General features: G+C 31.5%; 9 protein-coding genes and 3 pseudogenes across 14 annotated transcripts; 8 read left to right on the top strand and 4 right to left on the bottom strand.

The window, feature by feature from the left end:
• The first annotated feature begins 12,571 nt into the window (after nt 1-12,571).
• Nucleotides 12,572-14,666, top strand: LOC124830745 (Homeodomain-like superfamily protein). Its single transcript, XM_047304548.2, has 5 exons — nt 12,572-12,929; nt 13,018-13,190; nt 13,284-13,593; nt 13,843-13,919; nt 14,133-14,666. The coding sequence occupies exons 1-5, from the start codon at nt 12,587-12,589 to the stop codon at nt 14,418-14,420; spliced, it is 1,191 nt and encodes a 396-aa protein (XP_047160504.2). The 5' UTR covers nt 12,572-12,586; the 3' UTR covers nt 14,421-14,666.
• A 3,482-nt stretch (nt 14,667-18,148) lies between these two features.
• Nucleotides 18,149-24,221, top strand: LOC124830754 (plasma membrane, autoregulation-binding site, misato segment II, myosin-like, tubulin/FtsZ protein). 2 transcript variants are annotated; one of them, XM_047304560.2, is made up of 10 exons: nt 18,149-18,266; nt 18,349-18,429; nt 18,795-18,896; nt 19,239-19,284; nt 20,222-20,297; nt 20,812-21,172; nt 21,555-21,804; nt 22,064-22,306; nt 22,379-22,498; nt 23,485-24,221. In XM_047304560.2, exons 2-10 carry the CDS (start codon nt 18,358-18,360, stop codon nt 23,928-23,930), a joined length of 1,716 nt encoding a protein of 571 aa, XP_047160516.1. In that variant the 5' UTR covers nt 18,149-18,266; nt 18,349-18,357; the 3' UTR covers nt 23,931-24,221. The 2 variants fall into 2 exon arrangements, with proteins under 2 accessions (XP_047160516.1, XP_047160531.1); XM_047304575.2 differs by having other exon boundaries at nt 18,191-18,266; nt 18,795-18,882.
• An 8,353-nt stretch (nt 24,222-32,574) lies between these two features.
• LOC124830776 (LOB domain-containing protein 10) lies at nt 32,575-36,294 on the bottom strand. Of its 3 annotated transcripts, none has more exons than XM_088100567.1 (4): nt 36,059-36,294; nt 35,857-35,914; nt 34,326-35,491; nt 32,575-32,977 (listed from the first exon to the last, which is right to left on the bottom strand). In XM_088100567.1, the coding sequence occupies exon 3, from the start codon at nt 35,276-35,278 to the stop codon at nt 34,382-34,384; it is 897 nt and encodes a 298-aa protein (XP_087956693.1). In that variant the 5' UTR covers nt 35,279-35,491; nt 35,857-35,914; nt 36,059-36,294; the 3' UTR covers nt 32,575-32,977; nt 34,326-34,381. The 3 variants fall into 3 exon arrangements, with proteins under 3 accessions (XP_087956693.1, XP_047160549.1, XP_047160543.1); XM_047304593.2 differs by having other exon boundaries at nt 35,895-35,914; XM_047304587.2 differs by lacking the exon at nt 35,857-35,914.
• Nucleotides 36,295-40,321: 4,027 nt separating this feature from the next.
• On the top strand, nt 40,322-41,206 carry LOC148191982 (uncharacterized; annotated as a pseudogene).
• Nucleotides 41,207-47,282: 6,076 nt separating this feature from the next.
• Nucleotides 47,283-52,022, top strand: LOC124830838 (mitogen-activated protein kinase kinase kinase 5-like). The gene is made up of 10 exons (XM_088100802.1): nt 47,283-48,151; nt 48,575-49,255; nt 49,367-49,454; nt 49,611-49,673; nt 49,773-49,936; nt 50,104-50,179; nt 50,369-50,428; nt 50,494-50,619; nt 51,131-51,340; nt 51,420-52,022. Exons 1-9 carry the CDS (start codon nt 47,712-47,714, stop codon nt 51,287-51,289), a joined length of 1,857 nt encoding a protein of 618 aa, XP_087956928.1. The 5' UTR covers nt 47,283-47,711; the 3' UTR covers nt 51,290-51,340; nt 51,420-52,022.
• A 3,840-nt stretch (nt 52,023-55,862) lies between these two features.
• Nucleotides 55,863-61,950, top strand: LOC124830795 (peroxidase 10-like). Its single transcript, XM_047304620.2, has 5 exons — nt 55,863-56,000; nt 60,562-60,718; nt 60,826-61,017; nt 61,104-61,266; nt 61,415-61,950. The coding sequence occupies exons 1-5, from the start codon at nt 55,930-55,932 to the stop codon at nt 61,822-61,824; spliced, it is 993 nt and encodes a 330-aa protein (XP_047160576.2). The 5' UTR covers nt 55,863-55,929; the 3' UTR covers nt 61,825-61,950.
• Nucleotides 61,951-72,180: 10,230 nt separating this feature from the next.
• LOC124830802 (CDPK-related kinase 5-like) lies at nt 72,181-77,340 on the top strand. Its single transcript, XM_047304634.2, has 11 exons — nt 72,181-72,989; nt 73,890-74,020; nt 74,189-74,230; nt 74,365-74,473; nt 74,977-75,055; nt 75,141-75,437; nt 75,515-75,624; nt 76,057-76,164; nt 76,238-76,300; nt 76,389-76,556; nt 76,871-77,340. The coding sequence occupies exons 1-11, from the start codon at nt 72,465-72,467 to the stop codon at nt 77,006-77,008; spliced, it is 1,770 nt and encodes a 589-aa protein (XP_047160590.1). The 5' UTR covers nt 72,181-72,464; the 3' UTR covers nt 77,009-77,340.
• Nucleotides 77,341-81,341: 4,001 nt separating this feature from the next.
• Nucleotides 81,342-84,078, top strand: LOC124830810 (SAP domain-containing protein). The gene is made up of 8 exons (XM_047304644.2): nt 81,342-81,684; nt 81,772-81,889; nt 82,217-82,278; nt 82,362-82,413; nt 82,502-82,607; nt 82,994-83,092; nt 83,173-83,296; nt 83,392-84,078. The coding sequence occupies exons 1-8, from the start codon at nt 81,459-81,461 to the stop codon at nt 83,859-83,861; spliced, it is 1,257 nt and encodes a 418-aa protein (XP_047160600.1). The 5' UTR covers nt 81,342-81,458; the 3' UTR covers nt 83,862-84,078.
• A 2,070-nt stretch (nt 84,079-86,148) lies between these two features.
• On the bottom strand, nt 86,149-87,883 carry LOC124830816 (uncharacterized). Its single transcript, XM_088100959.1, has 5 exons — nt 87,554-87,883; nt 87,198-87,456; nt 86,959-87,052; nt 86,749-86,860; nt 86,149-86,517 (listed from the first exon to the last, which is right to left on the bottom strand). Exons 1-5 carry the CDS (start codon nt 87,694-87,696, stop codon nt 86,340-86,342), a joined length of 786 nt encoding a protein of 261 aa, XP_087957085.1. The 5' UTR covers nt 87,697-87,883; the 3' UTR covers nt 86,149-86,339.
• Nucleotides 87,884-89,727: 1,844 nt separating this feature from the next.
• Nucleotides 89,728-114,709, top strand: LOC124830722 (uncharacterized; annotated as a pseudogene). The gene is made up of 24 exons (XR_015782734.1): nt 89,728-89,984; nt 90,536-90,645; nt 92,393-92,558; nt 92,664-92,764; nt 92,907-92,979; nt 93,078-93,213; nt 93,328-93,488; nt 93,716-93,840; nt 93,918-94,017; nt 95,907-96,003; nt 98,199-98,250; nt 98,445-98,546; nt 98,637-98,804; nt 100,892-101,054; nt 101,151-101,381; nt 101,903-102,063; nt 104,142-104,270; nt 104,541-104,658; nt 105,854-106,049; nt 106,196-106,307; nt 106,383-106,537; nt 111,611-113,003; nt 113,654-113,848; nt 114,102-114,709. The product of XR_015782734.1 is annotated as an uncharacterized LOC124830722 (transcript).
• Nucleotides 114,710-115,293: 584 nt separating this feature from the next.
• On the bottom strand, nt 115,294-117,483 carry LOC124830739 (uncharacterized; annotated as a pseudogene). The gene is made up of 7 exons (XR_015782502.1): nt 117,382-117,483; nt 117,166-117,282; nt 116,449-116,959; nt 116,070-116,374; nt 115,951-116,037; nt 115,841-115,900; nt 115,294-115,560 (listed from the first exon to the last, which is right to left on the bottom strand). The product of XR_015782502.1 is annotated as an uncharacterized LOC124830739 (transcript).
• A 5,905-nt stretch (nt 117,484-123,388) lies between these two features.
• Nucleotides 123,389-129,267, bottom strand: LOC124830828 (uncharacterized). The gene is made up of 3 exons (XM_047304678.2): nt 129,075-129,267; nt 126,542-128,390; nt 123,389-125,412 (listed from the first exon to the last, which is right to left on the bottom strand). The coding sequence occupies exons 1-3, from the start codon at nt 129,146-129,148 to the stop codon at nt 123,415-123,417; spliced, it is 3,921 nt and encodes a 1,306-aa protein (XP_047160634.1). The 5' UTR covers nt 129,149-129,267; the 3' UTR covers nt 123,389-123,414.
• Between the last annotated feature and the right edge of the window lie 14,912 nt (nt 129,268-144,179).

The raw sequence follows: 144,179 nt of genomic DNA, 5'->3' as shown, positions 1-144,179 counted from the left end.
AATTTCATGAGACCTTCTTTGTAATGTCATAAAAAGAATTAGGGTTAAATATGTTTTTAGTCCCTAAATTATCAAGAGAATTTGTTTTTAGTCCCTCTTTCAAAGTAAGGTACATTTTACTCCTCCTTCTTCAAAAAAACCTTAAATTTTGGTCCTCCCGGGAGGATAAAAAATTAATGTTTTTGTTAAATAGAAGGACTAAAATGTACCTTATTTTGAAAGAGGGACTAAAAACAAATTCGCTTGATAGTTTAAGGACTAAAAACATACTTAACCCAAAAAATTAAACGGATAGTGTCTTAACATTTATATTATTTGATTTGATTTTTTATAATAAATCATTTGAAGTTGTGAATATAATAAGATGGTAATCCAAGCTTGTTGTTGTGATAAAAATACTAAGTATAAGTATTTATCGGTGAAAGGAGTTATTACACTTTTAAGTAGAAAAATATTACATTTCAAGTAGAGTTGTCAAAATGGGTCAATTCTCGCGGGTTAACCCAGCTCACCACGGGTTCGGATTGAGCTTGAAAAAATTGTATTTTTTTTATGCGAGTCAGATTTTAACCCAGCTCATTTAAACCTGGTTCATGCGGGTTGAACTCGTGGTAGACCGAGTTGGCCCATCAACCCACCTACCTAATTTTACTTTATTAAAATTTAATTTTAATTTTATAAAAAAATATTTATTATTTTTTTTGCTTGAAAAAATTATTTAAGTTTTTTATTTTCAAAATTAATTAAATACGCATGTTAGGAGTGAAATTTGGGAGTTAAATTTGAAAGTGAAATTTGGGAGTGAAATTTGGGAGTGAAATTTGTTTAGATTTGAATTATAGAAAATTTGTAATTTTTTTATTTTAAAAAAATTGTCATTAAGTGAGCCAACCCGTTTATCCACCAACTCGTGGTGGGTTGGGCCGGATTCGAATTTTTCTAACGCTAATAAATGAATCGGGTTGGATTGACTCACTAAGTGATCAATCTGTGATGGGCCAGGTCGGGTCGGATCGAGTGACCCGTTTTGAGAGCTCTAACTTCAAGTATTAACTTGTTACATTCTAACACTTTTAAGGAGTTATTTTACTTTGGTAGATAATTGTTTAGAGAATATTATTTTAAGTTACATAATTATCTTGTGACATATATGTTAAATACATCGAACAATAATATATATATATATATATATATATATATATATATATATATATATAATTTGTAATGAGACTATTATTAAATGTATATTTTTAAGTAGAAAACAATTGTGCACTTAATTACAAACTATAGATTTTGGAATAATAATAAAGATTCAATCTAACAATAATAAGTTGATGTTAAAATAAGGTTTTCACGTTAGGTTTTATGAGATAGATAGACTAAGGCCCTGTTCTTTTGAGTGAATTTGAGAGGATGGATTTGAGGGGATTTGAGAGGATTTGAAGATAATTTTTTTTGTAGTTTATTTGAGTGAATTTGGAGGTAAATGAGAGTGAATTTGGAAATAAAATTTGTGAAAATTAGTATAGAATTGTATTGACATGACAAATTAAAAAAAAATATTTCCAAATTCACTCTCATTTACCTTCAAATTCACTCAAATAAACGACAAAAAAAATTATCTTCAAATCCTCTCAAATCCCCTCAAATCCATTCTCTCAAATCCAGTCAAAAGAACAGAGCCTAAACTATTTTGACTACATCAAATTATTATTATTACTTACTAACACATGAGTAAGGTATTAATTTGTAACGAGTATTACTCAATATGAATATTTTAAAAAAATGTATTAATTCTTTAGACATTTGCAAGATAAAAAAAATATGGATGCGTATTTTCAAATGTTTGTGAAGATTAAAGATATGCATGTAATTTCTTAGATTTTGGTATAAGTTATAAATATGTAAGTGAATTCTAAATTTTTATGTATATTTATAATATTTCCTTAAGAGTTAATAAGTCATATGTTAGTGTTTGATTATAAAAGGTAAACAACTTATCATTATTCTAACTTTTTAACTCGAACTAAAATAAATATTTAGAACTACGAAAAAAAAGGATACTGATTTAAAATTGAAGTAAAAAACAAAGTAATCTGAAAATTGAGTTTGAAGGGCGTGTCTAATATTATTGTATAACATAATGTTTTCACTTATTTAGAAAGGATCGTGGATTAGATGGTATGATGATGTATATCCCTAGTCTCTCTCTCTTACATGAAATCAGATTTAGCATCATATCTATCCGGATCTATTTCACAGGACAAAGAATCTGTCTTATCACCGTTCACCGATGCCAATCCCAACGAACCAAAAACAAGTATTGAGATTATCAAGATTTTTATTTCCTAATAAGACAATTCCCAGTATCAACACGCAAATATTGTGAGTAAAAGATAATAATATAATATAAATAGGAGAAAGTGAAGGCAGAAGCAATGGCTCCCCTTCATCGTCCCCTCTGTCATCTATGAATACGAATATGGTGAAATGAATATGAGAGCAAAAAGGCAAGGTGGCATTGTCTTCATTGTGTTTTGTCCTTACACAACATCAACTACACCAACCAACTCCATCATTCTCCAATCCTTATCTCTAACATTTCGCAGGGTTTTCCAAAAAAAAAATTATAGCTTTTTTTAATTTCTAAATTTGAAAATTAAAAGCTATTTCTATTTTAACTTATAATATATTTTAGTCTTAAATTTTAAAAATAAATAGATATGATCATTTTAATTTAACTATATTAAATTTTTTATATATATTATATATTAAGATAATATTTAAATTATTTATATCATTTAAGAGGTTGAAATTCACATAATATTAAAAAACGTCATTTAACAAGTTTCATAAAATTAATGTTTTTAAAATGACATTATCCATTATTGTTAAAATTAAAAAATTAAAATATATTAAAATTTGTGATAACAATAAATTTCAATATTTTAGAAACCAAAACTATATTTAATCATATTTTTATTAATATTTTTACATATAAATATTTCACACCTCTTAATATTTTTAGATATTAAGTGTAAATTTTATTTTTAATTTTTTTATAAGTAGAAAATATTATGTCTTCTTAGAAACTTTGAGTAACATTTTAAATGGAAGCGAGGAAGTATCTTTTTCAAAGTAATTTAAAGCGTTTAATAGTTTTTTTTTTCCTTGAGTCATCTTGATGGTTAAAGTACAAAACAAAATATTTTTTAGTGGTTGAATTTGATGTTACAATTGAACTTGCGACAATCTCCCCTCTTTTCTCTCCATTGCAAAACATAGTACAGCTCCTTTTGACAATTAAAAGCATAATCTATTTAATGATTTTGTCCATTCGATCTATGGATCACAATAAAAAATAACCACGGGCGACAATTATTAAATGAGTTTCACGTGCCAAGTTAATTAGTTACATTAAGATACTAACAAAGCGATATTAAATTTTAGTATATGTTACCACAGAGTGAGTCAGACCGATCGGTCAAGCTCACTACGTTAATACCAATTGGTCACTTGATTTCGATCCGTCATTGGTATAATATTCGTTGAAGAACCTCCTGTAGCTGTTTGTTCAAGACGATCTTTGAATGTCATTATAAACACACGATTAATGATGTAACGGTCATAGTGGAGCGGTTAAAGTTTGCATTGATTCTCATTAAGAGATAAATTAATTAATTAGATTCCTTTAGGCCCTATAAATAACAATTTATTAGGAAGGTAAGAGAACTCTGACTAATTATTGATAGACTTCGAGAGATAAATTTTGACTTGAGCGCCAGAGTGTTTTCTGCAGGTCACCTCCTGCTTGAGGTTTACAAGGAGAAATCTAAGCGTGGAGACTAAAGTACGGAGGACCGACCGATTGAAGATAGTGGAAGTTGGAGTACTCCCGAGCAGAAGTGGCATGCGTTATCCTCATCCCATTTCAGTAGAAACAATATATATATATATTTTTTAAATACCACGATAGGCATAAGGAACCGAAATATACAGTAAAATAGGTTTGGATTATTTTTCAGAAACCTATTTTTTTGTTTTTATATAATTTTGTATTGTTTTGGATTTCAATTTTAGAGAGATGTGAAACTTAATGTTAAAGTTTATGTTTGATTTAGAATCGAAGTCAAAAGACTTTTACTTTTTAGTTTGTTTTGATATGCTTTGGTTCGGGATTTGTAAGACTCGTGAAAAATATTTATAATAGTAAATTTTAGCATTTTATTTTATGGATAGAAAAAAAAATTAAATTTTTTAATATAAAATTATTGTAATTTTAGAGGTTCAAATTTTTACTTATTCAGAATTTTTAAGAAAAGTGAATAGTGAATAGTGAATAGTGAATAGTGAATAGTGAATAGTGAATAGTAAAAAGTGAATAGTAAAAAAAAAAAATAAAAAAAATAAAAAAAATTTGGAAGGATAAGAATTCCTACGTAGCATGGAAGGAGATGGGATAAGATTTATCAAGTTGTTCATTAAAATACTATTTTTAAAATAATATTAAAATAATAAATAATATTAAAAAATTAATGAATAGTAAAAAAATTTACCTATAAATAGAGATCAGAGGAATGGAGTTTTTGCACCAAGAAGTAGAGAGAAATTAGGAGAAGAGAAGAAATTAGGAAGTTTTTGGAGTAGGAAGAAATTTTAGAGTAGAGGTTCTGAAGAGTTTTCGGGGAAGCAAATTCAGAGCAAGAGAAGTCTGGAATAGAGGTAGGGGAGCTAACCTTTCTAAGCTTTTATGTTATGATATAGTACTGTTTTATTACTATTCATGTCTTGAAATTATGTGTGAATACTGTTAATGCTTACTATTTATCTTGAATTTCTGTGTTAATATTATATGCTGTTATTTTGAATCTGTAAATAAGAAATTTGTTAAAACTAGTTGAGGAACACTTTGGCTAAGGAAAGACTTGGTACTTAAGTTGTCCATTGTGACGCACCTCTCTTTCCTGGAAGTCTACTCGACAAACTTTTAACTTAATTCTTGTTGAACAGATTATGTACTGTTAAATTATTATGCAATATATCTCGTTGGAATGAATTTATGTTATTGTGGTAGATACGAAATTGTGAATTTTAATTGTGATGATTGTAATTTATTATATTGGATTTGAATTTATGCATCCGAACATGATATGAGTATTATAGGGAGATTTCGTAATAGTATAATGTGAGTTGAGGAATGTGAGCATTGTATGAGTCTCGTGGAGAGATTCTGTATTGATGTGGTAATTGTGTATATGTTGATGTTGAGGGTCCTGTAGTTGGAGGTTATCCTGATACTCTAATAATCATTCAGTCTCAAGTAGAGAAGGATAAATTATGTGGTGAGAGGAGCAGGAGGTCCTGGTCTATGTGCCGGTTTTGGACATAGTGAGGGGACTAACCTTGTGAATGGTATGAAGTATTTTGGAAGTGTATTTGTAAGAAGAAGTAGAAGTCATCACAAGTGCATAACCTCCCGTGACCGCTCATCAACGTATCATCCGGATGAGTGTCTTTTTGGGTATTGTGGGATGAGTGTCTTTTTGGGTATTGTGGGATGAGTGTCTTTTTGGGTATTGTGGGATGAGTGTCTTTTTGGGTATTGTGGGATGAGTGTCTTTTGGGTATTGTGGAACGAGTGTCTGATATGAATTATGGTATGATGGTTTGAGGGTGTATGACATAATTATTATATGATGTTAATATCAAAGCAATTATGCATGTTTTATAAATGAGTGTTACATGTTAGCTCACCCTACTTGTTTGTGTTGTTTGTGTTTGGGTATGTACGATGATCGTATAATTCGTTATACGGGAGTAGATGAAGGAATGTCGTATGATCCAGTACCAATGAAGAAAGAGATTAAAGAATAAGTTAGAAGAATTGAGTTATATTTAGAAGTTTATAGTTGAAATCTGAGTTTAAAATATGTATAGATATATATCAGCTGTAAATCTTTAAGTGTGAGATTACGGAATTTTACCGTAAATGTAATGTTATAATATATAAATTATGAATTATCCAGTGTGAGATATTGGGATGTTACAGGATTGAGTGCTATGTCAAAAATAACTTGTGTCAAAATTCTTTGTTGTAATGCACCAATGTCTTTTCCTTCTATTCCAAAAAATCACTTGATCTAAAAAACTTTGAGAAACTAAAAAAAACTACCAACCAAAACCTTTGAAAGTTCTCTCTCCAAACATGTTCCAAAACATAAATAGTTCCCATAAACTTAACATAAATAAATGTTTATGCCCTTAAAAGTTGAAAAATTACTCACATATTCACCTTGATTTCATTTAAAAATACCAACACATGAAGCAAAACTAGGACAACCCCTAGTTGCAACATCAATATTCACCTTTAGTCAATTGACAGATTATGTACATAAAAGAAATCATATACCTTCACTAGTTTGAATATTGAAAAATTAAAAAAAAAAAATCAAAGATAGTACTACTCATATGTTTCTTAGTTATTCTCAACCTTACGCATTAACTATTTAATTTGAAAAATGACAGAAAGAAACACAATTGAATTATGAAATCTATTATGAGTATAAAGAGATTTCATAAATTGAACAACCAAATCAAAAAAAAAACTGCAAATCCTGAAATATAGAGCATAACACTCTTTTTTTAACCTTCAAATCAATAGATAAGTGATCATACAACAATTTCCAAAGTTTTAACGGGTGATATCTCATCAATTAAATCAAATTTTCTCAATCTACACATTTCATATTAGAAGAGTAACACTTTTTTGTAACTTTTTGATAAAACACCAATAATCATTTCAAAAATTAATATAATTATTGTTACTTAGTATAAAAAAGTATTTTCAACAACAACATATTATATATATATATATATATATATATTATAATACCATGCTAGAATGTTATATAAAAAGTAGAATACTTTAAAGAAGTGTGAATAAGAGACTTTCTAACACACTCTTTGAACACATTACTTCTTAGTAATTGAAATTTATTAAAGATTACAAAATTGGGTGAATCTCGCATCTTATTTAATAAAGTTCTCTTGTAACTTTCTAACGCAGTCAAATAAGAAGTGTGTTATAAATAATGTATTTATTTTCAAGTTTTGATTAAAAATTATATGAAAATAAAAACTCAACAAAATATTAAAGATTCAATAAAAACTTATTTTAAATTTCTTAATGAATGTTATAAATGAAAATGTATTAAAAAAATTTATTTAGAAAGAACACTAGAAAGACATTGTCCCTCTAACACATTACTTTTTGAGAAATCAATTATAAACAAAATTTAACTGGTTTTTAATATAACTCACGCGAGAATCTATATGTTTTGGGTTTCTTTTCATTATAGCGGTCAAAACGGGTGACCCAATCCGGTTCACCATGGGTTGGTCACTTAGTGAGCCAACCCAACCCGGCTCATTTGTTACCGAGCCAGAAAAATTTGAACCCGCCTGACTCACCACGAGTTGGTTCATTGGCTCACTTAATTACAATTTTTTTTAAATAAAAAAAAATTACAATTTTTTTATAATTCAAAATCTAAACAAATTTCACTTCCAACATGGGTGTTTAATTAATTTTTAAAATAAGGAACTTAAATAATTTTTTCAAGCAAAATAAAATAATAAATATTTTTTTATAAAATTAAAATTAGGTAGGTGGGTTGGTGGGCCAACCCAGCCACCATAGGTCCAACCCGCATGAGTCGGGTTTAAATCTAACCCGCATAAAAAAAATACAATTTTTTCAAATCCAATTCTATTCAAATCCATGGTGGGCCGGGTTCGTTCTCGGATTTTGACCGATTTTTGACAACTCTACTTTTCATATATCCTTGCAACATCAATTACTTTTGACACCCTATTTTTTTTAGTTGAAATTGATCGAATAAAAAATGACAAAACCAAAATATAGATTCATTAAATGTATACTCAAAAGAGTGTTTTAAATATACGTACTCAATATTTATCTTTATTTATCACTTCCAACACTTGCTAGAAAAGTACACCCACAAAACAATGACTTACTGAGTGAAAAAAAAACACTAAAATGTCTTCCATGTTCTACAGTTATTTTTCATCACTTCAGAGAAAAAAGTGAGTTTAATAAACAATATGCTATAAACAGACAAGTCTTTCACGGGAGATAAACTATATGAGTTAATGGCAAAATTATTGTGCCAAATCAGTCATTGATTTTCAATTGTAGGAAAAAATAAAAAAGAATAGAATTGGTGAAGTGTGCACAGAGGTAAATCTATTTTTTTAACCAATATTTGGCATGTGAGGAATGATGAGATGCTCTTGAAAACGCTTAGACGCTGAAACCAAAGAATCGAAACTAGAAAAGGAATCCCAAGTGTTGGCATCTGACGTTTGAAAAAAATGGAAAAATGTAGAAACCACGAACGAATGGTAGTAGTGGAGGAACAGAACCGCAGAAGAAGAATATCACCGTTCGAGAAAAGTTATTCCGAGACACGTGTTGTTATCGCGTTGGAGGTGACAACCGTTTGCCAGATTCTCGTTTGGAAGATACAGTAAGCACAACAAATGAAGGACCACTTTAGGTTTGGGTCGTTCATTAGGTCTGTGTATGGACAAAGAGAGAGAAGAAAGCAAATACTCCAATACCCCATCAATCATCATCTTGATGATAAACATCAAAATTTAAAACGTTACAAGAATCTTGCACGTGACACACATATCATGCTCCTGCTTTTTCGTTTCTTTTGGCAATTATCCTACTCAATTATGTTTGTAAAATTGTTTATGGCTTTCGTGTCAATGTAGAAATACTTGGTTTCTTATTTTGTCTCTCGAGTTTCAACTGCTTCAAATCTTATTAGAAGGTAAGTTATTCCTGTTTATGGTATATAAAGTTTGCACGGGTCCCAGGGAATATTACTAACAATTTTTTTAGGGTGGGCAAAAAATTCCCTTTTGTTAGAATCCAATATGTTTAAAATTTCAATCCACTTAAAATCTATTTTATTTCAATGTCATCTACAATTTATAATTCTTTTTATTGGATATCGTTTTTCGAATTCATATTTTCAAATATGAAAAATTAAATATTCAATTCAAATTTTTAATCTAAACTTTTTAATTGGATTGTACTAAAGATCAATATGCATTGATTTAAAAAGAAGATTAACACGATTAAAAGTTGAGATAAATCGATCTAAACTCAAAATTAAATTAATAAATTTGAACCAACTTGAGTTGAAAGTTGAGAAGTATATAATTAAAGAATGATACAATTTAATCAAATTTCGACCTCGATCAAAATTTGATCAAATTCATTCTAGTAAGAACTAACAAAATTAGATTAAAATTCAATTTAATTCAACCAAATTAACATATTTCGAAATTCATTTTAAATTTTTTATATAAAAAAAATATTTTGAATTTTGAAATTGATCCAAATATTTGAATTTAAATTTAAATCTTAATTCAAATATTTAATCTAAATTTTAAAAAATACAAACTAATTTTTGCAATAAAAATGGATTTGGATCTAAATCTCAATCTAATTATTTTAATGTAAACTAAATCTGGATTGAATATTTAAAAATGCAATGCATGTCCATTCCTACTAATTTTAATTTAGAAATAAAAATAAAGTGAAATATAAATCAACATCCACTGATTAAACATGTTATATCAATACGAATAAAATATGCCAAAACATAAAGAATCGTATTTTATATAAGGTCTAAAACCTAGGATAAATAATGAAAAGGTGGGCTTGAACAGAACTAAGTGACTTTGCTTCAATTTAAACTTGGAGGTAACTAATCTATAAAAAGATGTTCCATTTTAATCCATGAACTAATTAATGACGTTTACAATTAAGATTGATAATCATTATTAAATAGCTTTATATAGAGATATTCTTACCAGTGTTTTTATATATTTATGATAGTTATGTTAATAGATTTTGACAATTTCCATTGGGTGGAGCGATGAAATCAAAATAATTTTAACAAGGATTTCATGTGTTACTGGAAAGGTATAAAAAAATAATGTTGAGTATTTACTATGTCTTTTTCATTTGAGTTAACCATCTACATTTTGAGTTAATATTCCCATTTCAAATTGGTATAGTGAAAATGCTTGTATATATTTCCATCTCATCGAGTTTTTGTTTAAAACTTTTAGACATTTTAGAATGGTATAATAAAGCATGAAATAAATAAATATAACTAATATTTTAAAATAAAAATTTTATTACGAATTATCAAATTGATTACGTTAGATTAAAATTGATTTCAATCCTTGAAAGTGTTTCTTTTCTTCACAAGTCATGATAATAGTATTAACATGTCATATGCGCATACTTTTTAAAATTATTTTTGAATAATTAATTATTGTAAAATCAGCTTATGATGTAGTAATTTTCTTATTCGGGTTATTATAATCACCCATGAATGTACTTCTTCATTTATTATACAGAAAAGTGAAATTATATGGCTGAAGAACCTCAAACTACAATTCAACCACACTTTTTAAAATCCACTTAAAAATACAATATATTAATTGGTATAAAAAACATTAAGTTAAATATACTAAAAAATAAACATATTTTAAATTTCTATAAAAGTAGTGAGCATTGATTTGAGGTATTTAAAAAAATTGTTGTTTACTTTACCTACAATTAAAAAAATTTGCTTTTAATTTTTAATATTATCTGACTATGATTAGTTGTTAATTTGATCCTATCATATAATAATTTCAAGTAAAGGACCTTTGTCAAGCAATATTGTTTGGCAACCGAACATTTAATTTGACTATTTTGATATTCATTCAAAGGATGCACGTCACGTCATATGTTAAAATAGTTTTAATTATTTATATAATGTTCCATTAATTTATTGTATCTAAAAAATAAGTCTATGTTTTTTATAATTAAAAGCAACACTAACAAATGTGACTGAAGAAAACAAATAAAGTAAGTTATTCAATTACGGTTTTGAATATAGACTAGAAAAAACTTCTCAGTGATTGCTTTTAGATATTAGTAAATTTTAATTACTTTTTTATTACTTAATAAGATCATATATAAAATGTTTTTCAGTCTTGCTGTACTACATATAATTCTCTTTTATTTTATACACATGCTGTTTTAAGGAATAATATTTTAAAAAAATATAACTAATTGAAGTAAAAACAAATAATTGCATTTTAAATAAGGATAATCCTGTAGAATTCAGATAATATGGTGATTAATTAAATTATGAATTTTACTATTTGATCTGGAATGCGAAAAAAAAAATAATTGTCAAAGATTAGGTGCGGTAAAAGTATGAGTGGCGTTATCTGAAATGGACGAACCAAATAATTTCGAAAAAAAATAGAAAATATAGTGGCGGAAGTTGAAAGACCGGAATGCCCCTACCACTTTTGATAATGTTGCAGATATGTGTCAGGTCAACCACACCATAACACAACTGTGGTAGCCATCCAAACAAAGAATCTTGGTAAAAAGCACGAGACCAGCCCACAACACAAGTTCACACTGCCAATTAATTAATGTTTTTTTCACATTTTCGCCGCGTTGAGTACGGAATCCAAAGATTCCCACATCACACACAGCACATATTTTTAAAATTATCTTAAAATTCTATAAAACTATTTTTCGTTGATAATATATAATCTTTAAATTCCAAAGAATATTTAATACAATAGTTTTTGTTTTCACATTTAAAATTCATGCATTCTAAAAGTTTTGATTTTCCAAACTATTATTAGAATTTGTTTTATAGATCATGAATACTTTTTCAATATCTATCAACTTAATAATTTTGTCACATCATTTATTACATTAAACGATTTGATAATACTGACACTCAATTTTCACTATAGTTAAAAAAATTAATTAAAGAATTTATACTATCGCCTTGTTTATATAGAAACAAATTTTGAGAAATACCACAGAGAAAACATTCCTAAAAAAACAATCCTTAAAAATGTCACTGAAATCACGTATTAAAGCATAGAAAACAAGTACACCCCCCAAATTCATATTTTCAAAAATTAAAAGTTGTCTTTATAGCAAAACATTAAATAGTATTTATTAATTACATATATAAAAATATTGTGTAAACACTATACCATTTGTATGTAGTTGTATACCAATAAAATTATGCTGCCTGTATTTTATAATTATTATAATATAAGGTTTATTTTAACATTAATTAAGAAGAAAAAGAACAAATATGATTTTTTAAATTAATTTTATTAAATAATTATATTTGTCAATGAGTACATTGTTATCTTTATTGAGAAAATGATTAACTTGATGACAAAGTAAAAATAAAAAATTAATGTTCCTTTGAAAATTATAAACACAGTCAATTCATATTTTTTAGAAAAGATTAAAACTTCATTCATTGTAGTAAAAGAGAATAAGTTAATAATTTAGATAAAGAAAATGAGAAAAGTAATTAATTTTGGAGAGGAGTAAGTGAGGCAGACACGGTGGAGTTACCGAGTGGGACAAAGACGCGACGACCCGAATGCGGGCACCGAATCTTTTTGTCCTGAATCTCAATTTCCCTTTCCTTATATATAAATGAATCTCTATCCTCTTCTTCTTTACTCCTTCCTTCGTTATCATCTCAAATCAGGGTATGGTATGGTAGTTTGTGATTTGTGGGAGCATACTCTCGCTCACAGAAAATCACCCAATTCCACTCAACAACATTCCAGCGCTTTCATGGAGCTCAGCTTGGACTTGAGTTTGGGCTTTGTTCCCAAACCCATTTCCCTCTTTTTTGCCGATGTTTCTGGCAACAGAGACAAGACCGACAAAGTTGCCACGCTCGACGGCTTCGTGCAGAGGTTGGAGGACGAATTGAGGAAAGTTGAGGCCTTCAAACGCGAGCTTCCTCTCTGTATGCTCCTCCTAAACGATGGTGTGTGCTTGTACCTTTTATTGTTGTTATTTTTATCTTATCGTCGCTGTGAATTTCTTTTTTTCACCACGGTTCTCTGGGCATGCAGCTATCGCCAGAATGAAGGAGGAAAAAGTAAAGTGTTCAGTACTGCAAGATCCGCCTACCAATGAACAGTTTGTGCCACCGAAAACCAATTCTGGGGGAAGCGAAAATGAAAAATGTGAGAAGAAGAATTGGATGAGTTCAGCTCAGCTTTGGAGCACTCAGAAAATCAAATCGGTAATTCTAAGTCAATTTCAAATTCTGGAATTTTCTCTATTTTTATATATGCAGAATTGAGGCTAGAAGTTTTTTTTTTGCTTTCAATGGCAGACGAATGAGGATGGTGACAGGTCTGTGCCACAGAATCCAATTAATGGGAATTGGTGTGCCCCGAGGAAGGAGGGTTCACAAATTCCGAGCTTTAGTTTGATGGGTCACGCATCTGAACTGAGTCATAGCAATTCCAAGAGTGTATGTGGAGATACTAGTTCTGGCTCTTCTTTGCTTCGTGTTGAGGTACAGAGCCAGCCCCAACCGCCGCAACATATGCAGCAGAATTCAAGGAAACAGCGGCGGTGCTGGTCACCGGAGCTGCACCGGCGTTTTGTGGATGCTCTTCAACAACTTGGTGGAGCACAAGGTAGGTCTAATCGATTCTTTATGTTATGAATTGGGTGGGGATGGTCCTTTCAACGTTTTTAAAAAATTGTCTGATTTTGATTGCAAAAGGGTTTTGGTGTGATTGAGATCACAATTGTGACTACATCAATTTGTTTGCAATTTAAAATGTTAAAGAGAATTCCTTGCTTGACCCATCTCAAAATTGAAACTTAGGGTCTAGTTCGGTGTGAAATTAATGTTTAGCTAATAGGTTTATTTTGTTTTGCAGTGGCCACCCCTAAACAGATTAGAGAACTGATGCAGGTGGATAGCCTGACAAATGATGAAGTGAAAAGTCATTTGCAAGTGAGTGTTCTTGATTTTCTTTTTGGTATTTGAACATGTTAATCCACCCAAGGTTAAATAATATGTATTCCCTTAGATGAATCGCAGTATGAGGAATTAGTCTGTACCCTCTGCTCTAGATTCACATAAAGAGACAATCCATGATTGTTAATTATCACAGCTAGTTATTTACTGCTTCTTGTCAAGAACTTATGTGGAACTATGGTTTTGCAGAAATACAGGCTTCATGTTAGGAGATTCCCAGTTTCATCAGTTGGGCAGGCTGATAATGGGTCATGGATGGGACAAGATGAATGTGGGGATAAATCAAAGGGAAACTTGTCACAGTCTGGTTCTCCTCAAGGTCCTCTGACACCTCTCCTGCTAGGAGGAGGAGGGTCTGCTAAGGGTATCTCAAGCCCTGGACGGAACAGTGTGGATGCAGAAGATGAGCAATCAGATTGCAGGAATTGGAAAGGAGGGCTGCACCAGCACCTTGAAGCTGATAACCAGAGCCTCTAAAATTTTGCAGATAATGAGAATAAAATACATAGACGATGGGACCCTGAATTTGACAACATAAGAATAATAGATCTAACACATAGAACAATAGGGATCAACTTTATCCTACCATTATTTTAAACTGTTTGGTAGAGAGCCAATGAGGTTTTTTTGCAGATTTTTCAAGTTTCTTTTTCTTCTTTAAAACTCGGTATAGTTTGTATGGAGCTTTAATTTTAATGGGCAATTTTCATAGATCAAACCTCATTCATGCTTTGTGCTTTGGGGGCTGGTTTTTTCATGTTAAATTTTATGCAAATGACAGAAAGGTTTACTTCAGGATATGTTGAACACGGGCACAAGATTATGTGCTAGCTTTTCGCATCATTAACAATAAAGTGTTAAATCAATGTTGATCGCATGAGAATATTGATGGACACACTTGCCCGATCTTAAGTAGACGTGTTTTTCAGCATTTTGGCTGGATCTTATTAAGGTTGACATAAAGTGTCAGGATTTTTCCAACACCGTATCAGTTGTCAATATTCAATGATAGCTTTTTCATACATTCATTTAGTTAGTGGTATTCTTTCAGCCATCTTATTCTCTCGCTTAAAATTGTCTCTCACAAACGTGCGTACGTTAAATCTTCACCGTCAATTTCTATTTTCCTTTTGCTTGCTTTTTTCATCGTATCGTACTATCGCGTATCAACAGATTTTCTTCAGATTGATAGGCTGAACAAGACTCTTTTTCGGGTAAGAATAGCTGCGGTTCTTCTTTCATCAGCATCTATCCTCATATGTAGCTTTGAAAAATGATACTTCCATCATACCAGATTTGAGAACTATGTCTAATATGCATCACTAATCTGCTTCATAAACTGAAGAAAAAAATTCCATCTAACAGAACAGAACACACCAAATGCCGAGAGCGGAGGGAATATTTTATTTCATAATACCTTCTGATAATGAAAAACTATTTTACTATCATTAATTCAAAGTTTTGGATAATAGTAAATGCGTACGTACTTAAATATATTTTTATTCCTTCAATTTGAGGTAATGTTTTTTCCTACAATTATTTTTTTTTTTATTTTGTAGTCATTATAATTTTATGGAAATTATTTTTATAATCCAGTTAGACAAGAAAACAAGAATAATCAGAGCTAATTATTATCATGGAAAATTTATATATTTGTTTGTATTAATGATTTTGGTTTATTTATTTAAAGGTTTAATTGTTTATTTAGTTTATAGATTCACTTATAAGTTTTAACTTTGTCTCCACTTTTAAAAAAGTCTCAATTTCGTTTTCATTTTGTATAATTTGCACCAATCAAGTCTATTTCGTTAATTTTGCAGAAATACAGTTAACTATGTGATGACGTGACAAAGAAGTCTGTATGACTTTTTCTCTCTCTTCTACTCCTTTGTGAGTGAGAGAGACCCAATTCTTTCTATTTCTTTGTCATGCACAATATCCACTACATCTCTTCTCTTCATGCCTCCACTTGTTCACGTGAATATATATCCAGACACATAGGAAAACCTGCATCAACACTATCATTTACCTACTACTATTCTCAATATTTTCTTGCTTTATAAAAAACTTATCAAGTCAAAATATTTATAAAAATTATTTTTAAAAAAATTAACAAACAAAAAATCGTTAGAAAGAGAAGATTAAAAACAACCCTATTATTAAAAAGTTTTGCGCTGAAACAAGAATACATGTTTTTATCAATTGAGAGAAGCTACACAATCTTATAATCAATAATATAATATGTTTCGTAGCTAGGGTCAAGTAACTCCACAAAACACACCTTCACGCATTTACTCCATAGCCACACAGGTACCTGTATTCCTTCTAAGTCCAAATCGTCCTTCGTTAGCTCTCCAAATCGATCAGGGGTACCTATTAAAGGTACTCTGATGCTCAAGTCAGTAATTAATCTGAAAGGATAAAAACAAAGTATTAAGTTCACAATAAATATAATCACCTACCTCTTACCTTTGACTTCTATTTATAGTTTTTGAGATGTATCTAAGATTAGTGAAATTCTGATCACGACCAAATCTCGGCTCATTATACTGATTGATACTTACCCTTAATCTCGATTCTTAGCTTCTCTTAAGAAGTACTTTGCTACTGGAATAGACCGTTCGACCTCCACTCATGCATGGCCAGATGACTTTCGTTTTCGTTGCGAACTAATTGGGGGTTGAAGCAAGTGAGGCTGACCGCTCCTCTTTGTTGTGGTTGGTCGTCTGGTCATAAGGTACACAATATTCTCGACATATAAGTTAAAATGATTTATATATTATTTAACATTATAATAAAAATTATCAACTAATTTATTTTTTAAAAAAAGTATGTAAAAAAAATTAATGAAATAAAAAATATCTCCACCAATAATGAATAAGGAAGAATATATTTTCATGTGAGAAGGAGGAATTTATGAATACGATAAAGAGAAATAAAAGAATAGGAAGAGAATAGTGGAAGTATCTAGTAGTAGAAGAGGAGATCAAGGTGCCTACGCTGATGAGAAATCCACTCGGTATTGATCTTTGAGTGTAATATTCAGCAAGTGTTGTGTTTGGAATCCCTTTCAACACTTTGCATCTGGTCATGTGAGCCAATACTACCCTGCGCAAACCCAACTGAGATTATCAGGTCCTAATGTTTTCTTGATGAAAAAAAATAACATATTTAACAAAACTAAGGAAGTGATGAAAAGTTTGTGCGAGCAACCTATGAAAGAGGTTGAATTCGCCATGCAGAGGAGCATAAAAGAGAGAAAGAGATGGTTGTGTGTCACGTGTAGAGGAGTAGAAGAGTAGAGGAGAGAGAAGAAAATGCAAACTTTTTTGTCTCGGCACCATAGAGTTAACTCCATTTCTATAAAATTAACGAAATGAGCTTGATTTGTGCAAATTATACAAAGTGTGAACAAAATTAAATTTTTTTTAAAAGTGGAGACGAAATTGAGACTTAGTAGTGAATCTAAAGACTAAATAAACAATTAAACCTTATTTAAATCAAGACAAATATATGTAAGAAAGGTTATGCAACATCTCGTGATTATTTATATACTAAATTTATTTAAATGGATATCATAAAATATAAATATGCATAAAAAATAAATAAAAAGAATTCGAAAAAGTATTTCTCAAAAGAGCTTAAAGTATAACATAAGCTCAACTCATTTTTTGAATTAAACTTAACTCAAAAACATAGTCTTAAACTATCAAATATTCAATCTTTAATAACTCGTAACCCTAAAGTCCAAATAAAAAACCATACTTCATACCTCTAAATAATTTCACACATTCAATTAATTTCATAAAAAATTCTCAATCTTTACCGTCCAATGTTTTAGTGGAAGAGGAAATAAACATGGTGGTGAGTGAATGGAAAATAATTAATAATTTTTTTAATAAGATTTAATAGTGCTTCAATTTATTATTTTAAAAATTAAAAGATTTAATCCATTTGTGAAATTATTTTGTTTTTTCAGTCATATATATTTAGAATAACTGTTTACCCTTTCCTTTTTTGAGCCAAAATATTTAAACGTTTTCTTTTTGTCCACATATAAAATGTGCTTTTGAACCCACCCTGGTTGATTTGGGCCTAATGCGTTTTGTTGCTCAACTGATTAGGTTGCGGGTCATAACCCGATCCATAAAATCACCCATTTACGATATTCGACCCGAGTCGAAAAGGAAAACTAAATTCTTCCGCCGCTCGCGGAGGAGAGTAGCTATTTTCATATTTCTGACGCTTAAATTAAAAATTGTAACCCAAACACACAAGAAATTACCCTTTGCCGCCAAAATCAATTGCTGAGCTTAACCCAAGGTACGTTTCTCACTTAGCTCAATTTTGTAATAAACTGTTTTGAGTATTTAGCTATTAACTAACGCGATTCTGTGAGTGGCAGTAAGCAAAAATGAAAGAAATCGTGACTGTCCAGGTTGGCGATTTCGCAAACTTTGTTGGTTCTCACTTCTGGAACTTTCAGGTTTTGATGCCTATTCTGTCTTTTTAAGAAATTTCAGATTAGATTTACTTCTACACATTTTGCTTTGTTTATTGACTTTAATTTATTTGTCGTGAGTGTAGAAAACATTGCACTCTCAGTCAATTAAAAATAGATTACCGTATATAATGGTTTGTAATGATTACGTGATAGTGTTAAAATTCTGTATGCTATCGTTGCATGTATTGTTTAGTGGTGTTTATTTATTTAATTTGCTAAACCTTCTCTCCTTAGTTCTTTCATTTTCTTTCAGTTTAAGTTGATAATCTATAACTGAAAGTACTGTTGATTGAACATGTTAATTTCTTAGTCATGCATGCAAGTTTCATTTGTGTTCAAATTATTAGGATGAGTTGCTTGGGCTGGCTGGGGATCCCTCTGCTGATTCAGTGTTCAAGAATCAGGATCTTAACATGGACGTGCTTTATCGTACTGGTGAGACACAGCAGGTGCAATTTTCTGTTGTTGAACTAGCATTTTCTAAAATAAATATCTAGTATGTAATTAGAATTGTTTGTTGTTTTAGAAGATAGAATGAGATGTTGTATTTGGATTTTTTGTCCATATAATATAACGCTTCCATTGCATTTGCCATTTCCATATTACATGTTCAACCGGTAAATTAAGTTTAGTTCAATCTGATTGGATTATTAATAAACTGATACTCTTATATTCTAGCTGGCATAATTTTAGAGGTGACAAGGGAAAATGGGGATAGATGATCGAAATCTGTAGACTGGAAACATTAGATGTTTTTCCTATGTTGACACCGTTTTCTATTAATCGTGCAGGGCATTCCTTCGTATACCCCTCGCCTGGTTTCAGTAAACTTGAGAGGTATTTAATTAATTAGTATTTAAATTGTTGAAGAAAATATCATTGTTGTTCCTTTTTACCCTTTTTATAGGATCTATTTTGCTGACATCTCTGTTTATTGAATTGATGTTGCTATGTGACAGCGAAGAATCCATGGTTGGTCTTACATTAAACAGAATTCGGAAAAAAGTACTATTAAATAAATAATAAAAAAAACTAGTATGTTGTAGGACCACTATAGTGGGTATAAACTTTAAAGGTTCATTAGTAATTGCTTAATTTTTTTGAGACTACTGGTATACCAGCGTTTTATCTTTAGGCATGTAAATCAAGACAGATCAAGTTGGTTGGAAAAACATTAAACAAAATTACCCATAACATGATTAAAGTTCACAGCTTGCTTTGTTTGTGAATCTGAGGAAGAGCAAGAGAGACATAAAAAAATTTGGGAGCACTGTACAGTGTTAAAAGCAGAAGGCAACTCATTTTCCTTTCATGAATAGTAGTTTACCGTACTTATGAAGTTATGACTGCATGATTGGTAATATAGCTTGGGAAGTTACGAATAAGGAATATAAATTACCTAGGTATATATGTTGGAAGTAATAGTACGTATTCAAGATTGTGAATTTTTCATTGAGGCCAATTCATTAATGCTCACATTTTAAACTTTTTAGGCCCCGCCTTTCTTTCTATCCTTAAAGAGCTGAAGAAAGCACCATATCTTGCCTATGCGGTGTTTCCTTCTTTTTCTTCAGTTTTTATTTCAACATCCTTGCTACTTTCGTTTATTGTGTGTTAATTTTGTCTTCTTTTAATCTCATGATGTTAGAAAGTGTCAATGTAAACTTATTTTAGGCTAAGATTAATGGTATACTTTCTTGTCCCTTTATTTTTCTCTTGGTGTAAGCTCAAATTGTCCACATTCCACTTGTTTAGGATTTTTCAATCTTTTCAGGATCTCTTGGATCTATGAATTCACAAGGTACATTGTATACGGAGGTTGCTTCCACATCACGAGATGTTGTCACTTGGTGAGAGCTCTTAGTCTATACTTTTATAATGATGGTTGAAGAAGGTTCTCTCTTAAATGGATGATATTGAGAATGCTAATTTCTTCTGTGTGAATCTTCTTAGTTACTAGCTTGTTTTAGTGAAATGCAGTGTATTCATTGCTTTTCTTTTGTAAATATTAGCAACTTGGAGATATTATGTAAGGTCAGTTTTGAATATCTTTTACATATGAAATACTTGAAAACTGTAAGAGAGAGGCAGTTCTTTTCTACCAAGAAACATACAAGAAAATTGTGATTCAAAATTGTAAATTTATTCAACAATAACCTGCTAACATTCTAATGTTCTATTTACATGTTTCCTCTATTCTTGGTGTTAAGCTTCACTTTAAGCTTTGTAGGATTGAAATGAAAATTTGAAAATGTTTTGCCTGCTACTTTTTATTGGACGTGAAACCTACTTCATCTGTTATATCTATCATTGTGGTTTGAATTTATATTCAAATGCACTGACTGCCCATACACCAACGTGCAGGACTGGTAGAGTTTCCACTCAAGCCTCTGAACCTTTTAAAAGAAATTTGTTCCTTCAAAGACTTTATGAAGAAGAGGAAAACTCGAATATAAATGAGATACCTGGTTCAAATAATGATTCCCGGACTGAGTACGAGGATAAGGATATAATTGAATGCCTAGAAAATGATGTACAGTTTTGGACAGACTACTCAAAAGTACATTATCACCCCCGTAGTCTTTATGAATTAGATAGAGTTTGGGCAAACGTTGAGGAGTTTAACAATTATGGAATTGGAAGGGACTCCTTTGCTTGGTCTGTACAAGGGGAAGAAATAAGTGACAGGCTTCGATTTTTTGTTGAAGAGTGTGACCATATACAGGTAACGACTTTTCATTTTTCCAATCTTGTAGTTGAGTCAGTGGGTTACTTCTCGTGTATAACTTTAGCAATTGTTGTGAGATGATGAACAGAGACAATATCCAGTGCCAATGGATTTTCAATAGGTTTTCAATTTTTAGTCCATTTGTATTCTTAAATTTCATTTTTTGTATGGGCCTTTATATATGAGAAAGCAATGCATATGCCTTGAAATGAGTAGTTTAGTTTAGTAATATAAACTTATACCAAAAGTACAGTAATATTAATTCTCTAAAATGCTTACTTAACATAATATTTTTGCCTTTGTCCATTATGTTCTAAAAGAAAATTAATTTTTGTTTGGTGTGCCTCTTCCAATCTTTAAATTTTGGCAATTTTGACAGGGATTTCAATTTATAGTTGATGATTCTGGAGGTTTCTCTGCTGTTGCCGCTGAATTTTTAGAGAACATTGTAGACGAGTATACAAACATTCCTGTCTTACTGTATGCTGTCCAAGGTTCTGGTTCACGCACAAATCTTCAGAGTGGGAAGCTTACAGTGTCAGAGGTTCTTCATGATTCTATATCATTTTCAAGATTGTCATCATACTGTAAACTTATTGTACCTGTTGGTCTGCCCTCCTTAAGTAAAAGTATGTCAAACACAATTTATCATATTAGACAGCGGCACAATAGTCAATAGCTTTCCTTTGATAATAGGCAGCAAGTATTGACGTTTGATTTGCTAATACTTTACTAATTTGAACAGCTGGATACCGTTGATGGCATTGAATTTTGTTGTAATATTGATAAAATCCTCCTTACCATTGTTAAATGTATTTCTGTTGGCTGACAGATGGACAAATCATAGATTCCAATTCTCTCATTCACTTTTACCTAATCTTCTTTCAGGTAAAGCTTCCAGATTCCTCCACATTGAAGATGCGAAGCATTTCCACTCAAGTGCAGTTTATGCTGCAGCATTACACTCCATTAGTCTACCTTTTCGAATGGTTCCTGTTGGGCCTAGTGCAGATTCTTGTTCTATTTCTGGTGCTGTGGATATTCATGGAGTTGTACAAATGTTATCAGGACAAGGAAGGCAGAATATGGTGTCAGTTCTTGATGTTGCCATGCCAGCACCAGCCTTAACTGGTAAATGTGAATAATTTTTTGGGCTAATCTCCATAAGAGATGTATTTGATTGGTCTTACTCTTGAAATTCAGGGGGGCAGAATAACTTGTCTCTGTTAGAGGTTTTACAGCCATTGACCCCACAAACAGATGATGATGTTGAAGACATGTTGGCTATTGAACACATGACAGTCCATGGAGCTCTTGCATCAGGTATTGGCTACAAAGATTTATCAACGAATATTTTCTTCATGTTTGTTCTGCTTTTCTGTAAACTCGGCAGTCCAAGTTACTTTTTACCATGTGTAACTAGGATGTCACAGATTTCATTCTTGAAGTTAGCTTCTTGCAAATGCAAGATAAGGCTGCATGAGTCTGATCTTTCCCTGGACCCTGCCATGCTGGGAGTCTTCTAGCACCTGGTTGCTCTTTATGTTGCACTTGTATTAGTCTTCTAATCTTAATCCGACAGTATTCTTCACTTCATGTTTTGGCTCATAAGACCTATCTAATAAGTATATTGAACTTCACTGTTCTGTTTAAGCTTATCATGAAAACGACAGATTTTAAGGTATCTATCTTTTATGGGTCAGTGAATCATTCGAGGCAGCAAAACATGTCTCTACTCAAATACATATTTACACAACCACACAGAAATACAGTTTTGGGGATACGGAAGAACTCAAATAGGGGTATACACCCACACACACACACAAATACATTTTTTGGGGATATGCAAAAGAACACAAATAGGGGTTTAATGAAGACAACTACCAGATTTCTGTGATGAAATGTTTCATAATACAATTGATTATGTCTATCTTCTAGTTCTGAATGAACTAGGTGATAAATTACCATATAGTTTTCTGCTGTAGCATGCGTAACAAGTGATATTCATTTCTTTATTATGGAACTTTCTAAAGTTAGATTGACACAGATTCATCATTATGCAATACTTCGGTTTAATTAGACAGAAAAGCTCACTTTTTGTTGTTAAAAAAGGTGTATCTTAGTTAGGTACTCAACCGTAGGTAAGTTTGTTACATTAGTTTAGGTTATTGGATGAAATAATTTAAAAACTGCATGTTGCTTATCGACATGCTTTATATTTATCCTATTTTTCTATTATGTTGCTTTGTTAAGTTCTCTCCTTTGCGTGATTGTTTTTGTCTTAACCCTTCACTGTTTTGATTCTATAGAAGGTCATCGCGCTTCAGTTAGTGAGGTAAAGGATAAAGTTGATGGTGCTTTTAGATGTGCCAGTACAAGGCCAATGTTCTGCCATCTATCTGTTGCACTTTGTCCGTTGCCTATCCCCTTGCCTTTTCCATCAATATTTGGGAACAATGTAGGCAAGCAAGGTGAATTAATAGGTGGTCAAACTATTAATTCATCACCTAAAGGATCCCTTGAGGTCCATTCCGTTCCCATGGCCGCCAGATTACGTTCCAGCAGTGCTGTCTTACCACTCTTAGAGAATAAACTGCGAAATCTTCAGCGTTTTGGAATTCAACGAGGAGCAGCTGGGGCAGAGTTACTTAGAAGTTGGAGCTTTGGCATGGAAGAATTGGTGGAGATGGAAGAAATGTTGTCTAAAATGGCGGCGGCATTGCGTCCTCCTCAGTTGACGTCAGATTCAGATTAGAATATACATGTTCTTCACAAAAGAAGAGTCAGGTAACATTTGTTAGGTTAACAAATTTGCATTGTGCTGTACTGGCTTTTCAGGCATTTTGTTGGTTAACTCTCCAAGCCACATATAGTTGATTTTTTCTTTACAGTTTTTATTCATTCCAATTCTGGTAACCTGGTGCTTGCTCATCAACCAATAGGCTTTGGGACCTCCTATGGGATTAACTACCTTGCCCTTGGCTTGGGCTTTCATCATGTAGTTACTGAAGTTAATCAATATTGCTCTCAAACTTCTTCCTTCCAATCTGCTTGCAGCTTTCACCACCCTTGTCTTCAATGTTATTTTTCTTGTCTTTAATTTGGCCTAAAAGAATGTGTCACGGGGAAATGGGCAGAATAATGTAGTAAAAATATACTTAACAGCGGAATGTTAGAGCATTAAGAAAGGGAAATTTTAGCATTTGACCGAGCTTTCTGGTAGAAACAGTGGAATAGGCTTTTTGGAAACATAATTTCGGGAAATTATAGTAGTTTTGGAAAACAATTTCAGAATGCTGGACATTATTTTCTGAAAATATTTTTGTAGGAAGATACATTAACGGGATGGCTTCATGTTCCGGAAATAAGTTCAAAATTATGGTTGAACAGTTCAATGAAATTATTTTTCAAAACTTAGTTTGGTAAGACAAAAGATAGTTTATATACAGCTTTTTTTATCTTAATCTATTGAAGTATTTTTGAGAGTAAAACTTATGACAACTCATGATAAATATTTTTGACAGTGCATGTATATGATAACCATCTCCAAAAGATTTATGTACGAGTTTGAAAAATATTATTTAAGTATCTATGATCTATTTTTTCTAAAATTATATTTATTTATTATAATTTTATTTTTCATATGATTAATGATTTCTTGAAATATATAATTTATAACTTTAGCATTTCATTTTTCTTACCGATATTAAATATACTTATATAAATCCTGAATGTAAGGATCAGATAATTGTATTTTTTTCTATTTTTATTCAAAATATTTGCTTATAATTTATTTTCATTTTAATGGTTTTTTTTCTTTTACAAATTATTAGTTTAAAGATTAAATGAATCAAATGACTTTATTGACACTCTTTTTATATTGATTTTTAAAACAAGAAAAGCTATTTATCAATTTACTACTAATAAAACAAACTTATAAACACTATACAAGAATTTGATATAATAAACTTTCAGCCATTTGAATATTTTTTTTCCATGGCTTTGTTTTATTTAAGTTAAGCCTTACATAAATTTGGATATGTTTGACTGAATCTCTATTAAAATTTCTTTATTTATTGAGTATTTAAGTGTTTATAATTTTTATATGAGTTCTTGTTAATTAACTTTTCTTTTGTTATGATGTCTTGCTTACCTATTTCCATTTATTGAAAAATGCGAGGTATTGTAATTGATAAAAAAATGACATTGTAGTTAATATAAAATTAAAAATAATTTTTATTAAGCTCGAACTATGTGACTTCGTATGTCGTATATTAAGCTACAACCTTAATCTATAACTTACCTTGTCAAAATAATTATTCTTTGCTTTGGTCATAAGAATTCTCAAAGATATATCATTGTTTCAACATTTGGACTTACGCTATTTTAAATAAAAAATTGTTAAAAGGATTGAAAATATTAAAAAAAATAAATATATTTAATTAAATTAATAAACAATAATTGAAAAATTTATATGATAAATAATTATTTTAATATAAGATGAATATGTTATTAAATTTTTATTTATCTTTTAGAATGTGGATTTAATGGTATTGAATAAATTAATAAATATAACCACAGTTCTTAATCCCATGTTTTTTTGGAAAACTATTCATTTTTCTGAAGTTTATGATATTAATAATTACAAATATTGAAAAAGGTCAAAAGAATACAAAATAATAATTATAATGAGTATTGAATGAAGAAAAAGAGATATAACCTTTAAAATTTAAGAAATATAAACAATGAATTTAAAAATACTTTTAAACAATAAATAGTAAAAATGAGAAGATAATAATATTTGAATTTTAAGAAAAATAAACAGTGCAATTAAAAAGCATGTCACCTGTTATTAAATGAGAACGTTGAATTTGCAATCCGAAAGTCAATTCAAATATTACAATTATAATTTAAATGATAAAGTCAAAACAAATTAAGTTATCCTTTGATAATACTATTTTAGATTATATATGCAGTGTTTTTAAGCACGTATCACTCACGCGCTTCAACCAGATACCCCTTCATACCATCATTTACATATTTCACATATAATTAATTTCAATAAATTTGTACGTGATAGCTTATTTTATAGTTTTAAAAGAAAGAAGATAATGTATAATATAGAGATTGATTGAGATACATACAGAATGTGGGCTTTTCCACTCACATTCTATTTTAAGTCATTATCTTTCGCTTTCATAAAAATCATAACTTTCAGGTTTCAATTTCCATGCATTTGTTTGATACGAAGTTATAAAGAAAGTAAAAGTAAATACTATTTTTTCACATTAATTAAAAAAATAAAGAGAAATACACTCATAATATAACCTATAAAAAAAAGTCAATAACAATACCACAAAATATCATTACCACCATTTTAATTATCTATATCATTATATAAAAATATTTTCTCATACACATCTTGTTTTCAATTTTACATTTTCAGTATCTTTTTTTAATTTAACTATTTATTTTTAAATTTAATTGTATTTTAAACTAAAATAATTAACTATAATAAAAAACTATCTACAATAAAATTATAAAAATTATTTATCATTTTTTTTGTTATTATAAAAAACTGAAGACGGAGTTCCACTAAAAAAAAAACTTAACTTTCTAACCTTCTTTCTTTTGAAACTGCTGTCGTCTTATCATTGTAACATAAAGTTGATAAAAAGTAAGTCGTTTTTCTCTTTTGTTAAATGATTAATATTATTATATATATATATATATAAAGAAGCTAAAACTTATGTTGGTGTCAGATCAATAGACCCCACGAAAAAGATGCACGAATACTTTTCAAATTTAACCTGGATATGTATAAATGTGTAAGTTGTTATAATATTCAGTACGTACTTGAGGTACACATTTTATATATTATAGATTTATTGATTTATTTACGTAAATATTGTATCGTGTGGGGCTACACTTTGTTAGATAGATGTTGGTGTTATGATGAAGAATTTTATCATCTTTTCTTTTTAACTTTTGGATCTAATTTATACCTTTGACTATAGAATAAGACAAATAGAAAATATATCTAATTTAAACCATAAGATTCTGCATCATTCTTTACTTTCTTATCCAATTTTGTGACATCAAAATTCCCCTGCTGCCAAATATATTTTGACTTTTTAATCAAATTATGGTAGCTGGTCACAATTAATACAAAACCACGTTTATGATGTTCACATTTTCAAACAGTACATATGATTTTAGTTAAGATAACTTCTCTTAGGATCATAACATCAAACAATATGATTATAGCATAATATATAGTTTGGTGAAATAAAAATTGAGAAGCAAACATTGTTATTCTTATGGCAATAATTAATGGAATATTATAAAACAAAATTATGTTTATGCAGAGTTCAGATTTTTTTAGTATTGTCAGATATATGATGTTGGTACTTTAAAATTTTTTAAATATTAAAGTTAGTGCTTATCATTATGTTTTTAAGGCACGCAAAAAAAAAACAAGAAAAAAACAGTAGAATGAATAAAATTAATTTAACCAAGTTTACCAAAATTATCTATAAAATACAACTTTTATTGAATTCAAAACTTATTTTAAACAGTTCCTTTGATTTTCATAATATATCAACTGCATGAAACTTAAAAAAAGAGTATTCCTAATTTATTTCTTATGTTGGGAATGGTAGTTTAGGTTAGGAAATTCATATTTTAAATGCAATTCAGACCGTTAAAACAAAAATAACACATGTTTCATTAGCATCGATAATTTTTTTCTCAGAGACCAAACTAGTATGCGTTTTATACAACGCATATCAAATTTTTTTTCTCTATTTTCCATTTTAATAAATAATCTTTTTGGATTTTTCTTTTAAAATTTAACATTCAAACAATTAGACATTTCAAAAACATTAGCATTTGTATAATTTTTCAAAATAAATTATACTAGTTCTTTCTTTCTCTCTCCATCACTTTTCTTTAGCTTAGAATTCATAGTAAGATTTGGATGTATAAAATAATATAAGTATTATATTTTATTGCCCGAAGCACATGCAGCATTAAAGTCCATTAAGAAATCATGAGTGATAACATATTCCAAAGCAGTATATACAAAACAAATGGACTATTAATTGACTTCATGCAATCTTTAAGGAAAGAAAAAAAAAAGTATAATGTTAGTGTGGTCAACTTTTCATGAAAAGTTTGATTGTGCACTAATCACTCCGTTCAAATGTTGCGCCTTAAAGCTGTATTTGTTTGAAGAGTTTTTATGAGCCATTTTTGACTTTGTGTATCTCGCGCACAATAATACCAACCTTAATAAAAATAGTAAAAGGTTGTGAGAAACCGTGGAAGATGCAGAAAAACATTGCTGTGACAAAATGGGATTGGAAAGAAACAAAGAACTAGTATGTCTTAGGGTTTTCTAAGAGATTTATCAAAAATAGGTTGGTTGCACACAAAGTTCCACATAAAATAAAATAAGAGATGAACATGAGTTTATATATACATAAGAGACTTTCATTGGAGCAAGGCCTTTTGGAGTGGTACCAAAACCAAATCCGTGAAGGTTTAAACGGACAATATCTTACCAATGTGGAAATCTATGTATGTGTTGAACCTACCTACAAAATCTACAGAGATTTTTTTTTATGGAAGAAGATAAAAAGAATCTATTTGTTATTAATTTAAGGACATTATTATTTTGATACTCATACAAATTTTACACTAATTATTTTATCTTTTAATTTTTTTTTATAAATTCAAAAACTTAGTTTTTGATGACTATTTTTACTTTTAAAAATAGGTTGTCAAGTAAATCTTTCGAAGTCAAAGAATATTTTGCTTAGTTTAAATGTTTGAGAGTTTCTAGATGAAGTTAGGAGTGGAATGCTTAGTCCTAAAAAATTTTCTGTTAAATTTTAAAGATGAGTAAAGTTTTCTTAAGGAAGTTGACTTTAGTGACTTTTCTTTTTTAACATAAATTTGACTTAAGAGACCTATTCAAAGCAGTTCCTTACAAACATACGCTTTAATTTTAAATTTACTTAATAGATGTAGGCTCATAAATTTCAGCTTTTAAAAAAAAAAAATCAACGGATGGATATCATAGGGTGAATTGTTTTTTACAATACTATTATCGTATTATTCATATTTGAATAAATAAACCAATTCATTATAGCTTTAAAGTTTTAAAATGAAAACCTTTCTTTTACTCTTTCAATGTATTGATCTCAGATTTTAAAATATTAATTTGATGAATATATATATATATATATATATATATTACTCTTTGAGGTTTCAAAATTGAATTTCTCAAAATTTTCCAAGTTGTTTTTTGGAATCATATAAAACTTACTTTGTGTGGATCACACAAAACTTTATAAGTCATGAGAAGAAATTGGAGGCAATTGTTTTCATTACAGTTTACTCTAAGTTTGATTACATGACATATAAAATATGAATAATTTTTCTATTAAAAATATGAATAATTTTTCTATTAAAAATATGAATAATGATATCAATGCCTTATTTATTTTAAGGTTATTTGATATCCTCCTATTAAGGTGGTTAACTAGACGATCTCTATACATATCTATACCAAGGGATTTTTAATCATTTTTTAATTATAAATTATCTGTAAAATAAATAATAATTATTTTCATTTAATTTTATAATTATAATAAATAATAACAATAATTTTATTATTTCTATTATTATAAAAAAAATGAACACACGTATACATAACACATGTGTTACTAGTATGAATTAAATTAACGTGATGGTTCTGATAGAGATAATCTTGACGGTATCACTATCAGTGTGTCTCTACAACTTTAATAGATGTGATTATATTGGAAGTTTTCTAGTTTAGTTGAAAATTCATATTGTTTTATGTGATTGTTCATTAACTTGTTAAGCCTTTAATAATTTTTCTACTGTATGAACTTCTCAAAAATTGATAGAATAAATATTGAAAAATTGAATTATTATAACTACTATTCTTACTATTGAAATTATGAGTGAACAAAAGTTTTCAAAATTATGGCTATAATGTGATTGTTCCTTAATTCGTTAAGCCTTTAATAATTTTTATATTCTATCAACTTAATTATATTGAAGACTTGTATTATTATTAACTTTAAAATTTCTTATATCTTCCAGAAAAGTAAAAATATGTGCAATCTTGTTATTAGTATAAGAGTTCATAATAAATTAGACTCTTTATTTCATTCTTCCTCACATGTACTTAAACTTAAGTTTTAAGTTTAAATTTCTAACTGTATATGTGAGAGGAAAATTTATTAGGAAAGCAAGATTAATCAAACTTAAGAAGTTTTTCAAAATCTTAAAACAATTAATTTATGAGTTTTATAGCGTATATGTTGTTTAACTTTTCTATTTTTACCAAATATGAGACTACGACTTCCATTTAAATTCATAACAATATCTTTGTTAACGATAAATCTCTTTCATACTAGTACATTATCCTTCAGACGAAAATATTCTCTTTTATCGTCAAAACAATATATTTGAGTCTTCATTTTTATATGATATTATTTTTTTAATTTTTATTTAATGTAAGGCTTAAATTTATATTTAAATTTTTAACAAATTTTTGTTAGAACTGGTATCTTTTTATAATTTATATTTTTTTAGTTTTCTATAATATTTTCTTTCTGGTGGTGGTTTGGTTTGACCATTCTGTTCTTGTTTGCATTTTTTTTCTTTTCTCTTCTTTGATTTTTATGTGATAATAAATAATTATTGAAATTTTAGAATTCCAATCTAATTAAGAAGTAAAAACTTTATAAAGATATCTAACATAATTTAATAAAAAGCATCCTAATAATTATTTAGAATTTATGTTACACAAAATGAATATAACAGTCTAAAAAGGAAAACTCTCTTGTATATACAATTTATACTAATTATGAAAAATGTAATCAAAATACATTCCTTTAAAAAATTCGATCTTGTATGCATTTCAACAGTATCTTAATTTTTTTTGTAAATATTCTCTTACTCGCTTATAAATAATGAATAAATATTTTTTTTTTGTAAATACTCTCTTACTCGCTTTTATACAAACCCATAATGTTTTAGTTAGGTTGAGTGATTTGTTATGTATAAATATCTCACTATATAAACATGTTTAAACCTAAAAAGAATAAAAATATTAGAAGCTTCAGTTACACTTACGGGATTTTAGGGCACAATTTTAACCAATTGGATATAAATCTAAGGTTTTCTTCACTTGAATGGATTTGGGGAAGAATTATTGAATGAATTTGAGAGGATTTGAAGGTAAATTTTTTGTTGTTTATTTAAGTGAATTTGAAGGCAAGTGAGAATGAATTTGGAAGTAAAGTAAAGTTTGTTAGGATTAGTGTAGGATTTGATTGATTTGACAGATTAGAAAAATTTACTTCCAAATTCAGTATCACTTACCTCCATATCCACTCAAATAAATAACAACAAAATTTATCTTCAAATCTTCTCAAATTCACTCAATCACTCTCTCCAAAATCCATTCAAGTGAACAAAGGGTAAAAGAATTACGAGCTTTATAAAGAAAATTAAATTGTCAATTTTTTATTGTTTGATTTATATTTTCTAAATTATTCTAACCAATGAATTAACTTATTCAATATGATTACATAAATTTAAATATGTACATTGTATGAATCTGTATACATAAAATAATTGTTATTACTAGTTAAACAATCAACATAAATTAATTATCACAAATATAAAGTGTCTTTATATTTGCTACAAATATTAACTACAAAATAAAATACATCTCACTTAAAAAAGATATTTAATGATATTAATAATGAGGATAGAGTGTAATAGAATCTGTGAAAATAATTATTCATGCAAATTGAATACAGATGAATTAGTTAGAGTTTATTTTTTTTAAAGATTTGTTTTTTTTTTGTTTTTTAAATTCAAACCAACTAATGCAATAAAATTTGGAATAGTTCAAACTGGATTGGTCAAATATGTAAAGCTGACTAATAAGATAAGTTGGATGAATTAAAAATGCAGAAGGTAGAGCTTTTCTTATTTCCAAATTCAATAAGTTTCTATGATTAGGTCAATCTCAACAATTAAAATGCCCATACAAAATGCTAAGGGTAAGGGTACTGTTAATTCTTAGACCTAAATGATAACAATTTTCTAAGTTTTGGCTAAGAATGAGAGAAGGTAGAAGTTAACCTATAATTCCACAAAACTGACAAGCTATTGCTTTTGAAAATACCACTTAGAGTTAATAGAATATTTTTTATTTACAAGTTTTAATTCTGTGTTCAATTTCTGACATCAAACAAACATTTATAGTTATTTTTAAAAGGTTACGGATCAATTATATTTAAGTTATAAAATGAAAAACTTTAAATGTAACATGAAACACATAGTAATGTAAAATGGGTAGATTATACTCAAATCTAATAGTAATTGTGCTCCAAATATTTCTTCCACACCGAAACTATAATAATCTTACTGTGATAGAAATGATTTGACAAACACAATCGATGAGGCCTTTAAAAAAACATTCTGAATTCTGATTTACAATTTAGTTTTTGACAAAAAGAAAAGAAATTAAATATAGCCACTGCTTTAAATTTGTTTAAAAAAAAGAAAGAAAGAAGAAAAAAACAACAGATCCTTAAGATCAGTGAAGATCTTACTTTCTAAAATTGTGTCTAGCTTGGTAGTCTCCTTTAAAAGCTAAGCAAACCGTAGCGGATTATGAATCGCACATGTCTGCTTTGCATCTCTCTATCTCTCTCTTACTATCCATTTATATCCGGCAGGTAAGAACTGAAGAAGGGAAAAAAAAAATCATTAATAGAGATGTCTAGGAATTAATTGCAATTGATCATATATTCTGTAAATTCTAAGTAGGGGTTATATATAGCAACTCAACTCAACTCAACACTATCTACGTGCATGTTTGCAAATCAATGCATGGCCAAAAGGGTTACCTTGATTTCTACTGTTATCCATTTGCTTGAGAGCAAACTCTTCATTTTTTTCCCAACAAGGACAAGGTGAACATGTTTGAAACAACAAATTTCATGGCAAATCAATGTATAACTGTGTTTCATTCTCATTTTGCATTGAAGCTCTCGGTATATAAAAAGTAAGTATTCCAAAAGCAGGCCAAACCTATTGTTGGGATGGGGATGTATCATGTATTTTATACCAATACGTTTTTCGGCTCACATGTCAGTTTTCACAATTTTCCTTTAAGAATATTAGCTTGTAATCTCTTTCGTTAGGTAAAAATCAGCAATCACAGTGAGGCTTATGCAATTATTCACACAAAAAAATAGGCAATCTGATTGCAAATGCCAAGGACTTGAATTGAGAGATTGTCAAATTCCTGTAACACCCCCGCAGATACCTCAAATTCAGAGCATATCATAGGTTTTCTTGGAACATTTTAATATGCACACTTTCCTCAAGTAAATTTTGACCTGACCACCAATAGAATGACAAGTTTAAGGTGTTGATTTCTTTAAGAAAATATTTATATTTTTAATTTACTTCTCCTTAAAAATATTATCTTAATTTTACTTTTTAAATATTTAATCGTTTTAGAAAAATGGCTTCATCTTCGTTATTGTTATACAAATTTTAAAGATAAAATAAAAAATGATATTGTTTTATTTAATTTAAAAATAAACTTTGACTTGAATAATTGTTTCTTTCATTTTCCATAATTTTATTTTGAGCTCATGTCTCTTGTCATTTTGCATCAGATTTAACGTCTATCACTTTTTTTTATTTTCTTTCAATCTGTCTCATCCTTCCCCTACTTATCTAGACTCAACAATTTGGCTACTGTTGGAAGTTCTCATAATTGATGAACCAGATCATACGTCTCTCACTTTGACAAGACCTTTCCCCTAACAGACCCTCTGCTTCCTACCACGAGGACTGATTAGCTTTCTCCTGCCACCAAACTAGATTGCCCTCGCGATGTAAAAGCTAGCTAATAATTACAATCGCACACACAGAAAAGCATAGAAATCATCATTCATGGACACATATCCTACGTGAGCTGGGCTACATCAAGAGGCACGAAAAATAACGGAAGAAGGAAGAATAAAAAACAAAAACGGAAAACCCATGATGGAATAAGGAAATGGAAGAAGAAAAATACCTAGGCTGAAAATTGTTGGAGGAAAAGCACAGAGGCTCGAGCTGCAAAATTGGAAATCAACAGGATGGACCAAGACTCCTACACTCCTCGCTTTCAGACTGTGGCTGGTGAAGGGGCAGTTGGGACTGCTGGCTTTGTTGCGGCGATTGCTTCTGCTGGGGAGGGAGCAGAAGCTGAGCCTCGAAAGGAATGTTGTGAGGATGAGGCTCTCCTTGCTGTGGCTGCTGCATGTGATAAGGGTTATCGAAGGATCCCAAAGCCAACGAAGGAGACAACTGATCAGCGGAAGCAGCAGCTGGGGATATCTGGCTGAACCCACCAGCAGAAGAAGCAGAACCCACATCGAACCCACCACTGAACCTAAGAAACTCCTGCTGCTGTTGATGCTCGTAACCCCTGAACATCTCCTGCTGCTCCCTCGCCGCCACAGCCGCAGCCAACTGCTGGGCCTCCAAGATCTGATGCTGCTGCGGCGACTGGCCGTCGCGAATCATCAGCTGCCCACCGTGAGTGGCTGCCGTCACCCCCGCCATACTCCCATACAGGGAACCGGAAAAAGGATTGTTTGGGTGCTGCTGGAGAATGGGGGCTGGTAAGCCTTGAAAAGCTTGGGGACCGATGTATGTTGCGAGTTCCTTCTTTGCATTGTTGAGTTCCACCTGGATCTGCCTGAGCCTGTGTTGTAGGACGGAGATGAGGCCCACGCAGCCGTAGACGGGGTCCCTGAGACGAGCCTCGGCCTCGTAAGCGAGGGACTTTACGGCGTCGTCTCGCTGCGAGGCGCTGAGTTCATTGAGAAGCTTGGCCACGTTGCTGGCCCCGAAAACCTTGTGCACGTAAGCGAACCTCTGAGGGTTGTCCGGCGGAAAGTACGGTGCGAACACGCACTCCTGCGTGCATTTTCGTCTGAGAAACTTGCACGCCGCGCACGGCGAATTCGATGATGATGACATCTTTTCCGATCCCTCTCTCTCCTTTCCTCTCTCTCTCTCTTGTCCCTCACACACCAAGGCAACTTCTGCGGTTAATTAAATCGTCAAATCATATTATATTAGATCAAATCCCCCTAATAAAATTAGTACTAGTACTATGGTTTCTCTTTCTTCGAATGAGCGATCTAATTAGTATCTAGCTTTCACAGCCTGCAGTACCTGATTTTTAATTTTCTACAAACAAACAACAAAGAGAGAGAGTCAAATGGAGATATCAATAATAATAATTAAACCTTGATAGCTGTAAATAAATAAATGCAGGACATGGAAATTGAGGAATCATAGAGAAAAACAAAAACGGATTATTATTATTCAACGAAGCTTCATGTTCCGATTCGTGATCGCGGATTTATTAAAAGATTTCAAACGTGATATTAATAAACTAATCTAGGTCATTAAAAGCGTCTCCAAATCGTTCCTTTTTTTTCTCACAAAAATTTAACCGACAAGAATACCAGTCAATAAACGATTCAATCCGAAAAGGAGAAAAAAAAATGGTAAGCCATAATGAATAACATTGTCCGAGGAAGAAGAAGTACGTCGAAAATCTTGAAATACGAAAGTGAGAAAAAAAAACCTTAAGTTGCACCGGTAGATCTGAACACAACGTTTGTTTGCGTGGCGGCAAAGATTGGAGGTAAGAGAGAAACGAAAGAGGTGATGAGATCCATCAGTGACCGGTGTGATTCTAAAAACACAAAGCTGTACATACATGAGAAGAGAGAGAGAGAGAGAACTTACTGTGACCTGTGAATAGATCGGCGCAAGGCAAGAAATAATTTCACACGAGGCTGTGCTGTGTTGGTGAGGTTGAGAAGAAAGAGAGAGAGAGAGAGAGAAGCGAAGGAAATAGAAGAGATGGGAACGATATATAGAGTCGAAGGTTTTTTTTTTTTTTTTCTTTTTTTTTTGTAGTTTCTTGAGCACTGCTGCCACAAGCGCAAGAGCTTTCAAGACCAGCTAACCTTCCCTTCTTCATAAATCTATCTTAATAAATCCCATTTCGTCCCACCCTATATATCATATTATGTCTTCCACTATCATTGTTATTTACAGTCACTATCATTATTTTCTTAACTGCCTTCTCTTTTTTAGCAATATTTATTATTTATAATTTTCTAAACAATTTTACAGTTCCACATTTAATATTTCCTGCTCTCATCACTCACTCACAATCAACAAAAAGAATATTCGCTCCACTTTTCCAGCCTTGTCTAAATTTTGTCATCAAATTCTACATTATTCATGTCATAATACATAGTTTTTCTACCACCAAATCATTTGTAACTTTTTGTGACGCTGATGGTATTTAAAACTTTCATATAACCTTACTTTACCCATACCCGTTTCCATCTTCAATTTGTGCGACAATTAATCGTCATGCATGTGTGTCATGAATCTTAAATGAGAGTGGAGTACTAGTATATGCATTAAATTTGTAATTCCAAAAATTTGCCAAAGTCAATACATCTGAATTTTAAATTAATTATATATAACTAAGTAGAGCTGTTTTGTTACGGTGGTGCATATTAGATTAGATAGACTCTTTGTACAACAGATTTTCCCCACTCCATCTCCGTCCGCGGTTTTTTCTACATTAGTTTAGTACGTGGAATTGACTAATTGATCGATACTGGTTTATGGAACCTTCTTTTTCAAATACTAATTATAACATTGTTATAGTTTTAAAAGACTTTATAACCGAACGTGTTACGTGTGCATTTAAATAATACTTGGTCATCTGTTAAAGAAAAAAAGAATTTTTATAATTAAACGATATTGTTTTTTATTTTTGGGAAATAGGAGAGGATGATTAGGTAGTAAAAGGTAGAAAAAATGGTGATTTATTAAGTTAGAAAGAAAAAGTATAGTAAAAGGAAAGAGGAGGGGATAGTTAAATGTTGAGATCAGGCTTTTGCTGCGAAACGCAATGATGATTGTATTTTCTTTATGCAGTGCAGACTGCAGCACACGTCCGTGTACCGTGCGCGTCAACCCTATTGCTATTGTCACCGCTGCGTCCTGTAGCTTCTCTTGTTGTGCAGGAGAAGCAGGGTCATATCCGTAATGTGGTGGTTCCTTTGAGGCAAAAGAAAAGAAGTGTAAGCAGGCGTGCACGAGGTACGAGGGGGTTATGAGAGTGACTTGGTATTCCCGGTCAAAGTCCGTACCCGAAAAGAAGAGTGATGAGATGAGAATGGGTGTGGGTGTGGCTCTCGCTCCGTTCCTTCTTCACTCCAGCTCCCCCTCCTTCCACTGACTACTGCGCACATGCTGCACAGTCGTTTTGATTGACCCCTTACCAGCTTTTGCTATTTTCACTCATTCATTCACTTTCCTGAAGTGACAAAACCTTAACCTTCCTCCCCCGCAAATAACTGTTCTGTTCAACAACGCATTCTCCTCCCATCCCAACTCAGCCGTCACTGCTCAGGTTTTTCTTTTTCTTCATTATTCTTATTATTAACTTTATTTAATATTCTATTCACCCCCATGCACCACCTAAATTCATTTTCCTTTATTTATACCATCTACGTATGTATCTACACTGCCCGATTCCAGTATAACTATTTTTCACGTATACTACTACTTAGGTCTACGCCCATGTGCCCATGTGCCCCTGTGTCAATTGCAATCCTTTTACCTTCACTCAATTTTACTCCTATTTTTTATCTATAAATTTTGAAATCTTATATGTTTTTTTTAAGATTTTAAATAAATTAACTCAAAATCACAATATATTGATATGTTTTAATAACTGATTAAATGAATTGTTAATGTCAAAATTAACGAAAACAGTATTAGTCGCATATATGTATGTGTATTTATAAATATAAAATATTAAAACTCTTCTCACCAAAATATATATACAACACATAATTATAGAGACATGTGGTTCAAACTCTTATATATTACTAGAATAATAAGAGTAAGCTAAGATTATATAAAAAAGAAGATCACATTTCAACACCATGCAAACTTGCGTGTGTGTATTTTGAATTCAACTTGCAGAATTAAATTACAATTTATGTTTAGTACCTTCGCTTGTTTAAACTATTACCTGTTTAAGATAACGTACACATAACAAATATTACTTGCACAGATTTAAAGAAATTAATTATCATAAAAGATTTCTCTATACTTAAAATAATAAAAAATAAAGACCATATAGCTGAGAGAGAAGCTAATTACTATGAAATAAAAGGGATGAGTAAAAAATTCATAATGAGAGCTAAAATATGGATTACGTCTCTCAGTTCTAATTGTAAAACCGTAAACACTAAACCAAATGTGATGGAAGAGTATCTTTGAATCTATTGAAGTTTTCTTAAAAAAGTTACAATTCACTTTTACGAACAAATTAATATATTTAGTCGAAGTAAACACATCAACACTGGTAAAAGCATCAATTATTTTTTGAGGAGTGGATTTTTGAAAGAAAATAGAATTCCAATTATTTTAATGCATAGGGTATGATATGATTGCTGAGTTATCTTAACTTGGTGATAAAGGAGCTCTTATTTTCTCTTTAGGTTTCCGAGGCTTGAAGTTTCAATCTTGTGGTTATACGTCAGAACATGCGCAATCCCATATATTGCTGAGATTATGCCACGTGTAACTTGCTTTATGATACCCTTAACACCTACCACTGTTCTAATGTACAATTGCAAATTACTTATAAGTATGCTTAAATTAACTTATTACTAAATCCATTTAAAAAAATTAAATTAGTTTACGCATAAATAAAATTTAGAACGTCTTATACAGTGTTTTCAATTTTAGCTATAATTTATTGAAATTATTTTCTCCTTAGATCAAGCAAACATACCTTTTAATAACAATGTTATATCAATATTTATCGCATATATAATAATAGTAGCGTAATTTATGATTTTGCATTGAAATTCACGCGTGTGAGAAAATGACATGGTCATCCATTAAATTTGAAAACAAATATATATTCCTTTTCTTTCTCTTCCCTCGTAAATAGCAATTCATAACCCTTACTAATTGGTGAATTGTGATTCACTCGTTGTTTTTGCAATGCTTGTATCATAAGGTTTTCCATCTTTATAGTTTGATATTTTATGTTATTCCCTTCGAAATAAAACTTTACTTTTCCCTGGTCCTTCTAAGATATTTAGAAATTGTTCAATATTCTTCTGAATTTATATACTATAATATTAACTGACATTTATATAAAAGAAATAAAAATAGTAAATTGCAGCATAGATGGAGTAGAATAAGTCAAAAATAATAACAAAACGTTTAAATATGTTATAACTATTGTGAAATAAGTAAAATTACATATTGTTTATATAATATTACATTCTTTGACTGTATGTTTAAATAAATTGTTAAACGATCACTTATTTAATACTCACTGATGAATATCGGTGTTGTAATATAATATCCAAACCATCACCTAAAAAACGGTTGAGGTGTGTAAAAGAAATATTTGCTAATGTATTTTTAATTAAATTTAGAATATTAAAAATAAAGATTTAAAATGTTAGTGATATAAAAACTAGAAAAACTTGTTTACATGAGTTAAAATTAAAATTCACATATTCTGTAAGAATTTAAAATGGTAATATAAAAATTTTCAGTAATAAAAAAAACAAATTGATATTGAAAATCAGAATTCTACTAATTTTGTATAGTACCTAAATCCTTATATAATATCTAGGTTTAATACCTCTTTTGGTCCCTAGAAAGGGGGCCAATGTTCAATGTGGTCCCACCTTTTTTTCGAAGTTCAATGTGATCCCATCTTTTGTAAAAAGTGTGCAATCAAGTCCTTTTTGCAAACGGCGTGAAGTTTTTAACGGAGCAGCTGACAGGGTGGACTGAATATCATTACGTGGCTTTGTGTGGGTAATACGTGGCAGAGAGAGGGTGATACGTGGCAGAGAGAGGGTAAATTTGGTAATATTAGTGAGGTTAGGAAATCAGAAGTTAGGGTTTCAGGAGTTTTAGAGAAATTGCTAATTTGGGATACGAATGGCTTCTTCTGAAGGGTGTTCATCGTGTTCGAGAAGTTGGGGCAAAGGATCTTCTCGGTGGTCCCATGGTTGTGGTGTGTGGTATTTTGATTTGAAAGATTCAGCACTTTCAGCAGTGAAGTTGATGAACAACATTGCCTGCCAATATCAACAATTTAAGTTTCTTTAACACGAGATAAAATGGGCATACAACCAAAACAAAGAAAATAATAGATATTATGGAACAGGAAGGGTAGGGGAAAGAAAAGTAGTTTAGGAAAATGCTATTTTGTTCAGATTACAGAAGGCAAAAAGCTGCTAGTAGCGCAATGGCCGCAACTGAAAACCTCAATTTAAATCCATGCTCTGCTACCCAGCTATAGCAATTAATGAAACATGGAGGTATTTAACACATAAAAATTCAGCTGCAATAGCGTTAATAATACGGAAATCTCAAGTTCAATATTGAAAGAACAAAATTGACTTAAACAGCAAATTTACCTTTGCATTGGGGCTGTTGAAGAACTTGACAACGAAAGGATGATTGTTAGGATCATTGTTAAAGATAGTAACGACAGGGATACTGGACTCCTCAACAAATTTCTCTAGAGTATCCACTTGGAAATCCTGCAAGCACGAGTTAATTTTGACAGCCAGTATTAGATTAAAACATCAAATAAAATTGCAAAATTAATCCACATAAATCAGCACTACCTTGGAGTCAACAAAAAGTTCATCGAACGGCTTGAATAACCTAATTACAGGGCCAGCGACTCATGATTCACCTCTTGGAAGGTGTTTAGCATTCAGGGTGTGACCAAAGTCATAATCAGCACGCAACTTCTCTGCTAAGGCAGTAAAGTTATCAAACTCCTCGCCAGAAAATTTCGGGAAAACTCCAACCCTAACTTCTGATTTCATAACCTCACTAATATTACCAAATTTACCCTCTCTCTGCCACGTATCACCCTCTCTCTGCCACGTATTACCCACACAAAGCCACGTAATGATATTCAGTCCACCCTGTCAGCTGCTCCGTTAAAAACTTCACGCCGTTTGTAAAAATGACTTGATTGCACACTTTTTACAAAAGATGGGATCACATTGAACTTCGAAAAAAAGGTGGGACCACATTGAACATTGGCCCCCTTTCTAGGGACCAAAAGAGGTATTAAACCTAATATCTAATATGGAAAGCTGTTGAGAATATAACTTTCTTTTAAATCGTTTGGCGTATTTTATACTATTGTATTTTATGCTATTGCGTAAAGCTTTGGATGTTTTTAAAAACAAAAAAATGGGATTAATCTTTAGAAGTAGTACTAAAACGATAATAAAAATACATTTGAAACGCTGCACAATTGTTTTTCCAAAGCAATTGCAGTATTAAGATATTTTAAGCCATTTATCAATATTTTAAAAATCTATAAAATAAAAGCTTTATTGTTTTCAATTTTTATATATTCCATACTTTTTCTACTTTAAATAACTTTTGTTAATTCTGTAGGCAGGATGATTAAGCAGCAACAATAATAATAAAAATAAAGTTAAAGCATTAAACTAAATACTAGACCGAACCCTCACTAGTGCAGAAAATGTAAAAATGTCTTTAACGTCACTCTTTAGACGTCTGATCACCGAATATTCAATGTAAAAAATGATCGGTGACATTATTATATTTAAAATCATTATTTAGACGTCGGCTGGGGGTCTCCGACGTTTAAAGAATAATACACGTCGACCCTTGCAATTGAACGCCAAAAATAGATAAATGAATAAAAAATATTAATATTTTAATTGATTTTAGACGTTCGGGTTCAGGGTGCCTGACGTCTACGACTTATTTAAACGTCGGGCCAACCATTGGATGCCAATGAGGTAGTCAGAATTCCAAAAGTTACCCTTTAGACGTCTGATCCCGCCATACCGACGTTTAAAATCTTATTTAGACGTCGGCCCCTCCTAACCAGATGCCAAATGTGTCCAGTAAAATTATATTTTAAACCCTTTTGACGTCAGCTAGGAGGGAACTCGACTTCTATAGTCATTTAGACGTCGACTAGGAGGGGGGCCGACTTTTAAACGTCTACTATTACCAAAATCGCGAACGCGAGGCAACAGTTACGCGCACTCAGTGTTCATCATCTTCCTCGCGTTTTCTCTCCACGACCAAAGCTTTTGAGGTTTGTTTTCTCTCTTTTACAACGTTTAAAATTAGTTTTACTCCGATTACATTACTCTTTGATTAATTATCTTCCATTTGAACCGATTATAATGCGTTTTCATTCAGTTTTGCACGTGTCCTTGGTCGGCGATTTTGAGCGTTTTTTTGCTGGCGATTCTTACGTTTTTGAACGGTGAACTCCTCCATTTCCCTCCACTATGTTTTTGAACAATATACATGCAAGCGTCTAATGGATTACAAAGCCAAGATTCGTCCAGGACATTAAATGTCGGCCGCCCACAATTAGACGTCTGACCTGTACTATCTGACGTCTACATTGACGTATTCCAATAAGACATTGGTGCATTAAAAGCCCTAAATAACAGATGTTAAAAGTCTTTTCTGCACTAGTGCTTTTAACATATGCTTTAGAATTTATTTTCTTAATTAGCTATAGTAAAATAATAGCTAGAAGTAGTGATTTATTTGAGTTGAATTTGTAGGATATTTTACTTCAAATTAACGGATTTTATTTGTTTGTTTTCTATAAAAGAAAAATAAAATATGCACCAATAATATAAAACAAACAATAAGTCAATATTTATATTAACGGTTGATTATAAAGATTTCGGGTTTAAGGTTGTTTTTAATAATGTACAACTTATATTGTCTAGGCGTTATTATTTTCAGGGGTGTTTATAATTTATGTATTAATTTAAGTGTTTTTGAAGTTTATGCATTGCGTTATTATAATTATCTTATTTTAGAAGATCTAATTATTTTTTAAAATTTCATCTTTATTGAATAAGAAAAGAATATTGAATTATGTTAAAAAAGTAAAAAAATGATTATAGTATTTTGATGAAATTGTATTGAATGAAGGAAGCATTAAGATGTTTTCTTACAGTTTTCAAAAGGAAGTGATTTGAACACACACTTGATATGTTAATATTGAAGTGGTTAATTTTACCAAATTATATTGAAAAAGAAAATAACATAGTTGTGATTCATGCATCTGTGTGTTATTTTTCATTACAGATTTTTAAAAACCTGACAATTTTTAGTGTGATGTATAGAACATCATATATATATATATATATATATATATATATATATATATATATATATATATATATATATATATATATATATATATATGTGTGTGTGTGTGTGTGTGTGTGGAGTTTGCTAATTTATGTAAGGGTTTTTTAGTTGGTACATTATAGTAAAGTGTACAAGTTACAAAAAAGTCTTTATTAAAAAAAACCAACTTTAAAATAAAAGATAGTTTTTTATCCCAAGAAATTATTACCTTTTATTATATATTTTTTAAAAAATAGTTGTTTTTTAAAATAAAAAATAAAATAAAAGATAATAACTACTTATACACAATAAGAATGATAAACAACCACCTTTTATTTTTTATTTTAAATTAAATATTAAAATTATTAAAATATCCTTGGATTTAAAGTTGTATATTTTTAATAAAGAGTTCTTTGTAACCTAAAATTTGGTACATTTTGCTAAAATGTATCAACTAAAAAAATCCCTAAATAAATTAGCAAACCCATATATATATATATATATATATATATATATATATAAAATTAAGTTTGATCAGAATGGGTTAAATTAATAACTAAGTTTTCTAAGTGATGTTATTTTGATATTAAGTGTGAATTGTGTACAGGTGATTAAAATTTTAATAACGACTTTGAAAACGTTGAAAAAAAACTTAAGAATTTTATGAATATAATAACTTTGAAAACTTTTAAAAGAATTTAAGATTTTTATAAATATAATAAGTATAAATAGTTATGAAAAATGATTATTTTTTGAAAAATACTATTTATATTTTTATTAAAATAATATTTAACTAAAATATATAATATTTGTATAGTTAATAATAACTTAATAATAAATAATAATTATAACATTAAATTGTTGATATTATGTATATATTATTGAAATAGATTTAGGTTTGAAGGGTTTTGTAACTAAAAGACTTAATAAATAATAGTTTTTAATAAGAAATTGCATGGATTTTAAGGAGAATAGTAGAGTTAGTAAAAGTAAAAAGAGTCACGGTGGAAAGAGAGAAGAAATAAGAGGAACAGGAATAGGAGGATCCCATTGGCATTGATTCCCAGGGGAGGGGGGGGCAAAAGGGTAGGAGAATGATGGTGGTGAGTGACAGTGAATGCAGGTGGCAGCAGGAGTAGCAGAGCAGAGCCAGAAGCCTTGCAGTGACTCAGTGTGACTCAGTGTGTTGGTGAACAATTGCGTACACACTCACTCTTCTCATTAATGTATTCCCTCACTCCCTCCCAACCTACAACTTTTTCTTCCAAAACAAAACCTATCAGATGAAAAACCTTCATAGAAACCAAAACAACTCTTTACATATTTTTTACTATATTTAATACATCTATTAAGTCTGAATATTAATTTCTAATACTGAATTCAAAATATACAGTGAATAAAGAAGACTGATCGAAACAGTGGTTATGTAGGAAAGAGAAGTGAAAAAGCAGCGGTATTAATCAAAGAACTGTAGTAAATGAGAGAAAAAACATGGTTAAAGGAAATGTCAGTATGAAGTTTAAAAAGTGAGAGTAGAGGTTGAATGAATGAGGTTGAAAAAAGATATTGAAGAAGAGAAAAGAGAGGGAAGGAGTAGTTGTGATGTGATGATTTGGTTGCATGAAAAATGAGGAGGTGACGCTGCAGCAACATTCACTCACAGCACCGGGTTTTGTCTCATATGGGTGGAATGGAAGTGAAGTGTTATTATTATTTTGCAAAGGTCCAAAGTTGAAACGTTGAATTCCTTGTCATATTTGGTTTATGCAAATGCTTTTTGTCGCTGTTGACTTAGAAAATGGTGAAGCAAAGCTAAACTGGGGAGGGGAGAGGTGAGTCTATCACGTGCATGGATTTGACATGATGGAATGAATACCAAGGAAACTTCATTGTCATTATTATTACTATTAAATGGATGACATGAATATTCTGATGCCATCAATAACGTCCCCTGGTCTGCTCTCTTCTGTTCTCTCATTTTACTACCTTTTTGTCCTCTCACCCAACAAATGCCCCACTCCTTCTCATCCACACCTTCTCTTCTTACACCTTTTCTTTACCTACTCTCACTTTCACACCAAAACTCTTATTAATTTCAATCTTCTTTTCCTCTAAAATATACCTTTTTTTTAATCATCTTATTCATTTTCATCATCCAACTCTTTTTCTTAAATCACTTTCGTTAGAGTAATAATCATAAGAGACAAAGATCATTGAACTTGTCAAGAATTTTTGGTTGGAGTGGTGGTGGGGTGGAGGGAGTGGGATGAGACCGGATGAGTCTTTGCAGGGGAAGCCATTCAGGAAATGATGTGTGGATGGACCACTATTATTGAATTTTACGAAACTTTAATGAGAAACACATGCTGCAGTTATTTTCGGGGTTTTCGATATTTTGTAAGACAATCATGGTCTCCATAAAATTTCAACACTAAATTAAAAGAGAGAGAAGACAACAGGGAAACAAAATCCAATAATTTTAAAGTCTATAATTAATGTGTCCGGTATCTGTAAATTTTGAACTGGGGAGCAGGACTTTCAGGTCATTAAGAAGCAATTTATTCTTCAACAAATTTATGACATTTTTAAAATATAATTTCAGTATTTAAATATGCTAAGTAATTGGCACATTTGTTATCGTTTGTTTACTATTAATTCGTTCAGTATATAAAAATAAAAAAAAATTCCTTTAAAATTATAAACTGCGATAAAATTTGTATTAGATTTCTTACAATATCTATAAAAGTTTAACATATTTTCAAGACCAATATTTTAAAGAAGAAATACCTTTACTTCTCTAAAATCATGATGTGAAAAAAAAAACATATGTTTATGTTGAAAGTTGAAATATTATAGAAACTAAAGAAAAGATTTTTTTTTTGAATTTTATTGAAAGAAAGCTAAATTTGAGACAGGACCAATAGCTTATTTTTGGCATGGAAGCTAAAAAAATTATTTCATTCGAGATGATGAATTTTGTTTTTTGTTATTAAAAGTAAGGAAGGGTTTCCAGCGAGAAAAATAGAAAAGAAACCGCATAATGTGGAAATGTGGGAAGCTGAAAATGAGCATCCGCAGCAATGGTCTGAAAACGAAAGCAGATTCAACTTGAAAAACAGAAAAGAGATATTATTGGGCTAGTAGAGTAAAAAGGCAATCGTGTTTCGAGAGGGTAGGTTTTCACAGTCATTGTCAAAATGATTTCACACTTCAAAAGTGTAAAAAGTACATATTAACACACACACAAATATAAGAATGAGATGGCTAAGCAGAAAGCGTTGAGTGTGAATTGTTATTATTGCACAACAGAAAGAAACTAGACAAGTTACGTAAGCTTTTTCACAGTATTTTGTTGGTTTGAAAGAAAAAACTACAGTGTCTCGCTCTTTAGAGAGTCATAAACAAAAGCTCATTATTGCTCTGCAAGCAAAAAAACATTTTGGAGTTTTGCATGCCACGCACGGTAGCGTGTGCGGCGGGAGGTACGAAATAAAAGTCATTAGCATTAGTGACTTCAGGATTCCGCTTTTTCTATTACATAAACTGTACTTCTTACACAAATCTAACCCTTCAAACTCAAACAACGGATAAAACTACCTGCGTGAATCCGGGAGTTACTTTATCTCCAAGTCAGGCCCACTTTCAAGGCCCAAAGTGAACGGCCCGGAATCGTTCGTAGCCTTAAGCCCAAGATTTCCATTTTTCGGGCAACGGCTGCTACTGTTACGAGATGAATCGGCTGGATGTTCTTACATCGTGTAAGAAGAGCTTTTATTGGAATGAATATAATAGAGCATAGAGGAATTATAATGATGAAACGGTTGGTGCATAATATGATTATATATGAATATGAGTATTAATGTTGTTATTATGACGAGTCAGCAATGATAGATAGGAAGGTTTGCACATCTGGCGCACCCGAAGCAGCAAGGGATTTGGCGTTGTAAAAGCGCGTAATGTTGTGATGTTGTTGTGTGCAGAAGCATGGCGAAAACAACAACTCAGGATTGAGAGAATTAAGAGAGGAACACCATTCAATCCAATCTCTCATTTCTCTTCCCTTCTCTGAAATTTCATTGCATGTCTGCACACCAATTTCTAACAATGGCGATGATCACGTGCCCGCGATGAAGCCTTTCACGACATTGTTGCGACCATCGACATGCGTTGGTTACCCACCCTCATCTTCTCCCATTCCCATTCATCCTCTTCACCGTCAACCTCACCGTCACCGTCGTCGTCGTCGTCGTCTTCGGCTACTCGCAAATCCTCCTCTCCCACCTCATCTACCGTGTCCCACGCCAGGAAGCACACCCGCTCCGCCTGGTTCTTCGGCGGCACCAGAAAGTCGACGCGCTCCAGGAAGCTGAGCCACGTGGAGGACATAGACGCCGTCGTCATCACCCCCTTGTCGCGCTCCACCAGCACCTTCGATCGTTCCTCCGCCCCCTCCTCCGGACCTCAGCCGTTACCCTTGCCCAGAGCTATCGACTCCCGTTTGCCCTCCTCCAAAGATGCCGCCGCCGAAAAACCCAATGCCGCCGTCGACAAACCCAATGCCGCCGTCGATTTTACCCTCCCCGCTGGTTTTCAAATGCGCAGGTAATTCAATTCCTTCTGTCAACTTCAGTACTCGTTATTTCCTTTTTAGTTTCCGTTTCCTCGTGTACTATTCAAATAATTTTCATTGAATTTTTTAATTGTGCTTTGTCGTATTTTGGTATATTTTAATGTCATTAATTAATTGTGCTTTGTCGTATTTTGGTATATTTTAATGTCATTAATTAATTGTGCGTAGAGTTTCAAATTAGGAAAAAAATATTTAATAGAACTTAAATCCATCTGCACAGATATATCTGGGATGAGATTATGATGGTTCAGGATTATAATAGTGCATGTAGTATGTAATAATTTATTTCCAATCTTTTGTCTTTTATTCTTTGCTTTAAGTAAAACATGTGTAGCTTTAAATTAGGAATTAGTGAAATAATTTGTGTCGTGACATAGGGATTTGTGTGTGTACAGTGTATTCGCGAGGGAAGAGAATAGAAAAAATATGGAGCACGTGGAGACAAAGTCACCAAGGGTGGCGCCTCAGCAAGACACGAGCAGTGGTGCAAGTACAAGTGCTCAAGGAGATAACTTCTGGTTGAGTGTTCCTGCAAGAAGTGCTCCAACTAGTCCTTTTGCCAGTCCCAGAATCATCCCAAACATTGCCAAAACCGATGATTTTGTCCCGTACTATTATGTGTCACCCAAAGCCAACCAATTCTGGTCTGCACCAGAGATGCCAACATCCGACCCTTCAGCTGGGCACCCACCTCCTGCTTTCTTTGATTTATCAGCACTGCGCACTGATACCACCCTTTCTCCTCCCCATCAAAGCCCGCGGGGAAAAAGCCCCACCAAACACCCCAAAAGCCCCAATGCCCATTCTTCTTCTTCTTCTCCTTCTCCTTCTCCATCCGTACACCCCATTTTATCCCTTGACACCTCAATGGCACGTCGGGAAACCACTCTTCCTTACTCTGTCCATCCCTTACCCTTGCCTCCTTGGGCTGGGCCTGGAGCTCCCATAGTCTCACCTCCTGCTATCTTTTCCCTTCCTGTTGCTAAGACGGAACCCTTGCCAATGAAAAACCAGTGGCAAAAAGGAAAACTTATTGGCAGAGGTACCTTTGGATCTGTTTATGTTGCCACCAATAGGTATGTACTACTGCTAGACGCATGTTTCGGAAGCATTCATTATTCTTTTAAGCTCTTACATTCTCTCTTTCTTACAAGCTCGTCTTAAACACATTGTTTTGTTCCACGCAGAAAAACTGGAGCATTGTGTGCAATGAAGGAAGCAGAAGCCTTTTCCGATGATCCAAAATCTGCAGAGTGCATAAGACAGTTAGAGCAGGTTGCTTACCTCTTTAGTGTGTTTCTTAGCTTTATGTGTTGTACGAATTTTGTAATTACACTATCTTCCTATGTTGTACTTTGTGATTAAGATTATCCCACTTTAGTTATCTGTAATTCACCTTTTTTTTCATTACAAATTTTCACCTTTTTTCAGGAAATTAAAGTTCTTAGCCAACTGAAGCATCCAAACATTGTGCAGTATTTTGGTAGCGAAATAGTAAGGAATTCTTATTCATATGATTTGTTGTCCAAGATTAATGATTATTTATAGAACTACCATGTAAAACTTCTGCATCTTTGGGTTGTGTTCTGACAGGTAGAAGACAAGTTTTATATATATTTGGAATATGTACATCCTGGTTCAATGAATAAATACGTTCGTGAACATTGTGGTGCAATAACCGAATGGGTTCTTCGGAGTTTCACACGCCATATTCTTTCGGGGTTGGCTTACTTACATAGCAAAAAGACAATTCATAGGTACTGATCACATGCTTGATGTGTTACATAGAATGAGATCCTTGTCCAACTAGTATAGGAAATCGATAAGAAATATTTGCATAAATACTATAAGTTTTTCTTTTTCAGAAATTCCTGATTCAGTTTGCATTTGGGAGATCTGATGATGTGTTTTTTTTCTTTTACAGAGACATCAAAGGGGCTAACTTGCTTGTTGATTCTGCTGGTGTCGTTAAGCTTGCTGACTTTGGGATGGCCAAACATGTAAGTTGTCAAATTCCCTTTCTATTTCGCATTGTTGAAAATTGGTGTGTCTCCAAGTTCTTTGTTACTTGGTCTGAGTTTTTTACGAAGTACAGTTCTGTTCTATTTGGAAATTTCCTCGTTGGTTTCAACAGCACCTTTTCTCCTTTTGTGCTCCTTATAATGCTTTTGAGATTTCTGTGTCCACAGCTAACTGGACACGTTGCAGATCTTTCTTTGAAGGGAAGTCCATACTGGATGGCTCCAGAGGTATATTCTAACTGTTACTCCGTAGCCTCTCGGTTGTTCTCTATTGATACCCGTTTCTCGTGCAGCTTATGCAAGCAGTTGTAGAAAAGGATAATAGCGTTGAAGTAGCTTTTGCTGTAGATATTTGGAGTTTGGGTTGTACAATTATTGAAATGTTTACGGGAAAGCCTCCTTGGAGCGAGTATGAAGGAGTAAGCATCTACGAAATTTTTTTTTCTCCTTTTTATATCAACTTGTTATTCGGAACAATTCCCACAAGGTGTAGTCTATTAGAATTCTCTTATAACATTCTTTCTTTAACAAACTTTTTTATATCCTATTAGTTAAAATTTGAATAGATTCCACTAGTTTAGAAAGAGTTCCACCGCTAACTAAGAAATAAGATCCGCAGATTTATTGAAGCCTCCATGATTTTCAACAAATAAAAATTATTGCAACGAAAGTGTTAAGAGGATTAATATGCTGATATAGCATTTCTCATCTTATTGATGAAGTACCGAAGTATTCATTATAAAATAATGTTTCTTGGTTAATTAACTACAATGATGTATATTTAATTGGTAAACTCAGGTCTAACAACCAGCTTAAAGCACCTTAATGCAACTTCTTTTCTGTGCAGCCTGTGGATTTGTCAGAGATGCTGTATGTATACATGTTTTTTCATTTATGAACTAGGCCTGAAATTCTCATTTAATTATGCAGGCCGCAGCTATGTTTAAGGTTATGAGGGATACACCTCCTATACCAGAAACATTGTCAGCTGAAGGTAAGGATTTCTTGAGGCTCTGCTTTATAAGAAATCCAGCCGAGCGACCAAGTGCTTCAATGTTATTAGATCATAGATTTCTGAAAAACTTATGACACCCAGATGTTTCGTGTTCCACGCATCTGTATAATGGAGCACCCTTAATGGTAATATAAATGTTTGTCTCTCTTGCTTTTATCAAACCATGGTGCGTGGTGTTAAATTTATGAATTGATGACTTGACAGGATATCTACAGTCCCAGAGATTTGATCACATTTCCATTTCCTGTGAACATATTGCTGAGGGAAAATAGCCACTGCGAGGTGAGAATTTTTCATTATGATGTCCTTGCCATTATCCTCTGCTGGAAATGGAGATTGAATACGTTGCAGTGGCATCTCAGCGCTCTACTCGCTCTACTGTTGAAGTGCCTGCAACACTTTGGATGAGATTTCTGTGTCGGTGTCAAATATGGTGGCTATAAGAAAATAATGACTGGTCTGGTAGAAGTACGTTCTCAAACATTATGCCAATGGCTTGAGTTCATCTGGACTTGTTTAGGATGACTTGCACCTGTAGATGTTGCAGGTTCTTTCCAGGGATTGTCACCGACGCCCTCTCTAAGTAACAAGCTTGTTCAGTGTTCACCATGGAGTTAACAGCACGAGACTTTGGAAGCAAATTTTGTACAATATTAGTGATCCAGAAGTGACACAGTGCAGTCAATTTTTTTAACAATAACAGCAATGATTTTTTACATTAAAATGGATTATTTATTCATTACATACTGATCAAATAACACCATTCTATTTTGTTTAACAAAATAATTGTACAATAAAGAACGTGAAAAGCACGGGGCTTATACGTTTCATTGAAGTAGTAGCACTTGTTTCCAAAACTATTTTCATTCCAGGAAACTATCTGTTTTTTACTTTCGAATCTTTTGAATGGTCTAACTATTACGTAGTATCACTCATACTTACTTTTTATGATTTAAGTAATTAAATTTTTACTAAATTAGTCCCACGAATAACTATTTGTTGGATTATTCATGTTAACATGTGGAACAGTTGATGAATTGCGCATTTGACTTTATTATCGCATTTTATAAATGAATTTAACTACAATGTATCTTCTATAATAACATTTTAACAATAATATTTTGATTTTGATATGGCATGAGGTAAACTTTCTTCCTCGTCCCTCTATGCTTTTGGGATGTTATGCATTTTTATTATTAATTGTTCTTGATTTTATCTTTTTTTTTAAGTTGTATAAACAAAATTATGAACCGTTACTGTCAAGATTAAAAGACTGAATATAAGAAAAATTGTTTAAAGAATAACTTACTTTTCCTTTTAAAAATTATAATATATATCATGAAAGATTAAAATAAAAAATAAAATAAAGGAACAGTATGATAAATGTTTATTGAGAATTGTTGAGCAGGCAGTGATCCCTGAAATAAGCATTATTTCATGAAGTAGACTGAATTGCTTGTATTACGCCCGCTTGTTGACCAGATAGTGGGATTATTGGTTGGTAATATCTAAAAGTTAGCGCAACAATTAATTTCTGTAATGTATTCCTTTCTATACCTCGGGTCTTCTGTTGAGAGATTCCTTTTTAAATTATCAGAACCAATTTGGAATTATTAGTTTTAAATTACTTTTAAATTTAGGTTTTTGTAATTAAATCTCTATTAAAAGTTTTTGTTTTATTAAATGCTTAATTTATTATTTTCTAAATACATTGGTGTCTGTTATCTTTATTTTTTCGTCCCTAAATCGCTTATTATTTAGTTTAATCTTTCTCAGTTAACTTTTTTTTTTAGAGAAATGAGTTAACAGGAAAAAATTAAAAAATTTAAAAAGAAAATAAGTGATTAATTAGAGACAAAAAATAATAATCAAATAATTTCATTCACTATTAAAACTAAATGATAAGTAATTAGAATAAAGTAAAAGATATTTTAAATAATGGATAAAGTAATTGTTTTAATAAAAACCAAATAAAAATATTAAATGATGAAATATTTATAATTTAATTAATATATAAATTTATGTTAGTTATTATAAAATAAATGTCCAACCATCACGTGTAAAATATTTTCGTTAAATAGAACTCAAGTGGGTCCTTGTTTTTTTTTCGATACTCAATTGAGTCCATAAACTTGTAAAATTGAGCCAATTAAATCTTCTCCGTTAAGTTTTCATTGACGTCGTCTAACTGTGCTGAGCTGTATTTTTTTTTATGTGGTGTGACATTGTATATTAAATTGAATGGGTGATCGGTTGTATAATCAACAATTCCACGTGGAGGCTTCTTCTCCTACTTCTTCTACGGCCACCGCAAACCCTCCCAGAATAGCCCCATCGGTCGTAACGGCCTCTTCTTCAACCGCCGGTACTCGCCAACCTCGACTGCAAAAAAGATTTCAAAACACAATGACACACACTCATACAGGTAAAAAGGAAAAGCAAGAACTTTCTTCAATTGTTGTTGGGAAGAACACACATCCCTTTCTTCCATTGCGAAGAAATCTCTCGCAACCATTTTCCCTTGTGACGTTTTAACCATCGCCTACGTCACGTTTTCAGCAATTTGGCCTGAGATACATCGATCCTTTTACGCGTTTCGTGTCCTTGCTTGGTGGCTGAAGTTGCGGTTCTGGGCGAATTGATATACGAATTGAAGATCGCGACTTAGGGTTTTGATTTGAGGCTTTTCTTAGATCTTTTGTGTTGTCTTGGTTGTATGTTTGAATGGAGGTCGAGCGTAGAGATTGGAGAGGTTGGGGTTTTAGGGTTCTTCGTGATTGGAGGAGACCGGAGGAAGAAACAAAACTACATAAGTAAATTATATGCACTTTTTAAAGTTACTCCTTTGTAACACCATACATGATTTCTCCCAGACTTCTTGAAGATCTTCACCTTTTACATATGAAAGAACGTCCCTCAAGTATGTTTTTCCATCATTTTAAAATTCTAATATAGGTGGAGCAGAATGTTCCGTTTGAAATGGTTCAAAAGTCCAAATATGTTGTCATTAATCATAAGTTAATTTTTGAAAAAACAAAAATCACAGGGAACAGCCACAACATGTTATGTTGCTCTCTACCCAAACGTGAAAGGTGTAATTGGAAAGCACTTTGTGAATTGCAATCTATGCAAGCCAAGTGCGCATGCCAAAAACAAACATCTAGCAAATAAACTCTGGGATTTCAGCAACGAGTTGATCAAATCGATTTTAAAAGTTTGAATACTCTCGCAGCTTGGTGTTTTCCTCCTTAATTTGGTGTTTTCCTCCTTAATTAGGGACAAAAGCCACTTGAAGTCTATGAAAACTGTTGTAGCTCATGCAATAATAAGAACGTTATATACAGTTATATGTAATTCCAGTTTGTTCTCGGAGGATGTTTCTAAACTTTAGATAATTCCGCCGTTTCAGCCTGAACGTGATTTTCAGTTTTTTGCTTGTTCTGCCATTTCGTATTCCCCCATAACTAATTGTTAGCTAGCTGCTCTGTTTTATGCTGCTCTGTTCTTTGTTGTTCTATTCTATGCAAGTACCATAACACTCTGTAACTTTACATGTCGCAATTAAAGACTGATGCATAAAGAGGAGAGACGAACTCGTTATGCGATTCGACGATTCTACGAATAGAGGGGAGAAACACCACGAGGGACCGACTACCTCCAGCGGCAAGGAGCAACTGTGACGGCGGTTTCCGGTGACCCTAGAAGAAGTAGGAGAAGAGGCCGCCACGTGGAATTGTTGATTATATAACAGATCATCCATTCAATTTAATATACAATGTCACGTCATTAAAAAAATACAGCTTAACCTAGTTAGACGACATCAATGAAAACTTAACTGAGAAGGCTTAATTGATTCAATTTTATAAGTTTATAAATCCAATTGAAACTGAAAAAAAAAAATAAAACTCACTTAAAATTGACTAACAAATACAAAGATCAAATAAGATTTAAACCATAAAACTAATATGCTAACAATATGTGACATATATACTTAAAATAAAATATTTACCACGATAAAATGACAAATAAACACTTTTGTTAAAATAGGACGTTTAATATTAAAAGGATTTAACAAATTTGTTATGTCAGAGTTCTTAATAACATTGTGGGTACTAATTTTTTAATTTATATAGTTTAATTTATTTATTAATTTAGGTGACGTAGTTGTTGTTTTCTTCTCTTATTTTATTGTCACATACTATTTTATAAATTTAACTAATAGTTATGTGACAATTCAACAATGCAATTATCTTTAATATCTCAAACTATTAGTTTTCTTCTAATGAAAAGATTATTACAGGTAAAATTAAAGATTTATTGATGATGAATTAAAAAAAAAAATATATATATATATATATATATATATATATATATATACAAAAAATAACAATTCTATAACGTAAATAAAAGAACAAATAAACAGCAAAAAAATTAATTAAAAAATATAATATTTTTAAATACTCAATAAAACGCAAAAAAAAAATTATAGCTCAATTACACGTAAACTTAAAACATAATTATACCTATTAAAAAAACGGACGTAAGGAGCGCGTGAGGGAGGCAAGGGATTATTTTGTCTTTTGTGACGGCGTGACTTGGATGACAACTATGCTTCTTCACGTGCATTTATCTATTTCTAGAATTTACTTGAGTTTCAGTGCCCAACTTTACTCCTCATATTCCTATAGTGCATAGGGAGAAAGGCGAACCAGCCATGGAACCTCCTCCATCACAATCCATTCAAGTCTCTGGAGATGATACACAAGACAAGGTCATCAACGAATGGTATTCTTCTTTTCTATCTTCAATCGCTTCTTAACTTTTTTAAGAGATAACATCTTTGATTATTGAATAATCTAACTGTTTATTTGTTTTTGTTTTTCTTTTCTGGATACATGTAGTTGTTCTTGCTGGTATGACTGTACACAAGGTCTCTTTGATTTCTTGTGCTGTAACTTTTAAAACTCTTTATTAGTGTTATTTCATAGGGACATGGGTATCGAGTTGTTACTTTTCTCTTCCCCATATCAGATGATTGATGTATGATCTGAATTAACTAAGAAAAATCTGTGCGTTTTTATCATAGACTGATACAACATTCTTCACTTTTGTGTCTTTTGGATGCCTTTGCTAACTGAGTTTGAGATTTTTGTTATATAAATCAGACTGAAATTAGAATGTATAGGTGAATCCTAAGAATTCTAGAATCTGAGTTTATTATCCTATATATCCAAATCGTTTGGGAATTTCATGGTTGTTTTACTAGCAGAGGATCCTGTTTCCATAAAGTGGTGTGGGTCTGCAAAAGTCATTCTTTTAGTCAGAGAATCACAACAAGCTTTTGTGGCAAAAACTGAATATCACATAACAACTATCAGAACATGGCAGTAGTAGGAAAGACACATTTTTATTTATTTGACCCGTATTATAAAAAATAATAGTATCAAATTAACATAAAAATTTTGTGTGTATTAAAATATTATTATTATTATTATTATTTTTAATTACAACAAAGTTTTGTTTTATATTCAAACTAATCAATTTCCTGGTGTCACCTTGATGAATAAGGCTCATTTGATGCATTGTTAAAAGATAGAAAGGAGTTCAAATGATCGGTAATGAAGATGCAAACAATCCTTTATTAGACTAAGTACACTAATGAAGGTAAAACGATGGAGAATTTTTAGAAGGTGATTTATTTATTTAAAAAAATTAAAATACTTTATAATAAAAATTTTTATTTGAATGTAAGGGGAAAAAGGTAAAATTTTAGGATTTTGAGAACATAAAATAGTTATTTAAGACTATATAATTTCAAGTTTTAAATGAAATTTATTTTGGATTCTCCTCCTTTAAACTTGTCTCTTTGCATCATGATTTCTTTTGGTGTATAAATTAATATAATTTTTTTTATAAACATTAATTATGTTTTCAGATTTTTTTTATTACCCCATGTTAATTTTTAGATAGGGTCATTTTTCATTAATATCTGACAAATCTATTTTTTAATGGATGTTAATTAAACTTTTTTAATATACGCTAATAAAACAATTAATTAAGTGATTTTAAGGAATATAGACAACGTGTATTTTTTGTTTAATATTATTTAAATTATGTAAATTTGTAACAATATTATTTTGTTTTTAACTTTTTGTCACGATTTTCTCAGCTCATGTGATACTATGAATCTCGGTCAAATTTGTTTTATCAAAGCCTGTAAAGATAATTTTTATTTTTATGTATATAGAAACTTTTTCTAATTGATGTTGTTATTTATTGACAATTTTTTTATTTAGGAACAGTTGAAATACTTTTTAAAATAAGAAAATTAAAATTTAATATATTTGAATTATTTTATTTAATTAACACAGTTATAAATTTTAAAAATTTAAAGTAAAAGTAATTAATATTTAACATATTCAATTTTTCTGTAACGGTAAAATATCAGTTATGATGGAATTTGAATGGACTGATATTAGACGAGTCTTTAAGATTTGGGCTGGATTGAGTCTTTTTTTAAGATGAATCCTTGAAAACAATAATCATATCCTTCAATTTATTTATTTTCTGCATTATTTTTACTTAGAAATTTACAATTTGTTTATTTTCTGCATTATTTTTACTTAGAAATTTATAATTTATTTATTTTCTGCATTATTTTTACTTCAAAAAATTACAGATATAATGTCATTAAAATTTTAGAAATTTTTATATTATTATTTTTTAGTTAGCTTCGCAGGTAAGGGCGGATATTAAATAATAATAAAAAGTTGACTCACATTTTTTTTTTCAATGAATTAGAATTTTTGAAAGATAGATTGATTGGATTCATAAGTTTATAGTAATAAAGTTAAAACTGTTACGTATGTTACTAAATATTATTCAGAATTAAAAATAAAAATATTAATTTATATAATTAATTAAATATAAAAACCACTCAAATATTATTAAACATTATTTTAGTATTAAAAAATTAAAATTGTCAACTTAAAATTTACGTAATTAATAAGTACTGAATAAAATAGGTTTAATTTAGGATTGAGTGAGTTGTATAATAGTATATACTTTTATAAAGTCAAGTAAAATTGACTTACGAGTCCGAGCCAATTTTATGGTTTTATTTTAATAACTTTTATAAATGTTAGACAAATTTATGGAATATTATATATGGATTAACTAACGTGAATTTGTTATAATTTAATTGTGTTAGTGAATTTGAGTCCTACCCTTTCCATGAGTATTAAATATTTGGAGGAATGCGATTTTCATAAAGAAACGTATTTATAATGTTATGCATAATCTGTATAACATAACATTTCATAAAATTAAATATTTTCCAAAAGCAGTTCTAAGATATGAATTAAATGTTTGGTTATGAATTTGGTCAGACTTTATTTTTTATAACTCATTCTTTTATTCAGATGCTGACTTATAAATAACTTTAAATATGTTATTCATGAAAAAAAAAAGTTTCTTAACAGACTAAAGTCTTTTATAACAATATATGCTTTTAAATTATTTCAAAATAATTTAAATATTTTTTTTAATCTTTTAACACACCTTTTTGGTTATGGTTAACAAAGGAAGGAAGATATTCACCAAATAAATAATACTATAGACTACAATTCCATTCTCTAAACCTTATAATTTTTTTTTTCTGGACTCCATGTCATAAATCAAAGTTAAAATACTTTTTTTTTCAGTACGTCCAGAATAATAAAATAAAATAATTGGTCTAATCAAAATTACTATAATTTGTAGATTAATTTATTGTTTAAATAGAATTTTATTGTTAAACTGCCGTTTCTTGTTTAGGCCATGAGTGGATTTGAGGGAGTGGATTTGAGGGATTTAAGAGAATTTGAAGATAAATATTTTTGTCGTTTATTTGAGTGAATTTGGAGGTAAACGAGAATTAATTTGGAAATAAATTTTTTTAATTTGTCACGTCAATACAATTCTATACTAATTCTCACAAATTTTATTTCCAAATTCACTCTCATTTATCTTAAAATTCACTCAAAAAGAATTTATCCTCAATTCTTCTCCAATTCACTCAAAAGAATATGGCGTTGGTTTAGTTGCACGATTGAAGGTTACGAAGTGAGAGAAATAGAGTGTTGCTTTTATATATATATATTGTATACCAACATCAAGTTGATCACGTCGTTCCCGCAAAATGATTAGTTATTCATATTTTGTTAGCTTTTATCATGACTGTACACACATAGTCCACCACATGACACACCCAAGAAACACAGTCAAATGCAACGCACTTTCGGTATATTTTGCTTTCAAAATTCTCCTACTCCCACAATGCACACGACTTAATCCTCAAACTGCAACCTTAGCATGTTACCAAATTTTCATATTATTTTTGACAATTTTTCACAATGTATATATATGTTTTTCGATAAAAAAAAGAATATTATTCAACTTTTTTAAGTTTTAATTACATTTCTTAACTTTGACACTTCAAACTGAAATTAGTTTTGAGATAATTATTTTATCATAATTAATTAAAACTACAACGGATAAAAGGAACAAAGGCTTTTAGCATACCCAGACTCAATGTATACGTTAGAATTTGAAATAGGATAATGATACTTTTGACAACAATTTTTTATAACATTTTAATATTATTTACGTGTCATTCTTTGATTGATTTAAAATTATTTCACAGTCAATAATAATAATTATAAACACTAACATGAACCAATCACAAAATGACACATGGATGATGTTAAAATGTTGTAAAAAAAATATTTTCAAAGTATCATTATTATCGTTTTAAATATGAGTCTAAATCTTATTGATTCCTTATGTGTGATTGGACTCAATCTGATTGGGATGTTCTGATTGATATTCCCGTTAGTGAATATCCTCTTCTATACACCTAACAGTGTGTACTATTGCAAACATCCTATTTTCTTCGCAAGGAGCTTCACGTGTCAACTATGCAGTTTCCTTTTTTCCATATGTCTTTGAAGCTGTTAGTTTTTTATATGAGAGATACATTATGACACTACATCATCTTGGCACTTAGAGCAATTGTTAACTATGAGATAGTTCTACGGAAGTTCTCTACTCCATTAACAAATACCAAAACCAAAAGTAGCAGACATTTTGGACTTGTACCAAACGAGAGTGAAAGGGACAAGGATAGTGGCCATGCCACTCTCCACAAAAGCAAAGCTAGTGAGTGTGTGTTTTTTCCTATAAATGGCTGTAGTTTGCAACTAAATGTCACAAGCAATTCTAATAATTTTTCCTGTTGTCAACTTATGGAGTCATTTGCCTCTAATAAGCTTCCTTTTCTTTCACTGTTTTGGCTTCTGTTCCTCAGTCCTCTAGTGTGCTGTCAACTTTACTATAACTTCTATGACTCAACTTGTCCAAACCTCACCGGAATTGTTCGATACAACGTGTTGTCAGCTATGGCCAAGGACGCAAGGATTGCTGCCTCTCTCCTACGCCTTCATTTTCATGATTGTTTCGTTCTTGTAAATAACTCGTCTCAGTTTTAGTTGGGAAATCTAATATCAAAGCATATTTTTACGTTGCATTCAAATTGACTACGTGTGCTGTTTCTTCCTTTTTCGTCACGCAGGGATGTGATGCATCGGTGCTGCTAGATGACACTGATACTCTAAAGGGGGAGAAAAATGCACTGCCTAATAAAAATTCACTGAGAGGATTTGAACTCATTGACACAATCAAGGCCAACTTGGAAAAGGCTTGTCCTTCCACCGTGTCATGTGCTGATATACTAACTCTAGCAGCAAGAGAGGCTGTTTATCTTGTAAGACACCAAATTTTCACTGTTTCGAATAAACCATACTAAAAAATACGCACTACTGATAATTAGTTATCTGGTAAATTTTTCAGAGCAGAGGTCCATTTTGGTCTGTGCCTCTGGGTCGTAGAGATGGTACAACAGCAAGTGAGAGCGAGGCAAATAACTTGCCATCACCCTTTGAACCTTTAGAAAACATTACGGCCAAGTTTATATCAAAGGGTCTTGAAAAGAAGGATGTAGCAATACTGTCAGGTTTGTCTCCTTCAAAATTCGATCAGTACAAAACTCTTTACACAGACATTTCATAGATGTTAAACCCAAAGAAAAAGTTAAACAAAAATCCTGACTTCACATTTTCAGTTAGAATGTTCATGTTTATATATGTAATTAATGAATGCAGGTGCACACACTTTTGGCTTTGCTCAATGCTTCACGTTCAAGCCGAGGCTGTTCGACTTTGGTGGGTCTGGTAAATCTGATCCAGCACTAGATGAGTCACTTGTACAGAGTTTAAAAAAAGTGTGTCCAAACCAAGCTGATTCTGACACCAATCTGGCTCCCTTGGATCCTGTGACTACTAACACATTTGACAACAGTTACTACAAAAACATTGTGAACAACTCGGGTTTACTTCAGTCAGACCAGGCTCTTTTGGGTGACACTGCAACTGCTTCATTGGTCAACAACTATAGCAAGTGGCCTATTCTGTTCTTCAGAGACTTTGCTGTTTCTATAGAGAAAATGGGTCGCATAGGTGCCCTTACAGGACAACAAGGCCAAATAAGGGCAAACTGTAGGGCTGTGAATTGAATAACTCTTATTGCTCTTGCCTTTTCAAAACCTTTGTACAATAAATTCTGGGTCTGTTTGTGTTCAAATTTAAGTAATGTATGCAACTTTCAAAAAATAAAAGAAAAAAATGTGCAGTTTGTTATATATCAAGAGAGGCATATATTATATATGAAGACACCTTCTTGTGAAACTAATAAATGCCATAACTTCAACAAAATATAATGAAATTGACTGAATAATGTAAGCAGGGAGAAATTGAGTAATTGTGTCCATTTTTATAGTGAAATGGTAATATGATGATAACCTAGGATAGTTACACAGAAATGAACAAAGGAAATACAACAACATATGAAAACATGTCAACATAGATATAAAATTAAGACTAGCAAACGGTTAAGTTGGAAATGAGTCATGTATTGTACAAAAAAATTATATTTTCATATACAAAGCATATGGTTTCAATTGGGTAAATGGTCTTTGTACTATTTACAGCAATTGGCCTTAGTGGCATGTAATTACGTCACATGTTCAGATGTGTCAATAGAGTGGTTGACTCTTTTTGAAAAGTAACAAGAGAATAATGGAGTACATATTTTGACTTTTTCCTTTCTAATAATGGCAAATATTCTTCTTAAATCTCCTTGTTTTTTTCTTGCATATACGAATATAAAACTTTCCATTTTTTTATTTTTAAATTGAGCAATTTAATAGTAGAAAATTACTTTCAAATTACAATGTGGAAAAGCATATTTCATAAGTCATATTTTACTTTTTAGATTATACAATTTGAAAGCTATTTTCTTTCCCAAAAAAAAATCCTTCTAGATTGAATAAATTGAAAGACTAAAATGACTTTCTGAAATTAGAGAGGATTACGAAAAAAAAAAACTTTCAGATTGAGCAGTTTAGAAGTTATTTTTTACTCCCGAATTGTATAATTTGAAAGTATTTTTTTATTTTTGGACTGCATAATACAGAAGTCATTTATAAGTTTTGAATTGAACAATCTGCAAGTCATTTTTTTTATTTTAGATTGTATATTTTAGAATTTTTTTTTCGGTTCTAAATTGTGTAGTCCAGATCTTTTTAAGAAAAATAATAATTTTAAATTGGCAAAACTAAATTTTTTTGTCTTCATGAGGATGCACACAAAAAAATGATGGAGGTGCGACAAGAATTTGCCTTTTTTATACCGAAGACTAGCGTAGAAGAGAAAACTTAGCTGGGCCGGTAAGCCCATTGAATCTTTGAGATTACAAAATCACACTCAGGAGAGTTATCGGGCTATATGAAAATATCATCTTCTTTAATAATTTTTAGGTTTAATAGCCAATTTAGTCCTCACTTTGGTTGAAAAATCTCAATTTAGTCCCTCGTTATAAAAGTGTTTTGAATTAGTCCTAACTTTTAAAATAGTGGGTCAGATTGGTCCTTTCTGTTAAATATAAGTTAACAAAATTAATGGATGATGATGTGATACAACTTAAAGCTAACGAGGGACCAATCTAACACATCAGCTTTAAGCTGTGTCACATCATCATTCATTAATTTCGTTAACTTATATTTAACGAAAGGGACCAATCTGACCCACTATTTTAAAAGTTAGGACTAATGTAAAACACTTTTATAACGAGGGACTAAATTGAGATTTTTCAACCAAAGTGGGGACTAAATTGGCTATTAAACCTAATTTTTACATGACAAATAATTTAGTGTCATGACTTTTTTGGGTTTCAAATTAAAAAACATTAGGGTGTTGCTACCTCCACCACCACACCTTTCTCCCTCCACTTCCCATTTACTATTTTGTCCCTAAGTAAAATTTTATTTTTAGGGTTATTTTTTAATTTTATCCATTCACAACCTATTCCACTATGAGTAAAATATTTTTCTTTCATTTTAACATTATATTTCTTCCTCTCTTTCTTTTACAAGTTGCAAAGGTTGGTGGTGGTGGAAAGAATTATCAAGCAGTCTCTCTCCTGGTGCAGTGTCGCTCTCGTAGTGCAGTGTGTGGAGTGATGCAATGTGTGTTGCTTCCTTAAGGTGCGTATTCAAATAAACCTTCAAATAAAACCCTAAAATAAAAAACGTAACCTTTAAGACATCCTTCAACGGATGTCAAAATCCTTCAACGGATGTCAAAATGCTTCAACGGATCCGTTGAAGGATTTTGACATCATGTCACCTCCGTTTAAAAGTTACGTTTTTTATTTTAGGGTTTCTTTTATTAGTTTATTCTTTATTTTGGAAATATTTTAATAATTTAATTTAAATGTTTTGATTTATTATTTTTGAATATATTTTTAATGTATTTTAATAATGTAAGGAAAATGAAGAAGAAAGAAACGGAGGAGGAGAAGTGAAACGGAGAAGACAGATTGGATTGCAAAGTAAAACGAAAGACAAATTATTAAACGAAAATGAGAGATGGAAAGATTGGGTGCAAGAGTAAAGTAGGAGAACTAGGTTTGAAATAAATTAAAATAGCTAAAGTAAAAAATTTTAATCTGAGAATATAATTGGAATTAAAATAAATTGGGAAGGGGAGGGAGAAAGGTGTGGTGGTGGAGGGAGCAACACCCAAAACATTAAGATACTTAGTAATTTGGGTTTCAAATTAAAAAACATTAAGATACTTAGTAATTTGGGTTTCAAATTATCTGCAGTATTATTTTTTCTTTCATTGAATGATCGACATGCGGTCGCTCTAAAGTTAAATTTGTAGTTTATATATTTTCTTAGTTTATATATTTTTGAATTTCGGAATTGACGGCATGAATACTGAGAAAGAACTGATATTGATTTGGCTATCCATCTTTTCTTCACCTGCACTTTAAATAAACAAATATTCAGAATTTCTTATGTGTTTGGTTAGGGTAGGATGGAAGGAAAACGACGGTGAAAAAGATAGAAAAATGGAGGGAATATTTAATTTTAGTTCCTTTTGTTGTTTGTTGGGAAGAAAGAGGGTAAGCATGCGCATCAATAGGTACATTTTCTCTTCCTGCATCTTCACCCATCATCACTTCCCTCTTTCGCTTTCATCAATTTTTTCTATTTCTTTCGACTCTCACTACCATCATTACAATATTCGACTCTCCTATTCTATACATGCATCATTCTTCTTTCACCGACTCAAACTTTATAAACCTCAATTTGCAATTTGATGAAAATATAAAATGTATCTAAGCTTAATTTATGATGTTTTTTTTTGGCAAAAACCACGGATTGGTACGACCGTGAATGTGAAAAATCGCAAGTACCAATTTGTTGCAACTTTCTTTCAGGGTAATGAAGAAAGTGACTGTGGAACAATGCAATGAATCAGTGACAAGATTGTGTTAATCAGGTATGGTTTTATTATATTATGTGCATCTTAAGTCATATCACATTACCACAAATGGTCTTCGTCTTTTTATTTCACTCATTTTCTCTGTCTCTGTAAGAAAATAACAATTAAAGAGAGGGAAATTCTGTCATTTTCAAAAAGTTGTTCGTTTTTTGGATGGGAGCAGTTTTCCACACTTTATTCCGTTCAATTTGAATTTGATGAAGAAACTACAGTTTTTTTTACTAATCTCCAAAACTTTGCGCCAGATTCCTCCGGCATAATCAATATAAAAACACGTCAACAAAAAATCAAAGTGCAGAAAATAACATAATCATACTAATGGACATAATTTTAGCAATAAGTATGACAGAAAACTAATGTCTCTGTATATTTATCTACAATGTTGTTTCAAGTGAATCCAGTTGAAATGATTGTATTGAAACAAAAACTCAAAATATTCTTAACTACGTTCGTTTCTTTCTTTCCTGTTCCAACATTTTGTGAAGTGATTATCAGAAGGTAACTTGTCACTTTTAATTGGAGACAATTGAATGAGTTCCTATAAATGACGCTGTGTTACTTCATCTTTAATTAATCAGCCTCTTCATTATAGTAAATATGAACCTCTTGAGAATTGCCATTTTGGAAAAACAATGATGGTAATACTAGGTGATCATCATCGAATGTTGTAACATAAAATAGGATTTGGAGTCAGCTATGGGTGATGCTACTTTTGTGTGTTTTAAAAGAAAATTAAATTGCAGAGAAACATTTTACGTACGTGGGGAGCTGAATTATGTTGATGGCGTAGTGAGTGGGCAGCAAGAACATAATGAATCTGCAACAACCCTTCCCACCAGCTTCCATTCAAAACCAAAACAACATAACACAATAATCATTATCTATTTTTAGCATACACATTTTTTATCATTAATTTTTATCATATTGCAGCAACGAGGTACAATCACTTATCACTACGTACTGTGTTCATTTGTCACGGGTAAAAAATAAAATAAAAGTTAAAATTTAGATTTTAAATTTAATTCAATTTTATAAAATTGATCATGTAAAATAAAATTTACACTTTCGTAAAAGAGTAAATCAAATAAATATCAAAATTTGTTATAATAAATTTTAACCTATAATTTTTGTTTCAATATATAGAATTGAGAACTAATCTTTACAATTTAAACCAATCACTTCTCTTAACTTTATCTCAATTCCTCTAATGTTTTCATCTTACAGAGTCCTTGAGTCCAAGTTTGGGTACTGCTAAAGACACTCTAATTAAAGATCAAAATTTTATCCATTTAACTTTATCTCAATTCCTCTAATGTTTTGTAGAACTTCCTCTTACAGAGTCCGAGTCCAAGTTTGGGTACTGCTAAAGGCACTCTAATTTAAGATCAAAATTTTATCCATTAACAGATGGAGCTTCCATCGCAGCTAGATCTAGAGGGAAATTATGAGCATTACGTTCATGCATTACTTCCATACCAAGGTTAGCTCGGTTAATAATATCAGCCCAGGTATTTATTACACGACCTTGACTATCAACTACGGATTGGTTGAAATTAAAACCATTTAAGTTGAAAGCCATAGTGCTGATACCTAAAGCGGTAAACCAAATACCTACTACAGGCCAAGCAGCTAGGAAGAAATGTAAAGAGCGAGAATTGTTGAAACTTGCATATTGGAAGATCAATCGGCCAAAATAACCATGAGCAGCTACAATATTATAAGTTTCTTCCTCTTGACCAAATCTGTAACCTTCATTAGCGGATTCATTTTCTGTGGTTTCCCTGATCAAACTAGAAGTTACCAAGGAACCATGCATAGCACTGAATAGGGAGCCGCCGAATACACTACCGGTTATCAGAATTAAGTTTTAAATATACAATAAATGCAACTTGTCTACTTTTTTACCTTACCTCAATGTATTTATAAATTTTGAAATAAGTTTTTGGTTATAATTGTTCTAGTTATGGTCTAATATCTCATAAGCATGTTTACCTAATTAATCACTTTTAATATGTAAGAGACCGAAAACCAATTAGCCTATTCTATTTTGAAAGTTTTAGAAGATTGATCGAACCATTAGACTTACGTTTGATATGTCAATCTATAATGTACAATTTTAATACTATATTTAAAATATTAATTTTATAAAATCGACTTTTTAAGATAAAATTTACAATTTTATATATTATAATACGGTGAAGGAAGCATTTACGAGATGGTGGCATCACATATACCTCACATTACATTATTTTTAGTTGCATTTGGTATTATGACAAAAAGGATGGCAATGGTGAATGGATTATTCTGTTTGGCATTTATACGGAAAGGGTGATTCATGCCACAGAATTTCAGATTCCGACGAAAAGAAAGGTATAAACATCATTCTGATGTGAAGTTACATCATGAATGAATCAGCGCTTTCTGTAGTAGTTATCAATTGTTTTTGCTTCTATTTGATAATTTTATTTTTGTCACGTCTACACTCTTTTTGATACAGTGCATGTATTTGGCTTATAGTATTTTTGATACAGTGGAGGATAATGCACATTCGAGATTGGGATGAATCCATATACATATATATATATATAAAGTACTTTTTTTGTTTGGTTTGGTGTGATTAAAAAAAAACTAAAATCTTAAGAAATGAGTTAAGTTTAATATAAAATAAATTAGTTCAATAAGTATTTTAAAAAGTGGTATAAAATAATTTTTAAACCAAAGCACATGATAAAATCTTCTTTACAAATAAGATATCATAGCATAATATTGTTTGGTAAAAATAAATAAAAAGGAGGTTTGGTATATCCTCAACGTTATATAGCCTACAAAATAATTGAAAACTCTGTTTCTTCTCTACCTTAACAGTAGATAATCAGGTTTATTATTGTGTATTATATGTTTTAAAATAATAGTATAATAGTAAATAAAAGTTAATAATTAAGAATGAAAAAAATATCTGTTTTCGTAACTATTTATAGATAAAATTTATAAAGATAATTTGGTGTAACATACCAAAAATATAATAAAATACTATATAAAAAAGTTATCACATGTATTATATGATAAAACATTTAATTAAAATATAAAGTCTAACTTATAGTTATCCAAAACAACTATAAATTTAAACTTTATATACAGACGAAATAAAACAAAACTATCTACAGGTTAGACTAAACTAACTAAGCAACCGGATAATTCTCATCAAGCGTCTGCTTCACAGTGCTCATCTCCTTCTGCTTACACCCATAGGATGATTATAGCCAAACAAGAACATAGTCATATACAAAGACAAACACATACAGAAGGGTAAGCTAGATATAAAAGATTCATACATTAATTCATTCAGATAATACAATTAACTTCAAACATTCTAAACAAGTTATGACTTAGACTTGACTGTCCGGACTTAGAATGAATATTGAGCTATGATGAGTTGTGCACTTGTGGTGGCCTCTACTATTTTGCAAAATCATTGCCATGGGTTTCACCCTACCACTCATAAGGTTAGTCTGTTACTGCGCAATAAGCCTCCAAGTAGCGTCTATACTAGGACCTCCTACTACTCTCACCACATGAATCAATCATCTTTATTTGAGAATGAACGATCATTAGAGTGTTAGGATAACTCCCAATACTGAGCTCCTTGTATTCATTCTAATAACACTTAAACCGTATCGAAAAAGTTCCTCCCATGGAACCCATATAACCATCCGTGAAATCATTTGAACCAATATAATTATGCACACTTTCACAATTTCATGACACACATAACTTTTGATACTCACATAATACCCGTACATAGTCATACATCATATAGTCATACATCATATAGTCATACATAATCCATAATTAAATCAATTACATAACTCAACCAATAAAGATCAAATAATAAAAGAATACATGTTAATCTGAAACAGTCGCTTAACACACCTACTCGTTGAGCGACCACAGACTTTACTCGCACAACAACTCAGCTCGTTGTGCGAATAAAATTCCCAATGGTACCAGACATTGAATTCGCGCTCAACGACATCACTGGCTAAGTGAAACTCACCAGACAGTGGACCAGCCCCTCAACTCACTCGCTCAACTACCTCAATGCGTTGGTCGAATAGAATCACAATGCTCCCAGACCTAGACATCTCGCTCAACGACCCTTCTCGCTGTGCGAACCAATAAATAAGGAGTCAACCTCCACGACCACTCGCTGAGCGACTCAACTCGCTCAGCGAGTCTGCATAATCTGCAGAATTACGCAACCTACACCAAATTTACAAATTCCAACTATTTTTCCCAACTTCTAATCCTCTTAAATTGAGTTATACACCTAATTAGACTTGAAAAGTATTTCTAAACATTACTACCATCATTCTAAAGTGATTTCTAACAATTTCCCACTCCAAAACACACAATTTATCAACTTATGGATCTAAATCACATTCTACCACTTTTGACACTATTTTAAGCAACTTAGGGACTCTAACAAGTCCCAAATGACTTGTCCAAACTATCATAACAAACCAATTGATCATCTAACCCCTATTTCACATTTTCACTACTCCACTTCCTCAAAACTAGCCTTAAACCTTGGCAATATGACTTTCTTCCCAACCAACCAACCCTATCACAATTTCTAACATTCAACACAGCCCATAACATATAATTCATCATCCAATTCAGTTCATTTTTCACAGTTCATCAAAGGCACATTCCAAAACAGTCAAATCACGCATGATATAGTTACTCTAGAGTCTAAGTTTAGTTCAAACAACAAGATAACCAAGAATTTACACATACATATCCAATTACTAAATTAGAGTGTAACTCTAGCTTCCCTTACCTTAGGGAAACGCTGCACAGCTCTAGAAAACACTGATTGATGCTTGCACCACAAGGAAACTCTAGAAAACCCTACAAATCACCGATTGGTAATAGGAAATCAACCTTAGAACCTAAATTGAGCTAAGAGTTAAGAAAGAGAGACACAATTCTCATGCAAAAACAAAAAATCTGCATAATTACATATTTAAGGGAAAATCTAGAAAAGAGGAACGAAACTTACCGGCTCAAATCAAGAAATTGATCGGTAAGAATTGTAGCTCTCGTCGCTAGGATCGCCTAGACACTTCCTAATCGTCAAACAAATAGTCCAAGAGTGAGAAAGAGTAGAGAGAAGTGAGAGATAACGAAAAGGAAAAAGTTTATAGAGATAGACATTGTTTTAGATAATTTTATAAAATTCTATTTATATTATAAGATTATTTTAAAATAAAATACTCGGTCTCATTATTTTAATACATCTATTTACTCTAATATTCTATTTTCTAGGGATTCTCACATTTGGAATATTTAATATCTGTCTAGAAGTATTAAAATCAAATTTTAATTTTAATTTATTATTTGTAAAAAATTAAAATTAAATTTTTTTATATTTTATTAAATTAAATTTAATTAAAATTAAATTTTTATTTTTATTTAATTTAATTTATATTAAAATTATTTTCATTTAAATTTTATTTTAAAATTTTATAAAATATTTTTTTAAATATCCATAAATATTCATAATAATTTTTAAACTAGTATATGATAAATAATAAATATTTTTTTGTTATGATATGATAACGAATAAACATTATCATTGTTATCCTTACTAATAACATTGTTAGAATTTTGGATTTTATTTTATTATATAATAATAATAAGTTAAAGAGATAAGATTTCGAATGGAAAAATTTTATATTTTTTAAATTAAGGTTATTTTTTAATATTTATTAATTGGACATAAACGATCAAATATTAAAAATTTAAAATAAGTTCAAAATAATTAAAGTTAATACTATGAAAAGGAGTTGAAAGATATTTAAAAAAAACATTAAATAAATCACGTCTATAACATGTACAGTGAATGTTTTTAGTTTATTAATTTGCACCAAAACATTTATTTTTCTCTGAAATAGAGTAACATATTACAATTTATAAGTCCGCAGATTCAATCTCGCTATTAATTTAAGAAATTTATCAATGAAAAATGTATAAGAACTTTTGTAAGTATTACTTAAACCTTAAGACATGTCATAATCTTAATCACTATTCAACTTGTCTAAATATTTTATCCAAAAACATCAGAATCAATTAGAAAAAAATATTTCTTTTACCAAATTTATTTTTCTATGGTCTTTGTCCGTCATTGGACGTTTTTAAATGCATGCATTTTTCTCCTTTCTCTCCTAAGCTAAAATTATGTTAATTTAAAATATTTTATAAAATATATAAAAAATTAATAAAAAATAAAATAAAATACCAGAATAACATGACCTTTTTATATTGTATTGTAACCAATTTGATATTATTTATTAGGTGGTGTAAAATTTACTATTTTTACAGTAACTATTTTTAAGTCAAATGAGTTATGTTTTTTTAATTAGTTAAAACTATCAAAATATTTACTTTAATTATTTATAAAAATTGAAAACCCTGGAGAATAGACTTATATTTTCATATTTTACATAATTTTACAAATAAGGATGAAGTGTTTTTCTTTTTCGAAAAAAATTAATTATTACTAAAGAAATTAAATATATAATCTCTTGCATCCTCCATTCGAAATCTTTTAAATCAATTTTACACCTTTCAAATATTAATAAAAGTTAAATCGATAATTTTTTTCACCTTCTAGTTTAATATTTACCATAAAATAAACTTTATAATTAATGTACGGAACGTGATAGAGATATACTGAACAAACTACTGCACATTGTACAGACGTAGGGTAAATAAGACCACGAGTACACTTTGATTTTACGTGGTTTTATTTTTAGTATTGGAATATAATTTTCATGTTCTAACTAAACCCTCTTATTTTAGAAAAAAAATATTCTTTACACACATAAATTTTTACATTTATTTAATACCGTTCTTTCTTATTTTTTTATTTTCTTATTTCTTGAAAAATATAAAAATTTATTTTTTATGACTATTTTATTGTATAAATGTATGTCACCGTTATTCTTTATTTTAATTTACGCGTTTTTAGTACGAAAATTCTCTCTCTGTTTTCTTCTTCTTCTCCATGAGTACAGTCCCACCACCATTGTTAAACGAACAGTCTCCACCATCAACGAACCCACCAAACCTTAATTCTCTCAAACTCCACATTTGAACTTAACTAGAAGATTTCCGAAGCAAGAACTTCCCAATTCAAGCTCATACACGATCCATTCCCACGGTTATCACATGCAATGTTTTGACCTCGAGTCATTACATTACCACATTGCGTGCTTTTTTCGTAATCAAGGAAAACCGAATGGGTCTCTGCACTTCCAAACCCACTTTCTCCTCTACCCAATCAGCCACTCACTCCCCCACTCTACATTCTCAAGATGTTGCCGTCGCAGTCACTCACAGTCACAGCCCCGAACCTCACTTGCGCAGCACCGATGGCGAGAGCCAAAAACCTAAGGAGCTCGAGAACGGTAAGAGATCTCCCTTCTTTCCATTCTACAGTCCGAGTCCGGGCCGCTACGTGTTACCCGTCTCGCCCCGCCGCTTCTTCAAGCGATCGTTTCTGTCGCCCTCGCCGGCAAAGCACATAAGGGCGGCTCTGGCGCGGCGGCACGGGTCGGTGAAACCCAACGAGGCTCCCATACCTGAGGAGGAGGGGTTCTCTGGACTGAACAAGACTTTTGGATTCTCCAAACATTTCGGAAATAAATATGAAGTTGGAGATGAGGTTGGGAGAGGGCATTTTGGATACACTTGTGTTGCTAAGGTGAAGAAAGGAGAGGTGAAGGGGCAACAAGTGGCCATTAAAGTCATTCCAAAAGCCAAGGTTTTCACCAAAATTCACATGCAATTTATAAGTAGTATTAGTTATGATTATCATTTTATTACCCCAATAATTTTAAGCTTTTCACTGTTAGTTTTTGAAAATTGTGGTTGAATTGTCATTCCTAGCTAAGGTTTTAAATTATGTCTTATTATTGGCAATGTGGGGAATTGTGCACAAATGTGACTTGTGATGCAATTGTGGTTGTGGAGAATCTAAAAAACCTTGTGGCCGAAATCATGGTTGGGGACCGTTTTCTATAACCTTGCTCCTTACTGTTAGTTTTATTGATGTTTGGGTAGTTAGTATTGGGGATTTTACTGGGTTCGATTGTGATGGTCATGCATTTCTACTTTTCCATATCAGTTTATGCTGTCTAAAACAGTACTGATTTCTTAACAAATATGATAAAATGCTGAGGCAAAGAAAAAGACCGGCTGAAACTTTTCAATGCTTGTTTAGACTTGGGATGTAAAAGAGAGTTCCACTTGAATGGTTGCATTGCTTATAGTCAAGTATGGATCTGTTGTTTTGCTACAATTTGAGTTGAGTAAAGTTCTTACATTTCTTATTGTTATCTTTATTTTATTATTTTCCTTTTAAGCTACTTTGTTACTGCCACAGTTCCATGATTTTTGGGTCTTTAATGGGAATGGATCCACATTCGTAGTAAGGGAGATGTAGACATAAACTTTATTACGAAAATCTATTACGAATGTGGATCCATATCCAGTATCTCAGAATTTGTGATCTATTGTTGTCTATATTCCTTTTACTTGGAATACATTGAGGTAAACCTCCCTAGCCTCTTTGAATTATATTAATAAATTTATTTTTTATGAGAATAAAGCAAAGTCACACTTATATTTACTAATTAATGTACATAATTTATTTTAATTGCAGATGACCACTGCAATTGCTATTGAAGATGTGAGAAGGGAGGTAAAAATTTTGAGAGCTTTGACTAGGCACAAGAATCTAGTACAATTCTATGATGCATATGAAGACCATGATAATGTCTATATAGTAATGGAGTAAGCTTCAATTATGTTGCTTGTTTAAGTTAAATGCTCTAGTTATTGGTTTTGGCAATTTGATTTGGAATACGAAGATAACTTGTCCTCGTTTATTGGATATGCAAGGACAAGTGTAATGAGTTTTGTATTAACAGTTTTTTCTTTAAACTGTTATGCATCTTCTAGGTTGTGTGAAGGAGGAGAGCTGTTAGACAGAATATTGTCAAGGTATTCATTTATTTCAAATGAACATGTGAATTTTTAAAATTTGGATGCCACTGATGCCAATTGGGGATGAATGGAAGTTATTAGTGGCAAAATATTGAGCATAACGAGTATAAGATATCTCTTTGCTCTTTCAGAGGTGGGAAGTACACAGAGGAAGATGCAAAAGTTGTCCTTAGACAAATACTGGATGTGGTTGCCTTTTGCCATCTTCAGGGTGTCGTGCACCGTGATCTTAAACCTGAGGTGAAGTATATATGTGGTTTTTTGAGATTTCTTCTCCCCACCCCACCCTTTTCTGTTTCACAATATTGAACTCAGCTTCTTAGACTACGTAGTCAGATGTATGGAGTATCTTTTTCATTAAAGAACGACCTTTCACTTTTATGATCGAAAAATTATTTATCTTTTTGCGGAGTAAGTAGTAGAAAAAGAAAACAAAATGGAAGCTATGGGAAAGGTTTTATTGTCTGTAATTATAATCTTACTCATTTATCTTGTGTTTGTCTAAGATTTCGTAACAAATGCAAAAGGGGAAAACACAAATTTTAATGCGCCATTTCTAGATTTTTGAGGGCATTTATGAGAAGGAGCATAGTGTTCCTTTTATTCAATATTGGTTTGTGGTCATAATCATCTAGTGCAAATAGGCAATACGATACTTGCGATTTTGATTGATTTGGCATATGGGACTTGTCCTCTGATTCTTATCAAGAACAACTTTTCAAAATGGCTAATTTTTGGATCAGAACTTCTTGTTCACATCCAAGGACGAGAACTCAATCCTGAAGACCATAGACTTTGGGTTGTCAGATTTTGTTAAACCAGGTATATTTTTATTCCTTTTAAATATGTTATGTTATTTATTATCTTGGAGTTGCTTTATTTCTTGACTTTTCATTGTTCTTTACAGATGAAAGACTTAATGATATTGTTGGCAGTGCATACTATGTGGCACCCGAAGTTCTACATAGAGCTTACAGTACAGAAGCTGATGTATGGAGTATTGGAGTGATTGCATATATTTTATTATGTGGCAGTCGTCCCTTTTGGGCCCGGACCGAGTCTGGTATCTTCCATGCCGTGTTAAAAGCTGATCCAAGTTTTGATGAACCTCCTTGGCCTTCTCTGTCAGATGAGGCAACAAATTTTGTTATGCGATTACTAAATAAAGATCCACGGAAAAGAATGTCTGCAGCACAGGCACTATGTGAGTTGTCTCAGCAATGATTGCTGGTTCTTGTGCCTGTATTTATATTTGTTACTTACAACAATTGGGCACCTCAGGTCATCCATGGATTAAAAACAAGGATGTGAAAGTACCTCTGGATATTCTAATATTCAAGCTCATGAAGGCATACATGCGTTCTTCATCTCTACGGAAAGCGGCTTTAAGGGTATGTCTATTTATGTAAAATTTTGTCTGCATTTAACAGTTGATGGTGATAAAAAATAGAACCTCTTGTTGAACTGTATGTCCCATTTTCCTTTGTCATCATCTCTATTGATTTTCATTTGTATGGTTTTGTTCTCCATGGTCTCTTCTTCTTCACCTATTAATGGATATACTACTTATCTAAGAGATTTTGGAGTTAATGTTTCTGGATAAGCGATTTTATTATTCCCCAATTCATCTCAGTAGCAACCCTGTCAATTATTTTACAATGTTTCATAATTGTAACGGTTTCCTTTCTAAAATGTGTGGCGTGACTAAAGAGCATTGGTTCTTTCCGTCATTTTGGTTGTTCCTGCTGCCTTTTCTTTATTGATTACACTATATTTTCTTCTGAACAACTTACTGAAATTTTTCTTCACGGGCACTGGATCAGGCTCTGTCCAAGACATTAACTGTGGATGAGCTATTTTACTTGAGGGAGCAGTTTTCACTTTTAAATCCAAGCAAAAATGGCTCTATTAGCTTGGAAAATATCACAGCGGTCGGTTATGTTTCAATTATTTTTAAGATATTAAGGGATGGTATTTGTCATCTCACAACTTTGGGTTGCTCAGGTCTTGATGCTGAGTGCAACAGATGCTATGAACGAGTCACGCGTACCTGACTTTCTGATATCAGTTAAGTACTATGATTTAGCCATAGAAATTATTCAAATGGCATTCTGTACCTGTAGTAGTTATTGATTACGAATAATATGGGTGGCAGCTTAATGCATTACAATTTAGAAGGATGGATTTTGATGAGTTCTGTGCGGCTGCGCTTAGTGTTCATCAACTTGAAACACATGACCAGTGGGAGCAACGCGCACGTAATGCTTACGAACTCTTTGAAAAGGACGGAAACAAGGCCTTAGTCATTGACGAACTAGCTTCGGTATGTTTTATTTGACTACGATGAATTGATGATAGTTTATGCATACATACCTATTTCAAACTTTCGCGGTGTTGCAGTGTGATTTAAATATATTAATTTTCTTCATTCCTCATGATAACGAGTTACATTTACATAAGGCCTAGTTGTTTCTGAATCAAAAGAACAGCAATTTCAATATCAGTGCAAGTATAAGGCATACAACTAGTTTCAGTTGATGTAATGTCCATGTTTGCCTTTTTATGACATGATAATTTGATTTAACTTGGGTTCATTTGAACAGCGATTTAACTTAGTTTTATCTGAATAATAACCAGGTGCTTGGGCTTGGTCCATCTGTCCCTGTTCATGCTGTTCTCCATGATTGGATTCGGCACACTGATGGAAAATTAAGTTTCATCGGGTTTGTCAAACTGTTGCATGGTCCATCTAGAAGTCTTGCAAAAGCTCAATAGAGATCTAAGAAGCTTAGCAAATATCCAAGGTTGCTTGACTAAACTACACGATGATCTATCTGGCTTAGAAAATTGCTAAAAGAATCATTACAACCATATCTTCAGGTGATTTTCTTTTTTGCACATTGTGGCTCAGCATATACCTTTATAGAATTATCTCGTTCTTTCACCACTTGAGGCAAACCTGCTACAGGCGATTGTATTTTCCACTGTAAAGTTGTAGTGTATTGAAAGGCTAATCTCTAATCTGTAACTTCTTAGAAGATAAACAATGGAGGTGTGTCATTCTTGTGATCTTAATTTTTTTAATCATTATCAATATTTTGTTTTTATTTGAATAATTCTCTTTTAATTATTAATGTTATTATGCTAAAGAAATACGTAAATATTAATAAAAATTAATAACATAATGGTTAATTATATTAAAAATATAATTAATTATACTTGTGGACATAGATGTTTATATTTATAACACAGATTAAAATATAATTTATCATTATTTTTTTCATGCAATCTTTTTAAGAAAGCTTAACATCTCAATTTTTATAGATTTTATATTTTTAAATATTAATACAACTTTTTTTTTTCGCTTTGTTTTCGTCTTCAGCACAAAGACACCGTTTCTCGAAATGTGCTTAAATTTGTGCATGTTTATTTGGTAGAAGAAGAAAAATAAAAACTTTTTAAATTTTTTTAAGAAGCTAGTACATAATCATATTTATTTTTCAAAAAGTCGAACTTTGGACTTCAATATTTTTAAAAAGTAAATAAAATAATAATAGTGCTTAAAATAAATAATGATTAGTTTGTAGTGTAATGTTTTCCGAGGGGATGTGAATAATTTAAAGAGAATTTATAAAAAATATAATAATGAGTTATTAGTATTATGTGTTTATATTTAATATAATGATTATATCAATATAATTAATATGATACTGGATTACAAATTGTGATATTGTCTACTCTTCTGTTTCAATTGAATACATAGTATCATCATTTCTCTCACCTACACTGTACTTACTTAGCTTATAAATGAATGACAAATTTGGAAAAGAAATTTTACTAAAAAAAAATTGAGAAAGAAAAGAAGATTACAACATTAACATCTCAAAAATTGTGTTATAGCTTTTATTGTCTCTGCCTTTGTTAAAAGTTTGAAAAAACATTAAAAGAATATTTGGAAAACATTGATTATTATTTTATTTGAGAAGAAAAAACAATGAAAAAGATAATTATTATGGCCTACTCATACAGACCACCTTATAATTAAATTCGATATTGTTGAAAGTTTTTCATCTATTAGAAATAAGGTCAATTCATAATTTATAAATAGTGCAAACTTCATTCCACAAGCTGGTTTTGTAAGGTTGACTTTTGACTTATACTTAAAGTACACCTCTAACGTATATATATATATATATATATATATATATATATATATATATATATATATATATATATATATATATATATATATATATATATGAATTTAAAACACTTGAATTTAATTCAATTTTCATATTTGAAATTAAAATTAAATTAGTTTAAACTATCGGATAATAATTTAAATAAGTATAATTTTAAACACATGAAATATGTATATTGTTATGCGTTTGTTATGATAATGGTTAAGAAAGAAAACATAATATATTGATTAAAAGCCAACAGTTAAAAACGATATTATGGTTAAATCATATTGAATTTATAAAATCGTAATACGAATCATAAATTTTATTTTTTACTACAAAAATGATAAATTATTAAAATAAAAATAATTTATTTGTCAATACTTCATTAAAATTAAGTTTACAAAATTAATCAGTTTGTAAACTTCTTATAATCTTAATCATAAGAGTTTTTTAAGGATGTAACAGAAAAAATATATACTTTACTTTTAAAATTCAGTAGAGGTGAATAGTATAACAAAATAACACCCTTTATTTTTTATTAGATTTTTAAATTTTGTTTTAATTAAAATCACACTCTTTATTTTATATTAGATTTGAATTTTGTTTTAATTAAAATTTCATTTATCTGTTTTTATTTTATTTTATTTGAATTGAAAATTTATTAAGAAAAGTTAATGTTAGATGATGTTGCAACTCACAATGTTAATAAGGTAAATTTTTAATTATGTTAAATTTTAACTAGGTTCAACACAAAAATGTGAATTTTAATTATATTTAGTTTTAATTAATATATATATATATAAACAAATTTTTAGTTACATTAAATTTTAATTATGTTTAAGTTTTATTTGAAATGAATATACTAACCAAAGAAGGTAATCAGGTACAGCAAAAGAAAAAAAAACAATTTAAAATTTTACCATTTTGTTCAACAAATTTACTGATCTTATTATGTTCTGAGTATACCTATGATTTAATTCGTAAATATTATATAAAATCAAACTACAATGGTTTTTTAAAACATCATTTAACTATTTCTATAAAAAATTCAAATATGTATTTTTAAATATATATTTTTTTAAATTTCGTATAAAAAAATTGTGAAAGTTCAAAATTCAGTAGTATCAAACTTTGGTGATTTTTTTCCCTGCACCACATTACTGTTAATTGTACTCTATTAAGATTAAGATAAGATACTTTTCCTTATTACACTAAGTCATTAATGTACTTATTCTCGTCATTATCTTTGTCATTTTTTCATTCGGGAAGAAAAAAGAAGAAGAAGAAAATAGAGGTTATTCTGAAAACTATCATTTATGTTTGAAAAATTATTTTAAAATGTTTTTTCTGAAATATTCATTTTTGAAATTTATTATATATATTTTAGAAAAATTATTATGAACATTGTATTTCAAAATGCATTTCATTATATTCCAAAATATTTGTTCTAGAAATTGTTTTGAAAATTTTAGACACCTTGTTCTGAAATATTTCCAGAACAATGATAGGTTCCCAAAGTTAAGGGGGTTTAGTTGGAAATTATGGTGGTGCAGAAGTAAAAAGCCTTGATTGAAATGATGCCCGGGCTCAAAAGCCCAGCCTTGCGTTTTGTTTCTTGAGTGCTTCATCCTACACCTCCAACATCTCATCCTGCACCTTCAAAAATTTCATTTTTAACCTTCTGACATCCTGCACCTCTAACCTTTTTAAAAATTTCATTTTTAACTTTCTTCTCTTTCTAATTAAATACATTTTATTTTCTTCTCTTTTTCTATTAAAGACACTCTACACCACCTTAATAATAATTCTAATTTAATTTCAAATTTAAATATTATTTAATATAATTTTATATTTTAATAATTATTAAAATATGATTTATATTATAATAATAACTATATTAAAAAAATAAAAATAAAAATAAAAATAAAATAATAATAATAATATAAAATTTGACTTAATATATTCAAATATATTAAATTATATTAAAATATTAAAATAAATTAAACAATTATTAAATTGTAAATAAAAACAAAAATTTTTAAAAACTTGTTATCGAAAAACAGTTTTGCTTTTTATTTAAAATTTAATCAACGTTTATTTTAACTAAATATTATAGCATTATTTATTATATTTTTATATTTTAATAATTATTAAAATATAATTTATATTTTTATAATAATTTTATTAAAAATTAAAAATAATAATAACTAAAATAAGAATAAAAATAATATTAAAAATCACATTTAATATATTTAAATATATTAAATGATATTAAAATATTAAACTAAATTAAATAATTATTAAAACTGAAATAAAAATCAAAATTTTAGAAAAATTTATTTATCGGATATCCATATCCGATTATAAATTTATCGGACGTCAATATCCGACTAACGTTTCTAAAAGTTTGCTTTTAATTTAATTTAATATTTTGATATAATTTAATATATTTTAATATATTAAATGTGATTTTTAATATAATTTTTACTTTTATTACTTTTACTCTTATTTTAGTTATTATTATTTTTATTTTTTAATAAAACTATTATAAAAATATAAATCATATTTTAATAATTATTAAAATATAAAAATATAATAAATAATGCTATAACTTTAATTAAATTAAATATTGATTAAATTTTAAATAAAAAACAAAACTGATTTTTAATTTTTTAATATAGCTATTATTATAATATAAATCATATTTTAATAATTATTAAAATATAAAATTATATTAAATAATATTTAAATTTTAAATTAAATTAGAATTAATTTTAAGATGGTGTAGAGTGTCTTTAATAAAAAAAGAAAAGAAAATAAAAAGATAGTTATTAAAATATCTTTAATAAGAAAGAGAAGAAAGTTAAAAATTAAATGTGCATGTTAGAAGGTTAAAAATGAAATTTTTGAAGGTGTAAGATGAGATGTTGGAGGTGTAGGATGAAGCAATCTTGTTTCTTTCAATTCAATTTTCGTACCTTTCTCAGTCTTGTCCCAACTTCTAGGGGCCTGTCCTGAATGCTATTACACACTTTCAGGAAATGGATCAGATGAGAGGAAAAAACATTGTCATGGTTTCCTCGTCTGAAGAAGAAGAAGGAGTAGAAGAGGAAGATGACGATGATGATGAAGAAGTAGAAGAGGAAGATGACGATGATGATGAAGAAGAAAGCGATTTCGATGAAGCATCCGAATCCGAATCCGAATCCGATGACTATGACGTTGATGATTCCTCTCTCTCCGATAAAGTCGTCTCCCTACTTCGTGGTATTAATTTACTAATGTTAACGAAGTTATTAATATCGTGTTCGATCAGTGCCGTTAAATTCTACGTTTTATGTGTGATTTTTCCAGAAGGAAAGGATATTCAATCTTTGAAACTAAAGGAATGCAAGGCTTATCTACGGAATCATGGCCTGAGAATAGCGGGAAATAGAGATATTTGTGTTGCCAGGATAAGGGAGCATTGGAGGTAAGGGTTTCCGATTCGAGAAGCCTATTTGACTATTGAGTTAGAAGCAACTTCAATACACGGAAGTTTCGTATGAAATTACTGACCTAATAATCATTTGTAGTTGTTTTCATTTTCTCATTGTTCTTAGAAAGAAAATTTTTCATGTGAATGAGTTTTGCTTGATTTTGTCTCAACAGAAGAAATTATGTTTGTCCTACATAGTTCTAAGAAATATTTGTGCCATATCCATTTAAGAGTAATAGAATGATTCTTTCTTTCTGAAGAAGGAAAGGCTCTTTAGTTTTGGTTTTGAGTTTATATACTTCAAACATTTTGATATCCCAGGTTAAAATACGGAAGTGGATACACGCTCTACCCAAAATCATCCTTTACCATTAATTGTACCGGTAAATTACTCTTTCCTTTTTTGCTATCATTTGCCTAACTTTTATCGTTCTCTGTTAAATACTCGTTTTCTCACTTAACTCAGGTGATGTCTGCATGGGAGATGTTGTACTGTTCAGACAAAAGGTTTATGAAAAGTAATTTGTTTGCACTGGTTACTTTTAATCAATGATTTCTTCCTATCCCTGAATTGTTCCTTTACAACTTAGTTGTACGTTTTACCAGGTTTAGTAAAGTGACTAGGCATGGAAAAATTATAGGAAACAGAACTGTTGCTGGCAGGGTTGTGAAGGAGAGCTATGGTGCAGCTAAACAACAGCATACCTTCACTGTGAGTCTAAAGTTTGCTGCAATTAGTTGGATGCATGAAAAAGAGTTCTGTATTACACTTTGGTCTTTTATTTGGACACCCGTTACTGGATCATATATGCTCTTGTAAAATGGAGCAGTACACAATGGCTATCTTGGTTAGTAAAGTAGAGTTCTGGTTTCTCTCTCAAATTTTGTCTTGAGAATTTCTGTTAGCTTTTATATTTAATCTGGTATTTGCGGTGGTACAATTGTTTTGCAAGTCAATAGCCAATTTCTTGTACTTGAGAACGGAGAAACGTAAATAAAAAATAACACAATTGGTTTTGTAGTTGGATGTTATACCTAAAAAATTTAGTAGCTACTCTTCAAATTATATAATTCAAATTCTTCATCTATGTCTTGCAGGTGGAGGTGTTGTGGAGTACTGGGGTTAGGAAATTGCCTCCACTCTCCCCTTTACTCGTAAAGGGACGGAATCTCTACAAACAGAAAACTTACAGACAGGTATCAGCGTGTGCCAACCTTTATCAATGTTATCTCTTTCAAGTTACAGTTTGTTACTTTCATTGTTCTTCATGATATAGAGATGGAAAAATGAAGCTGATAGAATCGAAGTACTTCATGAGAAGCACAGACGCGGTGCAGCAGCGAGATCTAAGAGAGCGTTGAAGAACAAAAAGAGAAGTTGTTTTGCGAATGAATGTAGAGGTAATTTTGGATTTCAGCAGACGGGTTTGTTGCACTATGTTATAGTTTATCACAGTATTGGTGATAACTTGTCACTCAACTCTTGCTATTATTAGGTTCCAAACGGTCGCATGAAATCCACAATGAAAAACGGTCAAAATCAGGAAGATCCTCTGTAGATAAGGTCAGGCACCAAGATGGCTTCAGAAGAGAAAATAGCTTTCAACCTCGAGCGGCCACTTCATCAACTCCAGTAACACGGAAGGAGAATGCTTCCTCAAGAGCGTCCAGATATACTGGGGGAAGTCATCATTCTGATCAATTTGACCGTTACCAAGTTCCAGTTTATCCATCATATGATAGTTATACGCAAAGTACATACCGATATCATGTAAATTCTCAAAGCAGGAACGTGCCAAGCGAATTCTTTTATCACAACAGAGGTCTAATTCCACCTTCCAGGCCTCCTGTTGGTGAATTCACAACTAGATCGCAACACCTGGTATCCAACCATAATCGTCATACCCAGACAAACCTATACGACTTCGAATTGAAGAATTATGGAGGGAGAAAGTACGGTATATGATGTGATCTATTTTTCATTTGGAAGACTCGGACTTAAACCAGTTTGATTTCGCCTTTGAACAGTTTTAGTTCACATCACAGTGGATGGAATTTAAGCCTTTTTTCTGAAACGTTGGGTTTGGGTTAGGATCTTTAGGATGTACAGATACTTCATCATAGTTGCTGAACCGATATACAATCATGTCAAATAAATGATGCTCCTGATATGCTTTTGGATACTTGTTGTAACTAGTGTCGTTGACTTAAAATTCTCTGAAAACTTTCTTCCATTTAATTCATATATCAATCCACAAAACTGGATCCAGTTGGCAAATAGGTAGGCACTTAAGTTTGATTCTTGATTGTGTGAAAAATATTTTTTTGGTCGAAAGATTATGGGAAAGTATTGATTTAATATTTGATGGTTTTTAATCATGATTAATTTGATAATAATTAGGTAATATCTTGATGCATTATTTTAAGTAATGTGTTCATATTATACAAAAAGAAAAGAAAAGAATGTTATTAAATAAATTACTTTTAAGTTCTAAACATAGATAGAAATAAGATGTGACAACTAATTCTTTGTATTAAGACATTTTAGTGATTGTTTATAAGTATAAATGTGAAGATTTTTGAGTCGGTCTGTAAATGAGAACGAAAAATTGAATTTATGAAAGTATTCGACTAGCCTATGAAAATTTAGCTTCCGGGAAGCTTTCATTGCATCCACGGGTGGCCAAACATGACCTTGTAAACAAATTAAAGCCAATGATGCATCAATAACTACGCTAAAGCTTCTGCACCCCCATAAAATTTCATCTCCCACCCCCATAAAAACCTTTCAAAAAATGTTTTCCCTAAAAGATGGGTGATTGAGGTGCAAGAAGTAATTGCCCGATAAAAGCTATGAAAAATCAAAGAAAAATCTGAAATCGACTTATTAATTACTATATTCTAAATAAAATTTGATACTATAATTAAATTTAAAAACATCATTTATTAACACAAGTGATAATGACTTGTATACTTTGGTCAATAATAACACGTAACAATATTGAAGTTATAAAAAATAGTATACTTTTCGAATTATAAATAATTTAAGAAATGTAAATAACAAAAAAAATTATATGTTAGTTCACCTTTTGGATCCAGTAATAATATACACGCATTAAAAGAGATGTTGATTTCAAATTTTAGACTTGAGATAAAATAAACAAAAAACGAATGACTAACTTAAACTATTATTTTCATTGCAATCGATTATCTTTAATAAAATAATAAATTATTTTTATAATAAACTTTTTCCGTTTCAATCCTTCTTAAAAATATTAACCATCTTTAATATTATATAAATATCTTTTATTCAAGTATTTTTAATATATTGGTTTCCTTTATTTATTTTCACATGTGAATCATGTAAAAAGATCCAGGAGTTCAGCATCCGGTGTGGTGGTTCTATCCTTTACGTCATCTAATTTATGAAGTAGTAGTTATCAATTCAATATATCACACCGCTTCACTGTCGCGTCTCTCTCTCTCTCCCTCGCTTTTCATTCTTTTCTGGAACTATTCAACAAAAACATAAATAAAGATATTCATATCTTCAATTTTTGTGCCCCTCAAATGTCAATTCATACTACTAAATATGGCAGGACGTGTCAGCAACTGCAACTCCTACCTTCACTTTCCAAAGGAAGGCAATCAGAATAAAAAACAAAAATATTTATTTATTTATTTTTATCAATTTTACGAATGAATATCATTTTTCTAAAGTTAATTTCATCCCATTACATACACAATGTTAAGTAAATTCTTACAATAAAGTGAATCTTTTTATTTACCTTTTTTTATGTAGTCGGGATTCCATATATTTATATCACAGAAAATCTTATAGAATAGTTTAAAAGCAGATTTTACGTTTCTCTGTCTAGTACGTCTATAATGTGAAATAACAGATTTGCAATCATAAATCGTATAAATCTCCAACTACTGTTTCGGGAGCTAAAATATCCATGTGAAGGTCAAGGAAATACAGAGTATATGTGTTGTAGGATAGAACACGAAGTTATGCTTCTATCCATGCAACCTTGTTGTCATCCCATTTCCTTTAAACCCCCTTTTCCAATGCTGGGTCCATACAATGTTCCACTTTTTCCAACGCAATAACTTGATCCATTATTATCCACAAATTAACTCTTCATTACCCAATACAATCATTGGGTTGTACACCAAAATCATTTCTATATCTAAATTGTTCATTAATAATTAATTTCTTTCTTTCTATCTCACCTTACAGAACATAACAGTAAAGATGATTACCTGATGATCATTATAATCAAAGTTTAGTACAGTGCCAAAAGCAAAAGCTTTTCTCAAACTAGAGGAAGAAATGAAACACTGAAATTAGGAAAGGTAAGAGAGGTAAATTGAACAAATTAAACTACACATCTCACAGAAATTGATTGCAAACTACTTAATTTATTGCCAGAGGAAGAAGCTAGAAGAATGTAGCAGTGTTGGAACGCAGATCAATTTCTTGGGTCCAAGCGGTTCTGTCCTGAATGTGCAAGTGCCAATATGTTTGAGCCACGGCGTCTGGGTCCACTGTGCCCTCATCCTCTCCACTGCTTATGCTTATTTCGTCCCCAACCGAACCTGATTTTCTCCGACAATAACTGTACATGTACGTCCACAACATATCAGATTAATCAAACCTTATGCTAACTCTGTAGCATTGATTGAAGAATCGTTGTCGCATGTTTTAGTTAATTCATGCATAGATTGATTCACACCTTAAGACTTTTCCTTTTTAGGGGTTTGTTATGTTGACGCATGCATGCATAAAGATGGGGAAAGTAGGACTTGAATCGGAATCTATTGACCGACGATGAATAACAAAAACGAACCTGGGTGGGGCAACAACACCGTCAATGATTACATGTGCTATGTGCACTCCGTGAGGTTGAAATTCCCTTGCCAAGCATTGTGCCAGCGCTCTCAATGCGAACTTCCCGCAGCCTGTCAACATTCATCAATTCAATTTATCAAAACCACTGGTTTTGGTGGAGATAGAATAACAATAACCAAACAATAATCAATTAATGCTTGTTTATTACATAGTTGGGAGTATCCAGGTATGCCATTCAGTGAAGCAGAACAGCCCGTGAAAATGATCGTGCCCTTCCCTCTTTCCACCATCCCCGTCAACACCTGATTCATTCGTTCCACCCATAAATGTTATATCAAACCTAACGAGACTCGTCAATTTGTAGGGAACATTGAATATTTTGTTACTTACTGTAAGTAAATATAGAAAAAAAAAAGGTTAAGGAAGAGAATAATATTATTAGAGAACCTCTTGAGCGCAGTGGAAGGCACCGACGGCGGAAACAGCGACGGAATTTTGAAAAGTGTCGAGATGGATGTTTTGGAAGGAGATGGGGTTGGGAGAGAGGGGTTGGTAATTAGCATTATAGACAAGAACCTCAATGAATCCGAGGGAATGAACTCCTTCGAATGCATCCCTCACGCTTTTGGAATCGGCGCAGTCCACGCGTATCGCAAACACCTGTGCTTTCTCTTCCCTCGCTATTTCCTCCGCCACTCTCGACAATCTACCTGTAAACACACACACGTATATATATACATATATCTACATCATCACCATACTATTTATACATACATACATACACATGATGTAAGCATATAAACGTGCCTAGGTCGCGAGCGAGAATGGCAACAGTGTAGCCATGGTGAGCGAAGTTGCGGGCGATGGAACGACCTAGCTTGGGACCCACGCCAACTATAGCAGCAATGCCTCGGGCGGAGCTAGAGCTTGCGGTGCTTCTGATCATCTTGAACCAATGTTAAGTTACTAATCAAACCAAGAAACGAAAGCTTTCATTTTTGTTTTGAGGTTCAAACAAGATATATATGATTAAGGAGTATGCTTATGGTGTGTCTTTATCCTGAAAAGGAACCGATGCGATGCAGGGTTTGTCGTTTTCAAGAAACTCTTGCACACTGTTATCTTGTAGGTTCTAGCTTATAATAGAGCACGTTACGTTACATTCCTTTATTAGATTTTGAAGGGTGGAGAATTCCATTAGTGGAAAGGAAAGAAAACATGGAGCACTTTAACGGCAGATATTCAATGCATATGGCACAAACTATTATTGTGGTTGCAGCTAGTTGGGAGGGCAGAGAGACATGGGACCCTTTAACACATGCCTCTCTCACTCTCTATATGCTTTCTTTTGCTTGGATGCATATCCAATTCAGGACTCATCCTCCTTAAATTTAATGTCTCTTTTTCCAACAATTTTTTATTCCAGAAAGATATACCATATCCATACAGTTTTATATTTATCATGTTAACTTTTATAAAGTACTACTTTTTTTTTCTTTATCTCACTCTAATAAATTACTTTTCAAATTATAAAATTAAGATATAAATATGAGTCTCGTGAAATTATTGTATTAGAATAGAACTTCTAAAATAAATCTTAAAAATGGCATCAATAATATGATTTCTCTAAAATAAAATAAAGACTCTTGCCGTGAGTTTATATTTATAATATTTGTGTAATCGATCATTTTTGTTGTTGTAAATTTTAATAAATTCCTCTTGCTTTTCTTGAATTAAATTATGTCAATTTTTTACTGATCATAGTGGAAAAAGAGTTCAATTTGGTATAGTTAGTTTAGTTAAAATTTGGTCTAGCCCAACTTAAAGTTGATCCTAATCTTAATTAAAGGTTAAAATTAGTAAATCTGGATAAAAAATCGAGATAAATTGAATTTGGTTGATGGTCGACACAAATCCATTTGGATCAAAAGTTAAAATTATTACAATTTGGGTTGAAGGTTAATTCGTTTTAGATTAAAGGTTCACTCGGATTGATCTCGATTGGAATTTGAGATAATCACTCTAAATTGAAAATATAAATCAATTTGGTAGAAACTATAAATCAATTTGTATGAATTTTGATTTGGGGTTATTTAATTAAAAGTTGAGATAAATTTATTGAGATTGTTTAATAATATAGACCAACTTAAATTGAATGTCTAATAATATATTTTAAAAAATTGATATTTTTTCATGTATGAAAAGAATGTGTCATAAGACTTTTTTTTTTGTGAACATTTTAACTCTCTTAGCTTTTTAATGGGAGTTTTTTTCTTTATTCTGTGAGCTTTTTTTTGGCTTCAATTCCCATTAATGAAGACCAAAGCATGTGAGTATGAATCAAATGGGCAACTCTAATTTTAGATTATATATTTCGAAAACTTTTCACTGCTTTCCAAAATTTCGAGAAGAACATTTCTGGAACAAAGTTTCTGGGACAAAATTTTCAGAACATAATTTCAAAAATAAACTTTCTGAAACAAATAAAATAAGTTCTGAAATAAAATTTTCGAAGTGAAGTTTAAAAAAAAATTCAGAATTTATAAAATGCCTTTTAGAATGTACTATTCAGAATAGCCACATAACAAATGTGTTTCGGAAAAAAAAAATTCTAATATGTTTCAAAAAGCATTCTGGAATGAGTTTTGTTTTTTCTGCATTTTCTTTCTTCTTCCTGTGCAGCGTTCTCCCTCTCTTTTCCTTCCTTTGCAGCAGCGTTGCCACTGCAATGATGATGATAGCAGTGGTGGTGTAGTGTGATGCACTGGTGAAGGATGTTTAAAAGGATTTTCCCAATATTATGGGGGTGCATTAGTAATTGTGGGGGTGAAGGAAGCAATAGCCCAACATTGATCCATTGACCATTGTCCTATTCTTAACTGTTTATTTATTTCTTAGTTTTTAAATAGGACCTGGTCGTTGGGTCGCGCTATTTCGCAGTTCCTTACTATTCGATATCCATTTTACAGTTACAAGTTTTTGTTGCTACCATTCTATTCCTTTTCTGAACCCAATCAAAGTCTGCATCCTCTTCTCCATTCGGTATTTTGAACTCTAAACGTAAGGATGAAATTGTAGGTGGACGTTGGGGAAGCGTGTCCATGGAGTGGACAACATTGCAGCATCTTGATCTGCGCCATGTTGGTCTTGGCGTGAGACCTTTGCAGCCACATGCTGCTATCTTCCATCCTTATCAGGCACTCGTCGCCGTCGCCATCGGAAACTTCATCGTCGGTGAGTACCTTCCTGTAGTGGCACTCTCTTGTGGTGTTATTGGATTCAGGACCCGAACCTCACTCTGCTTTTAGAATTTGGAAACGCCTACTCATGCGTCTCGGATTACTACTTATAACATGTGAGAAGTAATGCAGCATGGCAAAGTACGAACCATTTCTTTGATGGAAGAATTGGTTAGCTCATTCATAACCTAAAACAACTATATCCAATTTGGTGCTGCATTTGAAGTTATTGTTCACTACAAAGTAAAAAGCCCGTCTAAAATAAGAAAATCCTAACTAAATACCTTTGTTAACCACCTTAACGTAATGCCTGGTAAATATTACTTACTTATGTTGAAGCTTTCATTTGTAAAGGAATGTATTGATGAGAACAATTCTCTTTGTTGATCTATTATATCCGAGTCACTGGTTTCACGCACCTAGCCTATTGCTCTTGCGAATTAACCCGTGTGGAGTAGGCCTGCCTTTTTTTTTCTGCTTCATTATTTTCTTTTCGAATTATTTTTTGCAAATGTGTCCCTAATTAGTCTGTTTACATGTATGCAGAGTTCGATGCATTAACAGGAAGCAAGATTTCTACTCTTGAAATTGGTGCTCCAGTTGTCCGCATGTTATATAGTCCTACAAGAGCGCATACTGTGATTGCAATTCTCCAGGTTGGACCTACCGGACTTACATTTTTGTGCAAATGAGAATTTTCTTTTGTAGTTTCTGGTAATACCTTTAGTATTCAAAATGCTAGCATATGAGGAGATATATTGATTGGAAACTGATTGAAAACTTGATGCTAGGAAATCGGTTAAGGTGGTTTGACATTTACTAAAAAGGCTACTGGAAGTACTAGCGAGGAGTGTAAATTGAATGGATTTTAGTTTTATGAAAAGGGGGAGTGGGAGACCAAATTAAGGTAATGACGGAAATTGTTCCGATGAATACATCTATGGGAATTTGGTCTTTAGTTGAGCTCAATGACAATGTGTGGTCAAATGTCGCCAATTTTGTTTAGTGAGATAAAACTTGCTGTATGGTAACATTATTTTCTAATGCTTCAGTTCTCAAAGGAACTTGTGAAACTTCTTCTCCCAATAAAGTATGGACAGTGGAAGGTTAAAATACAACAAATATTATACGCACGGTTAATGTGTTTCAGCCTATCGTATTGTTCTCCTAAAATCCGTAAATTTCCAGAAACGTGTTTGTGCTTTTGTATTTTTGGCAAGATATGTATGCAAATCAGGTCCTCATTAGTATATTTAAGGTAATAAGGACAAGATTGTAGGATGTTGCTGAACCATTCACATGGTTAAGTTCAGTTCAGAAAAAGAAACAATTTCAGGAAAAATATTGGAAATTATGTACGTGTGGAATAATTAGGATTAAAATGGACATAAAGGATTTATGTACTTAAGATTTGGACTGCAATTTAGTTGAATTTTCTCCTTTTTTTTCCTTCAAAATAAGAAAAAACTTGTTAGTTAAGAAAGTCTTGCTGTAGTAATATTTCTTCTGATTTTAGTGAAACTGAGATGGGCATGTTGTGAGGTTTCACGTGCCGGGATTGTTTGGGAAGATATTTTACTAATTCATTTTTCTATTTAATTATATCTTGATATTTGGTTAGAGTGTCATTCTCCCTTTTTTATTGAAAGGTATTTGTTATGAGCTTGGTGTTATATATTTTGATTTTGATAATTTTAGTTAATGAGGAGAGATCATTTATACCAATGTAACTTAATTCAACCATTACATCATCAATAACTTTACATAAAAAGTGATTTTTGTCTGTTCAATTGTTTAATTATAATTTTATATCATATTGATTGTTTATGTCAAAGTTTTTCCATAGTGAACAAGTCTGTTCAATTGTTTAATTATAATTTTATGATTGTTTATGTCAAAATATTTTCCATATTGAACAAAAGGTAATCACATAATTCATATTTTAGTATATTTTTAAAGACAAAATAATCTTTGATGTTTTTTACTTATGTAAAATTTATCTATATGAATGAAGTATCAAATAATTTGAACTAAAATAAGATTTTGTATGCATTATCTTCGTGAAAAGAACCTTAAATCCAAAGGTGAGTTTTAAGAAAACTTGATCCAATTGTAAGTTATTGAATGATGCAGTAGTTGATAAAAGTTACATTGGTGTAATTTGATCTCCATCCTTTAGCCCAAAAGTTGCACACATAGATAATCCAATGTAGTGAATTTCTGTGCCATTTGTCGGGTAAATTACATTTTTCTATACTTACTCCTTTCCCTAACTTCGGAGAATTTTAGTCTTTGTTATTTCTGAATGTAATGTTCCGAATTCCTGTTTTTATCGGTTTATGTTTTGAGTTGTGACACCAAGATCTTCTGTACTTATTACAACAGTTGATTTTCCATTTGCAGGATTGTACATTACGATCCTGTGATTTTGACTTAGAGCAAACATCCGTACTGCATTCACCAGAGAAGAAGAATGAGCAAATTTATTCTGATACAGAAGTTCATCTGGCATTAAGCCCACGCCAATCTATTGTGTTTTTTGGATTTCATAGACGGATGAGTGTGACAGGTTGGATATCTGGTTTCTCACATGTTAAGTTAGATGTGTTATTGTCTCCAATTTGACTGCTAATATTAATATTTTTGGTCTATATCTGTTTTTGCATAAATGAAGTTGTTGGAACTGTTGAAGGCGGTAGAGCACCCACAAAAATTAAGACAGACTTGAAGAAGCCTATTGTGAATCTTGCTTGTCATCCTCGCCTCCCCGTTCTGGTATTTATTTGAATATATTTTTAATCACTTTTAGCAGGTTCCTGCTATGCATATTTGTGCTTCAATAAAGACTTAGTTTCCAGTCTCTCTTCTAATGATACTTCAGCTCTGTTCTTTTGACTCCGTTGCTTTTCTGTCCTAGTATGTAGCTTATGCAGAAGGTTTGATTCGAGCATATAACATTCACACTTATGCTGTTCATTACACACTTCAAAGTGAGATGACTCCTGACACATTTTATTCTTGATAAGATGGTTTATATTTCTCTTGTGAGTCATATCCTTACTGTTATTTTATTTTGTTTCTTATTCAGTTGACAATACTATAAAGCTTAATGGTGCCGGTGCTTTTGCATTTCACCCAACTCTAGAGTGGATATTTATTGGTGATCGACGTGGTACTCTATTGGCATGGGATGTATCAACTGAGAGACCTAGTATGATTGGATTGTGAGTAACTGTGTCTATGGCTGAGATTTCCCTTTCCTGTAACTTAGAGACCTTGTATCGTGGAAATATTCATGTTTGTCTTGGGTTCTGATGGTTATATTATTTCATATCCAGAACACAAGTTGGATCACAACCAATAACATCAGTTGCTTGGCTAGCCACATTACGGTTACTTGTAACCCTATCAAGGGATGGAAATCTGCAAGTTTGGAAAACACGGGTTGTAGTTAATCCTAACACACCTCCTATGCCGGCAAGTTTTTTTGAGCCTGCTGGTTAGCTAACTTTGACTCTTTAAGCCTCTACTCTGAATTTCACGTTGGTTTTTGACAGCTTGTTTCTCTTGTATCAATTTTCATGCAAACTTTCTAGTGGTCCTGTCCCCCCTCTTGTAAAATGCTGTAGAATATAGAAGGATAGAGAGAAGGATCATTCCAGCAGTTATCTTGCTTCACTCATTTTACTAAACATGGTTGGCTAATACTTTTGACATTCGATGCAGCAATTGAAGCACTTGATATCCCTCGCATCCTTTCTCAACAGGGTGGAGAAGCTGTGTATCCCTTACCACGAATTAAAGCTTTAGAATTTCATCCAAGATCTAATTTAGCAGCACTCGTATTTGCAGTTGCGTGAAACCTTCCATTATTTTATACCTTCGCCCGTGAATATTGGATTTATGAATTTGTTGTTTATTTTAATAGAACGTAACAAGTGGAGAAACTTCGAAAAATAAGACCACGTACAGTAGAGAAAGGAGAAAGAAACTTTATTCAGTTTTGCAATGTGCACGGGGATCATCAGGTGATTGATTTTTATTTAACTAGAATCTAAAGATCCTTTAGTATTCGAGTTAACAACTGCCAATTTGTGCATCGAATTTGCCATTATAACATCGATATTTGTCTCGGATAGTGATATGTGGTGACCAACCTGAGAAAAACTACAATAGGATAGTTCATAGTGCAATGGCCTCTATTCGTAAATCTTAAGCGCTCTTAAAATAGTTTATGTTTTAGTTCCATAGCTATTGTGATTGTCAGTTTTGGTCTCGGATTTATATCAAGTTATTTTGTTTCCTTACATTTCTATCCTTTGCAATATGGTCGCTACATCCTAATTCCATTTGATGGAGTTAGTTAGTGTGACAGACTGGCATCACAAAGTAGAGTGTAAATGCAATATACAAGCTAAAACACAAAATACTTGTACTACTATAACCTAAAAAGGTACTTTGATTGTATAGACAAAATTGTCATTATCACTAGGCTTGTATGTGAATTTTTTATTTTTGACACCAATGAACAAGTGAAGAAATGTCTTTTCACTTTGAACAAACTAATGGCTAAATTACTGAATGGAATCAAGATGGAAGGGAGAAAACTTGAATTATTCAATTAGAAATTAGGAGATTAAAATCTTACAATCACAATAGTTTAGAAATTAAAAACATTTTCTGTTTTCTAAAGGAAATCGTGTAAGGAGTAACGAGTTTATTGAGTATGACTCATTCTCTTACATTAGACGATGATTTCCTCGACCATTGCATCCTGCTTGGTTTCCACGACCTCCCCTTCTATAAGTAGATACCATTGTCGAAGATTCAGCAAACTTAGGAGTACCTCCACTATTTTTTAGAGTAGGATTGTGAAGAAGCCTTGCTGTTAAAACTTTCCATTAAAGGAATCTCTTCACTGGTAAGAATTTGGCCAGGAAGGTGATCAAAATATGGATTCAAACAACAAAGAACCAGTGCCGAGTAGAGTTTGTTAAGTTTCTTCACCTTTTCTAATGATTTTCCCTCTACAAACGCTTAAGTTCTAATGCAATACAACTGATTGGGATTGATCAATGTATATGATATCATGTCATGATCGGTATGTTTAAGAGAGACCAAATTTTGTGTAGAATCCTGCTATCGTTGAATGTTATTAGCAAAAATACTTTGAACCTCCCTCTAAAATGAACAGCATGTCTTGAAAGTTTTGAGAGTCTCCAATATATTGTTGGGTATCCAAGTGTGAGTCCAAGTCCCACATTGGATAGAAATGAGAAAGTAGAGCAGTATATAAAGATGAAAGACCCATTAACTCATTATCTTAAGGTTTTGGGTAAAGAGTGGTGTCGATCCCTTATATAGTTGGTTCAGATGTTATTAGTCCTAGAGGTAAATACATCACATTCTAGAAGCTAGGGCTACAAGGACAACGACTGTGCTAGCCTTGGAGGCCAAGTGTGCGCCTATCTACTTCTAGAAGGTCAAAGATTATACATAAGTTTTTGGTAAAACACTAAATGTTTGTCTCACTCCAAGCTAAATGTTTGTCTCACTCCAAGTCATAAATTAGAACTTTTGGTTATTATGTCTATGTATTCTATTTAAGAGCAATTGCTCCTCCATGAATAATATCGGAAATAATATTTTTGACACTAATAGAAAGCATTGGTGCTGACACGTAAAGGCTCAGATCACTAATTGAGTTCAGAAAGAAAACCATTAGCCTAAGCAAAAATTCTTAACATACTCATTTTTGTGTGCATATTTTGCTACTTACTTTTTTTACTGTGTATTGTTAGTCTTTTCAGTTTATTGCCTATATTAGTGTCATACTTGTCATATTAGCATAATAATTGTTGTTTTAATGATGAAGCTCTTTAATGAGATATATGCTAAAGATAGAGATGCTATGCAGCATCTTTTTTAAAAGAAAAATTATCAGCCTTGGGTTCATCTGGAGTGTTAGCAGACCATCAGCTGCAAGCTCAATTACAGGAGCATCATTTGAAAGGGTGAGTTCAAATCTACAACTGAGAAGAGGAAAATATTACTAGTATTATATGGAAAACCTGGTGATTAGAAACCACTGTATATTATGCTGTTCTGACAAGATCCCATTTTTTGTGGTTTTAGTTTTTAGTCTTGAAACTTAACTGGGTACTACTATATTATATTTTGAATTATGAAAATGAGAGAGGAAGAATCTTAGTATTTCCAAACTTTAATTAACTGATTACAACAGGTAAGAGATCAAGTATATGTAGATGTTCAAAACCTGACAAATAACTATGAGATAACAGTAGTTACAGAGTACATTTATTACGAATGTGACAAACCCTGACAAATAACTATGAGATAACAGTAGTTATACAAAAATCTGTTTACAGAGTAAACTTTGCTCTAATAGTAATACCGCCCAAGCTCGTGAATGGAACAAGCTGGAGTCAACCACTGCAATGTTGGTCTTAAGAGCTACAAACCGAGTTGGAGTTATATCCTTGATCAAAATATCGACATGTTAACAAGAACGAAGGATATGCACAACTTGCAGTTGTTTGTTTATTATTCTTTTTGCGAACAAAAAGGAGATCCAATTGCATGTGGTTGGTGTGACCATGAAGAATTAGATTATGAGCAAGAAAGCCACATTGCTCACAGTGTCATAGGCTCACTGAACTTTTTGTGATCAATGATTACCCTCATAAGACACATTTGTATGACTTGGGTGCCAATTTTTCAAGGCCTAAGGTAAGGTTATGAAGAAAGTAGGCGGTACTAAAGACACAAGGAGGAAGCATGTAAAGATGTGAATGGGGGAAGAGGACAAAATATTCTAGAGGCAGTCTAGAGAGCCAAAGTCATGAAAAAGGTACTTTGATTCTCCAATTCCTTCTTGGTCTCGGTCAGGATAGAAGTAGCCGGTGGCAGGAGATCATTGAATTCATGGAGTGTTGCATGATCTCGCCCAATATAGGAAACCACAGGGCGATGAAAGCATGGTGGGGCTAAAAGAGTCATTAGGTCTTTATATATGCACATAGTTGTGCTACACTCCAAAGCAATTCACAAATTTCATGTGGAAGAAAAACAGGCTCTTATACCAAGTTACATGAGATAAAATAGAGGTTTATTGAGCATAACACTGTATTAGAATACACCACAGAATCATGATGATATAGGCTTAATTCATTCATTAAACATGATTAGAGGATATTTTATTTCCTTTGAATGAGATATTCATATCAAAATATTCTAATTTGATTCTCAACTGTCATCTTTAACCTGAAACACTTACTGTTAGGTTCCCTTCTAAGAACCCTTCACAAACAGTCTAAAAGGCACACAACACACCCACACCCAGAAGAAAGAATGATATATTCTTGTATTGATAGTAAAAGAATACAGAGTATGTGAACTGTGAGAGCTTAACCTCCTCCTCAGGAATGATAAATTTCTGTTAGACTTCTACAAAACAATCAACTAACTATTCACAGCTATTCAGTTAGCTATTTATACAAACGAATACTCACTCCTCCTAACTGCCAAAACAATTAGGTATTCCTAGTTTTATTCCTTCTCTCGTAAACCCTCCAACTCCTAACACTTACAGTGAATGATAGAACGATTTGAGGGTAAGGGAACAAAAGACCTAGTACTGTTACTAAGGACAGCATATGTTAAGCTTTAGCAGCTTTCAGCCAAGTGGGATGCATGACCTGTTTGGTAGGTTTAGGTTCCATGAGTGAGTAATAAAGCGAAATGGAGACAGGGTTTTAACACACCTTGTTTACCTCAAATTTTTCATAATGGACACTGACAGGGAGGGAGACAAATGTGACAAGGAGGTTGAGAATGAAGGGATCTAAAGGATGAAGTGTTGAAATAACGATATGTATAGAAAGAGAGTAAATCGAGGAGAGGAGGGAGATTGGTTGGGAAAGAGATTTGAATAGCGAAACCAAAGCTTTAGTTTTTTCTAATTGATAATCTATTGCATGATAATTCACTGTGTTTAAACTTATTTTGAGGAAACATTTTCTGAGATTAGTCTTAAATTAAGCAATTTGAAGTTTATAATTGTTCAAATTGCTTTACTACTCATTACTTTTGACTCTTTTATCCTATAGTTCGTTATCCAGTACGTGTAATTATTTCCACTTTATAATTATCTTATGTCCTTGTTGATTGTCTACTCTCTTCCTTGCAGCCACAATCATCTCACAATATTAGACATTGCAAGGAAGGCTTTTCTTTACAGTGTATATTTCTTTCTTGTATTTTCTTTTACTTAAATAGATGAATGATGCAATGACATACATGTGACTCTAATGTTTGACCACCAATTTGGATGGACCAAATTTTCTTACAGCCCCGTGTTTAATTTCCTTAGAGTAGTTTATATAATCTTCTCGCTCCTGACCCATATTTTGTACTTGTACATTTGTTCTTATAGCATTTTATGGAAGGCAATACAAAAATTGCTCCAATATCTCGCTTGCCTCTCATCACTGTTCTAAATACCAAGCATCATTTGAAGGGCATTCCAGTTGTACAGGCAAGATTCCTTTAACATTTGACTTTGAGATTGATTTGTTTTTCTAGTACATTGTTATTCAATCATCTTATACCATTTATGCATTCCCAGCCATTTCATTTGGAGCTAAATTTCTTCAATAAAGAGAATCCAGTTCTTCACTATCCTGTCAGGGCTTTTTATGTGGATGGACCTAATCTTATGGCATATAATATATTATCTGGATCTGACAGTATCTACAAGAAGCTTTACAATTCGGTAATGTAGAGACTAGAAAGAGTAGTAAGTTAAACAAATACCATATTGTCTTTTTTTCTATAGAATTTATCGTTTGCACAATATTGACAAAATTATATTTCTTATTATTGATTGAGCAGAATTGCATTAGAAAGTTATATTGGTAGAGTTTAGGGAAGATCCTAAACAAATTGAGTACAAAATAAATATAAGGATAAGATAAGGAGTAAAATAAGGGATCATTAAAGGTTATGTTTGAATAATTTCATCTACAAATTACCTAAATCTTTTTTTATCCTTGTATTATATTTAAAATAAAAGCACATAAGTGAATACTCCCTTAAGTTGGTGCATAGATGTCGAACATGGCCAACTTGCTTATAAAGATTTCCAAACTAGGTCCAAGCAGTCCTTTTGTTAGAATGTTTGCCGCTTACTGTGAAGTAGAAAGAAATGGCTTGCAAATTTGGTTGGGTCCAGCAAACTATTTTTCCTCTAGAAGATTGTTTTATGTTGTATGATCACTTTCACATTGAACATACATTAGCTTATTAACAAATTAGGCAAACCTCATATACCAAGCCTTAGATAATTGTTTCATTTTGTTTAGATTTCTAAAGACTAGTTTTTGGAACTCACTCTTTAAAACACACTGTTATTGGTTAAAATTTTACTGAAAGTTTCAACATCATGGTAGATGTTCATTAAAGAATCTGTAAGTGTGAGACGTACACAATTTTGTGATTTCCAATAAATTTCAATCAAGAGTGTGTTAGAGAGTGTTTTTAACATTTTCTTTTATTAAAATGTGATTCAACACTTGGAGATGCATTCATGTAGACTTTTCCCTTCAAATCCCCATTTAGAAAGGCGGTATTCACATCTAGTTGTCGTAATAATGATCAATCTATATTGGTAGCATGACAAAAGAACTCTAACGATAAGTCAAATTTTCCATCTTCTCTCCCCTATGGCTATCATCTTGTGAAAGACAGCTTCGTTCCATTCAAGATCTCTTAGAGAAACTTGTATACCTTTAGGAATTTATGTTTTTTTGTCATTTTTTTATATAAAAGCCTTAAAGGAAGGGTACAAGTTTTCAAGTGACTAAATTTGAAATAGGAGGATGTTCTGTTCATGATTTTTTACCCTTTCTATTGGCAATATATTAGGGACCCCATATTAACTAATGATAAGCCCAAAGTAGTGTATATAATTGGAGGAATGCTCATTTTACTAGCGGGTTTTGTAGTATTGGTTAGGCTTAAACCAAATTATAAAATGATATAGAGTCGATTGTTGTTGGGCCAATTGGGTCATTTGCAATTTAGTCATCATGGGGTCATCCTAAGAGGGTGAGTTAGAAGGTCCATATCAATTAGTTATATGATCAAAGTACTATAAGTAAAATACAATCCTATTATGACTTGCACAAGGACAGTGTGTGGAGAATAGATAAGAACATTATATCAAGCAGCCAGTAACTCCAATATCTATGATCAATGGGTTTTAGAATTGTATGTTGTACTCAGAAAACCAGTAGAATTTTGTAGCACTAAGAGAAATTTTAGTTGAAAAGAACTTGCACAAGTGTTTTAATTGTTCCTTAGTGAAAGGAAGGGACTTTCCCTTCTACTCCATGTTTTCTCTATTTGAGGCTTAAAATGACCCTTCTCCATTCAGCAGTTGGATTATAATCTGGGAAATACAACTGAAGAAAAGAGCATTGCCACTAATGAGGATGCAACTTTGTCGCCAACAGAATTCATGGAAGACATGGTGGGAAAACATAGGAACAGAGATACCATGCAATTTTAGAAGAAAATGACATTTGTAGTATTCATTGATCAGAATTACATTAGTTATGGAGGAAACTGTCTTGGAGAGATCTTGACCACTCTCATTAGAAAATAAATATAAGGATTAAGATTAGGGGGAAAATTAGGAAGAAAAAGAAGGATAGGATTTGAGTAATCAAATCTTGATTGTATCTACCTAAATCTTCTAAAATTCTTATTCGAAAATTTGAAATAAAAGCACATGCAGCTGTTTGACGATTAGTTTATAACTATTTATATTTTACAAGTGAAAACAATATTCAACCTTCAACGTTCAACAACTTTGTATAGATTCCTCGGGGTGTGGAGTATCAAGCAAAATACTTGATTTACAGTAAAAAACAGCACCTATTTCTTGCGGTTTATGAATTTACTGGTACTACAAATGAAGTTGTACTTTACCGGGAAAACACTGATGCAATGACATCAAACAGTAAAAGCAGCACAGTTAAAGGTATTATTTATACGCATAGAATACGTTTTATTTTCTCTTCCCGAGTTTGGCCATGCATTGTTGCTATAAGTAATTAATTCTAGTAATTGTCTACAGGTTGTGATGCGGCATTTATTGGTCAGAATGAAAATCAGTTTGCTATTCTCGATGATGACAAGACAGGGCTGTCAGTATATACACTACCAGGAGGAGCCTCACAAGAAACAAAGGAAAATGATAAACTTTTTGAAGAAAATCAACCTACAGAAACTAACGATGGTTCAATTCGCGGCCCAACGCCATTTATGTTTGAAACTGAAGTTGATCGTATCTATTCAACTCCTTTAGGTGCTTGAATACATACATATTTACTTCATCACTTTTTGTTTCTGCGTACATTTGGAGTGATGGGGTCCATTGATACTGCAGTAAATCAAATTAATCTTAAAATAAATTACTTCCTATAGGGTGTAATTCTCACAAAACCCCTTTTTGTATTAAAATTTGTATCATATGCATCATGCACATAAAATTTCACATTGAAGAACTTTCGCACTCCGTGAGGAATTCTTGAATATATTTGTAAACCCTACTTTTCAAATAAATGGAAACATTTACCATTTCCCAGTAACTTTTTTCTAATTTAACTTCTCTGATATTTTGCCTTCCAAGTTTTTGATAATATTTACGCATATTCAATGGTTGGATTGGTCAATATAGTTTTGTAGAAAAAATCAAGTTTAAATAATATCAAGTCCTAATTAAACTGGCGACGTTTGATCTTTCCCTTACAACCTAACACATCTTTTTCACCATTGCCATTATTTTACTAGCAGTATTAAGTACTGATTTCTTGTTACTGGTCCCAGATTCAACTTTGATGTTTGCTTCTCATGGGAGCCAAATTGGACTAGTAAAGCTCATACAAGGGTACCGCCTTTCCACTTCATCTTCCAAAGGGCATTATATATCAACCACGGGCGAGGGCAAAACGTCACTCAAATTGAAAAGGAATGAGATTGTACTTCAGGTATCATTCAATAGCGTGCTTATTTAATTATGACTAGAAGTAGTGGTCGTGCACACCTTGTCTGTGCAGTTAAGTGAAAAAACCCAGGGATGAGTGAATTAAAAAAAAGGAGACTAATGGAATTGTGGTTATTTAAATTCCTTCTTTTTTTCGAAAAACAAAATGAACCATAAATTTTAAAGAGTAATTAAATAATAGAATACATGATTCAGTCCAAAGAGAGAAGAAAAAACTCGAAAACTAAATAATAAACTGAAATAAGTTGTGAATTGATAATGAGAAGAGTAATAGAAAGTGATGACATTCAAGCCTTTATATAGGCTTGTAAGCTAGTGATAAGATCCCTGAACTCAAGTTGTGTATTAGGAGACAGAAGAGAGGTATCACAGTAAGGAGGGAGAATTGGAGCCTAACTAACTGCTGACTTGGCAGTAGTGGCGTAGGGTGTTCAGAAGTTGCTAGAGAGGGAAAAAGTACAAAAAGGAGGTTGTAGTGAGAGAGAAGGGGACTGGAAACTGCCTCTGGGATTAGGAGCAAATTGGGCACTCTCGAATTTGTCCTGTTATCATTTATTTTCTCCTGCTATTTCTAATTTCTAATTGTATTCTCTATTCCCAGTTCTGAATCACATTGATTCTGACGGAAACATCTATTATTAATGCAAAACTGATTTGTAAAATGAAGATTGTATTTATCTATATAATACTTTGGTCATATCTCTAATTAATGTAAAATCTCTATCAAATTGTTTGCAATTGTGTTCTTCACACACACGTTTCACAAATTGTTTGCAATTGTGTTCTTCACACACGTTTGTCATTTGGGAATAATCGAAGGCGTTTTCTTAGCATTCACAGAGAAAAATAAGGCTCTTTACAGCCAAGCCTCCCCTTTGGTAAAAGTCATTATTACTCATTAGTTTAGGGTTTCTTGTTTGCATAAATAATATTTGTTGAAATAAAAGAGAAAGAGAAACCTGGGCTGAATCTCTAATGTGTTAAGACCGCAAAGAATTTTGCATATATAAATAGAAAAATATAAAGAGATGGTCATAAAATTATATCTAATATTTCCGTTAATACCAAATTATAAATATAATTAATTTTAAATCTCTTAATGATTTAATAAATCATTGAAGTAACGAAGAGCATAAACTTTACCCAAATATTCAGCCATTATATCATTAACACTCCTAGGAGCGAAAATATTTAAGATATTTTGACATTGAGTATCATTGGTCTACAACAATTTGACTTGTTCCCAATGTCTCATATTTGTTTCACTGATTAATGAGTAATAGACTTAAGTACAATGCATCATTGAACATCAATTTTCAACCAAGTAGAAAGCTAACTTTTAGCAATGATGGTCACATTCTGATGAAGATGATCAACATAAAGTCAAAGTCTAATGTCCGATGTTGAAATTTCGATCTAATTTGTCAATAAATAGATGTACATGTACATAGTATGGATAGACGGATCATAAGAGCAACATAAGAGGCTACATATAATTGTAGAGACAGAAACTTATCACCGGGAGAGTGAAACAACCTTAAAAAGGTGAAAAAATTCCAATGAACTCCTATCATGATGAAAGTTATAGATAGAGGAAGGAGAGACGAGTCCAATGATGGTGGTCACCGCCGGAGAAGATGTCGGACGCATCGCCAAGTGCAGCGGGACACGGAGGCACCGGCGGGGGCTAGGGCAGCACGTGGAAGGGCATTGAAGCTCCGATCACTACGATTTTTGCGGCGTGGTGGTCGCCTAGCCAGGGCGAGCAGAACTGTGGTGTCGCCGGCGGGAGCACAACAGGGAGACCAGACTGGGTAGTGATGGCATAGTGGTGGCAAAGAAACAGACTAGAAAAAAAAATATTTTCCCGGAAGGCAAGGGGTAAAAGTGACTTCAGATACCATGTTAAAATAAAATAGAGTGATAGGCTGAATCTCTCACCTGGCTAAGCATGTCTGATTATGCATTTATAAATAAGAAAGTGCAAAGAGACTTTATTGAATGATTTTATTATGGTTCTTCTTTGTAATAAATACATGTTTTTTTTTTCAAAATGGGCAGGTTTACTGGCAAGAGACTCTCAGGGGACACGTTGCAGGAATTTTAACAACACATAGAGTACTTATTGTTTCGACATCACTTGGCATACTTGCAGGAACTTCGACAAATTTTGACAAAGGGCTTCCTTCAATATCCTTTGATTATTTTTTTCTATTAATATCAAGGAACCATTTATTCTAATTAATCATACACTTGATTAATCAGCAAATATGTAAGATGAGGAGGTGAACATAAATTGTATTGTCACTTTTACTTGTAGCCATTACTTCGGTTGAAAACCATTCTCACTCTATTCTCTATAACCACCTTCCCACTTTCCACACCTCCTCAACCAGGCCATAAATTTCATATTTTAGTTGGATATTTTTTTCTTGTATTAAAGCCTTAACTGATGCCTACTTTAGATCAATCTTATGGATAGGGCCTGCCTTTCTTTTTTCTACTGCCACTGCAATTAGTATACTCGGCTGGGATGGAAAAGTGAGGACTATCTTGTCAACTAGTATGCCTTGTGCAGGTATTATCTGACTGCATGCTTGCATATCACAATATCTTAGCCATCTACTTTGTGTGTTCTATTTTGGAAATTAATTTTTTAGTTGAGATATGAGGAAAAGATGAATATTTTTCCCTGACAATTTTGTACAGGCTGGATACAGATATATACTAAGTGACTAATTAATTTTAACCTAGTATTTACATGAATGGAGGAATCTTGATATCATAGTTTCAGGAAATGAAATGGAAACTAATTACAGAGAAACAGATTGTACAAACAAAAACAGAAACAGGGAAAGTTAAGGATTAAATAATACATACTTTAACACTCCTCCTTATGTTGGTGAGTGGACATACTCTTCCTCAAATTGGTGAATGTGAATGGACATCTTTCATTCATATCTCGTAAGTGCACTCTGCCAAGTTCCTTAGTGCATTCTGTCAAATGATACCCAGATGGACATATAATGTTGTTATAAGCCCAATGTCCAGTTTCTCCATATTGAATTGTCAATCCATCTCTATACGTTTTGTTCTACCATGCGGAACTAGATTACACTGTGTGAAAGGCTATTCAAGTTTTTTTTCACTATTTATTTAGTTTACTTCTTGTACAACGATAGTATTGTAGCTCTTTACTTTTTACAGCTGTAGACTCGAACAAAACTGTTGGTTAATTGAAGTGCAGTATATAACACCTCTTTTATAATTTTTTCAGTTGGGTTGAATGTATTTTCGGAGTAGAAATTTTCTCTCAACTATTCTCTAAAATCTAATGAATGCTAATGGCATATTTGTTGACGCAGATAAGTGCCACAGGGACTTCATACTTTAAGATCAAAAATTATTTTCATCCACAAAAACTCATAAACTCCCTGGGATATGACCCAAAATTCTTTCTTGACACTTGATCTTGTTACTACATTTTACTTCTAGCACTTCCAAGAACATATATATTCTGAAGTGAGTCTTTTTATCTGGAGTCAGTCGCATCTCACAACAAATATATATTGACTAATTAATTCTGACCTTACATCTACATAAGAGATGTCTATCATAATTAAAGGAAATTAAATGGAAACTAACTACAGGGAAACAAATCTGTACAAGTAACAAGAGTAACAGGGAAACTAAAAGACTAATTAACTTGTGCTCTTAGATTTCTTTTCTGTGTATTGTCCTAATGATCTATTTTTTATAAATTCCTTATACAGTCTTGGTTGGTGCTTTGAATGATCGATTGTTGCTTGCTAGCCCTACAGAAATAAATCCCAAACAGAAGAGGGGATTTGAGGTCAAAAGCTGTCTTGTTGGTCTTCTTGAGCCTCTTCTTATTGGATTTGCCACAATGCAACAAAGTTTTGAGCAGAAGCTTGACCTATCAGAAATACTGTACCAAATAACATCAAGGTGTCTTTTTCTACCAATTGCTATCAGAAAATTCTGTCTTCTTTCTATATAGGGTAGAATGTTTTAGGCTTTTAACATTTCTATATTTATATTAAAGCTTTGTAACAACTGACACGGTGTCTTTGTAAATTCTTATTTCAATGAAGGTTTGACAGCTTGCGCATAACACCTAGGTCTCTGGACATCCTTGCTAGAGGTTCTCCAGTTTGTGGAGACTTAGCTGTGTCATTATCTCAATCAGGTCCACAGTTCACCCAAGTAAGTTCTAAAATTATGTCTTGGCTTTTAGTTTTGATCTATTTGATCTTCTAAGGATGTTTATTTTAACATCAGGTGATGCGGGGTGTCTATGCTGTGAAAGCTCTTCGTTTTTCCACTGCTTTGTCAGTTCTAAAAGACGAATTCCTGCGTTCAAGAGATTACCCACAATGTCCTCCTACATCTCATTTATTTCACAGGTTCAGACAGTTGGGTTATTCCTGTATCAGGTTGGTAACGGTTACTACAAAACTTAAATGAACCTATGATGCTGCCACTGTGACTAATGGAACTGCTGAAATATGATGATTGTATGTTTCGTCATTATTGATTTTCTTTAATTGTAAGCCAATAGTTAAGCTATTATGTACCTAAAATTCTATATTATATGTGAAAACTGTAGATTTTTTTATTAACTTTTTTAGTGGATGCTTTAATTGCTTGACTATACTGTATAGATATGATTTGCAATAGAACCAGGGGATATTTGGGCTTCGATTTGGCACCAAACTAATGCTCCTCCCACCCGATTGATTCATTTTAGGGTAAAGTAGTACTTATAAATAACAACTCCATGTCCGAGCTGGGGATCAATCCCAATCCTTGGTTAAGGAACCCAATTGCAAAACCACTTGTGCCAACAACTTTTGGTCATTATGATGTCTTCTGATTCGTGTAGTTTACCAACCTAGAGAGAAAAGGCTTGATTATTGAAGTTTTTTGTGGTTGTTGTATATCATTAATAACATACACTTGGCATTCTTCAATAAGCCAAAACCAACTTATGCAAATTTATTTTCTATAGAAGTTCAATTATTAACTTCTCCATAAAATATGGTGCATAAATTGATTTTAGTGTATGGGTGTGAAACTCCATTCACGCTGTCCTTTTCTTTTAAGTACTTGTAGATAAGTTTATGTAACTGTTGAAAAAAACAGTAGTAGGATGCTGGAATTAATTATTCTCTCATTCATACTTTTGAAACAATACATAGGTGTTTAAAAAGAAACAAACTATTGTCTAATTAAGGTAAGAAATCTCCTGAAATAAAGTCTCTAAATCAGGAGATATCTACCCAATAATACCTGTTCTTAATAAAAGAAAATCTGCCCAATAATTACTAATCCTCATCCCTTAATTTTAGGGATTACACATAATTGCAGGAATACACATAATTGCTATATTAATTGTGTAATAAATTCACATATTCTGACACCCCCCTCAAGCTGAGGAATAGATATTGGTCATTCACAGCTTGCTTATAAGATCTTGGAAGATAGGGCTATTGAGACCTTTTTTTAACACATCAGCTACTTGTTGCCTGGATGGGACATATGCCATGCATATTAGACCTTCGTCTACTTTTTCTTTGATGAAGTGTCTATCTATTTCAACGTGTTTTGTCTAGTCATGTTGAACCAGATTATGTGCAATTTCTATTGCTGATTTATTATCACAGTACAGTTTCATGGGACCCTTCAAATCAACTTTCAAATCATCCAGAATAATTTGTATCCATAATAATTCACATATTCCTTGAGCAAGTGCTCTGAACTCTGATTCAGCTGATGATCTAGACACTACATTTTGTTTTTTACTTCTCCAAGTTACTAAATTTCCACCCAGGAAAGTACAATATCCAGTAGTCAATCTTCTATCAATTAGAGATCCTGCATAGTCTGCATCGATGTAGGCTTCAAGGTTCAATTTTTCATTCTTCTTGAATAGGATTCCCTTTTCGGGAGTGCCTTTTAAGTAATGTAGAATCCTGTAGGCATCTTGAAGGTGAGACTCTTTTGGTTCATGCATAAACTGACTTATTACACTTACCGAATGGGCAATATCTGGTCGGGTATGCGCCAAATATATTAATTTTCTGACCAGCCTCTGGTACATCCTTTTTTCTACTTCTGGTTCATCTCCAGATTTACTCAGTTTGTGATTGGGGTCAATTGGAGTTGTTGCGGGTCTGCATCCAATAGTCTTTGTCTCAGCCAACAAATCGGTTATGTATTTTTGTTAGGATATAATTCCTTGGGTAGAGTATGCTACTTCAATTCCTAGAAAATATTTCAGTTTTCCAAGCTCTTTGAGATCAAATTCTTGGACTAGTCTTTGTTTCAATTTTTCCTTTTCTTTTTCATCATTCCCAGTTACTATAATATCATCCACATACACCAAAAGAACTATTACCTTCCCCTTTTCTGAATGTTTTATGAACAACGTGTGGTCTCCTTGGCTTTGTTTGTAGCCAAATCCCTTCATAACTTTTGAGAACCTCCCAAACCATGCTCTAGGAGATTGTTTTAGTCCATATAGTGCCTTCTTAAGTCTGCACACCTTATTTTGTCTATCTCCTTCAACCCCTTGTGGGATATTCATGTAGATTTCTTCCTCTAGGTCTCCATGAAGAAAGGCATTTTTAACATCATATTGTAGTAGTTTCCAATCAAAACGAGCAGCTAAGGATAGAAGAATCCTTAGAGTATTCATTTTAGCAACTGGTGCAAACGTCTCTTCATAGTCTATTCCATATGCTTGAGTGTATCCTTTGGCCACCAATCTTGCTTTGTATCGTTCAAGTGACCCATCAACACTATATTTTACTGTGAATATCCACTTACAGTCAACAATGTTCTTTTCTTTGGGTTTATCCACAATTTCCCAAGTGTTATTCTTCTCTAATGCTTTCATTTCCACTTGCATAGCATCTCTCCACTCTTTCTTTGCTAGTGCTTCAGTAATATTATTTGGTATAACCACAGAATTCAAGTTTACAATAAAGCTTTTATGGTTAGCTGATAATCTATCATAAGAAACATAATTTGAGAGAGGATAGAGAGGTTTTTTAGGGCAATTTCTAGTACCTTTTCGGATGGCTATTGGAAGGTCAATCTCATTTTCTGGTTCAGGTATTTCTTCATTTTTTGGTGCAGAACTTGGATTGGATTCATGGACTTGCATCATCTCTAGAATTTGCTTTCTCCTGGTGTAAACCTTGTTAAATCTCGGAGGATTGTCAACTTCTATTCGAGTTGCTTCAATGGGGAAATCTGTATCCATAGCTTCTAATCCTCGTTCAGAATTATGTTGGATAGTTGGAGGCTCAGATCTGTTGGTTGTGATATATGGCAGAGTTAAGAACTCAGTATTTTCATGAGGGTCTTCTAGACATTGTTCTGTAAGATTGGTTTTGTTAAAAAAAGGTTTAGTTTCAAGAAAAGTAACATCAGCTAAGATATACCATTTGTTAATGATAGGATCATAACATTTATACCCTTTTTGTGAGGCTGAATATCCTAAAAAATACATTTAACAGCCCTGGGATCCAGTTTATCTCTAGCTTGAACAGGGACATGTGCAAAGGTTGTACATCCAAATATTCTAGGAATCAGTTCATTTGATTTCTTAAAGTGAGGACAGAAATTATTTAGGACTTCTATTGGACTCTTATTACTTAGGCCATGAGAGGGAAGTCTATTAATAAGATATGATGCAGTAAGAACAACTTCTCCCCAATAATTTTTTGGAACATTCCCTTGAAAAAGAAGAGCCCGAGTTATATTGAGTAAATGCCCATTTTTCCTTTCTGCCACTCCATTTTGTTGTGGGGTATAAACACATGAAGAGTCATGGATGATCCCATTAGATTGGAAATACAAGGATATGGTTTGGTTGAAATAATCTCTAGCATTATCGGTCCTAAACCTTTTAATATTAACTCCAAATTGAGTTCTAATCATTGAGTGAGATATGGGAATGATAGTCCTGACATCAAAGTTTTGTTTAAGCAAATAGAGCCAAGTAACCCTAGTGCAATCATCAATAAATGTTACAAACCAGCGGGCCCCATAAATATTTGGTACTGTAGACGGTCCCCATATATCACTATGAATCAATTGAAAAGGTTGAGAGCTTCTATTATTGTTGTTGGGGAAAAATGCACGAGTATGCTTGGCTAACTCACAAGTTTCACAATGAAGTTTTGAGATATCTAAGTTTTCATACAAATGAGGAAACATAAATTGTAGCACCTTAAATGATGGATGTCCTAGACGATAGTGATACAACCATAGTTCATCCTTATTTGTTATACTGTGAAGGGATTTTGCTTGGTTGGTTTGGGATTCTTGAGATACTTCCAAGTAGTAAAGACCATCTTTTTCTTTAGCAAGTCCAATCCTCCTCCCCGAGTCCTGCTCCTGAAAAACACATAGAGATGGGGAAAACATTGCAGAACAATTGAGATCAAATTCTTGGACTAGTCTTTGTTTCAATTTTTCCATTTTCTTTTTCATCATTCCCAGTTACTATAATATCATCCACATACACCAAAAGAACTGTTACCTTCCCCTTTTCTGAATGTTTTATGAATAACGTGTGGTCAGAATATGTGAATTTATTACACAATTAATATAGCAATTATGTGTATTCCTGCAATTATGTGTAATCCCTAAAATTAAGGGATTAGGATTAGTAATTATTGGGCAGATTTTCTTTTATTAAGAACAAGTATTATTGGGTAGGTATCTTCTGATTTAGAGACTTTATTTTAAGAGCTTTTTTACCTTAATTAGACAATAGTTTGTTTCTTTTTAAACACCTATGTATTGTTTCAAAAGTATGAATGAGAGAATAATTAATTCCAGCATCCTACTACTGTTTTTTTCAACATGGTATCAGAGTCATGGTCAGAGCCTATCCTAGCGATATTTGTTGTTTGCTAGATATATTGTTCCACCCGCTATCGGCCTCTATCGGGCCGCTATCGAACCACCCATTAAAATGTCTAATCCCACGCTCGAGATGTATATACCTCGGCGTGAGGAGGAGTGTTGGAAGTCCCATATCAACTAGAGATAAGGTCAATTCATAGTTTATAAGTGGGTGCAAACCTCACCTTACAAGCCGGTTTTGTGGGGTTGAGTTAGGCTTAAAGTCCACTTCTAACAGTAACAAGGTCTTATTCTTGTGTGGTTTAATTACTTGTTGTATCCCTATACACTTTGTTTTAGTTCCTTCCTACTGCTAAACTCAGTAGCTTCTAGGTGTAAAAATAACAATCTGTATCAACTTATAATTCCATCAACCTTCTCGTATATAAATCTGAAATCAGGGATTTTGATATGCAAATCTGATCCAGGGAAATAAAAATGAGATATGGTAATCCTAATTAGTGGTCTACATTACTATTCTACTTATCTGATGCTATTGATGAGCTGGTGTATGGATGATTATGATTAAGTTTTTCAAATATTGTGATTTAAATGTATGTTCACTTCTAATTTAAGATCACTTGCAGGTTCGGTCAGTTTGATAGTGCAAAAGAAACCTTTGAAGTTACATCAGATTACGAAAGCATGCTTGATCTATTTATATGCCACCTAAATCCTAGTGCAATGAGGCGTCTTGCTCAGAAGTTGGAAGAAGAAGCTCTTGACTCAGAATTGAGGCGATACACTGAAAGGATTTTACGGATTCGATCTAGTGGATGGACTCAGGGCATATTTGCCAACTTTGCAGCAGAAAGTATGGTTCCTAAAGGACCTGAATGGGGTGGTGGCAACTGGGAAATCAAAACCCCTACTAATGCAAAGGATATACCTCAGTGGGAGCTTGCTGCAGAGGTGACGCCATATATGAAGAATGATGATGGTGCTATTCCATCCATTATTGTAGATCATATAGGTGTGTATTTAGGCTCAATTAGAGGAAGAGGCAATGTTGTTGAGGTAAGGGAAGATAGCTTGGTTAAAGACTTAATCCCTGCAAGTAAGGATTTTAAAGCAAATGGTCTTGAAGTATCTTCACTTAAACCCATATCTAATCAAGGGGTTGGTAATGCAAAAGGTGTTCCATTAATGGGTCTGGAAAGGTTTAGTAAACAGGGTGCCAGTTCCTCAACTGATGAACAGACTAAAGCAGAAGAGGAATTTAAGAAATCCATGTATGGAGCTGCTGCTTCTGACAGCAGCAGTGATGAGGAAGGAGTATCAAAAACCAAAAAGCTACGTGTTAGAATACGAGATAAGCCAGTTACCACTTCTGTGGATGTGGATAAAATTAAAGAAGCCACTAGTAAATTTAAACTAAGTGAAGCGTTAACTCCAACGAGGAGTAGGTCCTTTACTAGTGGATCCCAAGATCTTGGCCTGTCTCAGCCACCTGCAGCTACTGGAGTGGCTGCTCACACTGTTTCAGCTCCAGGTGACCTGTTTAGTACAATTTCCTTGACTCAACCAGAATCAATTTCACAGCCAACTCCTGGGGTTGCAAGTGGGGGAACTAAAGTAGGACCTATTCCAGAAGACTTCTTTGAGAATACAATTCCATCTCTTCAGGTTGCTGCTTCACTGGCTCCTGCTGGTAGATATCTCTCTAAATTTACTGCAGGAGCTCAAAGCGGCGAAGCAACTCAAAACCAGGCTAGTGCTTACGAATCTGATGTTAGTCATCAAGGTCATGTTTCTCCTCAAGCTGTTCAACTACCTGTGTCTCCTATCGAGACTGTAGGACTTCCTGATGGTGGTATACCACAATCCTCAAATCAGGCTGCAGTCATTCCCCAATCACAGTTTCCGGCACCAATTTCTAGCCAACCTCTTGATCTTAGTATATTTGGGGTACCAAATACTTCTAATTCTGAAAAGCCTCCACAAACTGGTTCTCCACCATCCTCTGTAAGACCAGGACAGGTATAAATACGTATGTGCATGCATTTTCATTTACACATAGGATGAGTAATGCTTTCTAAACATAGTATTAAAGATAAGGGAATACATAAACAGAAATTCTCATTTTATGGTGTTTGCTTTAATCATTTTGTTGATATTATAAATAGAGAAGAAATTAAATAGACTTGTCAGGAAAAAATTTCTGATTGAACTGGTGTGCTTATAAAGAGTGATTACTTCTGATAATGCTGCAACCAAGCAGTCAACTTTACTGAACCTAGTGAATCGCATATAACTAAGGTGTATTTTAGGAAGAAAGGAAAGGACAGCAGGGAATTGGAAGGACTAGTTTGGGAGAGTGTATTGTAATAACTGCACAGATTGCAGGTGGGGAAGTGACCTGATTCTGTTAGTGAATTAGAATGAAAAGGGAGATGAATGGGAAGGGCGGAAGCTGAGCCCTTGAAGAGTCTAAGTTCCTCTGTCACTTTCCTTATGTTTGAGTCTTTATCTTTGATATTTAATTTTATACAAGTCCTTATATGACACTGTTACCAACAGCTGAAGGACCTTGTGGAGGTATCTTCAATAAAAACTGTGTTCTAGTTTCTGTTTCCTACTTTGTAGTGTGTATTATTTTTCAGTTCCCAGTCTTATGTCTCCTATGACAGGTTCCCCGAGAAGCTGCTGCTTCTGTGTGTTTCAAGACTGGACTTGCTCACCTTGAGCTAAATCATCTTTCAGATGCTTTGTCTTGCTTTGATGAAGCTTTTCTTGCATTAGCTAAAGAACAATCTCGTGGAAGTGATATAAAAGCTCAAGCAACCATATGTGCTCAATACAAGATAACAGTCACTCTTCTTCGGGTATTACTACTATGCTTCAATTGCTAATAGAAGGGATAGAATGGACTCTGACCAATAAGTAAATTAGGTTGTTGAACTTCTATTTCTCTTGGTCATAATGTGGTCTTGTCGTAAAACAGTAGTTACCGATTTTCCATACTCAATATTTGTTGTGTAGCTAAGTAATCAGTGACAGTTCTATTGAAACTGTTTTTATTGTTACATTGAAAGTCTTTAATTATTTATAACCTTAAGCCTGTCTTCATTACTACAGGAAATTGTTCGTTTGCAAAGAGTTCATGGTCCAAGTGCTATTAGCGCGAAAGATGAGATGGCTAGACTTTCACGCCATCTAGGCTCATTGCCTTTGCTCGCAAAGCACAGAATAAATTGCATTCGAACTGCCATAAAACGAAATATAGAGGTGCAAAATTATGCATATTCCAAGAAAATGTTAGAACTACTATTATCTAAAGCACCTCCAAGTAAGCAGGAAGAATTTAGGAGCCTCATTGATTTGTGTGTTCAGAGGGGTTTGGTTAACAAGTCCATTGATCCATTGGAAGATCCATCACAATTCTGTGCTGCCACATTGAGCAGGCTGTCGACCATTGGATATGATGTCTGTGATCTCTGTGGATCTAAATTTTCAGCTGTGACTGCACCAGGATGCATCATATGTGGAATGGGCAGCATCAAGAGATCGGATGCAGTCGCAGGACCAGTTCCTTCTCCTTTTGGTTGAGCCACTAAAATTTATTTGCTTGTACTGTGTTTCCTTGCGATGCTGTTGTATAGAGAGAAGCAGCTCCATTGTAGGAAGGGATTCGTATAACTGAGAAAATTTCTGGCTATGGATCTAGGAAAATTATAATTTCTTCATTTTTGGCTTACAGCTTTTCAGTTTTCCATTTGTTTTTTCAATCTCAATCAAGGGGACACTTTCTATGTAATTACAGAATGTTGTTATGCAATAATTTTGATAAATATATATTATCCATTTAGGAAGATAGGAACACAATTGTTCATTCGTAAACAACTTTGCTTTATAAGAAACTCGTCAGATGCTTATTTCCTATAACAGCATTTCTTGGCGCCTATTACAAAAACACATCGGTTCCATCAGTTCAGCAAAACCAGGGAAATACATAAAAAATATTTTAACCACATCAAGAAAGAAATTTAGTATGTAATGTTTAATAATTCTATTGTTTTTATTGACCCTAACAATGAAAAATGGAGAACTACCAAGCTTTTTAATTTTGTATTATAATGATCTTGTTAATCTCCTAGCTTGTCCTTGCATGTTTGTTCACTTCCTATCCCAGAAATGTGAGATTTTTTTCTGAAAAAAAAATCCAATTTTGATTCAGCTAAAATTGTTTTCACATCACGACAGATTTGGTTTGGTCATACATTGTCAGACAAATAATTGATCATAAACCAACTTAAAGTTAAGAAAAGCATTACTCAGTGTCTACATAACAACAATACTGTTTAATTTGAGAAACAGATACCACAGGTGAAGAGCAGCTTCCATAGGAACTTGCAAATGTAACCAAAAGCTCTGACCATTCCAAGCCAAAACATACTCTGCACTTTCATCTCGTCATTTTTCACAGCTTTTGGTCAGGTTTGTCTCAAGGGAAGAATTGTAGGTGATAAGGAAATCTAAAGATGAAGTTATCAATTGTAATTACATTTAGCAGCTGGCCCCCCGCTTTTATTGGAATCTGACACCGCACAAGCTTTGAGTTGGTGTACACATTAGTTCCATCAGCCATAAAATACATAGAATGATGATGGGATGCTTTTATTTCATTTTCCTTTCTCAGTATTTTCTTAAATTCTAGCTGCACAAACCAGTCATTGGAAGTTCAGATAAAAGTGCACTGCGACAACCACTCATTTCAACATGGGATGGCAGCCTGGATCAATTCAAGGACCTAGCAACCATCAATGTTTCTGCTTCTTTGAATACTTCTTAGAAGACAATTGTAGAGAATATTGTACCTTCTGCATTAGAACCACAATCATTTAAGGACATTCAAGTATGCGGTATTCTAAATACGCCTAAAATATACCCAAAATAATTATGGGTACCCTTAACATGTTAGGAAAACTAAGATGATATCAAAGAAAGTGTTTATCCAAAATGCAAGTTTTGTCTTGATAGTTTCCCGAATAGAAACTCAAATATGTTTATTAGGTTAGATAAACACATAGTAGCAAGCATCAGCTTAATTACTGGTTTCCTGTTTGATCAATATCGACATTTTAGGCTTTAGTCTCACATAAACTATTATATGTACCAATATCTCTCACTTCAGATTATGAACAGATACCATAGGGATCACGACTGATCCTTTCCTTTCTGCATGCAGATGCAGAACTGGAAGTTATTTTTGATTTCCCTAATTTGTCATTGAATGTGCCTATTCTCATAAATATTCTACAGAAGCACTTGACAATATCCTCTGACTCCTTATCATCTAATGAACTTGAGGAACTCAAAGCTCTTTCTTGGTGCACTGATCTCCTCTCTATCTGAACAAGCAAAGCGAATGACAGCTCAGTTCTTTTTTTGTATTGAACAGTAATAATTGGACACTGCTGCATACCTGCAACTCCAAATGATCTGCATACACCTCATTTAATTCTTGTTTGATTAGAGACTTCTTCCCTGTTGTAATGAATTTGGCCATTTTCTTTTCCAGTGATTGCTTATCCTTTAGAGAACTATAAAAAAAGTGGTTTCTCTTTTGGTACCCCTCTTCTGGGATTGATGATAGCACCTCCTGTTTGATGTGCAGTTGTTTCCTGTTCACTAGCCTGTCAGAGTGATAAGTGACAATGCCAGATAACAGTTTTCTCTTGTAATCACTTCTAGGAAGAGAAAGTTGCGGCCTAGGTAGTTCTATTATGCTCACTTTAGGAAAAAGAATTTGATGTTTGATATTTGGAGCTTCTGATGGAGTTCTCGTCCATTGTGTCCATCAAATATTCTGATTTCCACTTAGAGGAAATGTAGACAGCTTCCTGATATAGAGCTTGGCTGAAATTCACAACATTTTCTTCTAGTCTAACCACCTCCTCCTCCAATACTGCTACTTCAGCCACAAGCTTTAGTATCTAAAATTCAATGTATAAAATAAGTAGAAATAAATAAAAGTTTATTACACTTTAAATACAAATTATATATATGCCTTCATCCGCAGTTTTTCTAATTCTATCAGATGAAACACTTCAATCTGTTTAAAAGAAAAACATGCTTCATTCATTGACCACTTCTGGGTTCCACCTATGCACACAAGGAAAAGCAGAAGACAGATACTAACATGTGGGGGGAGATAAGGAGGAAGACGAGGAAGGGACCCCAAAGGTCTTGTAAATGCTCTTTCTAACACTCTGTGAACATTCTCTTCCAGTCTAAGCTTCCTCTTCAACTTGTCAACCTGCACAGTTTTAACACATAACTACACTGACAAAGGGGTTCTAGAGAAAACACTTTGGGGAATTAAAGCGCAAAAGAAAGATGAATATCATTCACACACATCTTGTATCAATGCCATTTTCCTTTCTCTATTGGACCTATGCCCATTTTCTATGGTTTTCTCCATTGCCACCATTGCCTGAGTCCCTCGAGTTTCCATCTTATCCTGCTTTGCACGTTCAATGAAAATCTGTTATGCAAACTTTATGCAGGAAAAAGAAAAGGCAGAAGGCCGAGATTTCTTGTTTCTCATAAGAAGAGAAAGAACCCAGATTTGGTAAAAATTAAAAACAAAAATTATGCGTACCGTTTTATTTTTCAACCATTCAGAACTTTTTTAATGAGGTATCCTGTGAAAGAGAAAGAGTCAAGACTTCTATGAAAAAAAAAATTAGTATTTCAGGATTTTAAACTCGAGATTGCTGACTAAATATGAAAAACTCTAAGTCAGTCAGCTGGTTTTGAAGAACTCATTTCAGCTTTGTTTGAGAAGATGTTGCAAGTTACAATTGAACAGAAAAAGAAAGAAAGAAAGAAATCAGCTAAGCTTGTAAAACAGGAAGAAATTGCTTTGTCATCATTTAAAGGTGTTTCATTGCTCTGGGATTCAACCTTTGTGTGATCACTTTCCTTAGGAAAACAATGCAATCTAGTACTGCAAAAAACATGAAACATGTACAAGTTTTATGACATTGATAAAGTAATCCTCCCAAGCCGTAATGAGCAATGATAGCAATGATACAGAGGTTTTATGACACCGGAAGACAAGCTTTTAAAAAAAAGAAGAAGAAGAAGACAGAGGTTTTTGTTTTGCATTACATTAAGAGATCGAACAGAGTGAAAACAAACTAATTCAAACCCACCATAGACGGAGGAGAAAGAAAAGGATGAGACTTTAAGCTCGTTGCCTCATCCATGTACCAATGTAAATGTTCCAAAGTTGTTCCAAACACTGACTTTATATGAAAACCATAATCAAACCAAATATGATCTGATTTGGTTAATGATATTTTTTTCTATTATGCAACATTCATATTGCAACAAATAAACGTGGTTGACAGACATGGAAGATTGAGAGATTCTTTGTTGACTGTGTTACATGTCACAGACTGTGACGTGTAACTAAATACATTTATTTTGGTATTTAGATATGAGCTTCATGCGACATTGGAAATTCATGTTTTATATTTAGTAGTATTTATTAGATTCTGTCCAATTAAAGATGCTTCTGGAGAATAAGAAAGTGGACTCACTGTTGTTATCTGAGCTTCATCTTCAATATATCTGGGTTTTTCACAAGTTTTGTTATTAAATAGGAAATCTGGATTTGCTCCTTTGAAGTGGTCATGAACATTTTGATGCATTCCCAAACATACTCAATGGGATGTGTTGTCTGTAAATTCTGAGCCAAAATATAAGACAAAATTGTGAGTGCACTTAGCTGAAAATAAGACTAAGAAGCAAGCTTTTATAATGGTTTATTTATTGCGTATAATGCTAAGTTTGTTTTGTTTTGTTTGCAAGTTCTTTCTTTGTTTTTTACTCACTGCGTTCCTTGACACATTCTCAGATTCATCTGTTCTAAATATTATGCTGCTTTAAAATCATGTGAGAAAGAAGATGTACTGAGAGAGTATGAGAGGTGAAAAGAGTTCATTTTGAGGACATATTGGTGATAAATAACAACACAGATTTTGCCTTCATCATTCAGCTGCTTCCAAGGATAAAGTTTTTTAATAAAACAGTGAAAAGAAATTATCCCAACACCTCAATATCTCCCACTATCACTATCATACCCCCAACAACACATACAACATTTTCTGGTTATCAACTTTTCAGGTAAAATACATTTTGTGCGTAATACACTTTTAAATTCATTTAATATACAGTGTAAATGTAAAATAGTTATAAAATAACAAATTTTTTATGTTTTAAAAAAAAATAAAGATAATATCAAGTATATCAAAATATATTTTTTTATATGTAAATACATCAAAAGGAATTAACTTAACTTATGGATACTCTTTTATCATTTTTTTTAATTTAACTGTTAAGATAGATTCTTTTAGAATAATCTAATCTTAAAAAGAAAATAAGGGAATGAATGGTAACTTTGGAGTTATTATTTTTATCACTTCTTGTTATATCGATCATTTACAATTTAGTTAATCACAATTTTAATTTAGCATAATCATAATTATTTTTTAATATATAATTATTCATCAATCCTGTTGAATTAAGATCCAGCCCTTCTTTCATTTCAAGTGATACAATTTTAAGATGCAACATGATTTAACAAATATTTAATTGATACAATTTAAGAAAAAAAATTCCCGAATTTTCACGTATTTTTGTTATAAATTATTCTACAACTTTTTATGTTTTTTCCAACTACTCAATACAAGTAATAATCTATTAGTTTATCCTCTTAGCTATATAGATGTTATTAAAAAATAGCTTCAAATATTTAATTGTTGCTGTTCTGAAATTAAAAAAAAAAAAGCAATTAAGAAGATTATTAGTTTAAAAGGGGGGGAGTACTAGTTTAGAAGAGTAAATAATAAATACTTCTTTTTTATTTTCTTAAGCTAATTCATGATTTAGACAAAAGAAACTAGAGACATGGATAAAACATAACTTAATCAAATTTCGAGTTCATAATAAATTTAAAAACTTTTAATTAAGCTTTTAATACATTTTTATGACTAATTAAATCTCATTTAAGTGGTGTAACTATTAATTGAATCATGTGATTATTATCTTATTACATCACTTTATTTGTTACTGCATATAATTTTATAAAATTATATAATGTTATAAAATTGTAAAATTAGCATTGGTGCATCTGTACTGTGGCAAACCTTCATCCTATTTTCTTATTCATAATCTGATATGTGAAAATCACCATTTTTGTCTGATAGTTCATTGATTTAAATTCCTCCACTTCATGGCTTGTAGAAATGTGCAAGCATTTTTTTTTATAAAGCTCAGGTTATGATCTCCATGGACAGGAAATGTAAAGATTTGAGAGAATAAAAGAAAAAAATATTCAATAACTTGTATATGTGTTCAAACCAATTTAATGCACAATCAACAAGGCTGCCTTTTACTATTGTTGAAGTTTTAATTTCTTGTGTTTAATAGTGAAATGTTAAAATTATATTGTATCAGACAAATAACTTCAATTTGGTTTTCTTTTTCTGTACGATTGTCTTAAGAATATACTAATTTTTGTTTAAAAAAAATAGACTTAGATTAATCTCAAACATCCTAAAACATTAATCACGAGTTGTATAAACAAGTGAAACAACACAAAATCTTGCCTTCTGAAAGTGCTCAAATATACACACATTTTTCATTTTACATTTTAAACTCCTTAATTCAAATTGAAAGAAAGATAATGAGATTTTACATTCTGAATTGTAAGGCTGCATGAAGAAATAGCCTTCATAGAATTGTGGATATTATTGATTTTTATTTGTCTTTCTGCCTTTTATTTATAAACCAAAAACCAAGAGCTTTTCGTGTCAATTATGTGCTTTGTTGTGTTCAACCATTGGAACACAATAATAAACCTCAAAGCCTACGCACACACCATCCTTTGCTGTCACACCAAGAAACCAGTTTTGGTGGGACATTGCCACTGCCCAATAAGTCTTTCCAAAACTACCTTTTCATCTGTGAATAATACACACGGTTTAAAAAGTATAAGTCTGAGATAAAAATAAATAAATAAATAAATACTATATAAGAATTAAGATCCATAATTCTAACTTTGAAATCTCACCTATCAAATTCAAACTCAAACTAAATTTACATCAAGTTATTAAATTGAGAATTAAATAACATAATATTGTGTATTTAATAATGAGTATGTTTTATATATTGTTTATATAACAATAAAAGACAATAATACTTTAATATTAAAAAAAATCATTTAACAGTATTTTTTTTCTTTAAAAATATAAAAGTTTAAGCATATAAGTGGATAAAAACTTCGTCTAACAATTTATTAGATTTATAAAAAAAAATCATTAAAAAAGATACAATAACAATAAAATATGAATATGCCTATAGTTTTTAGATTTATTAGTAGATCTGAAAGGCCATGTGAACTCTAGTGAATATGCCTGTAGTTTTTTTTGGGTATAAGTGCACCAAAATAAAAATTAAAAAAAAAAAAGAACTTGTGCGCATATAATGGTAAAGTCAAGAATTGTGTTGGAAGTATTCCTCCAAGTTATAGTGTCGGTTGTGATGTTGGAATGGTGTGGGAAATGGTCCAACACTGGAATTTGGACCACATTTTGCTCATTATTTAACAGGGATTACTTTTTACACTTCTATACTTTCCTTCTAAAGTTCACATTCTTTTAAAATATACATTTATTTCCTTTTTGTGATTGATATCCCGTTTAATTTTTGTGCCCTTTTAGCTGAAAATCTTGTGATTTTTGTGTCCTTTTAGCTGAAAATCTTGTGATTTTTGTGCCCTTTTAGCTGAAAATCTTGTGAGGTGATGGTTGATGCAACAAAGGATTAGCATTTTGTCTTCAACCAAAGCTGAAGAACCTCAACATAACGATTCTACCATTCAGGCATTATAGATCCAAAGGTTTGCAAGGATAAAATAAACTTATGGATTCAACAAGTAGGAAGTGAAAAAAAAAAAGGTTAATTTTGAATTCATCAAACCAAAAAATAGTAATAATAAAGTTGATGAAGATATATAGAGAGAGGTGTAAGAAGAAAACATGAAGGTAGTGAGGAAGCAATTGCGTAATTGAATTAACATGGGACCAATTGAATGGACTTATAGAGTGAGTAGTCCCTTTCAGTTTTTCTGGAGAGCCCATGATGCCTTAATGATAGTATAACTAAAGTACGGATATACAGCCTTCTCCACTTTATGCAACTTTACACTAACTTTTAATATTTTCAAACTTCAAAATAAAGATTGCAACATGTATCTATCTGTCTTAATATACAAAAAGTACACGATTGCATACTTCAGATTTACTTCTGTGGGTGCTCGCATGGTCAACGTCTGGATTGTGCATCATGAGGAGAGATGGTCCCAAATTTAACTTATTATTATATTTTAATACATTTTATAATATAATAATTTATAATCTAATAACATATAACACTTGGTTATATTAACATAATATGATTAAATATGTTTCTTAATAATCTAGGAAGCTTATAGATATAAATACTCAATCAAAACTTAATACTTAAGTGACACTCAATTATAAGACTCAATTCATACATACTTTCTATATTTTACCTTTTTTTAACATAAGAAAGTCTTGTACACGTCGATCTTTTTCTATTTCTCTTTAAAACTTGGAACTCAATCACCAAGAGACAAAAGCTTAGCTTTTGAAAGTTTTGTACTTCATTTCAAAGACACTATCAAATTCCGGTAAAAACATAATTCTTTAATTATGCAAAATTAACATCAAGAAAAGAAAAGAAAACTTATAATAATCCCTATTTAAGGAAATATATTCCAAAAGTCTTTCTTTATTGCCTTTTCTTTTCCCAGTGGCTCTAGCAGATGCCCTATGGCATAGACAAGGAAGAACAGAAACGAAGTGAAAGAAAACTATAACAAAAATTTCCCTGCTCAAAATATTCTTGACTTGTTTCAAAATATGCTGTAAAGGAATCCCACGTCTACTTTATCCATTGAAGAAAATTTCTCCGATCTCTCTCTGGCTAAAAAGAAACGCACGTCTACAGTCGCAAAAGAAAGATCGGATGTTCTCTTGCAACACAAAAAAGTAAACTCCATAAATTCTCATTGCTCTACATCAGCACGTGCCACAATTTAAATTCAGACCAAGCACACCAGACACGTGATTTTCGTTATTTTATTTTCCCCTTAGCATGCATAATTGTTATAGAACTTTCATTCACTAATTTTGTTATAATAGTCACAAAATTAGAGTTACTGTTACACTACTATAGATCAGAGTGAGTGTGCACGTGTGCAGCTGCGACAGCTTTATCCAGACCTTTATTTTTGTTACTAACATAGGCCCGGAGAGGAGGAAAGAACGTTAAATAAAGTCGTTTTTTCAACTTATTAACCTTCTTGAGAATTTGTCACAAGGGTTTGTGGACCTCTTACAAAAAAGCTGTCGAAATTATTTTCCACGAGACTTGAATTCATTGAGGTAACACTGTTTGGAACTAACAAGTGAAGTCCAGAAAAATGATCACCCCAAATATCATATGTATACTCATTCGAAAGTCCAGCCTCCCGTGAGTGAACAGTTGTTTGGTTATGAAGTTGGGATCCAGGAGCTCGAGCATGCAAGTTAACAGTAGATTTTGACCCCAAGGGAGACGGAAAAGTGTTTGCAGGAATGGGAGAAGTAGCACAAGGTATCTGAACGGGTAATCTGGTAACACTTCTTGAAGTTAATTGCAGCACTTGAGAAGACGTACTATTGCTGCATCTTTGTGAAAAGGCAGGCTTCAATATATCTGACTCAGCAGCCAGGGCGGAAGGTTGGTCATTGGAAGAATGCTGGGCAGCCACCTGTGTCATTGAACTATGAGCCTCGGAAGGTTGCTCTACATCTAGAGACAGTGACCAGTTACATTTAGGTGTAGCAGACAGTGTAGGGGACAAAGGTGATGAGGGTGTAGAATTCCCACTTTGACTACTTGAAACTTCAGACAGTGCCGCTAATTTGGCACCGAGACTCTTCCTCCTTTTTCTTCTACCCTTTTCTTTACCAGTTTTGACTGTGAGATAAGCCAACTGAGATGTTTTCATTGGATCAAAGCTCTGAACATCTGTGGATGACAATTTCCTATCACTTTGTGTATCAAATGCATGACTAGTCTGTTCATGACTGTCAGAAGTCTGTATCAAATGCTGAGAAATTTCCAGTTTAGATGGATTATCTTGACCATATGAATATTTGCCACTAGAGGCCTCCATTAGATGATTCATCTTGCTAGACATAGAGAGCTTACTTTTTCTCTGGTCATGATGTAACAAACTGGTTTTTCCAGCACTTTTTATGGTGGCGTGGACTAAGTTATCATCACTCTTGCAAGAGAAATCCAAGAAGCCCGATTGAGTGGTTTGAGGAAATAGGAAACAAAATATCAGAAATATTAAGGATGCAATAAGGATGAATCCTAGAAGGGATCTCTTCACTCTCATCCAATACATGGATCTCTTGCAGTTACCTAGCATATCGTAAGGGAAACTTGCTTTCATAGGTAACAGAAAAATCCCAGTTGCCAAGACTAGTTCAAGATCTCGACGCACCACAGCTGCAGAAAAATCAGTTTGATGTGAAATCAGAAGTTTGGTTGATTCCCCAGGCTCAAGAGTGAAACCCTTACAAAATAGAATCTTAAAACCATCCAATCCACAGTCTCTCCCAGAAACTCTGATACTTTTAACCTCTAATGGCAAGTCTCCAGTATTTTTGGCATATAACTCTTTCACTAAATGTTGTGAACAGGTAGAAGTTATCTCCTTCATGTGAAGTAAAGTATATGAAAGAGAAAAGTTGAGTGTCTTGGGCATTTTCAAATCAAAATCTACACTGTCAACATGTTCAGATCTCTCCAGCAAAACTAGAGAATGCAACCCTCCATATCCTTTTAAAGGTATCCACTCAACACCTGAAAGATTATTTCTTATCAATGCCGAACCACTCCACCCACACCTATCAGAAGGATAAAAAATTATTGGCCCCAAAGTTACATGATCATGAGGTTGCACAGATGCCTCTGTTACTGCATTCTCTGGTATAGAGAACCCATACCTTTTTGGAGTAGCACCTTCATCAATAACCAAATGACTAGATGAAGAAGGGTGCAATAAATCACTTAAACCCTTACATTGATTAATTATTTCTCCTGAATTCAAGATAAGCTGCATCACAACAGGATGTTGACTGGGATTCTTTACAGTGATCCACCTAGAGACATAACTTCCAACCTGAATCATCGGAAATAACACTTCACGGTCTTCAAGCACAGACATGCCACCCATGGTTCCTTGAGACTTCCAGTTTGCAAGAACCAGTTCATCGACATTTTCTGTCTCTAAAACCTTCAAATAAAAGTAGCAGAAAGACTTTATTTTAATGGCTACTTGAAACTAGAAATAAACATCAATAATCAAGTAGGCTAAGGCCTTGCTTAAATAAACTTCCCCGTGCACACTACTAGAAGAAACAAGGTAAAAGGAATTGAACTTCTTTCATAAGATAAAAGTCAACTTAAGCACTTAGTTTTTATAGAAGTTCTCCCATGTAACTTCTCTAAAGGCTAATGTGCATCAGGTAGTTCACGGGGAGCTCAATTATTTTCTTCACCTTCTTATTTTTCTCCCATAATTGCTTACGGAGTAAATTATCTAAAAATGGGTTAATAATTTAAAGAAAACTAAGTAAAATTGTTTCTGATAGTATCTGTTGCAGTGTGTAATGACCACAAATTATTTTATACAGCTAATTGTTTAAAGACAAATGGAAATAAAAGTAGTAGTCAAGAAAAAAGAGAAGGAGAAGACTAGGTTAAACAGAAATTTCAAACAATGGTAAAGAAGGCAACCAACTATTTGATGCAAACAATTTCTGCATACTGTATAAGTGGATGACAGGGATATCCATTTATTTGTATCACAGGGTAATATAGTTTTAAAAAAAATAGATAAGCTTGATTATTTGCTAAACTTTTTCTCATGCCTAAAAATTAATCGTTGATTATATTGAAATTGTTATTTAAAACCTTTATCCTTGAGCACGCTAGCCATTTTATTTCTCAACTCTAAAGACCTGTAAAACAAAATTCTCAAAGGATTGGAGGACACAATTATGAAAACATTAAAACACAAATATTAACAATGCCCAAAATTGATTTAAATTAAAATTCACCATGCCACATGATTAACTTACAACAATATAAGCATATATATTACAATAATTGTCAAGTTCAGTATTTTATGCAATAAGATACCAGAGGAAAAACTACATAATAATCATAGGAACATACTTCCAAGGCATTTACAAGATACGTCCTAGATTTAATTAAAATACCCCATTCTTAAAAAATTAGTGAATAAATAAATAATAGACCATATTCATCACTCAATGGTCTCACTTTTATTTATAAAATAAACAGTTCATCAACCTTTGTGCTCAAACAGAATACATGCAGCAAGATCAGAATCAACTTACCTTGACATTTGGTCGCAACTGCATGCTTCTGCCTGTATACCCTGTTCTCGTATTGTCAGGTTGGGTATCCTTGGACTTGCCTTCTACTTGAACAGATGAATATATTTTCCTTTGGTGTTCATAGCAGACATATAATATGTCCTCACATGGAATCTCAATCAGGGAACTACTTGAGTCATTAGTAAGAATCAGAAGTTTGCAGTTCTCTTGCAAGCTGGACTTAGGTGAAAAGTCATGTAACTCCAAGTGCAGGTGGCTACAGTAAATAATGCCAACTTTAGTAACAGTACCAGGGAAAAGCAGTAAACCTTCTTTCAACTTAATACGGAAAAGCTCGGTGTCAGAAACTTCTATGGCCTTAACAAAACTTAAAACATAAGGAGCGTCATTTCTAAGAGAGATAGTGATAGCAATTTCACCACTATCACATGTAGCTAGACCCTCAAGAGTTGCTGAAATGAATATACCAGCAGTATCACAGGCAGAATGGCTATCTACTTCAGCTTCAATAGGAACCATAATAATATCAGATGTGTCTTGTGAGGGCCTCACTAGATGCAAACAAAATGCACCAAAGATTTTTCCCTCAAATCCAACCATAATATCCATCTCCAAGAGAGTTTCAGAGCCATGTGGAGCAATATTCCAGTTCCTATGGGGTCTGATTGCTACAGTTGGTGAACCAAATTGGCCAGTATTCGCAACCAACCGATCCTTAATAGTTGGGAAGAGCCAAGCATCAAAACCCTGAAAGTCATTTATCCTACAAATTGCTTCGGTTTCAACATAATTATGCCCTGAAGAAATGGATATCCAGGCAGTTATTTCCTCCACATAGAGGGTCTCATCAAAGGGATTGAACAGTGAAAAATTCTTGCTCAACCTTCCACCAGGAGAAATTTGCACACCTGATAGGGGTTGAACTCCGAAAGGAGACTCTGTGGCATATCCTTTAGCTTCTACTATGAATCCACCAGAACTTGTCTGCAAAATCAGGCTAGCTGAAGACAAACCAAGACTTTTTGGGAAGAAAACAAAACAAATTAAAGCTGATTCACCAGGTCTAAGTGAAATGTCACTGAAGTTACAAGGATAGAACTGTAAATCTGAGCTGAATGGCTCATAGAGGTTTAATAAGCTATCATTGCACGTATTTGTTACAGTTAAAAAAGCTGCAGAAGAAGAATACAAGTATTTCTGTCCCCAGTCAAGTACAGTCGGGCCAATCCTTACATTGGGTGAGACAGAACCATCAAAAGAATTTGATTTGGAAACCTCAGAATTTTTAGACCAAAAGCGTGTCGTCTTTTGCTTAAGTGATGAAGATCCACAAGAAGAAATATCATATTTACAAGCGACTTCAGTTTGACGAGATGGTACCTCATCTACTCCCTCTCTGGAGTTCAATGAACATGAGACAACCCCTCCATTAAGTAACCTAAACACACCATGTTCAGAAAACCAGCTTTCATTACTTGTCTGCCTTCTATCCTGAGGTAACTCTACACAAAATGGACTGTTGTATTGACCGCCAGATTCTCCTCGAGAAGCTTCCTTCACAATTCTCTCTTTATGAGAAAACTCAGACAATATTGATGGAAAGCAGAACGAATGACTGTTCGGACACACCTTTTCAAAATTATGGGAAGATGAGAAGCCATGGCCTAAACTAGAGTCACTAACAATGGTATCCAAAGAACCCAAATCATATTTATTCTCAAAAGATGCACAACCATCATAATCTGGTGAATTTTCTATCCCATTCAAAGAGCACAGTCCATGTCCAGCGAGCCAGAACAAGATGCACAACAGAACCACATAAGAAGTGAATGTTTTGTGCAACAATCCCCTGATTGAACCACAAATGCCGGTTAGAACATTTTTTTTCCATACACGTCACACATAAATTATGTGCAAACAACCAAAACAGAGAATGCTTTCAATGCAAATACAAAACATATATACATGTGAACAAATTTTAGCGATTGCAGTTACACCTTGTAGCATTGATTACAGATTCTTGACACGAGCTTTTTGTGTTTCACATTAGACTGATATCAAACAATGTCCAAACAAACAAATATGTAAAGAAAGTAATATGAAGCAATACTAGAATTCAGCCTTCACAAGCTAGAAATAGAAAAGATAAGGATCCTTATCCGCACCGTTGCGCGGAAAGTTTAAACAGTTACCAGACCATGCAAGAGCAAATAATCTATTTATCGAAAAATAAATAAACAAAAGCGTAATAAACACTTAAAGATAACATTCTAAATCTAGCTTCCCCGAACCATCAACCCAAATGTTAAATAAATAATAAAAAATAAACACACACCACGTGCTCAACCTACAATAATCACAGTAATCCCACTCAAAACTACAAAAAGGAAACATCTGTTTAAAGCAAATGCGAAGAAGGATGAGGGAAGACCAAAAATAGAGAGAAGGCGCACAGAAATAGTAAATAAAATGAATAAATAGAGAGAAGAAAGCGATGAAGTTGAAAATCATAGAAAATGGAAAGAAAGTATACCGAAGGCGGAACATGGAGATGAAGAGGAAAAAGGAGAGTGATAGTGGGTTGATGATTAGGGTTTGAAGGTCCATGGAAGAGAAAGTGGTGGGGAACCCATACGACACAGACACCAAGTTAGAGCGAACTTTTGGATGTTCTTACTGTCCACACAAACCCGATGCTTCTACACTATATCAACAAATTTGCAGAAACAAACCAAACCCTTCTGCCATACATATGCAATATGTTATTTAATTAGGTCAATCAATTCAATTTTCAATGATAAAAATTTTAAATATATTAACTTTAATAATAACTACTTTAAGAAAACATATATGGCAAATTTTATAATTACTAACCCAAAAATTTTAATAAGTCAAACTAAAATGTATATACATTACAGTCATGTCATGAATTTCATGATAAACTATTGTTATTTAATTTTAAAATTATTTTACATTGAAAGTATTTATTAATCAATTAATAACAGATTTTATTAAATATTATTATGAAAATAAAGTAATAGTATATTATTTTATAAAATTATTTTATTTTTAATTATGCAATGATGGTCTTGACTTTTAAATATGTTTAATAATTATTTTTTAATAATATGTGAAAAAAGTTATAGCTTGTCGTATTTTTTTAGTTGTTAACTAACTATATGAGGATGATGTGGATTAAAAAATTAATACAATCAGAAATAAATATTTGATTTTTAAAATAAAATTAATATTCATGAATAAAACCCTTTATTGCTTGATTTATTTATTTAGTGTTAGAATATTAATGAATATTTCGTATGGAACTAAAATTTAATTATACAGGTCTAAAATATACAAATATGTTATAATTAACTTTGTAATAAATTATTATTCCTAAGTGTATAAAAAATATTCTAATTTTATAAAAATATTTTATATTTTATTATAATGTTATTACTTTAATTACTAATTTTTTGATATTTCAATTTAATTTAAAAATATATTATAAGAAATATCTAAAAGAATTTTGTTTAAAAAATTATAAGATGTTGATATAACTATTAAAAAATTGTGTAAGTTTGAATTTGAAAAAAAAAAAAAATATATATATATATATATATATATATATATATTTGGTTTACTTACTTTCCAAACAGAATATAGGATGGAGAATGAATGATTTAAACAAAATAAAAATGGGAAAAGGAATTGATAAGGGAAGAGAGGATAATTTGTTCATTAACAAATGAATGTAAGGTAATTTTGCTTCATTTTTATTTAATTATTTATTATTATTTTAAATGACACTTCACTTTAAATTTTACATTCTATCAAAACACAATTTTGTTTTTCTCACAACTTCTTACCTATTTCTTCCTTACCGCCACAGAGTTAAGAGATATAAATTATCACCATTTATATCAACAAATATTATTAAAAATTCTTTGGTCAACTAAATATCCTAGGATTGTGTTTGATTTTGCGAATGTATCTGAAGAAAGAAGTGAGATTAAGGAGATTGAGGAAACATAGAGGTAAAAATATGATTGTTTGAATTAAGAGAAAAATAGTAAAAAAATGATATAAAATATAAGGAAAGTGCATTAATGAGTGATTTTATAGATTTGATAAATTAAAAAAGTTGTTTTATTTCATAAAATTAGATCACTACTATTTTATCTTTAATTATAAAAATAATTTAAATTATTTTATTATTATTATTATTATTATTTATTATTGTTATTATTATTATTATTAAATCTATTAAAACAATTTATGCAATATCAAGAGGAAGAGTTATGTATAAGACCGAACGATATTATACAGATCATCTCCTTCCAACGCTTGCTCCACAAAAACATCTTCTACCTCTACTCACATCCACCGGATGATCATTGCAAAGGAGAATACCGAACGGACAACATGACAAGACAGAAAGAAGGGTAAGCTAGTGTAATTTAATATTCATGAAAGCATACAATTCAAACAAACAGTTAAAATACTCATACACATATATAAAACATATAAACATATATGAACCGACCACTTGACCAAACCGTCTGGACCAGTATGAATATGTAGCTATGGTCGTTCGTGCACTCGTGGGTGAAGTAACTGGAAACACCTTCAGCTGCCACACGAGGTTAACCCATTATCCCTCACCTTAGGTCAAGGTAAACATACAGCACAGGCTAGGACCTCCTGCTATTCTCACGACATGCCTCACCATTCCCTACTTGAGAATCGGTGACCATTAGAATGTCAGGATGAACGCCAAAACTGAGCTTCCCATATTCATACTTTTACCACATTGAAACCACCACTGAGACATTCCTTCCTGGAATCCTCTTTCACATCACGTTAGAAATATCATATCATACTTCAATACCAATATACTTCCTCATCCATAACACATTTAAGTAAAATCGAACCAAACAGCAAAACAACCACCACCCTTGAGCACGACCACACGGAAAAGATCAACATAACCTATGAACAAGGCTGGACGAAAGAACACTCCCAATATGTGAACATGACTGAATGGTCATTTAAAGAGTAAGACTTAAGCATGAGCCAAACACGATTTTAGGGCCAAACACTAGAACAACCAAATACTAAAGTTAAACCAAACACTTGAATCTTAAACCGAACACTTATAGCTTAGGCCAAACACTATTAGCTTAGGCCGAACACTATTGGCTTAGGCCAAACACTATTGTTGATACTAGATACTACTATAAGACCGATCACTAAAGATATAACCGAACAGTCATTAACAGGTAAGGCCCACAAGAGGCCGAACACAATTAAAACCGAAATACAAGTACGAGACCTAGCACAAATACTAGACCGAACGCTATACTAGAAGCAATACCAAAACATACTCGAACGCTATATTCAATCGAATACTAACATAAGGATGATCGGTCATTAACTGAAGCTCTATAAAAGCAGAAGTCAGTTAAGACCGAACACAATAGTAAGGCCGAACGGTTAACAATGAGCCTTCAGCGAAACTGCATAATTTTGTAGAATGTCTGCAAAATTATGATCAACACCAATCTTTACCAATTTCCTTTTCCCAACTTCTAATCCTCCAAACTTGTATTATACAAACCTATACACTTCTTTAAGAACATCTAAACATTCCTCACAATACACTCAACCATAAACCAGAAATTATGCAGAAAGACATTCAACATGAACACAATACATTCCAATAATGTCGAACACACAATCATTCAATTTCACATACATGCAGAACCAAATAGTATTTTCATACATCATAAACAAATCTATTAAATTAACTAGCCTCCCTTACCTCTTAATCAGACCAATAGCTCAACAATTGCAGAATTTTGCTCACAACACCAAAAAATCTTAGAACCACCTATAGCTCACCGATTGATGAGAGAGATCAACCAAAAGACCAAGAATAAGATCATAAATAGGAAGAGAAAGCTGATGAAAACATGCAACCAAAATCGTAGCTTGCATGTGCTCAAAAGTTTCAGAATTTTCATAAGAATGAAAGAGGACGAAACTTACCAACTATAAACTCTAATTTGATTGGTGAAAGAGAAAACCCTTGACTCCTGGATTGCTTAAGCACAGTTTGATTGTTAAACAGATAAAATGATATGGAAGAAATCTAGAGAGAAGGAGGAGAAAAAGAAAGATCAGAAGGTCAGAGAGAGATTGTGCATGCAGAGAATGAGACACATTTTCGAAACTTTTATTTATATATGACTTTGAAAATCGAACAATCCAATCCTGTGCATACACATGTCTTCTCCAGTTTCTTAAATTTTTCGATTCTTACAAAGAGAATCAATTATTGAAAAAAAAATTATCAATTTTTCTCCATTCATATTTTTCAAAATGTTTTTTTATCAATACCAATATATACAATTCTAGAGAAGGAGCATTGATAGTTGGAAAGGACAACCAATTCTCCTCATTCATATTAATCCTCTGAACATCTTTTATGAAATGAGTAACTTAAAAATTAGTTACTAAAAACATCTATATTTTGTCATTGTGGTTTTCCGAGATTTGGTATATTAACATGTATTTTTCCTTTTTTAAGAAAAATTGTTTTCATTTATTAAGTTTAAAATTATAAATACCACAAAATCATATTGTTATTATTATTATTATTTTCTTTTAAAATCATGAATAAATTTCCCTGTTAAAAAAAATGGCGAAAATAAACAAGTGAGTAATATAATAACACTTTAATCCTCTTAAGATATTTGATGGAATTTAAAAACAAAGTTCACATCATTTCAAAGAAATTTGAATAAATAAAATAAATAAATAAATATGTTTGGTGTTTTGTTTTATTATAAATCATATATTCACACGAGGCTGACTAAAAAATGAAACAAGTAAAACATTTATTTTAGGTATAAAAATATGTCAAAATTTGTTTTTAGTAATAATATTTTTTATTAAATTAATTACAAATTTATGTTTAATAAGAAAAAGCTTCAAAAAATAGTAGTAATACACCTCTATTAAATTAATTATTGAATTATCTTTGATAAAAAAATTATTTTTATAGTAATATACATCTATTAAATTAAATAATAACTTTATATATTTAAGAATAAAATTTAATTAAATTATCATTAGTGTCTTTGTTAATTCTTTTAGTATTAAAAATGATATTTAATAAATTAAAAATTTTATTCAATCAATTATAATTTTGTTTAAAAAAAATACAATGATTACTCATCTTTATTTTCTTATAATTATTTTTTTTTGTTTTTTTAATGTGACTTCTCCTCTATTGATTTCATTATTTATTTCTATTTATTTTATTTTGTTATGCATTTTTTTAGGGTTTTGACAAATTTCATTCGTTGAATTTCATAATACATGTGTACAAATTTGTTTATCCTAATTTCTGGTTAGTATATATATTTTTTATTTGTGTTGCTGTTATTTTTATTCTATTTGTTTAATTTGTATTAAAATTAGAAATGTGTTTCTTTTACTTAGTTTTGTTTCTTTTGTACTTTTTCAATTTATGAATTTCGAGAGTTGTTTTGCATATATTATGATGTCTTTTTGTATATATTATAATGAACAACTGAATTGTTTTTATGAAGAATTGATTTTTATGTTTGGATTGAATTTTGTAACTATTAACTTATGTCAGGCTTTAGCTTAATAGAGATGAAAATCCTAATAAAATAAGAAATTAACACGAGTCGTAATTAAAAAATATTATTAAAATTAAATAAAATTAATTACAACAATTTAACAATTAATGTTGATAAAAAGAATTTTTTTAAAAAAATTATAAATAAAAGAGCTCATTTTTTTAATTTGTTTTAGACTTCTCAAACTTTTGAGTTGCCAATTAGATGAAACTAATTTATATTATATAAATTATTTATTGATTGATTTTGTAAGGTTTATTAGTTAAATATAATTTTCAACATCTTAATATTAAAATGATCTGTCATACTTTCTTATTTTTCATACTTGTATAATTAATTAAAGAAATAATATTTAACTAATTTATATTATATAAGTTATTTATTGATTGATTTTATAAAGTTTATTAGTTAAATATAATTTTCAATATCTTAATATGAGATTAAAATGATGTGTAACCACAATTATGGTATCTGTTGTTAAACTTTCTTGATTTTCATACTTGCAATAACTAAGTAAAAAATAATATTTAACTATATATATGAGAGGTAAAAACTCATACCTCGAACTATGAAAATAATGACAAACTCTTTTAAGAAATTCACAGTAATAATTGTTATTTGATAAATCTTTGAATTAGTTAAAAATATTAAAGATGTTTCAAGTAAGTAATAGGTAGTTTCTTTATTTATGGACAACATATAGTAAATATCTGATGTTAGGGAAAAAAACATGTTATATCAATAAATACTAATTATTAAACACTAAACACTTCTATCTTACAAAGCAATTTAATATCTAGATAATAGTTGAGATTTGACTTCAATCTGAACACTAATAATTATTTAATATTGTGTAATGTTTAATGGACATGCAATTCTAACTTCAACATTAAGAATTATTTGAGATTGGAGGATTGTGTATTATTTGGTATATACCTAACATTAACCTATAACTTCAATTTTAATATTAAATGCTACTAGAAGAATATATCATTCAATGTCCTCTCAACTTATAATTTAGATGATATATTGATTCAAAATAGTTTTAAATATTGACTAAACTCTCTAATAATTAATTAATTAATTAAAACTATGGTATTTTCATAAAGTGAAGAAAAAGTTGCTGCTTTTGAAACTTAGAAAGTAACAAACGAGACTTACAAATTTAATTTCCGAATATTAACAATATTAAAAGGAATACTTAAATGATGTGATAATGAGACATGAATAAACGAAAAATAATTCACAGAACTTACAAATATGAATAAAGAAACATGAAAAAATGATTACATTTCATGTTTTCTTCCAGTGAGAAAAACCTTGTTAAGTGATGTCTTGGCGGCGCTGTCACATCCCACTGTTGTTCATCCCTCCATGCAATCTTCTCCGTTAGATCATGGCATTGACCACATTCTTCACCGTTAGATTGTAACTTATGGTCTACGTAAGCCACTGATACGACACGTGTGGGTCCATTCGTCATCAAGGAAGGTTCTGGAATCTGGACCGGTTGTTGGTGTTAATGCATTCAATTCGTGTTTGAATTTCAATTCATATTCAAACCAAACATTCAGTATTTATTTAACACTGTGTTAATATTTCAAAATATAAAAAGTCAAAGAAAAACGTTAGATAACTTGTTTCTATTACTTTTAATTTCGAAAATTTACATCATAAATGATTTTAATAGATTTTATTTCTAAGAATTACATAAATCATGTATAAACGAGAGTATATCTAAATTATTTACTTTCTGTTTAAAAATTCATTTTTTTCTTTGATTCCAGAATAATGTTAAAGTATATTACATTGATAAATGGCCATAAATAATTATTAATAATTAAGAAACATCAATATTATTTTTTCAATCAATTTTATTTGATGTTGTTTTTCTTTTCACTTCTACATGTGTTAGTTGAAATTGTGTTTTTAAATACTTACCACATATATTTATGTTAAAACTAATTGATATTATTTTTATAATATTGTTTGTTGAATTTGTTTAGTCTAATTTTTTTCAGTGAACATTAAAAAAATCATAACTTATTTATGATAATAAAGAAAATTCTAAAAGATAATCAAAATAAACTAATGACAACAAATAATACTAATATTAGTATGATGAACAAAATTGTAATTATAAAAATGACAAAAAGAACAAAAATATTTTATTTTAAATATTCACAAAAATAAGTAATTCAATGTATATTGTAAATTAGTACAATTATCCAATATAAAACTATAATAATATTATACATATACATTTCCAAACTATTATACTACGATTCTATTAAAAATTATATCTAGCATAATCTAATATCATTCATCTGTTCAAAGAATTGACTCTTCAATCATAAAAAGTGTCTCTACTTGTCATTGACTCACACTAAGGTGATCATTGCAAAAATAATAACACAACACATAACTTAACAAACAAACAAACAAAAGAGAGTAATCTAAGTTAAAAAAAGAATATCACATACAAAAACATCATTAAAGTTGTAAGATTTTACCAATCATTCATCAATACACACAATTCATAAGTGGAGACTATAAATGATTTAATTATATGGATACACACATTGATATCAGACAACTTATACATTTGTGGTGGACTCTACTGCGTTGTAAAATTGTTAATGGATTTGATCATACCACACACACAAGGCTAGTCTGATATGATCTTTGGCCAAGGTAATATCCCTAAATTATGACATTTTGTTCCTCTCATCACATACCTTGTCATTCTCTATTTGAGTCTGGATGGTTTTTAGAGCGTCGAGATAACTTGCAATATTAAATTCTTATATAAATTCCTACATTACAAAAACTTAAGTCAAGTCTACCTCATATTAGTGTTCACCATTCTCAAAAGTTTACATGCATAGATAATCATAGTACTAACATTTTCAATATCAGTAAAACTTACATTACAAATACATAAATATCATAAAATGGAATAAATGAAAAACACTAATAGTCTCGCCCAGCGAGAGCATAGCTCAGCCAACAGTACCTGAAGGCTCACTCGTCCAATGATTGGATGTCTCGACCAACAACTCACCAAAACAATTTATGTAATAACTTGCCTAGTGAGCCCTGGATGTACCCAACAAGATCACCTTTGGACCTCTCATGATTTTACATGCAAAAAGTCATCAAACAACTGCTAACAATGCTCAACAACAACCAAGTCAACGAGTTCTCTGACATTGGAGTCATTCAACGAGAATATTAATGCCTAGCAACCACAAATGTCAATGAACTCTCTGACTTTGACATTGTCCAGCAACTCAACCCTCGCCCAACGAATTTGCATAATATAGAAAACTAAACCTTGTGAATTTCATGTCATTCCAACCATATTAAACTAAACTAATGCGTCATACAATTCACAAATAGGTATTAATGAGTTCAATTCATTAAATATAAAATATCATTAATGAAATGTTACAAACTTCATTGCGCAAATTATATATATATATATATATATATATATATATATATATATATATATATATATATATATATTACTTATAAAATCAGAATTCAACTTAATGATTCATGATAATTAATCATAATATTATAATTTCATAACCACATTTAGTCAATTTAACACATATAATAACTAAAATTAGTTTCCCTCGCATGTGATATAGTTCAAACAACTTTAAAAACACCAAAATATCTCTAATTGCACACGATGTTTTATCTACACACAAAAACATCATAAAAACATGACATATCATTATGATCATCGATCAGGAGGGACTCATATAGAATAATGAAAGAGCACATAGAAGAGGAAGAAAACTCACATGCAGAAAAAAAACATATTTCAGCATAGAGAAAATGATAAAGGACTAACTTACTTTATTGAAGATTTTAATCGACTAACTTTATAAAACTCGATGTTGTAGTCACATAGCCAATATCTGATCTTCAAACAAATGAATAAAGAAGAAAAACTTTTAAAGAGAAGTTAGATAACTCTATATTAGTGGTTTATAAAAAGATTGTATATTTTAAAATAATCAAACTCATTTTTAACAAAACTATTTATATTAAATTATTTTAATATTAAAATAATTAAATTTCACTATTTTTAAGTTATTATCAATTCTAAAATTTAATTGTAGAGGTCCTCACAAATCGTCTTTTAGATATTTATAAAAAAATTTGTCACCACTATTGGCGTGAAATAATATTTAGTCTACAACTAAAATAATAAAAACAATCCTAACAATTTAAATGAAAATATAATTATTATCTAAATTAATAAAACACTTATAATTAATTAATAAAAAAACCATTTTAACAATATTTTAATATTAAAAGTCAATAATATTTCAATCAAAATTAAATTGAAAAGATATTATGAAGTAAAAGAAACATAAATTTAAAATTAAGTGATTATTATTTTACTTTTTTGAAGATAAAAATTATATAAATTTAAATATAAAAAGTGAAAATTCTATTGAAATGACATTGAAGTTGTTTTTGATGATTAAAAAGGTTAAATTTTAATATTATTTTTGAAATGAAAATTAAATATATTAATTTTAATTTTAATAATAATAATATTAATATTAATATATTATACATATACATATATATTATTATACTATTTTATTATTACATCAACTTCTTCTATTTTGCAAAAAGCTTGTTCTTCCGCGAACCATCAAAATAAAGGAATTAGCCACTTTCACTGTCTGCAAAAATGCGCGATTTAAAATAAAAGGCAGAACAATTTAGTAAAGTTATTCGTGGTGTACAGTAAATTATGACAAATCTTTTGAATATTGCATTAAAGTTCTTAATAAAGGGTGTTAGAAGAGTTGGTCTTAGACCATAGAGGAATTAGTACTATCAATAAAAGGAATAACTAATGGGTATATTTTTTTGGACAGAAAATTAAAATGAAGGGGTCATCTAGATAGGAAAAGTGACAGTGTGAATAGCAATTTACTATATCCATAGTGCAAATAGTAAAATTTAATTGCTCAAGGCCCATCTGATAATAACGCATTAGGGCCTTTGTCAACGCAGTATTTGCTTGCCCTACTTCCAACTTTCCCAAATTTTAGACAAATTTACTCAGTATACAAATTTGTTTCCATTTATTGATTGATACGATAATAGAATAGAAAAAATATATATGATAGGATAAGCAAGAAAAGTTATAATCACTAATTTATATTTTTACAAACTACAAAAATTATACAAAATTGAATTTTATTTATACATATAATTTTAAATTGTTAAAATTTATGTAATATTTTTAATTTATAATTAAAATTTTACAAATATTTATTTAATTTTAGTATGTAAAAACTTAATATAACTTAAATTCACGCATCTAATAAATATAAATAAATGTAAAATAGAATGTTAATATTAACGAAGTTGCCTTATTTGAATAGTTACTTTTCCTTCAAGTATAAAAAAAACTATACCAGTTTTGTAAAATCAATGTCATGATTAAAAGACTTTTCTTTATAATGGATTAAATAATAATGCAAAATTTAATAATGTAATTTAAATACCGAATCTCAAAATTTTATTATTTCATATTTAATTAATATTCTAATTTAAATTTATGTGAACAAAATAATGTGTTTTATGTAGATAGATAGACAAATAGAAAACAAAAAGTCATATAAGCACTTTTGGATCGTGTGATTTAAAATATTACTAAATTATACTTTGGATTGTGTTATAGAATATTCAATTCAAAATAATATATTAGATTATATAATCTATAAATTACTCTTTAAACAAACAAGCTTCACAAAACATCAAATATAGAATGTATTTTGAAATGGATTATTTGAATATCTATCTACGATAAATACTTCAGAAGGTATTCAGTATATCTAAGCTACATTGTAAAGGTAATCAGAACAAAGTTAGACTCAAGAATATTCATGGCCTCGTGTAAAAAGAGAGAGAGGTTCTATGTGGCTAGCTAGTTTTTGCTGTGATTACGTATTGCTCCATTGTAAACTACATATAAACACGCTCCAAAAATGGAAAATCGAGAATGTATACAAACACAATTCCAGTTTTGATTCACAATGCATCTTGTGCAGAAAACACTACAGATTCTACCATGACCTGTGAACAAAATTCTAGCCATCTAGCTAGCTATATAGGACGCAGGAAAAATTATATATAAGCACTCCCAGACTTTAGTTAATATTTTAAAAGTTAAAACCATATTCTTTTGTTTGTTTATGATGATTAAGGATGGCTTTTATCCTTTCACGCTCTTCAAAGTCTAAAAAATTACATGTACAAATGTACTAGTAACCAAACAAGAAAACCTGTAAAGACCTTTCACATATGCTCAGATGCTCAGTGTCTCAAGAATCTAATAAAGTAATCAACAATATTAAATGCTGTTAAAAGTAATAGTTCAACCCTTGCAGTCTTTAATTATTATACTTTTAACTTCTTGGTTTGTGAACAGTATTGTAATTAAAAAAAATAAATTATTTCGATCGAAAGATGTCAAAGATACATCTTTATAATTAAAAAATAGTGCAGAAGTGAAATTGTAGTTTTTAAGAGAGCGTGTTTAGTGAAAAGCTTATGGAGTACATAGGCATGGTGCCACTTGCAACTTTTATAAGTAGAAGCACGAGTGTTTGTCTCCGTGTACAACCAAACCCTAAAAAAGAGAAAAGAATTCTGATATGAGAAATCTACAAGCTGGCCTTTCACTTTGGACACCATTTTTTTCAGTGTAATACTGTTGATTGTTAAAAGGGAGTATCGTTTGTGGGGTCAGATTCATACATTTACATACCCTTTACTGTTATGACACTCAGTTACTGTGTACTTCTGAATTGGTTAAACAAAATCTTCATCGATATATTCCAACTTGAGAATAGATTTTGTTGATTGATAGTTTATAATCTTCTACAACAGTAAATCTATCGAGTTATACTAGGTTACTTCTGTCTCTCGTTAAATTTACCCGTGTTATATTTCTTTTCCTTTTTCCTCACGATGTCTGCTTTCTTTCCAACAATAAAAAGAGGGAAGCGGCATTTCGTATTCTTAAGATGTTCGAATTTTGAAATGGTAAGAATAAAAAATATTACAAAACCGTGTGACTTTTTTTTAATATTCTAATAGAATGTTTGTGGTGATTTCAGTCCATACTCAAACAAGATTGTTCATGAGATCAACCGCCAGACACCTTTTAGATATAAATGAAAAAAAGACTACATAAGATATATATTATTACATAAGATAAGCTTAATTATTATCCTCTATTTAAATACAATGACACTTGAGTGTGTATGTCCGTCTGTATAGGGCACCCGAATTCAACGTAGTGAAAATGAATATTTACACTCATTCGTTATAATTTGACTACAGGAAATTTGTGCCTTCTTTTGCCAAATGCTTTAATTGTTGATGGAGTGACCAACACCAGGACTATGACCAGGGGAAGTTGGCCTAAAATCTTTTTCCTCGAATTCTACTCTCCCTTTTCTCCCTTCGTGTGCATCATCATCGTGCATCCTTCCACGATCACCATGAGGCACAGCATTGCTGAAGTTTTCACCATCTTTCGACCACCTGTTCAACCGATCCTTCAAATGTCTCTTCCCTTGAACGTAGAGATCTTGATGGTGTAAGATAAGAAACAAGAGCAGAACACAGGCAATTCGGATGTTGGTGTTTGCCATGAGCAATATGTAATTTAATAAAAAAGATAATTATATAAAGGAGTATATAATATGGATAGGCGTGCCTACTTCCAGGAGAGGGGAAGAGGTTAGGTAGGTATATAGTTAGCTGATGCTGAAAGCTATTGCATCTGCGTAGATATTTATATCAGTTTAAAACAAAAGATGAATATAATTTTTTTTTCTTCAATGTTTAATAGTTTCACATTAGTTAAAAATCGATGTCTAATGTTAATTAGAAAATAAAAGACAATTTAAATAGTTTTTCTAAATATATTTTAAAAATAAAACCGTGACAAATTACACATTCAAAATAATGATTTATCTTAAAGATATCATGGACTTAGTATATGAACAAACTTAATTAGAGATATGTAATTAATAAAAGGAAAATAAGAAAAAGAAAAGTGTGAAATAACATGATGAATGTAATGAAAAGAGACGAAAGAGGGAGGGTTGTTGCGTTGGAATTTTAAATATATAATTAGTACATGAAATGCTTAAATTAATGCAAGAAGTTTATTGTGTAGTAATTATATATAATGAATAATGGTGTTTATAGGAAGAAAATGGTATATGAATTATTATTTAATTTAGGAGCAGAGCACGTGATGTCTTTCACTCCCGATCGTTGGGAAAGATTCGAGGGAGACATCCTATGAACTAAAGCGGATGGCGTGCATTAACTGTTTAAGCCCTACCTCTCGACTAAAATAAAGTTTGCGGTATCGTGTTTCCTCTGTCTCCTTGTTTTGTTCTCTCTGTCTCTACCACATCATCATCTATTTCCTTATTCTCTTTTTTTTCTTTTTCAATTTTTACATAATGCTTAAGTACATAAATTTTTAAAAATTAAAACGCATAAAAATAACATCACCCATAATAATAGTTAAATCATTCTTCAAAATAAGAAAATGATTGTTTGAGTATATAAAATTAAATTACTCGTATTAATCACATGTTATTTTCCATAATGACTACTCGATTTTCATAACTCTTTTCATTTTATTTATTTTTATTCTAACTAAATAAAAATTTAAAAATTGACTCAAATACTGACGGAAACACTGGTTAGGCTTCATTCGGGATTGTAATAAGTTTTCAGACTTCAATTTGAAAATAAATATATTTGAATAAAATGAAGCCGAAATAGTTTATTATATCTGGATTTGGGCTTAGTTTACAGAGTGCTATAAACCAAGTCTGAAAATTCCAATTTTCTGGACCAACTCTTTATAAATAGTGACTTACATTGAGCCTATGATTGACTCCTGCAAAATCGACTCGCTGATATTCACTTCTAAAATTAGAAATTTGAGCACGCATTAATTAAATACGATTGTTTTGGTCATTTGACCATAGTTTATCAAGCTTACAATGTGAAAACCCTGTTAATCTAGATTTTTCTAACTCTCTATGTAGCTTGTAAATATTTAATATGTCTACTAAACAATAAAGCTGGTTAGAATGATTCGAGCTAAAATATGTTTTTGATATTTTAACTTTAAGAAAAAATTAGAATTAATTTTTTTTCAAAATTTTGATTTAATTTATTCTCTCAACTTTAAAAATATGTAAATTTAGTCATTTTAATTAAATTTTGTTTAATTTATTTAATGTTTTAAACACATATCATGGCAATAATTGAGTTGTTTATACAATTTAATACATTTTTTCTTCAAATTGAGAAACTCATTTAAAATCTTAAATAAATTTAACAAAATTTGATTAAAAAAACTAAATTTATACAATTTTAAAATAAATGATTAAATTAATTCAAACTAAAAATCAAAAAATCAAAAATATATTTAATCCATATCAATATTATATTAAAAAGTTACTTTTAAATCTAATTCAATTTCATATCATTAATTTATAAAATAAAATTTATACTCATATGTATATTTTAATTAATTTTATTTTCACTTGAAATAGAATATTGATCCAAGATACTTGTTTTGAATTTTAAATGTAAATACTCGTAATTATATTCTGTGTAGTAGGGTTAAGGATACTTTGAGAATATTTTTTTAATAATATTTTAATATCACTTATACCGACGAATAAAAAAAATATGGTGTTAAAATCTTGTGAAGTTAACGTAGTAGTATTAGTTGTAGCAGTGACCTTGTCCCATCATACATATGAAGAGTCGGTTCTTACCGAAAGGGCACTGTTGTTGACACTGCTTTCGTTCTGTTTCCATTTTATCTTTTTGCATGGGATTCTGTGTTCACCACCCCAGCCCTTTAATTAATTTCA

This window comes from Vigna umbellata, chromosome 10, assembly GCF_029865625.1.
Source record: "Vigna umbellata cultivar VRB3 chromosome 10, Vumbellata_1.0, whole genome shotgun sequence".
Classification (NCBI taxonomy): Eukaryota; Viridiplantae; Streptophyta; class Magnoliopsida; order Fabales; family Fabaceae; genus Vigna; species Vigna umbellata.
The sequence above is the reverse complement of the archived record's forward strand: the minus strand, read 5'-3'. Positions and strand labels throughout refer to the sequence as shown.

Excerpts from the sequence above, each read along its gene's own strand:
- LOC124830745 (XM_047304548.2), top strand. The coding sequence starts at position 12,587 with ATGAATCTCTATCCTCTTCTTCTTTACTCCTTCCTTCGTTATCATCTC. Across the intron at positions 12,930-13,017 it reads TATGCTCCTCCTAAACGATG|CTATCGCCAGAATGAAGGAG; the intron begins GTGTGTGCTTGT and ends CTGGGCATGCAG. Across the intron at positions 13,920-14,132 it reads AAGTGAAAAGTCATTTGCAA|AAATACAGGCTTCATGTTAG; the intron begins GTGAGTGTTCTT and ends ATGGTTTTGCAG.
- LOC124830754 (XM_047304560.2), top strand. The coding sequence starts at position 18,358 with ATGAAAGAAATCGTGACTGTCCAGGTTGGCGATTTCGCAAACTTTGTT. Across the intron at positions 18,897-19,238 it reads GTACTGGTGAGACACAGCAG|GGCATTCCTTCGTATACCCC; the intron begins GTGCAATTTTCT and ends TTAATCGTGCAG. Across the intron at positions 20,298-20,811 it reads TCACGAGATGTTGTCACTTG|GACTGGTAGAGTTTCCACTC; the intron begins GTGAGAGCTCTT and ends ACCAACGTGCAG.
- LOC124830776 (XM_088100567.1), bottom strand. The coding sequence starts at position 35,278 with ATGTCATCATCATCGAATTCGCCGTGCGCGGCGTGCAAGTTTCTCAGA.
- LOC124830838 (XM_088100802.1), top strand. The coding sequence starts at position 47,712 with ATGCGTTGGTTACCCACCCTCATCTTCTCCCATTCCCATTCATCCTCT. Across the intron at positions 50,180-50,368 it reads ACTTTGGGATGGCCAAACAT|CTAACTGGACACGTTGCAGA; the intron begins GTAAGTTGTCAA and ends CTGTGTCCACAG. Across the intron at positions 50,429-50,493 it reads CATACTGGATGGCTCCAGAG|CTTATGCAAGCAGTTGTAGA; the intron begins GTATATTCTAAC and ends TTTCTCGTGCAG.
- LOC124830795 (XM_047304620.2), top strand. The coding sequence starts at position 55,930 with ATGGAACCTCCTCCATCACAATCCATTCAAGTCTCTGGAGATGATACA. Across the intron at positions 56,001-60,561 it reads GACAAGGTCATCAACGAATG|TCCTCTAGTGTGCTGTCAAC; the intron begins GTATTCTTCTTT and ends TCTGTTCCTCAG. Across the intron at positions 60,719-60,825 it reads TTCATGATTGTTTCGTTCTT|GGATGTGATGCATCGGTGCT; the intron begins GTAAATAACTCG and ends TTCGTCACGCAG.
- LOC124830802 (XM_047304634.2), top strand. The coding sequence starts at position 72,465 with ATGGGTCTCTGCACTTCCAAACCCACTTTCTCCTCTACCCAATCAGCC. Across the intron at positions 74,021-74,188 it reads AATGTCTATATAGTAATGGA|GTTGTGTGAAGGAGGAGAGC; the intron begins GTAAGCTTCAAT and ends TGCATCTTCTAG. Across the intron at positions 75,438-75,514 it reads GTCTGCAGCACAGGCACTAT|GTCATCCATGGATTAAAAAC; the intron begins GTGAGTTGTCTC and ends TGGGCACCTCAG.
- LOC124830810 (XM_047304644.2), top strand. The coding sequence starts at position 81,459 with ATGGATCAGATGAGAGGAAAAAACATTGTCATGGTTTCCTCGTCTGAA. Across the intron at positions 82,414-82,501 it reads AGACAAAAGGTTTATGAAAA|GTTTAGTAAAGTGACTAGGC; the intron begins GTAATTTGTTTG and ends ACGTTTTACCAG. Across the intron at positions 83,297-83,391 it reads TTTTGCGAATGAATGTAGAG|GTTCCAAACGGTCGCATGAA; the intron begins GTAATTTTGGAT and ends TGCTATTATTAG.
- LOC124830816 (XM_088100959.1), bottom strand. The coding sequence starts at position 87,696 with ATGATCAGAAGCACCGCAAGCTCTAGCTCCGCCCGAGGCATTGCTGCT. Across the intron at positions 87,457-87,553 it reads CTCGCTCGCGACCTAGGCAC|ATTGTCGAGAGTGGCGGAGG; the intron begins GTTTATATGCTT and ends GTTTACAGGTAG. Across the intron at positions 86,518-86,748 it reads GGTGTTGTTGCCCCACCCAG|TTATTGTCGGAGAAAATCAG; the intron begins GTTCGTTTTTGT and ends GTACATGTACAG.
- LOC124830828 (XM_047304678.2), bottom strand. The coding sequence starts at position 129,148 with ATGGACCTTCAAACCCTAATCATCAACCCACTATCACTCTCCTTTTTC. Across the intron at positions 128,391-129,074 it reads ATCTCCATGTTCCGCCTTCG|GGGATTGTTGCACAAAACAT; the intron begins GTATACTTTCTT and ends TGGTTCAATCAG. Across the intron at positions 125,413-126,541 it reads AGTTGCGACCAAATGTCAAG|GTTTTAGAGACAGAAAATGT; the intron begins GTAAGTTGATTC and ends TTTTATTTGAAG.